The 144,179-nt window shown below is 44.4% G+C and overlaps 4 protein-coding genes, 1 non-coding gene and 1 pseudogene across 20 annotated transcripts in view; 2 read left to right on the plus strand and 4 right to left on the minus strand.

Moving 5' to 3' along the window:
- Positions 1-4,551: 4,551 nt before the first annotated feature.
- On the minus strand, positions 4,552-34,577 carry LOC118358264 (E1A-binding protein p400-like). 10 transcript variants are annotated; one of them, XM_052478733.1, is made up of 52 exons: positions 34,435-34,577; positions 31,992-33,341; positions 31,757-31,864; positions 31,513-31,594; positions 29,011-29,396; positions 28,612-28,911; positions 28,243-28,428; positions 27,998-28,138; positions 27,813-27,891; positions 27,667-27,716; positions 27,519-27,573; positions 26,539-26,628; positions 26,268-26,381; positions 25,918-26,108; positions 25,539-25,716; positions 25,304-25,440; positions 24,881-25,050; positions 24,489-24,663; positions 24,122-24,258; positions 23,725-23,911; positions 23,353-23,522; positions 23,011-23,183; positions 21,547-21,816; positions 18,426-18,599; positions 18,016-18,159; positions 17,841-17,896; positions 17,413-17,702; positions 17,025-17,227; positions 16,703-16,872; positions 15,661-15,857; positions 13,955-14,066; positions 12,610-12,876; positions 11,359-11,433; positions 11,093-11,227; positions 10,928-10,972; positions 10,506-10,659; positions 10,165-10,397; positions 9,785-9,958; positions 9,645-9,692; positions 9,413-9,549; positions 9,149-9,284; positions 8,847-9,026; positions 8,690-8,735; positions 8,482-8,594; positions 8,091-8,292; positions 7,776-7,912; positions 7,300-7,524; positions 6,920-7,094; positions 6,624-6,769; positions 6,273-6,431; positions 6,072-6,149; positions 4,552-5,770 (listed from the first exon to the last, which is right to left on the minus strand). In XM_052478733.1, the coding sequence occupies exons 2-52, from the start codon at positions 33,306-33,308 to the stop codon at positions 5,477-5,479; spliced, it is 9,201 nt and encodes a 3,066-aa protein (XP_052334693.1). In that variant the 5' UTR covers positions 33,309-33,341; positions 34,435-34,577; the 3' UTR covers positions 4,552-5,476. The 10 variants fall into 10 exon arrangements, with proteins under 10 accessions (XP_052334693.1, XP_052334697.1, XP_052334698.1 ...); XM_052478737.1 differs by lacking the exon at positions 34,435-34,577 and adding an exon at positions 34,171-34,340 and having other exon boundaries at positions 27,819-27,891; XM_052478738.1 differs by lacking the exon at positions 34,435-34,577 and adding an exon at positions 34,171-34,340 and having other exon boundaries at positions 18,435-18,599.
- On the minus strand, positions 16,421-16,550 carry LOC118358599 (small nucleolar RNA SNORA49). The gene has a single exon (XR_004820491.1). It is a non-coding gene; the product is annotated as a small nucleolar RNA SNORA49 (small nucleolar RNA).
- A 1,433-nt stretch (positions 34,578-36,010) lies between the features above and the next one.
- ulk1a (unc-51 like autophagy activating kinase 1a) lies at positions 36,011-57,570 on the minus strand. 4 transcript variants are annotated; one of them, XM_035735884.2, is made up of 27 exons: positions 56,988-57,570; positions 56,778-56,870; positions 56,649-56,690; positions 50,615-50,647; positions 50,454-50,490; positions 49,006-49,179; positions 48,614-48,687; positions 48,407-48,508; positions 47,163-47,221; positions 45,423-45,505; positions 43,994-44,044; positions 43,705-43,796; positions 43,412-43,544; positions 43,169-43,229; positions 42,908-42,994; positions 42,425-42,547; positions 42,164-42,318; positions 42,007-42,077; positions 41,768-41,901; positions 41,505-41,620; positions 41,031-41,162; positions 40,692-40,852; positions 40,383-40,567; positions 40,093-40,211; positions 39,172-39,329; positions 38,782-38,917; positions 36,011-38,650 (listed from the first exon to the last, which is right to left on the minus strand). In XM_035735884.2, exons 1-27 carry the CDS (start codon positions 57,075-57,077, stop codon positions 38,592-38,594), a joined length of 2,760 nt encoding a protein of 919 aa, XP_035591777.1. In that variant the 5' UTR covers positions 57,078-57,570; the 3' UTR covers positions 36,011-38,591. The 4 variants fall into 4 exon arrangements, with proteins under 4 accessions (XP_035591777.1, XP_035591776.1, XP_035591774.1 ...); XM_035735883.2 differs by having other exon boundaries at positions 40,692-40,849; positions 42,425-42,550; XM_035735881.2 differs by having other exon boundaries at positions 42,425-42,550; positions 56,988-57,569.
- A 332-nt stretch (positions 57,571-57,902) lies between these two features.
- Positions 57,903-101,254, minus strand: LOC118357848 (adhesion G-protein coupled receptor D1-like). Of its 4 annotated transcripts, XM_052478743.1 has the most exons (26): positions 100,120-100,590; positions 99,986-100,025; positions 99,510-99,626; positions 98,657-98,755; positions 97,827-97,949; positions 97,430-97,606; positions 93,548-93,805; positions 92,413-92,480; positions 91,659-91,814; positions 91,475-91,531; positions 90,753-90,882; positions 90,194-90,301; positions 88,378-88,453; positions 86,808-86,949; positions 71,676-71,749; positions 70,889-71,012; positions 62,468-62,571; positions 62,165-62,276; positions 61,837-61,990; positions 60,935-61,001; positions 60,637-60,703; positions 60,392-60,483; positions 60,127-60,253; positions 59,967-60,008; positions 59,747-59,839; positions 57,903-59,640 (listed from the first exon to the last, which is right to left on the minus strand). In XM_052478743.1, exons 1-26 carry the CDS (start codon positions 100,171-100,173, stop codon positions 59,545-59,547), a joined length of 2,757 nt encoding a protein of 918 aa, XP_052334703.1. In that variant the 5' UTR covers positions 100,174-100,590; the 3' UTR covers positions 57,903-59,544. The 4 variants fall into 4 exon arrangements, with proteins under 4 accessions (XP_052334703.1, XP_052334707.1, XP_052334705.1 ...); XM_052478747.1 differs by lacking the exons at positions 98,657-98,755; positions 100,120-100,590 and adding an exon at positions 101,078-101,254; XM_052478745.1 differs by lacking the exon at positions 98,657-98,755 and having other exon boundaries at positions 99,534-99,626.
- A 786-nt stretch (positions 101,255-102,040) lies between these two features.
- LOC118357919 (syntaxin-2-like) lies at positions 102,041-108,761 on the plus strand (annotated as a pseudogene).
- A 9,447-nt stretch (positions 108,762-118,208) lies between these two features.
- rimbp2b (RIMS binding protein 2b) overlaps positions 118,209-144,179 on the plus strand; it is a 183,526-nt gene continuing 157,555 nt past the window's right edge. The window contains exons 1-2 of the mRNA XM_052478748.1: positions 118,209-118,464; positions 142,656-142,805. Coding sequence (XP_052334708.1) covers positions 118,432-118,464; positions 142,656-142,805 — 183 coding nt within the window. The 5' untranslated portion in view covers positions 118,209-118,431. The remainder of the gene's footprint in view (positions 118,465-142,655; positions 142,806-144,179) is intronic.

Below are 144,179 nucleotides of genomic sequence, written 5' to 3' on the forward strand. Positions count from 1 at the left end.
GAGTGGCAAGTCCTCCCCTTGGCTGTCTCTCTCTAGCTTCATTATGGGAACAAGTGAGACCGCCAATGCAGCACAAACCTTTAAGGCCTACATGGATGGAGAGGAAGTGGAAACCTCCAGTTGTTCTTGTGTAGCTCAGAATATTGTCAGGGAAGATATGTCAACCAGCCCAGACATGGTCAAAGATGTCCCACTTCCATCCTCTGATAACTCACACAGTGATGATGACTTCACCGGCCTCATCAGCATGTTAGTGGTGAGACTTCTAACTAAATCCAAACCCCAACAGAGGAGTACCCAGTTGACATTGCACACGTCACAAGACCTGGTCCCAAAAGTCATGGCTGTCTTATGTGCATGGTCAGGCTGCTCTGAGACCCAAGCACATCCCAATAACCTGAGGATTCATAAACTCTACAGGGCCGTCTACAAAAATCTGTTGGAGGAGTTTGGCTCTGAGAAAATCCCTCAACGGACTGTGTTGACTCAGAACTCTACATTTAATAGGATTCTTGTCTTTGAGTGAAGAGTTTCTCCACAGATGTAATGAGGCATCGATGGCAGCCTCAAGAACATCGTTCAAAGCCACCAGGCCTGAGGGTCTTCCTCTGGCTGAGAATGTGAAGGCTACTGTCTATAGGACAATAAGCTATAGAAGCAGGAAGTGTCCTTTCCTACAAAGGCTGAACAGGGTGACAATTAACTTATTGCAGACTTGTTTAAAGTAACTGTTGTGGAAGAATACAAAATATACAGTGGATTCGGAAAGTTTTCAGATTCCTTGACCAGTTCCACATTTTGTTACGTTACATCCTTATTCTAAAATGGATTAAAAATAGTAATATTCAACAATCTACACACAATACTCCATAATGACAAAAGCAAAAACAGGTTTTTAAAAATGTATGCAAATGTATTAAAAATAAAAAACAGAAATACCTTATTTAGAGAAGAATTGAGAACCGTTGCAATGAGACTCAAAATTGAGCTCAAGTGCATCTTGTTTCCATTGATCATCCTTGAGATGTTTATACAACTTGATTGGAGTTCACCTGTGGTAAATTCAATTGATTGGACATGATTTGGAAAGGCACACACCTGTCGATATAAGGAACTCATTTGACAGTGCACGTCAGAGCAAAAATCAAGCTATGAGGTTGAAGGAAGTGTCCGTAGAGGTCAGGATTGTGTCAAGGCACAGATCTGGAGACTGCTACCAAAACATTTCTGCAGGGCCTTGTTCTGGGAGGTGACTAATAACCCAATGGTCACTCTGACAGAGCTCTAGCGTTCCTCTGTGGAGATGCAAGGACCTTCCAGAAGGACAACCATCTCTGCAGCACTCCACCAATCAGGCTTGTATGGTAGTGGCCAGACGGAAGCCACTCCTCAGTAAAAGGCACAAGACTGCACGCTTGTAGTATCCAAAAAGGCACCTAAAAACTCTCTCAAACATAAACAAGATTCTCTTGTCTGATGAAACCAAGATTGAACTCTTTGCTTTGAATGTCAAGCATCACTTCTGGAGAAAACCTGGCACCATCCCTATGGTGAAGTATGGTGGTGGCAGCATCATGCTGTGGGGGTGTTTTTCAGAGGCAGGGACTGGAAGACTAGTCAGGATCGAGGCAAAGATGAATGGAGCAAAGTATAGAGATCCTTAAAGATTAAAACCTTCTCTGGACCTCAGACTGGGGTGAAGGTTCAACTTCCAACAGGAGAACGACCTTAAGCACACAGCCAAGACAACACAGAAGTGGCTTCGGAACAAGTCTATGAATGTTTTTGAGTGGTCAAGCCAGAGCTCAGACTTGAATCCAATCGAACATCTCTGGAGAGACCTGAAAATAGCTGTGCAGCAACACTCCCCATCCAACCTGACAGAGCTTGAGAGGATCTGCAGAGAATGGGAGTGTCATACCCAAGACTTGAGGCTGTAATCGCTGCCAAAGGTGCTTCAACAAAGTACTGAGTAAAGGGTCTGAGTACTTACGGAAATATTATTTCTATACTTTTGTTATGTAATAAATGAGCAAAAATGTCTAATCCTGTCTTTGCTTTGTCGTTATGTGTAGATGGGGGGGACAATTTAATAAATTTTAGATTAAGGCTGTAACCTACCAAAACATCACAACATATCATTTCTAAATCAAAGTGCATGTCAACTCTCCCTCTTCTGTAGCGCCCAGCATAGTACCATATGCACTGCCAGAGGATCTCCCCTCCATTTTTCAACAGAAGTCTTGCCAACATCCACTCCAAAGGCCTGTGAAAGCCCTTCAAACAGTTCTCAAATACCAAGTAACTCAGACCATTTATTGGCCAACTTATTAAAAATCATTCATTGCATTAAATTGATGTATTTTATGTCTTATGTGCTCCCCCGTTAACAAATCAGATGACAAAATAACTGGGTTTTTAATTTTTGCAGTGATCGCCGCATTAACTATAGTGTTTGTTTGTATAGCTAGCTCTTCTAAACGAGGTCTGATCCAGATGGTCTCCTGACACTGGCGTGCCCTCTGAACTATGATCTGAGTGGCTGTAGGACTGAGCTCTCTGCCCTCCTATCTCAATACATTGTCTCTTCAGCATAGGATAACTGTGTGTTGAGAGCTTTCTTGTCTCCCTCACTGCTAAAACACAATTGTTATCTATTCTATTGCAGCATATTCAACATGAGTAGTCCCCATTAATTTCAAATGGTCATATAAAAAAGTCAACCTATGACACTGACAGACATCAGCTGGTTGCCGCTATAGACAGCTCGGTTATGCCGGTGCACAATGGTAACACTGCCTGCCATCACTTATCCAGGTGCCAAAGACACAATCAAGACAATATGCTTCCTTGAGCTTCATAGCTTTTAAGAGTCTATGACCTACATACAGTGCCTTGCGAAAGTATTCGGCCCCCTTGAACTTTGCGACCTTTTGCCACATTCCAGGCTTCAAACATAAAGATATAAAACTGTATTTTTTGTGAAGAATCAACAACAAGTGGGACACAATCATGAAGTGGAACGACATTTATTGGATATTTTAAACTTTTTAACAAATCAAAACTGAAAAATTGGGCATGCAAAATTATTCAGCCCCCTTAAGTTAATACTTTGTAGCGCCACCTTTTGCTGCGATTACAGCTGTAAGTCGCTTGGGGTATGTCTCTATCAGTTTTGCACATCGAGAGACGGAAATGTTTTCCCATTCCTCCTTGCAAAACAGCTCGAGCTCAGTGAGGTTGGATGGAGAGCATTTGTGAACAGCAGTTCTCAGTTCTTTCCACAGATTCTCGATTGGATTCAGGTCTGACTTTGACTTGGCCATTCTAACACCTGGATATGTTTATTTTTGAACCATTCCATTGTAGATTTTGCTTTATGTTTTGGATCATTGTCTTGTTGGAAGACAAATCTCCATCCCAGTCTCAGGTCTTTTGCAGACTCCATCAGGTTTTCTTCCATAATGGTCCTGTATTTGGCTCCATCCATCTTCCCATCAATTTTAACCATCTTCCCTGTCCCTGCTGAAGAAAAGCAGGCCCAAACCATGATGCTGCCACCACCATGTTTGACAGTGGGGATGTTGTGTTCAGGGTGATGAACTGTGTTGCTTTTACGCCAAACATAACGTTTTGCATTGTTGCCAAAAAGTTCAATTTTGGTTTCATCTGACCAGAGCACCTTCTTCCACATGTTTGGTGTGTCTCCCAGGTGGCTTGTGGCAAACTTTAAACAACAATTTTTATGGATATCTTTAAATGGCTTTCTTCTTGCCACTCTTCCATAAAGGCCAGATTTGTGCAATATACGACTGATTGTTGTCCTATGGACAGAGTCTCCCACCTCAGCTGTATATCTCTGCAGTTCATCCAGTGATCATGGGCCTCTTGGCTGCATCTCTGATCAGTCTTCTCCTTGTATGAGCTGAAAGTTTAGAGGGACGGCCAATAGATTTGCAGTGGTCTGATACTCCTTCCATTTCAATATTATCGCTTGCACAGTGCTCCTTGGGATGTTTAAAGCTTGGGAAATCTTTTGTATCCAAATCCGGCTTTAAACTTCTTCACAACAGTATCTCGGACCTGCCTGGTGTGTTCCTTGTTCTTCATGATGCTCTCTGCGCTTTTAACGGACCTCTGAGACTATCATAGTGCAGGTGCATTTATACGGAGACTTGATTACACACAGGTGGATTGTATTTATCATCATTAGTCATTTAGGTCAACATTGGATCATTCAGAGATCCTCACTGAACTTCTGGAGAGAGTTTGCTGCACTGAAAGTAAAGGGGCTGAATAATTTTGCAAGACCAATTTTTCAGTTTTTGATTTGTTAAAAAAAGTTTGAAATATCCAATAAATGTTGTTCCACTTCATGATTGTGTCCCACTTGTTGTTGATTCTTCACAAAAAAATACAGTTTTATATCTTTATGTTTGAAGCCTGAAATGTGGCAAAAGGTCGCAAAGTTCAAGGGGGCCGAATACTTTCGCAAGGCACTGTATCTCACTCATATACAAATGTTTTATCATTCACTAAGGTCAGCGCAGATAGTGTATAAAAACAAGACAATTTATTACAATTAGGCTGAAAAAAAATCAAATAAACTACTTTACAAGTACAAATGTTTTCCATTGTTATTTACATTTTTTTTTTTTTTTTTACATCAATACAAAATGACACGAGAACAAGATACTTAATGTTTACAGTGTTTGTTACAATGGACTTAAGGAACGTGCATTATTTTCCATAGAATATCTGCAAAAGTCACATCCAGATTGTATTTTATTTGTGTATTGAGTGGTTTGTGTAACTGCGATACAATGACTATTGGGGCAGTTTGACATGGCAAGCTTAAATGAGAACTTTTAAGGACACCTCTTTCAATGTTAAATTGGTACTGTGAATGAGGACTGAAATCCTCACTTATCCTTCTGGTAGGCAATGCAGCTGTAGTACTGATATGTAGCTACATTACTTGATCATGATATGATTGGTATGTTCTATATCTATAAACAACTAGGAAATTACAGACATAAAAGGTAAGCATGAGGACACCAAGGAGGGCAGTGTATGAATATACAAAACATTCAAATGAACATTCCCCCAAATTAGTGATGCACCAGCCCATAGGCTTCAGCCACGTAGTAACATTAATATATTCATCAATATGAAATGCATGAATATGCTTTTCAGATCTTTATTAGATTGGTGCAGGGGGAGGTTGCCTCCAGGGGTGACCTTCTGAAACAGTTACAAAACTGTTGTAGAAGATTAACACTCTTGAAGACATGCCATTCCTTTACATGGAGCCGTTCCTTTAGCCAGGTTAGATTCAATACAGCCACCTCAGTCAGGACTTCACCACTCGGCCAAAGTGAAAGCATCTCTTCATGTCATTGTGAGTGCATTTACACTGATGATATGGGCTCTTTGGCCTAGCTGAAAGGGGAGTGCTAACTATTCCTGTGGGCTCCTAGCTGCTGCCCCCGCTGGGCTTGACCTGGTTCTTGCCCCTCATGGCCCCTCCGCGAGCCTGGCCCTTGGCTGGCTGCTGTAGTACAGGGGACTCGGCTGCAGCAGGCGCTTGGGCCTGCTGGGCCGGGCTGTGAGGAGAGGTGGTCTGGATCTGAGGCGAGGTGACTGCAGTCACCACCTGCTGCTGGAGAAGCTTCTGCTGAACCACCTGGGATGTGCCTGATGGAATCATCTGGACCTGGGGCTGGGCTGAGGACGCAGTCTGGGTCAAGGGCACAGTCTGGGAGTGGATCTGGTACGACACAACAAGAGGGTCACATTAGACAGACGACATCGTTACCAGACTATACTGCCCTCTTGGTAGCTATATTCACTGTCATGACATTTCACAAGAGTTTGAAGGGAATGACCGAAATGACAAAACGCACGAAAGCATTGTGCAATTTAAGCAAGCTGACTGGTATTTGAGTCACATGCATGGAAGACGTGAAAGGTCATGACGCATAGTAAGCAAAACCTGTTACTTCTCATTCCTTACGCCTCAAAAGAATCTTGTATAATTCTGCCCTTCTGTTGGGGCATAGTGCTCTTACCTGCTGTGGAGGTGATACGATCTGCTGGATGTTGGCCACAGTGGATTGCCCCTGCACTATCTGGGGGAGCTTAGCCACCTAATATACAAGGGAAAACAGTTAGCGTTCCTCACACCTCTGGATAATAGCCCTCTATACATGTATGACCCAGAACCTAAAGACCAGTGGGTTGAAGTATCTGAGTAGTAGATGAGTGCATACCTGGATTTGCTGGGCCCCAGTGGGTTTTCCAGCCTGGGCGATGGAGGTAGTGAAGAACTGGGTCTTGATGCCAGTTTGGAGCTGGGTGGTGGCAGCATAGGTGACCTTCTGCTGCTGGGCGGCCTGGGGACCCTGCACTGTCACCTGCTGGGTGCCCAACTGAGGGAGAGGACAGAGCAGAACTAGGTTCACAACATAATTCTTCTGACAAAAATGCATGGCAACTATTGACAGACTGGATTGTAGTTTCATAAGCGCCACTTTCAGTTCAGATTAGAAATGCACCTCTGACCAGCCCATACCCTTATGGTAACAACGAGAACACTTAAATATTTGTCCCTTGAGCCGCACCTTCTGCTGCACAGTGGCCGGTCCTTGCTGTGGTTCCACTGCTTTTTGCTGGGCTGCTGCTGCCTGCACGGCTGCCTGCTGCTTCTTCATCTGGAGCAGCTGCTGCACCTGCATCTGGGGGAACGGGGGCGGCAACACCGGCCCACCTACAGGAGCAGAAGAGAAACATAGTGACTCAGGGACAGGACAACCTCAACCAACAGAGGGAGTGTGGGGGTATGTGTTTTTGTGCTAAGAGGAAAATATTCTGAGTGCTTCAGTCTAATCAGTTGCTGAGAATAGGAGTGCTTCCCCACCTGTTTTCTGGGCCTGGCCAATGGCCACACTGATACCAGCCACAGAGACGGGCAGTGTGGTGACGCCAGCGGAGGAGACCACAGCGGGCACAGAGACTACGGGGGGCTTAGTGAGGGTCACCTGGGCCGTCTGCCCTGGCTGGGCCTGGATCTGACCCTGGGTGGGCACCCGCGTCTGGGGTGGCAAAGACAAACACAGTTCTAAACACTGTTTCAATGGATCATTAATTCATCACGGTTAAATGGACACGTCTCAGCAGTGACATTGTGTGGCATTTACCAGTCTGAAAATAATAAATCACAACAGTGGTACTAATCCCCTAGACCAGGCTACATACTGTAGAAAAAAAACAAGAGCAGGGGATAAAGTTGGTCCTCACCAGTCTGGCCAGCTGCAAGTTGGCTACGGTGGAACCAGACAGCACGGCCCCGGCTCTGGGAGCAGCAGCTACAGCAGCTAGCTGTGGGTTGGCCTGGGCTGCCTGGGGGTTAGCCAGCTGGACCTGGGAGGCCTGTTGGCCTGCCTGCTGCTGGCCCTGGGCTGCTGCCACTGCCACCTGCTGCTGGGACATCTGCATCTTCTGCTTGTGCATCTTCAGCAGCTCCTACAGTCAGAGAACGAGTTAAAGTGAAGTTATATCTCAAGTGCTTTAACATCTTAGAATCTGAAATATAGTGCAGTGTGGTTCGCTGACAGATGAATTTTGCAATCCTACGTGAATCCAATTTAAGTGCATTCACATAGACTTGCAAAGTGTTAAACTTGCACTGCTCTGAGAAGGGGACTGAGCATCAGTAGCAGCTAATGCCAGGAGGCCATGCAGTGAATGAAGTGCTTCTCTGTAGAACACAATACCTGGGGTTTGCCCACAGCCTTAATGCCTTGTGGAGAGGAAACCTGCTGTTGTTGCTGCTGCTGGAGCTGCTGCTGGCGGAGCATGTGGAGGTGTGCCTGGGTTATGGGCTTCCCCTGGGGCAGCTGCATGCCTGTGGCTGGGGACAAAGAGGGAGAGGGGTCAGATCACAAAACCAGGCAACAGGGCACTTTAATTATGTTGTATGATTTCTTTGACGGGTTACTTTAAAGTTGGTGTTAATCAACTTTAAAATCTAAATTAATTTGATAGATGAATTGATTGTATGTGTTCAGTGTGAATAATGTGTCCAGTACCTGGTGTGACCTGAGTGACCAGGGAGCGGGTCTGAGACTGCACTGGGGTCAGAGTGGTGGACACCACCGCAGAGGCGGTCACCGGCGTAACAGCCCTGACACCCTGACCTGTAGCTATGGCGATCACCTCTCCAGGTGTGGCAGCGGCAGGTACGGCTCTCTGCTGGGAGTGGACCACCTGGGCTCCTGCTGCACCGGCAGGCTGGAAGGGGGACACGAACACAGGACATCATGTTAGACCAACAGTCAACACCTACTAGGACCATTCACTTCAGTCAGCAAGACTGAATATTTCTCAAACAATGGTGATTGTATGTTATAACAAAAACTGGGAAAGATTCCCTAGGAGTTGAGGGAAACAATAACAGGGTAAATACATAGAGTGACTTACAGACAGTGTGCCTGGTATGACTTGACCTGGTGATGCCAGCCGTTTGTTGGCCTGGAACGGACTTGGAGGAACTCCAGACACTGTGTTCACAATCACGTTCCCCGCTACGGTGCCTGAAAGGGACAAAAAGGAAAGTATTTAAGAAGTGATTATTTCATTACAGACCAAATGTTTTGTAATGATCAATGACTGTGCCATGAAAACCCACCAGTTTGAATGGTCACCCCCCCAGCAGCATTCTTAATGGCTCCAGCCTGAAATACACAAGCAACGTTCTCGTAAAAACATTTTCTTTCCCCCAAATAAATCTATATAGACAGCTCTTGGTCTGACATTGAAAATGGTCTGGTTTTCCCCATTCTCACCAGGACAGTGGTGTTGGGTACAGCGGTAGCTCCAGTCGCTGCAGGGGACTGGGGGACTCCCGGGGCCTGGGCTTGGCCTAAAGCAGGAGCCCCAGCCTGGGGTTGGGCAGCACCGGCCACGGCCTGGGGGGCTCCAGCCTGCTGAGCTAGCTGCTGAGTCCTCTGCTGCTCTGCTAGGGCCTGGCAGGACACACAGACAGATAAGAATGTTGAAGATCAGAGCGCGAGCACTGTCACACTGCATACTTAGCCATTAAGCCATTAATCCAAAACCAGAGAGAACATACAGTAACAGTACACACCTTCTTCTCCTTGGCAATCCTCTCAGCACGTTGTGATGCCACCTGAATGGGAGGGAGGGGCTTGTCGTAGCCGATCCCACTTTCTGCCAGGACGGAGGCATGTTTGGGGTTCTTCTGGAATGGGTTCATCCCCAGACTTTGAGGACGAATTAAACATTCCATAGAGTTAATTGATAGTTGCACACTAAGCGTGTTTATCAAGAGGCTGATAAAACAACATGCATTACTTCATGCTACAGAGGAATGGTCATGTTGAGTGCTTACAGGGGTTTGATGGGGGGACTCCTCTTGCTGGCGATGATCTTCATGAGCTCAAAGCGGCTGTTGTAGAGCTGGATGTGTGTAGCGTTGTCATCCTGGGTGTAGATCTGACAGGTCCGGAGCGGCCGGCTGTTCTTAGACTGGGGAAGGAGAAAGGAGGGAAACTGGCCAATCAAGAGAGCTCTGTGAATCCAACAATATGACCACTGTAAAGGACAAGAGTAGGGCAATGGACCTTGTATATGCTCTTGGTTTTCTTCTTGGGGTTCGCCTCATACACCAACTAAAACGAGTAACAAAAATGGTATGGGTTAATTATCTGAATACTCAAAACAACAGCTGTCATTCAGGACTTTAGTAGTCATGGCTGCTCACCTTGCCCTCCTCCCGGGGGATGATGACGTTCTCGTAGCGGTTGCGACACTGCTTGGGCGAGCGGTAGATCCGGCTGCAGGAGTTGACCACGTCGCTGACCAGGTCCCAGTTGGGCGTGTGGGCCGGAGACATGATGGTTAGGTTCAGAGGGAGCTCCAGGAGCTGCTTCAAAGCCTGCCGCGGACAGAGAGAGGGGACACTTCACTAACAGAACACATCATACTAACTTAACTACAACACATTTCACCACAATTACAAATAGCTTAGCTTCTAAGTATATTTTAGTTCACCTCATCTGAGAGTACCTAGCAAACGTACATTATGACAGACATTTCCACCGTGGGTAAAACAAGCTATTTCAGTAGCAGCCTTCTCAGTACCTGTAGCAGGGCCCAGTCTTCACTGATGAGCCACTCCGGATTGTCCTGTCCGGCCTCCATGGCAGGTTTGACCAGCGAGGGCAGAGGCTTGGCGAAGGGCGCCTGCTGCTTCAGGGAGAAGTTCTTCTTTTGGTCCTTGCCCTCGCGGCGGACCTTGAGCATGCTGGCCTTCTCAAAGAGGGAACGAGGAGGAATCACTGTCTCCCCATGACCCTTCTTCTTCTTCCTGCCTGCTGCGGAGCACAAGCACATGGGTTAGGACAGAGCTCACAAGTGCATCACACACACACACACACAATGTACCATACTGTAATGCTTGTTACAGAAATACAAAGCCTTACCCGAGGGGTCCATCTTGAGTCTCTTGTGCTCCTTGCGGATGTAGACAGGAGGCAGTTTGGACTCCGGCATGGGAGCAGAGTCGTACATCAGACAGATGACAGAGTCGATATAGATGTCGTTGTCATCCTGCGGTGGGGTAGGTGGAGTCCACAGCTGCAACCAGAACCATAACATACAGCTGACAGGCTCATGGATCATATGAGGCTTCACTATGACATAGCTCAGGTACTGTCATGTCTTGCTCGTTCTGATAAGTCCGTTTTTTGTTGATTATGTGTGTATTGTTATTGTATTGCTAGATATTGCTGCGTTGTTAGAGCTAGAAACATAAGCATTTCAATGCACCTGCGATAACATCTGCAAAACCATGAACGTGACCAATACCCTTTGATTTGATGTAGACATTATGTGACTGACTTACCGGCATGATTTCCGTTTGGCCATCTTCTCCATCAAACACATACTCCTGTTGAAACAGAGAAAAGAGCTCAGCTCCCATTACCACGGAGTTACAATGAAAACTCCCTACAGGCTCTGTTCTCTTATCTCAACACCGTGACCACCAGATGAGAGAGTGAAAGCCTACCATGTTGTAAGCATCCTCTCTGGTGTAGGTGAACAGGTTCTCCTCGTCCTCAATGATCATCCTCTCTGAGTCTTCAGCCTTCAGTTTCTGGAGGTGCTGCATCTCCCAGCCTCTCTTTGCACACAACAGTCGCTCCTGGAATTCACATTAGTCATGAAATCATTTTCAACGTTGTTTTTAATTGTGGTCTGGTGCTACTTGAGAATGCAAGGTCTTACGAGTTAGACATCCAGAGGTACTACTGAGAGGACTGTTTTGAGTCTTACCTTGGCAACATGTTCGTCTTCACTGACATGAAGATACTCCAGGTATTGCAGGGCATATTTTTCAATCGGCGTCAGCTGATGGAGTATAAGTTTAAGACAATTCAGCTCTAGTTAAAACTGATGTGTTAGCTCCCTGGTATGTAGTCTACAAGACCATCCAGCTGTAGTTAAAACTGATGTGTTAGCTCCCTGGTATGTAGTCTACAAGACCATCCAGCTCTAGTTAAAACTGATGTGTTAGCTCCCTGGTATGTAGTCTACAAGACCATCCAGCTCTAGTTAAAACTGATGTGTTAGCTCCCTGGTATGTAGTCTACAAGACCATCCAGCTCTAGTTAAAACTGATGTGTTAGCTCCCTGGTATGTAGTCTACAAGACCATCCAGCTCTAGTTAAAACTGATGTGTTAGCTCCCTGGTATGTAGTCTACAAGACCATCCAGCTGTAGTTAAAACTGATGTGTTAGCTCCCTGGTATGTAGTCTACAAGACCATCCAGCTCTAGTTAAAACTGATGTGTTAGCTCCCTGGTATGTAGTCTACAAGACCATCCAGCTCTAGTTAAAACTGATGTGTTAGCTCCCTGGTATATAGTCTACAAGACCATCCAGCTCTAGTTAAAACTGATGTGTTAGCTCCCTGGTATATAGTCTACAAGACCATCCAGCTCTAGTTAAAACTGATGTGTTAGCTCCCTGGTATGTAGTCTACAAGACCATCCAGCTCTAGTTAAAACTGATGTGTTAGCTCCCTGGTATATAGTCTACAAGACCATCCAGCTCTAGTTAAAACTGATGTGTTAGCTCCCTGGTATGTAGTCTACAAGACCATCCAGCTGTAGTTAAAACTGATGTGTTAGCTCCCTGGTATGTAGTCTACAAGACCATCCAGCTCTAGTTAAAACTGATGTGTTAGCTCCCTGGTATGTAGTCTACAAGACCATCCAGCTGTAGTTAAAACTGATGTGTTAGCTCCCTGGTATATAGTCTACAAGACCATCCAGCTCTAGTTAAAACTGATGTGTTAGCTCCCTGGTATATAGTCTACAAGACCATCCAGCTCTAGTTAAAACTGATGTGTTAGCTCCCTGGTATGTAGTCTACAAGACCATCCAGCTGTAGTTAAAACTGATGTGTTAGCTCCCTGGTATATAGTCTACAAGACCATCCAGCTCTAGTTAAAACTGATGTGTTAGCTCCCTGGTATGTAGTCTACAACATACTGTAAGAAGGCACTTAATGACTGTTTATCACCTGGTCCATGACAGCACTGAGCTCCTCCAGCTGAGAGGGCCTTTCTTTGACTTGTGCCTCTTTCTCCAGGTCCTCCTCCTGACCCTCCTCCCCCTGCCACTCTGGTGGTGGGGCATCCAGGCTGATGCTGTGAAGGGCCTGGATGTAGGGCCTGGCCACGCGGGGAGAGATTGCCTCAGAGGGAGACGGCTCCTGGTGCAGAACAACAAACTCCTCAACCTTCTCCCCAGAGCCGGTCTCCACCTCAAACAGGTCCTGGATGGTCCGCTGGACAGAGACACAGCATATGTAATAATATAGTATGTGGTTTTAGTCAGAGTGGGGCTGGTGTTTGGTTGGTGTGAGGGTAAAAATCCTACCTGTGTGAGTGGGGCTGGTTGGAGTGAGGTTAAAGATCCTACCTGTGTGAGTGGGGCTGGTTGGAGTGAGGGTAAAAGATCCTACCTGTGTGAGTGGGGCTGGGGGCTGGTTGGAGTGAGGGTAAAATATTCTACCTGTGTGAGTGGGGCTGGTTGGAGTGAGGGTAAAAGATCCTACCTGTGTGAGTGGGGCTGGTTGGAGTGAGGGTAAAAGATCCTACCTGTGTGAGTGGGGCTGGGGCTGGTTGGAGTGAGGGTAAAAGCTCCTACCTGTGTGAGTGGGGCTGGTTGGAGTGAGGGTAAAAGATTCTACCTGTGTGAGTGGGGCTGGTTGGAGTGAGGGTAAAATATTCTACCTGTGTGAGTGGGGCTGGTTGGAGTGAGGGTAAAAGATTCTACCTGTGTGAGTGGGGCTGGTTGGAGTGAGGGTAGAAGATTCTACCTGTGTGAGTGGGGCTGGGGGCTGGTTCGAGTGAGGGTAAAAGATCCTACCTGTGTGAGTGGGGCTGGTTGGAGTGAGGGTAAAAGATTCTACCTGTGTGAGTGGGGCTGGTTGGAGTGAGGGTAAAAGATCCTACCTGTGTGAGTGGGGCTGGTTGGAGTGAGGGTAAAATATTCTACCTGTGTGAGTGGGGCTGGTTGGAGTGAGGGTAAAATATTCTACCTGTGTGAGTGGGGCTGGTTGGAGTGAGGGTAAAAGATCCTACCTGTGTGAGTGGGGCTGGTTGGAGTGAGGGTAAAATATTCTACCTGTGTGAGTGGGGCTGGTTGGAGTGAGGGTAGAAGATTCTACCTGTGTGAGTGGGGCTGGGGGCTGGTTCGAGTGAGGGTAAAAGATCCTACCTGTGTGAGTGGGGCTGGTTGGAGTGAGGGTAAAAGATTCTACCTCTGTGAGTGGGGCTGGGGACTGGTTGGAGTGAGGGTCAAATATTCTACCTGTGTGAGTGGGGCTGGGGACTGGTTGGAGTGAGGGTAAAAGATCCTACCTGTGTGAGGAATGCCAGGGTGTAGTCAGTCCCCTGGGCAGCCACCTCTCTGATCAGATCCTTGGTGCCGTTCTTCAGCAGCTTCTCTTCAATGGAGTTCCCACTCTCCAGTCTGGGATACAAAATACCAAGTTACCAACTTCAAACTGACTAACATTCCAGATAGTCATCCTGATATGGTATGTAGAGTTACAGTTGAAGTCAGAAGTTTACATACACTTAGGTTGGAGTCATTAAAACTCGTTTTTCAACCACTCCACAAATGTCTTGTTAACAAACTGTAGTTTTGGCAAGTCAGTTGGGACATCTACTTTGTGCATGACAAGTAATTTTCCCAACAATTGTTTACAGACAAATTGTTTCACTTATAATTCACTGCATCACAATTCCAGTGGGTCAGAAGTTTACATACAACAAGTTGACTGTGCCTTTAAACAGCTTGGAAAAAGCCAGAAAATGATGTCAATGCTTTGGAAGCTTCTGATAGGGTAATTGACATCATTTGAGTCAATTGGAGGTGTACTTGTGGATGTATTTCAAGGCCTACCTTCAAACTCTGCGCCTCCTTGCTTGACATCATGGGAAAATCAAAAGAAATCAGCCAAGATCTGTCAAGTTTGGTTCATCCTTGAGAGTAATTTTCAAACGCCTGAAGGTACCACGTTCATCTGAACAAACAATAGTGCGCAAGTATAAACACCATGTAACCACGCAGCCGTCATACCGCTCAGGAAGGAGTCTCCTAGAGATGAACGTACTTTGGTGCAAATCAATCCCAGAACAACAGCAAATGACCCTGTGAAGATGCTGGAGGAAACAGGTACAAAAGTATCTATATCCACAGTAAAACGAGTCCTATATCGACATAACATGAAAGGCCGCCCAGCAAGGAAGAAGCCACTGCTCCAAAACCGCCATAAAAAAGCCAGACTACGGTTTGCAACTGCACATGGGGACAAAGATCATACTTTTTGGAGAAATGTCCTCCGGACTGATGAAACAAAAATAGAACAGTTTTGCCATAATGACCATCGTAAAGTTTGGAGTAAAAAGAGGGAGGCTTGCAAGCCAAAGAACACCATCCCAACCATGAAGCACGGGGGTGGCAGCATCATGTTGTGGGGGTGCTTTTCTGTAGAAGGAAATGGTGCACTTCACAAAATAGATGGCTTCATGAGGGAGGGAAATGATGTGGATATATTGAAGCAACATCTCAAGACATCAGTCGGGAAGTTAAAGCTTGGTCGCAAATGGGTCTTCCAAATGGACAATGACCCAAAGCATACTTCCAAAGTTGTGGCAAAATGGCTAAAGGACAACAAAGTCAAGGTATTGTAGTGGCCATCACAAAGCCCTGACCTCAATCCTATTGAAAATTTGTGGGCAGAACTAAAAAAGCGTGTCCGTGCAAGGAGGCCTACAAACCTGACTCAGTTACACCAGCTCTGTCAGGAGGAATGGGCCAAAATTCACCCAACTTATTGTGGGAAGCTTGTGAAAGAAAGAAATAATTATCTCTACTATTATTCTGACATTTCACCTTCTTAAAATAAAGTGTTGATACTAACTGACCTAAGACAGTGAATTTTTAATAGGATTATATGTCAGGAATTGTGAAAAACTGAGTTTCAATGTATTTGGCTAAGGTGTATGTAAACTTCCGACTTCAACTGTATGGCAGAACATGTCTTTAGCCTGTGTGTTACCTATAGATGTGAATGTCCTTGAAGCGTCCGATCTTGTCGCACCACTCCTGGGTGCGGGCGTCCATGCTGGGGTTGAGGTCTGTGTCGTAGAATATAATGGTGTCTGCATCGAACACGGTCCCCACGGCCGAGCAGCAGCGGTTAGTCAGAATGCTACAGAATACCTGTCTGTTCCTGTTAAAGGTCTTCATATGCTCCTGATGGGAGGGAGGGAGATATCGAGAGAGAGACAGATTAGTCCTACGGAGAGGGCTTCAGAGTTGTATCCTATCCCAATACTCCAATTAAGATAATTGTATAGGTAGCATTACGTCTTGTGACCCTGACCAATACTTGTCTAGCATCTACAAAACACATGGTATAGATGGTTGGAGAGGTCTAAATCCTACAAATTATTGTATGGTTTATGATAAGAGTATATGCTGCATCAGTGACTGGTGTGCTGAAACTGAGCAGTTCATCACAACTATACTTTGTCTTTTAGACAAATGAAGACACGCTTCCTCTGCTTCAAATGTTACAAACCAAACACCTCCGGTATAGTTCCCTCAACTAACCGACAGAGAGACGGAAGGAGAATTAAACAGGAGGTCGGTTAAACAAGAGGCAGACACATCTGATTGGACAGCCAGAAAATAAAAATAGCAAGTGTAGCAGAAACAGGTTTTTCAGACAGAAAATGAAACGGCAAGTATAGCAGAAAAGTAAAAAGTACAGCACTAAAAAAGCCCAATAGCCCCATAGGTTCTCTAGAGTTGTCACTGTGTGCTTCTCTTAAGGCCCTAGGAGGAACAGAATCCAGTAGGGAGGGAAGAGAGCGTAGTACTCTGTCCCCTTATAGTGCCAGAACACTGCACTGAATCAAGAGGTCCCAGTGTTAGACAGGGAGAAACAGAAAGAGAGGCAGGGCTGTCACTGAGTGAGTGAACTACAATTAACCCTAGTCATGCAACACAATAGAAGTCTCTGTGTGTGAACTCACTATAACACAGGCACCATAACTGGTACAGCGGATTACTTCCTTGGTACAAAGGTGTTTTACCTGGCGTTCCTCTGTGGTCAGGCTCTCGTCCACACGGATGTATGTGAGCTGCCGGTGGTCCAGGAAGGCCTCCAGGATGTCCAGCATCTTCACCATCTGTGTGAAGATGAGGACTCGATGATTCTCCGACCTCAGCTTCTGGAGCAGAATGGCCAGGGCCTCAAGTTTACCTTCGGCGGGGAAAAAAATAAGCTTGTTTTTGCGTAATTCGAACAATGTGTGCAGCCCACGCACCAAATGGACTACCTATGTTGAGCCAGGCTTATAGGAGAGCCTAGAGCCCTGGCACACAAAGCTAAATATAGTCTTCTGCTGAGCTCACCTGAGTCCATCTGCATGAGCTGCAGGTCAGGGAACTGGAGCTGGCGTCCAGAGGCCAGGCGGTGTATCTCTGTGCTGTAGGGGGCTGCAGCCTCCCGAAGCCTGCGACTGATCGACTTCTGCTCCAGGCTGTAGGGAGCTGGGGGATTGGCTGCATACAGGTGAGGGGGAGGAGCTACTGCGACAGGGACAACACATGATAACCTAAAGAGAGGAGAGAGTTTTTAATGACTGTAAGAAATACAAAAGGCTATATGAACTCAAGTAGGCTTTAACTCAATTCACTATACGCAAACATAACTATATTTTGAACCAGGGTGATCACGTCCATCCTGAAATAAAAGTTTAATCTGACAGTGATGTGAGGTGATTGACCATCGTAGGAATACCTGCTGACTAGGTGGCTGCCGGCATCCTGGCGGTGTGTGGAGGAGAGCAGGGCAGACTGGAGGTGTGTGGTGGTGGACACAGGGGTCCTCTGGGCCCTGAGGCAGCTGTCCCTGCCCACCCACCTCCAGCCCCTGGGGCTCAGGGCAGAGTGAGGAGCCCCTGGGGTCACAGAACAGACTTGGAGCAGGTCAGCCCCGTACAGGACACTGCGGCCACAGCGCCGCTCGTTGGAACTGAACAGGCGGCTCAGACGTTCCTTAAGCAGACGACTCCTCTCCTCTGACGACTCCTTGTACATGACACACAAGAACGGAATCAGTGACATTTCATCGTGTTGGTGAGAATATGGATCATGGGACTACAGAAATATAGGTATGTAGTTTCGTTTCATTTTCTACTGTGTTCTACCGGTGCCAGTTCTACCTACCTGAGGGGCAATAGGAGCAGCAGGAGCTGGCTTGACGCTCACCCCGGAGGCTGAAACTTTACAAGTAAAGGGAGAAAGACCAAGGCCATTACAACTATAGAGTTGTAAGCCATGACAGTGATGTAATTCTTCAGGCACTATCTGCATTATTCACAGTTGAAGGTGGATGGCTTACCTTGGTGGGTTGGGGGGGATGGGGTGCCAGGTGTGGAGGAGGAGTTGGAGACGGGTACAGCCTGAGGTACCGTCTGCATGAGCATGGAGCCCTGAGGCCGGAGGATCTGCTGACCGGGGGCCGACACTATCTGCAGGATGTTACCTGTACCACCACACAACCAGGCACACAGACAACACGGAAACCTTCAAACAGCTATTTAGGGTAATAACCATTTAATTTCATCACTCTCTAAGTAAAAATGTCTATACATGTAACATCGGTTATCCAACTCTAAATATTTATATGATGGGGATTTGGAATAAATTACATGGCAGAGAGAAAAGTAACACATTTGTTGCAAGTGATTGCAATATATTGAAGGGAAAGAGAGGTAATAAGGAGAGTATGAAATGTTGGGTGTACATTACCGAGTGTACCTTGGAGCTGCAAGGGCTGCCCTGTGGTGAGCTGTCGGAGCTGGCTGGGGGACAGGGTGAACTTGTTGCCCTGGAACTGCAGCGTGACGGGGGTCTCAGGCTGGGAGATCCGGTTCTGACTGCCTGCTATGGACGCCAGCTGGGCTATTTTCACCACATCTCCACCTTCAGGAGGGAAGACACACACACCTCTAGTCAAATAACACCACAGACCAAAAGAGGACTGCTGTCAGAAACAGTCTAGCAGTGCATCACCAAAAATACAATATAAAGACATGTTTGATATTTCAGTTAGTTGAAGGGTGAGGGGGACTAGACATGCAGAACCAGGGTGGGTTAATGAGTGGGACGAGCGTAGGTAGCTGCACTCCACAACACCAGAACCATTGTGGTTGCTAATCTCTACCAGAACCTGAGGGGGATTCTTTTTTTAAAGAACAAGTCATCTTCAGGTACCACTGCTTTTTTCAGTTAAAGTGGCTTGCAACAACAACACCTATTGCAGGCATGCAATTACACAATGCACCTTTATCCAAATGATTGCCCAAAAAGACCTGTATGCTCTTTTAAAGATACATTTTTTGGCAATAATAGTTTTAAATGCTATAATTTCTTGTGTGTTGAGTTACTATTGAAAAGGTAACTGTGTGTGTTCTGTGTGTGTTCACACTGGGGGTAGGTACTGGCCTGAGGTCAGCAGTATGTGCGACCATTTACACATGCTTAGCAGTGCACACCTTCAGAGTAGAGGTCGACCAATTAATTAGGGTTGATTTCAAGTATTTATAACAATCGGAAATCTGAATTTTTGGACACCAATTTGGATGTTTTTTTTAACACATTTATTTAATCTGTATTTAACTAGGCAAGTCAGTTAATTAAGAACACATTCTTATTTTCAATGACGGCCTAGGAACGGTGGGTTAACTGCCTGTTCAGGGGCAGAACGACAGATTTGTACCTTGTCAGCTCGGGGATTGAATCTTGCAACCTTACAGTTAACTAGTCAGTTAACTAGCTCTAACCACCTGATTACAATGCACTCCACGAGGAGCCTGCCTGTTACACGGATGCAGTAAGCCAAGGTAAGTTGCTAGCTAGCATTAAACTTATCATATAAAAAACTATCAATCAATCAATCATGATCACTAGTTAACTACACATGGTTGATGATATTACTAGTTTATCTAGAGCGGGTCCAAATAGATGTGGTGCGTATTCGTGAAAAAGGACTGTCATTGCTCCAATATGTACCTAACCATAAACATCAATGCCTTTCTTAAAATCAATACACAGAAGTATATATTTTTAAACATGCACATTTAGCTAAAATAAATCCAGGTTAGCAGGCAATATTAACCAGGTGAAATTGTGTCACTTCTCTTGCGTGCATTGCACGCAGAGTCAATGTATATGCAACAGTTTGGGCCGCCTAATTTGCCAGAATTTTACGTAATTATGACATAACATTGAAGGTTGTGCAATCTAACAGGAATATTTAGACTTATGGATGCCACCCGTTAGATAAAATACGGAACGGTTCCGTATTTCACTGAAAGAATAAACGTCTTGTTTTCGAGATGATACTTTCCGGATTCAACCATATTAATGAGACCAAAGGCTCCTATTTCTGTGTGTTATGTTATAATTAAGTCTATGATTTGATAGAGCAGTCTGACTGAGCGATGGTAGGCACCAGCAGGCTCGTAAGCATTCATTCAAACAGCACATTCGTGCCAGCAGCTCTTTGTTGTGCTTGAAGTATTGCGCTGTTTATGACTTCAAGCCTATCAACTCCCAAGATTAGGCTGGTGTAACGGATGTGAAATGGCTAGCTAGTTAGCGGGGTGCGCGCTAATAGCATTTCAAACATCACTCGCTCTGAGACTTGGAGTCGTTGTTCCCCTTTCTCTGCATGGGTAAATGCTGCTTCGAAGGTGGCTGTTGTCAATGTGTTCCTGGATCGAGCCCAGGTATGGGGCGAGGAGAGGGACGGAGCTATACTGTTACACTGGCAATACTAAAGTGCCTATAAGAACATCTAATAGTCAAAGGTTAATGAAATACAAATGGTATAGAGAGAAATAGTCCTATAATTCCTATAATAACTACAACCTAAAACTTCTTACCTGGAAATATTGAAGACTCATGTTAAAAGGAACCACCAGCTTTCATATGTTCTCATGTTCTGAGCAAGGAACTTAAACGTTAGCTTTCTTACATGGCACATATTACACTTCTACTTTCTTCTCCAACACTTTGTTTTCGCATTATTTAAAACAAATTGAACATGTTTCATTATTTATTTGAGTCTAAATAGATTTTATTGATGTATTATATTAAGTGAAAATAAGTGTTCATTCAGTACTGTTGTAATTGTCATTATAACAAATAAAATAAAAACATATTTTTCTAAATCGGCCGATTAATCAGTATCGGCTTTTTTTGCGGGGGGGGGGGGTCCTCCAATAATCGGTATCGGCGTTGAAAAATCAGTATCGGTCAACCTCTACTTCAGAGTCAAAATAAACCAGAAGAAACGACATCAACAACAGAGGAACCAAAGATTTAGGATCCCTTCCTGCAGCTGAGCTGATAAGAGGCAAAATATTAGTAAAATGGGAGAACCAATATTTAGGGGTGGGGGAATATAATTTTTGGTTAAAACAGTCTTGTGTGGTCTATCATGGCAGCAGACGTTGGGTTGTGGACATGCAGGTTTCAGAAGAGATACTGAGGGGGCTGTTTGGGGATGCTGCTGACGTGGCTGTAGTTCTCATTTTTAAAGTGCTTTTTATCTTCACTCAGTGATACGCTGCAGTAAAATAGGACAATGGAAATGCCATAGCTGTAAACCTGAATATGTTTTCTACCTTTAAAACCATATCAAACAATACTTTTAACATGATAATAATATTCTAATACTATAATTCCACAATGACATAGATTTTTGTATTTACACAGAAAGAAGTGCTGTTTCTTTAAAAGCCAAGACCCAAACACACATCAGCAGTGTCCCAGAGAGAGAGAGAGAGGCCTGTTGTCAGAGCAGCCCTATCTGTTGAGCCGAAAGTGGAGGGAAACGTTGGAGGGAGGGAAGGGGGCCACTTACTAGGCAACCTTGCCTGGGCCTGGGACGTTAGAACCAGCCTCTGTGGAACCAGGCTGGGCTGGATGGCATGGGTGGGACCTAGGGATGGCCTGTGGACCTGGACAATGCCAGGCAGAGTGGGCTGGGCTGCGCCACACAGAGCCTGTCCCAGGGCCACAGTCCCCACCACATGCTGGCCAGTGGCAGCGCTCCCAGAGGAGCCTACAGCAGACCCAGTGGTGCCGGTGGCTGCAGAGGTAGTCTGGGCTTTCTGAATAGCCGTCCCAGCCACTGTGAAGTACAAGGGGGTTTGGAATGGGCTAACTGTTAGGAAGGGACTGAAACAACGTGTCAGTTAATTCAACAGCACAACCCGAGGGTGGTGGGTCCATCACATAGGTTTGGTTTATACCGGTCTGGGATAGATAGGTCCAGAACAGGGATGGGTAACTGGCAGACCCCCCTTTGTAGGCCCGCAGATCAATTTCCAATTATTATAATTTTTTGATTATGGAACTCAGTCGGGTGTCTCAACGTACTGTGGAGAGTTAGAGTAGTATAATACACAAAGTGCAAGTTTAAAATGTGGTTGTGAATCAGAAGTTTTTCTCTTGTTATGTCAGTCACTGACAGTCAAATAAGTAGCCCATGTCAGTAAAATGTGTTGACTTGGAGGAAATTAGCTATAAAACTACACATTTTTCTCTCCACCATCATGGCAAAATGAATAGAATTGCATGAAATGAGTTCTAAAATTGCTAAATCTTCTCTCCGCTCCATAGCAAAATTGCAGCAAACTTTAAAAAAAATGCGTAGATTTGCAGGAAATTTACTATCTCACCTTACCTTTTTTCCCTCTTCACTGTCAAGGAGCCACCTAAAATATGTTGCTTGCAAAATTTCACTTAGTGTCCCCAAACAGTTAGGGCCGGCTCTGACATCACGTATGCACACCTGCGAGCCACGGCATCCCCTCATGGAGAGTTCCCATTTTTGATGGCCCCCACCCCCATCAAAGTTGCCCATCCCTGGTTTAGAGTCAAAAGAGGATGTCAATATAATAACATATTCACCTTCGACTTCCCTGTTTCAGAATACATTTGGAGCAGTAAAATGTTTTGTAGATTTTTTCCAAAATTACGTTGATGACCCCATCTTTTAAAGTTACACGTGCATAAACCAGACAATTTCAAAATGTAAACGGTGGTAATGACACAATATGCAGTTAGTTTAATTAACTTCACTAAAATGCAGTTTTTAGTGTCATGACAGACTAAAATCACACATGCCATTACATGGTAGTATCATGCGATTATCTGTGTGATACATACTGCAAAAATACTGTAAATAATCAACTGCAATTATCAAAATACATTAAGATAAATGTTTGATTTAGGTCATCAAGTTATTCAACTTGAAAACAGTGTGAACCCCTGCGCATACCAAGGTGCACCCTTGTTATAGGGATCTATAGTGAGGTCTTACCCTGTGTGGCGGTAGTGGTGGTGACTGGGGACTTGCCCCTGGTCTGGGCTGACTGAGGGGCGGTGGAGGTGTCGGGGGTAGTGGTGGCTGGAGGACGCTGCTGACCCACAGTACTACTCATGGGCACTAGACGACCCTCTGGCTTGGTACCATACTGCACTGGCTGGAACAACCTGTCAATCAAATCATAGATTCAATGAAAAGGTCAAGCAAGTCAGCCTAGCGCTGTGAGAATTCCAAAATATACTTGATTCGGCATTTTCGTCAGAAACAGAATGTAATCATCCATGTCATGTGGTGTGTATTATGGTTTCCATGTGATTTGAAAGGCAGCGCACAGACCTCATGGGTTTGATCTTGCAGGGCTTGGGCCTGGCCGGTGGGTCCGGGGTTCTGTGGAGCTCCTCGATCAGCTGACGGGTGACTTTGAGTTTGGGTAGAACCTCCTCCGTCTCGTAGCGCGTCAGTCTGTTCTCATTACTGATCAGGTCAAACAGGGACAGGTCCAAGCTCTAGAAAAGGACAAAAGGAAAGCGTGTTCTGAATGTAGGTGGAGACTAATTTGTCAGATAAAGACCTAAAGATAAATCAAAATCAATCTAATCAATTTCATTGTACGTCATTCAGAGGGGCAGTACTAATGAAATAAAATAATCGGAATAAAAACCCTCGGGAGTTTTTAGCTGTGTGGTACTGGCACCCTCCTAGTCCTACCGTGCGTTGGTCCTCCTGCAGGGCTCCCAGCACCAGGGAAGGTGTGTTGTACTGCAGAGACGAACATACGTAGGAGCTGCTGATCTCCCTGATGTTTACCAGGTCTGGGTGGTTACAGATCCTCTGCAGCTGCAGCAGCACCTGCAGCACACTCACAAAATGACCCGGCTTCAACGCCTCCTGAGCTCTAGGGGCAGACAGAGGACAAGACATTCAGAAACAGGGCAAGTGAATTTAACATCTGTGCAACCGTGCTCTGTTAATAACCAAAGAATCATCATGCATTTCTACCGTTGAACCTGTGCTCAAATATTCAGTCTACAAGAATAGGACAAAATGCAATCAGGTTGTCCATACATTAGGCTGAGGAACTGTGGTGTCTGGAGGCCCGACTCACCCTGGCTGAGTGAGGATATCTTCATACATGCTCCTCTGTCTGCTGGACAGGCGACACTTGAGGATGTGTTCATACTTCTTAGGGAGCTGCTTCTCCACGTCCCTCTTACAGCGCCTCAGAATGAAGGGTTGGATCATCTGGAGAGGAGAGGAGAAAGGATGCCAGATCAATTGGTAACTAGGTATGAACAGCTATGCCCTGGTAAATGGGAATCATACTGACCATGATGAAACACACAGATTAGGAATGATAAACAACTTCACACCACAACTAAACTGCCATCGAGATCCATGATATCAGTGACTACTGACAACCTCTAAACACACAAGGATTAGAAAGATGAGCGTTTGGTTGTACCCCTACTGACCCTGTGTAGGCGAATGACCAGTTTGTGGCAGTAGTCCTGGTTCTGGTCTGTGCCTGGCTTGACAGGGAAGTCTGTGTAGGGTCTGGTGATGCCTGGCAGGAGGAAGTGGATCATGGTCCACAGCTCCTTCAGTGTGTTGTGTAGTGGAGTGTTGATCAGGAGGATCCTCTGCTGACTGGAAACACAAACCACAACAACACATCATTAGTTTTAGTTGTTTCTCTTAGTCGCAAACGATTTAAAATGCATGGAAAACCACAAGGTAAAAAAATAACACATTTCAGAGTTTAGCCTTCATTTCATGCTAACTAAGCGGTCACCGAAAAGCCCTTGGCAGACCAGTCTGTGATTGGGTGTAACCACAGAGCTAATCTAAAATAAGAGTTGTTCACCTCTTGAGAGCAAAGATGGTTTCCCAGTGTTTCTCAGACATGTTCTTAATGAGCTGCACCTCATCCAGGACCAGGTGTTTCCACCTCCTTCTCAGGAAGTGGCTCTGGTCCTTCAGCAGCAGCTTGTAGGACGTCACACACACATGGAAGCTATTGGCCTCCGCCCACCACTGGAGACACATCAACAATACGACAAGTTACGGACAGACAAATACAAAACGGGTATACAAGGGCATTTGAAATAAGACAAAAAGAGAAGAAAATGTACATCTTTATGGCACTGTATTCATGAGAAGTGTCCATGGTTTACTGTGTCACATTTGGTGCTGCTGTCCTGCCCAAAGTCTCTCTGCTGGAATGGACTCAATCTCATGGGTCTCTCTAATGAAAAAGGTCCTATTGAAACAGATAATTCGTAGTTACCCTTCTCTTTGCTCTGCATTCATGTCTGTTGCCAAGGTAGAGGAGGATCTTGAGGCCAGGACACCAGCGTTTAAACTCCATCTCCCAGCTCAGCATCTTACACGTCCTCACCACAACTAGGTGGGGGCCCCAGATACCTACATTTAACAACATTAAAATAAGTCTACATACATGGTTACATACAGAAACATAAAAGAAGCATTGAATAACCTATTTCAGCATTAGGTTAGATTACCCTCTTGACAGGCCAGATGGGCCAGGTAGGCCACAATCTGCACGGTCTTGCCCAGTGCAGTCTCGTCTGCTAGGATGCCGTTGAGGTGTTTCTTGTGGAGGCTGGCTAGCCAGTCCACTCCGATCTGCTGGTACTCACGCAGTGATCCGTGCAGCAGGAAAGGAGCCTGACTGCGGACCTGAGATACATAGCAAAGGGTCATAATGATTCCCTGTTTGTACATAGTAACCCACTAACTGTCCTCTTAACTGTTGATTAAGTTTATAAGCAATTTTGTTATTTAATTAATCTTGCCAAATTCCTCTCATTCTCAAACTGGTTATATGACACCCAACAGTGAACCACTGGGTCAGTGTGAGGCTGAGATGTGAGGACTCACAGAAGAGGTGGTCCTGGCACTGCCCTTGGGTAGGATGAGTTCTGTGGCGGCTGCCACCTCTGCTATGTCCTTCTTAGGCTTCCCGTCAGCACCAGGGGGGCAGGCCTTGTCAGAACCTCGATACTGGTCCACACTGAGCAGAGAGTCTATCACTACAGCCTCGTGGGGGCTGTCCAGAGAGGACTCCATCTCTGAGATGGAACAATAACCACATCAGCACGACAGAGAGAACACCACCCGTCCACAAATCCTTTTGCTTTGAAAATAATCATCTTGGCATATCAACAATCACACGGCACAGAGTAAGACGGATACACAGAGATGGAGTTACATGTAGCGTTTAAGTGTACCTTCAGTCTCCTCCCGGTCCTCCTCATCACTCGGTGAGGCAGGCAGGGGCCAGTCAAAGTTGTCAGTGTAGGCACCAGCATACTGTTTCACCAACGCATCCAGAGGCATCTCAGCTGAGAACGGTACAAGACAGAGAGGAAAGGCTCAGCATAGACAAAACCCAAGGGGCACTTATAAACATGACATGTTTTAAAGAAAACACCATTAAATAAAGGTCATCGGGCTAAATCCATCACTGGTTCTGGTGAGAAAAAGGTGTGTCATGCTGACCATCTTTAGTCAGATCGGCCAACTCTGCCCTCTGATCAGCTGTCACCTCCATCGCTTCCTGCTCCTCTATGGTGCTCTCCTCATCCTGAGCTATAAGAGAGAACACAGCCACATGCTCAAACAACTGTTCAATGCAAGAGGGCACCTGTTGGCACCCACCTGCTCAAAGCCTAAACAAAATTACACCTATACTGAACACAAATATAAATGAAACAATTTCAACGATCTTTCTGAGTTACAGTTCATATAAGGAAATCAGTCGATTGAAATAAATTCATTAGGCCCTAATCTATGAATTTTATGACTGGACAGGCGCACCCACTTGGGAGCCAGGCTCACTCACTGGGAGCCAGACCCAGCCAATCAGAATTAGTTTTTCCCCACAAAAGGGCTTTATTACAGACATAAATACTCCTCAGTTTCATAAACTGTCTGGGTGGCTGGTCTCAGACGATCCCGCAGGTGAAGAAGCCGGATGTGGACACCCTGGGCTGGCGTGGTTACACGTGGTCTGCGGTTGTGAAGCCAGTTGGACATACTGCCAAATTCTCTAAAACAACGTTGGAGGCGGCTTATGGTAGAGAAATTAACATTCTATTCTCTGGTAACAGCTATGTTGGACATTCCTGTAGTCAGCATGCCAATTGCACACTCACTCAAAACTTGACACATCTGTGGCATTGTGTTGTGTGACAAAACTGCACATTTTAGAGTGGCCTTTTATTGTCCCCAGCACAAGGTGCACCTATGTAATGACCATGCTGTTTAATCAGCTCCTTGATATGCCACACCTGTCAGGTGGAAGGATTATTTTGGCAATGGAGAATTGCTCACAAACAGGGATGTAAACACATTTGAGAGAATAAACTTTTTGTACATATGGACAATTTCTGGGATCTTTTATTTCAGCTCATGAAACATGTGACTAACACTTTACATGTTGGGTTTATATTTTTGTTCAGTATATTTTTGACACATACCTTCTTCAGCCAATGAAGTGCTGGACTTTCGCTTCCTTGATGACATAGTGGGTTCCTGTGAATAAGATACATTTTAAATAAGTGTCATACCACCCCCAAAAAATATTAATAATTTGGACAAGAGCCAGGAAGTCAATGCAGCACCTACGTATTTTTCAGCTTTATCTGCTGTCGACTGAGTAGGTTTAACATCTGGTCCTGTGACACAAGGAACAACCAATATATTCAATAGATATTATATGAAAGTTAGCTTGTAGTAAAACCATTTCAAAAGGCTCTTAAATAAACTCTCACCCTTACTCGGTGCTCTCTGCAGGCTGAGCATTTTCAGTCTCTTCTCATAAATCTCAAACTGTAGTTTTATTTCCACAACCTGAGAGAAACCAAATGGAACAAATTAATTAGGATGGACAGAGTGGGTCACACTCTTGAAATGAATAACGACAACAATGGAACAGTTCACATCAAGAGAAACTCACCTGCTCAATGTTGGACCAGAAGAACTCCACCTCTCTAGCGATGGTGCTAGCAATGTGACGAAGCCTCAGTTCTTCATCTTTCTTGAACTTCGCTTCCATTTTCTTCTGCTCGTCATGGTAACGGGAACAGGTGCGAACCAGCTGGGGAATGGGGAATATGTCATATGCAGTTATGATCGTGTACTGAAATCTTAACAACGACAGTACTGCAGTAACAGTACACCAAGAGGACTATGGCATCATACCTTCTTGGCAGCAGCCATCTTCCACCTCCTCTCCTGGGCAAAGTCAGCTGCCATCCACTGCATCTCCTCCAGTAGGTAGTCCCAGTGGGACTTGGGCCGAGAGGACTCCATGAGCTTGGGCAGCCTGCTGGCTGACCACTGGCCCTCTTTCCTCAGCTCAGAGATACGCTGGTGCACCTGGCTCTCCTGGGGGTCAGAGGTCACATCATGAGCAGTCTGAACACTGAAGCACCTGATCAGTCTGAACATAAAAGCACCTGACCAGTATGAAATGCAGTCTGAACACAAAAGCACCTGAAAGAGTATGAAACACAGTCTGAACACAAAAGCTCTTGCAGAGTCATAGGTTTTTCTGAACCAACTCCTCACCAGTTTGGTCTGCTCAGCTTGTTTGTCCTGTGAGCTCCCTTCTGATGACTGCATACATGAGCCCTGAACAAAGCCACCCATTTTGATAGTGGAAGTGCTGTTGGGCCCGGCCAGTTTGGACTGTGTGGCAGGGGTGATGTTGGACCCGGGATGGCGGAGGGGGCTAATGGTGTGGGGGGAGGGGTGTGAGTTGGGAACATTGAGGGGGGCAGGAGACATGGAGGGGTTAGACAGGGAGTTGATCATCATTCTTTGGCCAGGTTGGTTGGACTCTGCTCCAGGACGAGCAAGAGCCACAGTCTGATCAAGGGAGGAGAGAGAGAAGGCAAACTGTTGATCTACAAACCGATGAACAAAACCAAAAACATGCAATATTTGGAAGTTATCCTTTGTACTCACCACCTGTCCTGGCTGCAGCATGGGCTGAGGCTGCTGTAGCTGCTGAGCCTGCATCTGGAGGTGAAGGCCAGACTGCATCTGCTGCTGGAGCTGTGTGTGGTGGTTTACTGGAGCCATGATGGGGCCGGCCCCCTGCACTTTCACCTGGGCCTGAAGCAGGTTGGTGGCCTGGGCTGAGCTCTCCAATAGCTGTGACTGCTGAGAGAGAGCCATGGGCAGGCCTGCCATGGGGAGGGCGCCCTGTGGGAGGCGACCTGGCAGCTGGGGGGGAGGCGTGTGCAGGCTGGCAGCGTTCTGCACCGGAGGCCCTTTAGACGGGTCATAGAGCGGCTGGTTCTGCTTCTGCCCGGGGATCTGAACTGACTGTGGGTTGGGGGGCATCCCGCCTGGTGCACAGTAACCAAGTCATAGGGAAAACAAGGAAAGGAGCAGAGAGAGGGAAAGAATAACAAGGTGTGGCTGTGAGTTACTGTTTCTCTGTCCATACCAATCCTGCTCTCTCTAAAATAATGGCCTGTTAAAAACACTACACTCTGCACTGGACTGAGATTCAGGTGAGCACTAAAGGGGGACTGAGCAGTACTCAGGCCAAAGGGCATTTTGTGCCTCATTCTTAAGCCAATACATTTCAGTACTGACTGAACGTGATCATCTGATTCTAAAACGATAGTGTTTACTGCTCCATCTATGGTACCAGCGACCCAGAACGTCTCAATTGGATGTACTATGAGTCAACAGCAGTGTATTTCTTACTGTTGACGAAGAGAGAACATTCATGAAAATTATAAAGAACAATGGTTACAGAAGAAACAAATCAATATGATCATCTACATGTCCTTCAAATAAAATACTACTTTTGTTAATGCAAAAATAAAAACATTATCTTTAAAATGTTAAGAGAAGAGAATGTGATTAAAACAGCAGCACTAATCATGCATAAACAGTTTCAGCAGAGGGACTGAGAAGAAAGGGTTCAAAATCAAATGAAACAGAAAATATTGAAAATATAAAACAGAGGGGAAGAAAAAATAAAATAAATTGAGCAATCACCATCACAAAAACACCATATGTTCAGCATGCATGAAGCAATGTCATGCCTAGCTGGAATGCTGGCAAATACTTGCCTCTAGTTTTGTGGTCACAGACCATAGCAAAGCAAAGCAAATGAGTGAGCAGGAGGACACACATGTGATCTTGCAGACAGCAGGGCTGAGCGGAGCTGTGCACACAGACTGAGCAGCACCTGTCTTACCTCCCTGACCATCACTCACATCATCCCCTAGACCACATCAACACCTGGCCCTGACATACACCACGCCAACCTGTGACATGTCATGACTGCATCATGACTGCATCAAGCTTCCTCCACACGGCTCCCCTCCTTCCTACTACAACTGGGGGAAAGAGGCCAAGTCAAAACGGTATGCCATGGAAACAGATGGAGGAAACAAACAAAGGATGAGCATGATGGAACAAGAAAAGGAAACAACGGATGCTCTTGATGACTGATAACTGAATTTACTTTTGAAATGCATTGTGAATCCATGTTGACAATGCAATGACGGACAACGAAGAGGGAGGGGGGTGCAGGAGACAGAGGGATGAGAATGATGAGTATAAAAAAGCAATCACCGAATGAGCAAACATGCCCCACTGGAAAGATACATTTTGTTTTTTCCCAGGGTTCCTCCTTTCTTACTTTCCGTGATCCGCTTGCGAATTAGCCAAAGCTCCAACGGCACAGGAAAGTCCGTCCAAACAGACGCTCGAGAAGAACACATTTGACAATAGAATCGGATGGAGACGGATGATCAATAAAACATAAAAGTCAAATCATAAGACATGGCATCTTCCCAGTGAGGCTATTCCTTTCTTCAGACTTGTTTTTTTCTTCTTCCCCATTTTATCCCTTGTTCTAGAGAGAGAGGGAGAGTGCTGGGAGAGCTATGCCTGAACTTCCTGGGGTGTCTGTCCAGCGGATAGATGAAGATCGCTTTGTTGATGCTGGTTTGAGGTTTCGTTGGAGACAATGGGACGCTGTTGGAATTCAGTTTGTCTCATAGGATTGATGACACGTCCAGCAGCATTGAACAGAATACATAACGGCCTGGTAGTAGCACTCCTACCTTGCGCTGTCGGCATAAGCTGCTGGAGTGGAACGCCAGGTGATCCTAAAACACCAGGATGCTGGAAAATCATTCTATGGCGACCAACTTCAATCCGGGACCTCTTAGCCTGATCTGGGATTTAAAACACACAATACCCTCATAACGAGAAAAAGACACTCGGCAAACAGCAATTACTTTCTGTACACCATACAGACCACCTCTCCTTCCTCGGGTTAAGACTTCTACACACAGCGCTAGTAGAAGATGCCAAATATCTAAAAGCAGAAGCAATTTGAGGTAAGAAAACAAAACAAAAAACAACAACAAAAAGAACGAAAAGGGGGAGGAAACAAACCAACAAAAAGGCCACGGGAGTGTGCTGTCCTTGCCCTACCTGCGTGTGCCATTGCCTGTTGCCTCTTAAAGGCATCCATGTCCCCTGGGTTTGTCATGCTGCCTGATGCTCCCAGGTGGACCTGAGGAGACATATCCAAGGGTTAACAAGAGCTTGGATACAAGAGATCAAAAATGGTCTTCCAAGATATAAAAAAGGAAACATTTAAAACAACGATAAATCCGTTCCATCCGCTCTGGTTATAGAGGTTGCAGTCACTTGGTGCCCCATCACCGTTCTTCACCTGGAACTGCTGCTGGGAAGAGAATGCTGCTGAAACATTGGGTGGAAGCTGTGTAGCTATGGCAACTGGTGTCCCCGCCTGTCCATCCTTTCCAGTGACAACCTTGACCTGGGAGTGGCACAGAGATTTGAACTAGACTCATGTAGCCTAAAGACAGGATAACAAGTCGAGGGGTTCTGAATATAGGACTTTAAGACACAATACAACAAGATATCAATCAATTCTGTAACGGTACCTCGTCATTGATGACCTCTGACTGCTCCTCCTCTTCCGATTCCTCCTCAAGGTCCAGGTCGTTCTGCCTCAGGTAAGTGAAAAGCGGGACGCAGGGCTTCTTCTTGAAAGCCAAATAGTCCATCATGTTCCCCTGGAGGTGCTGGAGGAAGAACAGCTCAATCAGGTAGTCTTTGAAGACCTCCTTCAGACCCTCCATCTTCTTAGTGTGGTGCTCCAGACACTGCTTCCTCAGCTGGGCCACTTCTGGGTTGGAAGGTGCAATCTCCTCCAGCTTTTTGGGTATCTGTTTCTTGATGGAGCCCATGCTCATGCCGGTAGGCGTGAGGGGGGGATTGGGGATGCCTTGGGGAGGGTTAGTGAGGGAAGGGCTGGAAGGAGGAATGGTGGAAGGCATATTGAAAGATGCTGTGGCAGCTGTCCCCACTCCAGCTACCACACCAAGAGTCTTCTCAAATATCATGGGACGCGCCAGCTGCCCCTGGATGATACTACTGATTTGAGGTGGCAAGTTGGAGGTGGTGATGTGGCCTGGGCTCCCCAGTGTGGGCAGAGCAGTGCCACTGACCACAGGACTCTGAGGTCCAAGGTGGTGGATGGTGCCTCCAGTCTGTAAATGGGGCTGTGACAACCTGCGTTCCCGCACAGAGCCTGGTGCCCCTGGGGAGGACAGTTGCAGCTGCACCTGCCCAGCTGTGGTTGGAGCCAGCTGTGTCAACCCTGTCCCCTCTTGGTAAACAAAGTGGCCACTTCCAGATGGGCTGCCAAGACTGATTTGTCGCACAAGCATGCCAGTATCAACAAAACGTGTTGGGCTCTGTCCACACACACTCAGTCCTGCTCCGGGTGCCCCAGGTCGATGGAGGGGTACTGGGTTGTGCTGGGTGGGACTTTGGGGCTGCATGGATTGGGGCAGGGGTGAGGTGACTTGGATATAGGAGGACGGGGCATGCTCAAACCTCCATTGCGGAGCTGTGTGCTGGAAGCCGGGAGAGCCTGGGTTCTGGAGGGGGAGCGGGGTGAGGGTGATCTGTTGGTTGCCCGTCACTATTTGACTGACATTTTGTAAGGTGATGTTCATGTTCTGGCCTGTGACAGGGCTGCGGCTCATGATTATCTGGTAGTTGGGTGACTTGGGGGCTGAAGGGCTGGCTGCAGATGCAAACGTGGTCACAGGTGATTGTGGGTGGTTGGCTGTTGCCTGCTGTTGAGTAACTGCCATGGTCTGCTGCTGCTGGTCTTCTGCTTCAGATCCAGTGGTGGACTTGGATCTCTGAAGTTGTCGTTGCATATGCTGTTGTCCACTCCCATGGTGCATTGCGTAACACTGTTACTTTATGGGAAACAATACCTGCAGCGGGTAGACATTATCATCAAATCATTTAGCCAATATTGGTTTCATATTTTAATGGTCAAAACTATCCAAATATGTATCATTCAATCAAACATTGACATATTCTTGTATCAATGTCAACTATGAATAATTCTGTACATAATAACTGTAGCTATTTGACGCTGTAACATTACTTTTCATTTTGACAGCTATGGCAAAGATCAGTGAATGGCTTGGCAAAGGTAGCCTTTCATGAATGAGTTCCATCATGCAAGCTAGCTAGTTATATTTGACGTGTTTTATTTGGTAAAGAAATAAAGACATCCACTGACAGACGCAGTTGAGCATCTAGCTAGCTTACTAACAATGTTGTTTGCAGAATTTAAGACAATGTAACAATGCTATTTGAGCTCGCGGACGTTAGCTAGCTTGGTAATAATAGCTGCCGAGCCATTTCATATTATGCAGCTAACTAGTTAACACCACCTTCATAACCAGCAGCATAATAAACAATTAGGCTGCCTATATTTTCAAATGAGCTGTAGCTACAGTAGCTAGCTAAACTATGCTTATGTTTTTGCACGGCCATGTCCTAACTTAGATGTGATACAGCTAACTATAATGCTACGGTCGAGCATTATATTAGCCAACTATGCAGCGTTGACCATGCATTAATGAAATGTGTATTTACGTTGCTTACAAAAAGCTTTTGAGTCAACTAGCTAAATGTCCAAATACTTGGCACGCGTAAGTCCGATATTCCGCTCCTTCCCTCGGATAGCGTGCTACAAGCTCGCGCTAGCTAATATGTTGGTCTATGGGTAAATAGACGGAACTAGCTACTTACAGCAAATACAACTCACGCTGTAGTGTCATCAACCAAAAAGTATTATTTCAAAATAAAGAAAAATGTATGAAATGTAAATACTGCTATACGGAAATATTACATGTAATGTTTTGGACATATTTCATTCTGAAACATGGCGGTGGCCACCTTAATTTTTTCAAGGATCGTGCTATCTGGTATCCTTGGGACGTCGCGACCTTAAACCTTAACCCCTAACCTTAAACTAACATTTACCATAACCCTTACTTAACAACTAACTCTTACCTCAACGCAGGGATCATCAACTAGATTCAAGCGAGGGACGATTTTTTTCCTTGAGCGGCTGGTCGGTACGGAACACAATTACAATTTTGTAGATTGACCGCAAGGAGCACAAACATACATCATATTTAAAGCTGCGCTTACATTTGTGTATCATCATCTGTCTCTCTATTATGTGTGGAAATACTTAATAATTGTGGAACAGATTTCCACAATTAAAATCACTAGGAGCTTAGGGGCAAATAAAACCGCATTTGGCCTGCGGGCCGCTTGTTGGGGTACCCTAACTTCGTTTTTTAAAAATATATTTATTTTTTAAATTATTATTCATAATACAAAAATCAACTTACTACTACTTACTTACTACTAACCTACTTCAAACATGTCTAACAAAACAAAGCACAGGTATTAACAAGAAAATACTCAAACATACAAAAAGTATCAATGAAATCATTTTTAAAAAGAAACAATTTTAGTGCAAAAAATCGAATTATAATGATTCAGGAAGATGTTATTCTAGTTGTTATTTACTAGGGATAATGTCATAACAAGACAATTAAATTAAATCAAAGAAATGTGTAATTTTGGTATAGAATTTTTGTTTGTGTATAGAGTATTTGGCAACAATAATTTTAAAAATCACAATCATTTCAATGGTCTTGTTATCATTGTAATAGTAACATATTATATCTATCATGTCAAAAACATGAGAAGTGTTCATAATGTTAAATAAGTATTTTGCAAGATTTTCCAAAAAATTCTGACACAAATCTACATTCAAAGAACAAGTGAGACAGATTCTCACCTTATTTTTCACAGAAAATGCAGATATCATCAATATCCACAAATGTGAACATCATAGAATGACATTCATAGAATGAAATACTTATGTCAAATTTTAAAGTGCCTTAACTTTGTTTGGTATACAGTATTTGTAAGGTCTTAACCATGCATTTTTCCAGACAATGTCAGGAATAAGCATGTTCCAGAAAAATGTTCCTCTCGGTGTAAGTTGGTTTTGTGAATGAAGAATTTGTCTTATATATTTATTACAATAAGATTTCTCAAGTAAGCCCACTTTGTAATCATTACCAAAGCTAAGATGAGTTTTCATTAGTGGAGTTAGACCACTGGGAACGGCTTTGATCACAGAAATAAACTCTCTGAAAGGTATTGGAAACTCTTTCAATGTTATAAATTGTTCATATGTGAGAACATTACCTTTGTTGTTGAAAACATCAAGAACAAAGTCAATATTGCTCTCATGCCAGCTGGGGTAGAACAATGACTTATTCCTTACAGTTATGTCTGAATTATTCCACAAAAGAGCTTTATATGGGGAAGAATTGTGTATGGAACATATTTTCCAGGGCATTAAAGCTTGTTGGTGAAACCTAGCCAATTTAGCAGGAAATCTTTCAGGAATATAATTACATTTCAGTAAAAATTGAAGACCTCCCAACTTATTAAATACATTATTTGGAATGAAATACCATATTGAATCAGTATTGATCAAACATCTTTTCAACCAGTCGATCTTGAAAGTATTATTTATGTCAACAAAATCCAACACTTCCAGACCGCCTTCAGCTCTTTTATTAGAAAGGACAGATTTTTTTATTTTGTGAGACTTATTTTTCCAGATGAAGTCAAGAAAGGTCTTATTGATCTCTTTACAAGTAGCAGGATTTACACATAAAGATAATGAGGGGTACACAAAACGAGACAGTCCCTCTGCCTTGGACAGAAGTACTCTCCCAAGTATAGGAAGATCTCTTTGTAGCCAATTATTAACTATATTTGAGGTTTTCTTAATTTTAGGAGAGAAATTCAAATGTTGTCTGACTGAGTGTTTTTTGACAGATGTATTCCTAAATATTTAACACAGTCCTTTACAGGAATATTTTCTATTTCTTTATCATCAGAGTCAAATAAACATAAGATTTCACATTTGGGTACCCTGCCTTGGTGTGCCCTGCCACTTCAATGGAGTGACGTCAGGGTTGGCCGCCCCGAGGATCCCTTATAGACATTTCAATCTATTCTTTGAAGAACCGGAAGCAGTTCCGTTTCAAAGGACCTGAACGACCCTGGACCGAGGTTGATTGACAATAATTTAAACCAATCAACAGTTTTAAATAAAATACGATCCTCTTTGTACATCAACAAGAGAATAGAGGGAGAGTTTCTTAGTAAAGGCGCTTTCTAGTACCTCTATGGGTGATTATTCTAAAGTTCTTTAAAAAAACTAGCTATAGCCAATTGAGTATCTCTCATGCTTCTTTAAAATATTGAGTGTTTATATTCTTTATTCCCTAAAACCAAGTGTGAAACCCTTCTGAGTCACACAATAATACTTAGTCATGAGCTATGACTATTCAAAATATCATAGTATATTTTACCTCTATCTCCACCAACTAATGCCTCACATCAAAACATGCCTCCTCTATACTGTAGATCTGCATTTGTTCAAATGTTCTGTGGAGCAGCTGGCGTGTGTAGGCTAGAGGACAACAGAAACATCCCACATAATGTAACATATATTTTAATAATTCTTACACAATATTCTCATATGAAACTGATTTTGGCAGCTCGGTTTTGGTGAACAAAAATAACATACAGTCAAAATAATTACAATATTTTGCAATATAATTGCAATATAATTATAATTTAATATTCAAAAGGTGCCTAATCAAAAAGTAATTCGGAAAACTGATACCATTTTCATTGAATGTAAAAACAGAAATAGGTTAATTCAAATGTATAGCCACAAGGCAGTCATAAAAAAACGAAATATTAAAACCAACCACTCCACACAAAACAAACCCCCCAGATTTATACAAAATCTTACTAAAAATATAAAATACAGTACATGTTTTCTGTACTGAAGTTTAACCTATTTCAGCCATTTATTTGCCTCATCCACAAGCCTATACATTACTGATCATTCACTAATATTTGTGCAAAAACAGACAAAAAGCATGCAGCTCGATGTGGTGCTCGCTGAGTAAAATGACCATCTTGCTGGGAACACTGGGAAAGAGTGGCTTGAAATTTGACACTCTTTACAGAAGATTAAGATCTCGACAATACAGTAATGTATTGTATGTAAGTTCCTAACAGTTTATGAATAAGTCTATCATAAATGTATTTGTGCTACAGTGGCTTGTCAAAAACATACACATTGCTAAAAGCAGTTAAAAAAAAAGACAGTAATCCTTTACAAAAATAATCTGCTACAAATTGGCAATACTTGGTCTTCACTTTCTCTTACACAACTTTCCAACTCCCGAAAATGATGCATATTTTTGCCTCCAGTTTAAAGCTGCAATTTGTAACATTTTGGGCGAAGACCAAATTCACATAGAAATGTGTGTTATAAATCTGTCTGACATTGTCATTGAAAGCAAGTCTAATATGCAGTAGATCTGTTCTATGTGCGCTATTCAGCCCGTTCTTAAGTTTAGTTTTTGTGTCTTTTATTTTTGGTTTTGTACACCAGCCTCAAACAGCTGAAAGTACAATATTTTGGGTTATGGAAAATATATTTCACAGCAGTTTAAATGGTACAATGATTCTCTGATGCTTCTTTTATTCCATAAACTGAAATGGTGGAGCGATTTCTGCATAGTGCATCTTTAAATATAACACCAGCTGGTACCAAAGATATTTACCGAATTCCCTTCTATTATTGAGTGCCACCTTCTGTACATTAAATTACACTCTCAGACATCTATTTACTCTCAAACAACTATTTCAAGTAAAATGAGCTAATTTGAGATGAAAATAATAATTTTGTCCAGTGACACCTGATAAATCCAGTAGATTAACAGTAACATACTATTGGCCTGGCATAACATACTGTAGCATGAAACACAACACACACTGCTCTCAGAGTAGAGTCCGACAGAACCAAACCCACTCTTCTTCTCCTCTCTTCTGGTACTAAAAATGTTTAGTGCTAGGCTGTGGGCTGAGAGCAGCCATATCAGTGGTCTTGTTACTGTTCAGTTCAAAGTGTTTATGTGTGTCAACAGTCCAAGGAGCTCCATCTTCACATAGGACAGAGGGACATCAGAGGGGCATCAGAGGTCTGGAGGTGCTCTAACCAAGCTTAGAGGTTCAGCTAATATTGTAGCTATAGTCCAAAAGCCTTAAGCTCAATCACACTGTGCAGTCTGCAGAGCAGAGAGGAGGTGTCTCTCAATACACTGTTTACCTGAGACCAAAACAAAGGGAGAAACACAGTGAGAGACATTCCTAATTCATATCTTCAAATAGATGTGTGTGTGTGTGTGCACATGTTGGCACGTGTGTGTGTGTGCGCGTGTGTATCTATAAGCTACTTACATTTACTTATGTTGTCGATGTCTGCCTGCTCTGTGATGGTAAGGGACAAGCCCTCCATGAGCAGAAGGGCTTTATGGTATCTCTGGATGGGCGCCTGGCCACGGTGGAACATCTCATCTAGGGCTGCTGACTGCACCTGGAAAATAGCAACACACACACTCAGCTATTAACATTGCTCTTACAATATTATAACCACATCATAAATACTGCAGTAAAAGTAATGTCATAAAATGATATTTACTCTATCTAATATTCATCGTATATCATACAATATGCATGTCCAATGAGTATGTTACACAATACTGAAGACCACTAGACAGAGAAAGAATGGGAGCACATAGAGAGCACCGAAATGTACAGTACTGTGCAGTGAGAGAGAGGAGGCCTTACCATGGTCACAGTGTGACTGTAGATGAGTTTCTCTGCAGTGATGTTGCTCATGTGGTCCATCAGTCTCTGCTTGTTGAGGAGGAAGCTCTGCAGGCGGGCGTTGAGGGACCGACAGGACGTCACACTGCTCTTATACAGCTCATTCATCTTCTTCATCACTACATACAGGAGAAATGACTTTCATTTAATACACTTTATAAAGCATGATCATTAGCCTCCTACAGTCTAAACCCTGTCAAAGCTGGGGAATCAAAAGGAAGATTGTTCTGAGGTGTCTGTCCTATATCTGAGAATTCTAGGACACGATACATTTCTTGGGGGGCATGTATTTATTAACCCTTTATTTTTGGCACTAAACTATCTCCATAAAAACTGGTACCAGGGGACCTTCAGACGAGTCTTGTGAGGCTTGTGGGCGTCCTAGAGCAAAACAACTGACATGGACGTGTTCGGGAGAGACTCACCTTTCCACAGAAGGTGTGTAGCCCAAATTGTTCGGACACTACAGACAGAAGTTGGAAGATCGGCTGTACCGATTTCAAAAGAATCTCAAGACGCTTGTGGGGGTCGTAGAACAAAACGGAGAAACACCATCGTGATCGTGAGAGTCTCATCTTTCCAATAGTCTGTAGGCCAAACCGTTCGAATGCTACAGACGTTTTCGTGAGAAGACCGATCATCTAGCTCTGCAGATGTGGAAGTGCAACATCTGCAGATGCGTTGGATTGAGACGCATCCAATGTAAAAAAAACAGATATCTCTTGCTTAAACTGACCAATTTTGATGGGGATTTTTAAAATTATGCTGATTAAATTTCCACGGGGCCGCGGGGAAATCGAAACTCTCGGGATTAACAGGATTTAATGGCCATTTCTTTTGCACACATCAATGAGAAGAGGAACATATGGTCTCATGTCTCACCTTGCTTGACTGTAGAGGAGGGGAACAGTCTGCCTTCTCCAATGTCCTCCATAGCAGTGTGTAATGCAGACGAAAGATATTCTGCAGCCTTCATGTACAGCACCAACTGCTCTGCATAGCTGCGATAAACACATTGTGAGTACCAATGTTAACTTACACAAAACGATTACTCCTCAAAATAAAATAAATATATCTTGAAGTACTAAGAATACATCATTACGCTGTGATTTAAAAAATAATTGGTCCAATTTAAAGCTCAGGGAATCAATAACAGAAATGCATCCCCTCACCCCCACTCTCGACTTAGAAGACTGATCTGATCAGCCACCAGGCTTTGCTGCAGGAAAGACACATCAGGAGCGTCCTCACTGGTCTCACTCTCAAGCCCAGTGTCTTTAGAACTGGCTATCTCCATGACACAGTGGACAAAGGCAAGAGTGAAGCGCAGGTTTCTCAGGCCATCCGTATGCCACTGCTGTGAAGGAGAGCCAGAAATGATTGCATTTTGTCAACAGTCTAGTTTCTGGCAATGTGAAAACTGATGAATCCATTCATGTACAGAGATCTAATATATTATAAAGGAGTGTTTATGTGTTTACCCCCATCAGTGTCTCCTCTGGGAGCTCTGGAGGGTCAAAATCTATGGCCCTGTCTGGGCTGGCTGTCATGGGGTGGGTAATATGCTGGTAGTTAGGTACATCTCTATGGGTTCCTCTGCTGATTGACCAGGATGGGCTGACATAGCTGGGGGAACCCACTGCTAAGAGGAAATATCCAATTTTATATTTAATAGGATTCAAAACATTTCTCCCTCTGCACATCCCATTACATAGACCCTGATACCATGCTGGAATTCTGAATGTCTAATCAGACTATACTGATCTACTATGAGAACCAAATAAGAAACCCTTCTAAGGTAGTTGAAGATCCCTATGTACCTGAGAACGTCCTGGTGGGATTTGGTGGGGTCCCGGCATTTCCTCTGGATGGAGATCCCCCAGTGAACACGACTGAGGTGGGACTGCCTGAGGCTGAGGTTCCTGCAACCCTCAGAGCACCACTAGTTGGAGCTGTAGAGACACATCAGGGGGGGAAATGGTGTCTACTGGCTGAAATGTCATGGACATTGATCATAGACCTCCAATGCAAATGTATGGTCATATACCCACTGACTTGCAGTCAGGAACATTATCAAACATTTACTTTTCTTGTCAAGCTTCACATGGGTTATAGATAAGGCTTGTCCAGGATAGATTAAGACCCTACCTAATATATGAAAAGAGTGGGCAGTGGCACAATTACATAATGTCTAACCCAAGGGCAATAACAGGCTTACACAATTAGAAACAAACAATATATTTTTCCACAGCTCAAAATCCAAACCCCTTGGTTTGCCCATGGTGCCCTGGTACCTGTGGTGTCCATGGACCTCTCAGTGGGAAGGCTCTCGTTACTTCCTCCATCCAGCAGCTGAGCTCCAAAAGCAGCCTTTAGCATCATGTCAGACAGACGGTCTGCACTCAGAGACCTAGAGATAGGACACACACACACACACAGATACCTTCAGAGGGCATCAGCAGACACGTTTAATCATTAATCAATCATACCTTAAGATAGAGCCCACTACCACACTTATGGATATCAGATACCCAGTATCTGTAGAGCTGGTTTTAACCTTTTGAAGGGGCCCTTCCTCTTCCCTGTGGCCCTGCTGATGTGGCTCAAGTCTGATACTGTCCGTGTTCGGGTGGGAATGATGGGCAAATCCTCAAAGCTGGTGGGCCGGGGGAATTCATGTGGAGGCGTGGCCTAAGCAGGAATCAGGAAAATAACAACATGAGTATTACAGAGTAACTACTTTACTCTTGAGCTTGCAGAAGAGACCACTAAATGTGACATTGTTTAGTGGATGACCTGAGGGCTCTGTTGTCCTGTCCAGGTGCTGAAGAGGCCAGTCTGCTCTGGGGTCTCTGGGATAGTGCCCACTGTGGGAAGAGAAGTGAAGAAGCACATGTTACAGTGATTATTGTAGTAATGCAGTAATGGAGGTCTGAGGGGATTCCTACTGTACCTCGTGGAGAGGGCTGGTAGGGTTTGGCCCCTCCAGCTGACAGCCTGCGGTGGCTCAGCACTGCCCCCCCGGGGCCTGATGGGAGAAGGGAGGCTCCAGTCTTCCTACTCCCTGGGGAACTGCCACTACTACTATCAACACAACAAAGGGTGGCCCTGAAACAGATGTGTAACGTGTCATCAACAATTTCCAGAATACACCCCCACGGTAAAAATGCCCCACAGAGAGAGAAGATAGAGTGAGAGAGATAGAGATATGTACCTGGTTGAGCCATGCAGGCCAGCGTGGTGTAGGTTTTGTTCTATGCGCTGGTAGTTGTGGATCTGTGTTGGGACAGGAATGGGTACAGACTGGCTGTAGTTACTCCCATTGAACTCTGCAGGCCTGCTGCACAGACAAAAAGGGAGGGGTGAGAGGAAAAGGATGAGTACACCTCAGTGATTTGGTAGGATTGAACACAGCGGGGGGTTGAAGGGAAACAAACACAGTAAATGCCTGTAAAAACACTACTTGTTCCCTCATAGATTTGTATCTATAAGTTAGGACAGGTCCATTCTCCCACAATGTTTGTAGTATGACAAACACTAAAGGATGTTATGATTTGATACCTATCAGTTAAACAGGAGTGTGCTTTATACTAAAGTCTGGTCAGATTAAATGAGGGTGAGATGGACAAATGCTGTGAAACTTCTAATAGCCCAGGTTTACTCCCCATCTGTCCCCCTCAGTCAGCCCTGCTCTTACCTAACAGGATTAGGGGGGCAAAGGGGTGAAGAGTGGGGTGGTGTCCTGCCTAGACTCCCAAGTACCCCAGCAGCCAGCAGAGAGCTCCTTTATCATCAAGACAAAGGTACAGGACAGAGTCAGTCAGTGTTACCCACTATCTACTTGCTGCTATAAGGACCTCTCATAACCATCTCCATTGTACAGATTTCTACAGTAGGACTATACATTTCCTGATATTAAATACAACAGAGTTATATCATTCTCCTGTGCCCAACTTACCCACTGTACAACATGCTGCCCTGGACAGGTGACCCATCTCCCATGTCACATGTGATCTCACCTGGTGGTAACAAAACAGGATCCAGGGACATATCAGTCACATGCGTTTACAGCATTAATCAAACCCATATCAAGAACACAATGCTGGTAAAGTCAGAGCTAGAGAGACAAAGAGAGAGAGAGACAGAGACAGACAGAGACAGACAGACAGACAGACAGAGAGCGATAGATAGGGTGTCTTACTGGGGAACTGGGCAGGCACCATGACAAAGTCATCCATCTCAGAGGAGGTGTTCCTGCTGTAGTGGAGGGCTGTGTACCGGGAAGGGGTGGGCTCGGCCTTGGGCTGGAGTCTCTGCAGCACCGCATCGGAATGCTGAAGGGGAAAATATCTAATATTAGACCCTAGGTGACTGGTATTGGTAGCAGATCATTTCCCCTTCACATTATAAAGCATTGGGCTGAGCACTTGGAAAAGTGCTATATAAATCCTATTCATCATCATTATCACTCCCCAGAGAGGAGGGGGGACTCACTTGAGGGGAGGAGGCCAGGTGAAAGGTGGAAGAGCTGCTAGAGGAGCTGGCAGACCCAGAGCTGGGGAAGGAGGGCATGGGCACCGGAGAGGCTGGAATGATGAAGGACACGGTCACTGTGGTACTAATCCCAACCTCATACTGGGGGCATGCCATTGCTTTGGTACTCTTTATTTCGTTACTAAATAACGTTAGTTGTACATTAGAACTCATTAATAATTCACACCTGTCTAAAATGCAGTTCCAATCCACAGAGCAATTTGCCTGTATGGCCTATAGGGATACTCACATTTCTTTGTGGATGAACTTGACTCCAGGAAAGAGTGATGGAAAAACTCATCTGTGTGGGTAAACAATGTCAAATAAATTTAAATCAGACTGACATTGCGAGGACTGATTGCAGTTCCATTCCAGTGAAAAAGGCATCATATCAGACAGGGCAACAGTGTCTCCCAACCCCTCCTCTCTCAGCCTCCAGTATTTATGCTGCAATAGTTTACAGTGAGGGGGGAAATTATTTGATCCCCTGCTGATTTTGTACATTTGCCCACTGACAAAGAAATGATCAGTCTATCATTTGAATGGTGGGTTTATTTGAACTGTGAGAGACAGAATAACAACAACAAAAATACAGAAAAACGCATGTCAACAATGTTATAAATTGATTTGCATTTTAATGAGGGAAATAAGTATTTGACCCCCTCAATCAGAAAGATTTCTGGCTCCCAGGAGTCTTTTATACAGGTAACGAGCTGAGATTAGGAGCACACTCTTAAAGGGAGTGCTCCTAATCTCAGTTTGTTACCTGTATAAAAGACACCTGTCCACAGAAGAAATCAATCAATCAGATTCCAAACTCTCCACCATGGCCAAGACCAAATAGCTCTCCAAGGATGTCAGGGACAAGATTGTAGACCTACACAAGGCTCGAATGGACTACAAGAACATCACCAATCAGCTTGGTGAGTAGGTGACAACAGTTGGTGCGATTATTCGCAAATGGAAGAAACACAAAAGAACTGGAGTATTTCTCCTGTCTTAGCCGGTGTCCTGTGTGAATTTAAGTATGCTCCCTCTAATTCGCTCTCGTTTCTCTCTTTCTCCTCTGTCTTTCTTTCTCTCTTCTCTCGGAGGACCTGAGCCCTAGGACCATGCCTCAGGACTACCTGGCCTGATGACTCCTTGTTGTCCCCAGTCCACCTGGTCATGCTGCTGCTCTAGTTTCAACTGTTCTGCCTGCGGCTATGTAACCCTGACCTGTTCACCGGACGTGCTACCTTGTCCCGGACCTGCTGTATTCGGCTCTCTCTCTCTCTCTACCGCACCTGCTGTCTCTAACTCTGAATGATCGGCTATGAAAAGCCAACTGACATTTACTCCTGAGGTGCTGACCTGTTGCACCCTCGACAACCACTGTGATTATTATGACATCTTGGCCATGTTCTGTTATAATCTCCACCAGGTACAGCCAGAAGAGAACTGGCCACCCCTCAGAGCCTGGTTCCTCTCTAGGTTCTTCCTAGGTTCTGGCCTTTCTATGGAGTTTTTCCTAGCCACCGTGCTTCTACATCTGCATTGCTTGCCGTTTGGGGTTTCAGGCTGGGTTTCTGTACAGCACTTTGTGACATCGGCTGACATAAAAAGGGCTTTATAAATACATTTGATTGATTGAGACAGCAGTGCAAATGTTAGTGAGTGAGAGAGTGAGTGAGGCTAACCAAAGTCCATGCGCTCCTTATGGTTCCTTTGCAGCAGGCCCAGGAGCAGGTGTCTCAGGTGGACTGACGTCTCCCGTGGAATGCTGGGAGAAACACAGGTTTACAGGTTTCACTTTGAAAACATATATCTTTAATGACCTTAAGACAAAACAAGCTGTGTGTTCAACAAGGACACAGAGTAATATCACACATTGGACTGTTTTGTGTTTGTGTGTATTGACTGTTTTGAGATAGTTTATAATAGCAATAAGGCTCGGGGGTTGTGGTATATGGCCAATATACCACGGCTAAGGGCTGTTCTTAAGCACGACGCAATGCGGAGTGCCTGGATACAGCCCTTAGCCGTGCTATGCTGGCCATATACCACAAACCCCTGAAATGCCTTATTTCTGTAATAAACTGGTTACCAATGTAATCAAAGCAGTAAAAATAAATGGTTTGTCGTACCCGTAGTATACGGTTTGATATACTAACTCTGTCAGCCAATCAGCATTCAGGGCTCGAACCACCCAGTTTCTAACGTGTCGTGGAACACACCTTCCACGTCATGCATTATTTTCCACAGAACGCATAGCCCTCATTGATTATCCCTTACTAAGCAATGTATCAGGTTGTTATGACACCCTGAGCTGTAATGTGGTGTGTGGTTGTGTTTTCCTTGCACTAAGAGCAAGACTGTGGGGTATGATACTGACTGAGTGTGGCCGTGTGCCTGTGTTTATGTTTGAGTGACTCTGGGAATTTTGACACCCTGACCCTTACAATAAAAGGTTGCCGTTTTGAAACTGCAGTGAAAGTGCAGTAACTGCAGTCGACTGTGGTATTTTGGACGCAGTATTTGCAGCATACTGCAGTTAGACTGCACTCTGAACGCAATCTTTTTTGTAAGGGGAGCCGTGGTGTGTGTGTGTGTGTGTGTGTGTGTGTGTGTGTGTGTGTGTGTGTGTGTGTGTGTGTGTGTGTGTGTGTGTGTGTGTGTGTGTGTGTGTGTGTGTGTGTGTGTGTGTGTGTGTGTGTGTGTGTGTGTGTGTGTCTGTGTGATATATCTGGGTCATGTGGAAAGTGATAGCGGTGCAGTAGCAGGCAGCTAACAGCTGTTATAAATAGTGAAAAGCAAATACTAACCCACACAAACATCCACATCCTTATCATAGGCTTTATCAGGGACTAAACTGGTATTCATTCCCCTGAGTTACACAAATACACAAGCTCACAAAGTAAAAGATTAAAATATAACAAATGCATATGGCTGTTTTGCACTTCAAAGGGGATGGATAGGGGGATAATATTTGTGACCCTGAATAAGAGATACACAATTCTACAGCTGCACCATCAAGAGCATCTTGACCGGTTGCATCACTGCTTAGTATGGCAACTACACCGACGTCAATCGCATGGCACTACAGAGGATGGAGCGGACAGCCCAGTTGGTTGGGAATGTTGGCGAGGTGTACGTTTGGACTGTGCATCCCCCACAGATGGTGGTCTGAGAGCCGAGCTTACAATATAGCTCGGTGTTTGAATTATTTATTTTATACAGTCTTTTTTGCTCATCTTTATCAAGGGGGACAATCATTTTGGAGGTGACTGGACATTATAGGGTTACCTAAAGTAATCTGCCAGTAAGCTGATTAGACACATAAGACAGATCTGCCTGTTTATGCTATCCTCACACCTAATCCTGTGTGTGTGTGTGTGTTTCAACTCTCATAGCAGAGGCCTGCAGGTCTCACTACTAACCTGGGCTGGAGCTCCCTGTTTCTCTCATAGAAGAGACGCAGCTCCTGGGGGCTACTGGCCTGCATGACGAACACACAACACAGGACACACACACACATCCTGTCTGTAACTGTCTGTTACAGCTGGAATACACACCTACCTGTTCACTTACAATCACATGCAATCACTTTATTTATGAAACGTTTAACGCTTTGCCGCAAAATGAAATGATGAATGAAAAACAATTTGCAATAAAGAAAATCAACTGTGATTTTACACTTTGGGTCAGAGGACATACAAGTTGGCATTTTATTAGTTCTCTTTTGTGGTTGATTGTACACTGGATGTTTAGGACTTGTAAACTAAAACCAGGTGACATGGACAGTCTAAGTGAACACTACACCATCACATGATCACCCTGCCACTGACCCTGTCTGCTCTGAACTCACTGGCCTGTGCTGGCATGCTTCTCTCTGGGTAATTGCTATTCAAATAATTTAATGTAGGAATAGCCCTATACCAAGTACAAAGGTTCAAATCTTCGAATTTCAGACAGCTTCAACCTAAAGCTAAATCATTGCTGACTTCCTAATAAACAGGCAGATCACTTAGCCTTTCAAGGAAACATGAACATAAGTCAAACTATTCTTGCTTGGCAAACTTGCTGACAGCTCTCTAGAACTCTCTCAAAACATGATTCAGCACAGCATCAATCAACCCTAACCACATATGCCACAGTCCACCGCATAGAGTGGCCTCCTAGATGGTAGGGTGATAAACCCCCTGCCTGCCCTGGCTGTTGTGAAACAATGTTTACCCTGGTCTCAGCCATTTCCTCATCCACCTGGCAGCTTGGCTGTTTGTAAACAGGGATGTTTCGGAACAAGTGGACACACTGTTCAGACCCCCAGGGGTAACATAACAGCAGGGGAACACACAGAGAGGCACACAGTGTGCTGTGTGTGTGTGAACATGCTGTTTATCACAGGCTCGTGATGTGTTCTCGTACTTTATGCAAACAGCTGTCTTTCATATGATCTATGGTCAGTTCTTTCATAATATAACATGAACCACGGTAGTCAGCCTGTTCCGAAAGGCATTAGAAATCATAAAATACCTATTAGAAGTTTCTTATGCAAGAGCATTCAGAGATTTTAGAAAACATTTTAGATTAGCATGAGTAAGTCATGTAACTATAAAGAAAACCATACGTTTCCTAACATTCTTGTTTCCTAAAATTGTGAGAGTGTGTGTTTATCACTCACCTGAAAGGGAGCTTTCCCAGTTAAACACTGGTACACTATGGTTCCTATGCTCCACAGGTCGGCCTTGGCATCATAGTTCTGGGACATGATCACCTCCGGGGCCTGAGCACAGACAGACACAGCACAGTGGGTTAGGGTCACATGTACAGTATTTGACCATAAGGTGGGTTAGGATGTGTATGTGTATGGGCAATAGGAGTTTCTCACCATATACATTGGGGAGCCACACAGAGTGGCTGCCATAGTGTTACACTGGAGATGACGTGCAAAGCCAAAATCAGCTGGAGAGAGGGCAAAATCATCAGCCAAAAACACATCTCAAAGCACATGTTTTCACTTATTTTCATTCTCTAAACCCATGATGAGAAATGTTTATTTCTTTCAGAAGGGAAAACTGGAGGCTAAATGATGGACTCTTTCCAAGTGAATGATTTAAGAGACTAGGGTAGCTGTATCCTTTAAGTGGCAATATGACAACTAACAGTCATTGATCAACAAACAAATCAGTTCCCGACCACACCCTGCAGCAAAAACTGTCCAGCTTCTCTTTTGTGTACTTAATGTACAGTATATTACCCAAAACATCCCAAAACACAAACCTATCTTGATGCAGGTGTTGTTAGGGCTGGACTTGCGTCCCTCGGGGTGACAGAGGAGGATGTTCTGAGGTTTGAGGTCTCTGTGGAGGATGCCCTTTTCTTTCAGCGCCTTCATGGCCCCAGCTATCTGCTGGAGGAAGATCCGGATGGTGTCCTCACTCAGAGTAGCCTTAGCTGCAGTCACGTCAGAGGCCAAACAGGAGAACATACATGGGAAATAAAGTTATTAGGACAAGGGTCATGAGATCTGACAGTAGTACGGTTACGAATATATAGCTAGCTGTAGGAACTTCTTCCAAAATGTGTAAAGGACAGGAATAACTAACTGACACCATAATCCCTCAAGCACCTCTGCTGTATTTTTAGCCTCTGTGTTTTTCCACCCTAGGAGAGGAGATAAGTCAGCGACAGATGGATGAGGTCATGTTGGTACTACAGGAGCCTTGCAAGGCGTGTCTGGGTGTTGGATGTGCCAACCTAATGGCAAGGGCGAGCAGGCACAGGAGATGCAGGCAAATGTCTTGTCTACAAAACAAGACAGCTTGCACGAAAGCAAAATCAGGCCACAACAGGCCTTCGATCTTTAAATAGACTCATCGACCTACGCACACATGGTAAATTTAGTCAATGAGACATCTGTATGCCCTCGGTCTAGTCACTGTTTCTGAAGGGGAGAGAGTGCAATAGAAGGAGGAGATTGTCCGTTGATATTCTGCTAAGAGTATGAGAGGAGAGAATGTTTTATTCTGTTCATTTATGATGGTGTCAGTGGGACGATTATTATCCATTTTGGCTATGAGAGAGCAGGCAAAATAGGGAGGTATATTCATTGCTCAATATTGTTATGTTACTCTAGGTCTGTGTGTGAGGGAGAGATATTTTCAGTGGCCTTGTGTTTCTTCAGTGAGTGTAGGGAAACATTCATTTATGTGTTAATCACAAAGAAATCCTGTTCTCTATGTTGGGCTTAATTTGGGCCAAGTATTTGTTGTACAGGCCTAGGCATTGTGTCAGCATGTAACCCACATCTAAATGATATGTCACATTGTTTTTCCCAAAGATGATTATGGGTCTACTTTTCATGATCTTTCAAAATAAAATGATTACAAGTACTCAACAAAGGCCGCAACGAAGTCCTCAACAAAGTCTCTGGCAGATTGTATTACTATAACAACAATAGCTTATCACAATAACCTGCAACCAAATCTTTGTTAGGTTGGTCTTCGTTTGACCCTGTTTCACGCTAGCCAATGGTGTTTGGTTCTTCACTCGAAGCAATACAAATTGGTATTAATACAGGCATCTGAAACCCCTACAGTACAATCACAACGAAGGTGCTAGAATGCTTAAGATGTTAAGATGTTTCAATTCCTTTTGAAGTTCAAACATGAGTTAAGAGGAGAGACACATTTGTCAAAGCTCTGATTGTGAGGTGACAGTATACTCACAGTGGAGGTATTCTGCCAAATCTCCTCCATTGCAGTACTGGGAGCAGAAAATAATGGAACATTTCATTAGATATAATTGAATTGTTTCTTTCTACAACCACTATTAATCCACATACTGTATACAGTAGCCTATACATAAAGCAAACCAGACTTCATCTTACCTCCATGACCAGATACACACACCCAGCCATTTCCTGTTGGAGAAAACATAAAAATCATTGATTGTGGTGACATAATATATCCATATAGATTTTTGACTAAAACTGTGTATGTTCAAAATACATTTACCCGGCAACAAGGGGAAAAAAACCTACAGCCTTTGCAATATATAATTATTACTTTTGTTCTGTTCATTTTCCCCCCAAGGCAAATGAATTCCATCCACGGTTGTTTTAAATTAGATATGCACTACAGTCCCAAGTGGGATGGGCACATGTAGTAGGTTTGAATAATGCATAAATGTAGAGACTATCCCATAAGAAACAAACGACACCACTTCATAATTTAGAGTGGGCTGGCTCCCATTTGGCCGATCATGCAGGGTTGAGCTGGCAGCAAGGAAGGTGAGAGGGTTAGGCTGTCAGTCCAAGCTGACTGCTATTGAATGGATTATAAGGGTGTGACTGGGAGGGGAGTGAAGAAGTGGATTCAGGTTCCACTTGAATTTAAAAGGTTTTAGTAGAAACCAGTATCCTTTATCCCCACTGGGTACAGACATCAATTCAACATCTAATCCATTATGTTTCAACGTAATTTCATTGAAATGACATGGAAACAACGTTGATTCAACCAGTGTGTGCCCAGTGGGTCTTTTAATAATTAAACAAATATTGCTCAGTTACTCAGCAATTGGTCCCATTTAGAGATACAATACATTGTATCAATCAAATGTCACCCAAACAAAATGGAACTGAGATAAAAATGGGCTGAGTAAATGTTAGATACATTACATGACAGCTAGCGACATTACAGTAGGACAAAAGCCCTTCCTTTCATGTCTCCATATCACCTAGCAGGTGTCAGGTCATTAATGATCATTACTCATTAAGTTGCTGAAGACTGTTCCTGGGGAGATTTCTGCTGACTGAGCTCCTTGTCTGTTGTCTTAAGCCATTATTTAGCTTGCAGGCCGGCTGCACCCTGCCATCTGTTTAAGACCAGTGAACCCAAACAGATCAGCAAACCATCTAATGTCTGTCTGGTGACGGGATCATTTTACAACCACATAGGGCCTTTAAGGGAGGACAGACAAATACAGCTGCAGCTGAAGCCCCATACAATACCTGAGATGGGAACATTGAGATACTCACCTACACGCAAATTTGATACGTTTATTCATTAACCAGATGCCAACTGACAGTAACGGATATGTTATAACAATGTATCAGATTAGATGTCTCCCATTTACTGGGATTGGATTGGCTAGTAAAGAAATCTATACATTGATTGTTCTGATCCAACAGCTGGCTTCAGCAACAGCTCTTCTTCTAAGGCCAGCTGCAACTTGGGACAAGAAAGTCTTACCTAGTGTACGGTACTGTAGCACTCAGCCATAAACTGGTCTACACGTGAAAGTTGTTCTTCTGCTTCACATGGGAATATTTTTTACAGAAACCTCTAGGCCCCTCAAACTCAACTCTGGACCTCAAAGCCAGTCCCACTGTGTTTTTTCAATGTTCCCCTCTAATCAGGGACTGATTTAGACCTGGGAAACAAGGTGTGTGCAATTAATTATCAGATAGAACAGAAAACCATCAGGCTCTGGACCTCGTAGGGCAGGGATCATCAACTAGATTCAGCCTTGGGAAGATTTTTTCTTCAGTGGATGGTGGAACATAATTACAAATAATTGTAGATTGCAAATTGACTGCAAGAAGCCCAAACAGATACAATATTTCAAACCTTGCTTACATTTATATATCCCTTCTCTCGATAATGCGTGGGAATACTTGGGAACAGATTTCCAAAAGGAAAATCACTTGGAGATGATTTCCTGGTGTTTTTACAATATTTTATGTCCAAGAATAAATATACACTGCTCCAAAAAATAAAGGGAACACTTAAACAACACAATGTAACTCCAAGTCAATCACACTTCTGTGAAATAAAACTGTCCACTTAGGAAGCAACACTGATTGACAATAAATTTCACATGCAGTTGTGCAAATGGAATAGACAACAGGTGGAAATTATAGGCAATTAGCAAGACACCCCCAAATAAAGGAGTGGTTCTGCAGGTGGTGACCACAGACCACTTCTCAGTTCCTATGCTTCTTGGCTGATGTTTTGGTCACTTTTGAATGCTGGCGGTGCTTTCACTCTAGTGGTAGCATGAGATGGAGTCTACAACCCACACAAGTGGCTCAGGTAGTGCAGCTCATCCAGGATGGCACATCAATGCGAGCTGTGGCAAGAAGGTTTGCTGTGTCTGTCAGCGTAGTGTCCAGAGTATGGAGGCGCTACCAGGAGACAGGCCAGTACATCAGGAGACGTGGAGGAGGCCATAGGAGGGCAACAACCCAGCAGCAGGACCGCTACCTCCGCCTTTGTGCAAGAAGGAGCAGGAGGAGCACTGCCAGAGCCCTGCAAAATAACCTCCAGCAGGCCATAAATGTGCATGCATCTGTTCAAACGGTCAGAAACAGACTCCATGAGGGTGGTATGAGGGCCTGACGTCCACAAGTGGGGGTTGTGCTTACAGCCCAACACCGTGCAGGACGTTTGGCATTTGCCAGAGAACACCAAGATTGGCAAATTCGCCACTGGCGCCCTGTGCTCTTCACAGGTGAAAGCAGGTTCACACTGAGTACATGTGACAGACGTGACAGAGTCTGGAGACGCCGTGGAGAACGTTCTGCTGCCTGCAACATCCTCCAGCATGAACGGTTTGGCAGTGGGTCAGTCATGGTGTGGGGTGGCATTTCTTTGGGGGGCCGCACAGCCCTCCATGTGCTCGCCAGAGGTAGCTTGACTGCCATTAGGTACCGAGATGAGATCCTCAGACCCCCTGTGAGACCATATGCTTTTGCAGTTGGCCCTGGGTTCCTCCTAATGCAAGACAATGCTCGACCTCATGTGGCTGGAGTGTGTCAGCAGTTCCTGCAAGAGGAAGGCATTGATGCTATGGACTGGCCCGCCCGTTCCCCAGACCTGAATCCAATTGAGCACATCTGGGACATCATGTCTCGCTCCATCCACCAACGCTACGTTGCACCACAGACTGTCCAGGAGTTGGCGGATGCTTTAGTCCAGGTCTGGGAGGAGATCCCTCAGGAGACTATCCACCACCTCATCAGGAGCATGCCCAGGCATTGTAGGGAGGTCATACAGGCACGTGGAGGCCACACACACTACTGAGCCTCCTTTTGACTTTTTTTAAGGACATTACATCAAAGTTGGATCAGCCTGTAGTGTTGTTTTCCACTTTAATTTTGAGTGTGACTCCAAATCCAGACCTCCATGGGTTGATAAATTTGATTTCCATTGATAACTTTTGTGTGATTTTGTTGTCAGCACATTCAACTATGTAAAGAAAAAAGTATTTAATAAGAATATTTCATTCATTCAGATCTAGGATGTGTTATTTTAGTGTTCCCTTTATTTTTTTGAGCAGTGTATTATATATAATAATACTCATTTGTAGACTGCAAATTGACTGCAAAAAGCCTAAACATATATAATATTTGACTAAAACAATCATTTCAAACCTTGTTTACATTTGTATATGATCACATGTATCTCTCTATTATGCATGAGAGTACTTGAGAACAGATTTCCAAAATTAAAATCACTTGGAGCTGATTTACTGGTGTTTTTAATTCCAACAATGAATTATTATTATTATTAGAATTATTTTTGCCCAGGAAACATGGGAGGACAAATTGGCCCACTGGCCTCCAGTTGGGGAACCACTGTCACGCCCTGACCGTAGATTGCTTTGTTTGTTTCTATTTTTAGTTTGGTCAGGGTGTGATGCGGGTGGGTATTCTATGTTGTAGGTCTAGGTTTTATTTTTCTATGTGTTTGGCCTGGAATGGTTCTCAATCAGAGGCAGCTGTCTATCGTTGTCTCTGAGAGCCATACTTAGGTAGCCTGTTTTCCCATTTTGAGTTGTGGGTGATTATTTTCCATTTCAGTGTTTTCACCATACGGGACCATTCGGTTTTCCTTTATTCTTTTGTTTGTTTGTATTTAGTGTTAAGTTTATTGGTCTACTCCTTCTTCCACCAACGCAAAACCACGTTGTCACGTTCTGACCATAGTTCTGTTATTTTATTCTTTGTTTTAGTATGGTCAGGGTGTGAGTTCGGGTGGGCAGTCTGTTTGTTTTTCTATGTTGGGGTTTTGAGTTCGGCCTAGTATGGTTCTCAATCAGAAGCAGCTGTCAATCGTTGTCCCTGATTGAGAATCATACTTATGTAGCCTGGGCACTTTTGGTTTGTTCACATCGTTTATTGTTTTGTATTTCAGTGTTCAGTCCGTTTTGAATAAATCATGAACACTTACCACACTGCGCTTTGGTCCGATCCTTCTTCCACCTCTGAATGCCGTTACACACGTTGCAGGGTAAGAGTTGAACAGCCCTGCTCTAAGCCAAAAGTACTCTCTGGATCGTGTAGTTTGTGGACGTAGGGTACGAGGGGGTAACGAACCCCCCCCTAAGAACAATTTCTAATTGCTGACACAAAAAGCAATGTTTTGAAAGAAATGGTATGTGGATCAAGGTCATGCTAAGGCGACTAAACTATAAAGGGAAATATATGCGACATTAGACTTTTTTTTTTGTTATTTCATGAAATGTTGTTTTTAGAAAAGGGGCTTTTTTAAAGTCCCGGGGTAATTGGGGGTGCCAGTTACCCGAGGAGAAGATTATGGCATAGGGTTTCACACAAGTGTGTTAAAATCCATTTAATCCGTTTTATTTAGAAATAATAATAATAATATATGCCATTTAGCAGACGCTTTTATCCAAAGCGACTTACAGTCATGTGTGCATACATTCTACGTATGGGTGGTCCTGGGAATCGAACCCACTACCCTGGCGTTACAAGCGCCATGCTCTACCAACTGAGCTACAGAAGGACCGTCTTTAGTTGTCTAATTGTAATTATTAAAATATGGTGGGGGGGAGGGGGTGTTGCACATATGACCATTAATATCTGCACTATGAGGAGATTTGATGTAGTCCCTCTTAACTCACCTGCACATTCATTTCCTTTGTTATTTGTTGTTCATTTTCCATACAATCCATTATGTACAATTGCACTAAATATTACTTGAACAATGCAGGATTTTTAATCCCAGCAGTCTTTAAAATTACATTCAGGAGCAAAAAGTTTTCAATAGCTGTTTTTAATATAATATTGGAATAGAATATAACATTAAATAACATTGGAGTGTAACATTGATGTGGCAACTCTCTTATGCTCTGCTATTGCATGATTCTAATCTGTACGTAGGCCACAAAAAAAAGCTATCCCCAGTAAAATTGGAGCACAACTCACTAGCCCACCGACTGCACTGCTCACACCTACAGTAATTCCACCTGTGACTGAAAATGGGGAGAGATGCTAATTTAAAAGCTCCCTCTTAAAAACGTAGCTAGCGATCCAGCAGTATGACATAAAATGCTATGTAAAATAGCTAAAAGGCTATAAAGTAACATTAACTGTAAAGCTATCAGCCACTAGTGGAAACATTTACAACTGCAATTAAGTTACGTTATCTTTTATAATGTATTTTACCTCAGACGATCTGGTAGTAAGGTTGCCCCAACACACTCATCCGACATATTAATACTTAAAAAGTAAATACATTTTTCTCTCTGAACAGGTGGATTATTTATCTTAAGGCTTCCCTAATTGTATATATTTTTTAAACTTGGTGACATCTTGTGGTCTTTATGTGAATTACAGGGGGGGGCAGCTACTCCAGGGGGCTAGTTACCCCCTAGTACCCTACGTGTTATCTATATCAGTTCTTAATAACATACACGCCTATCAACAGAGTATGAGCGAATGAGATGCAATGTTCTGCACATCGAATGTCAACAATTGCGCACGTGACAGCAGGTTTAGTAAAAGCTGTTAGTCAGCTTATTGTGTAGAACTAGAACAGTGTGTGATGATACCGACATGTACAGGTAGGCTCCATGTGTGTCAATAATACATAACGATGTTGAAAATCGACGCATACCTGGAAGTCAAGTAGTCCAACGATATTCTCATGTTTCAGTTCCTGTGTAGGGGAACAACAATTGAATGGTTCATTTGTCTAGGTCTGGATTTACAATAATTGCATAAAGTTTCGTCGTGAAATTATTACCTTTAATATTTTAATCTCTTTTCCTAACAGGGAATGGGATTTTGCCAAGTTCTTCTTGTTAATACATTTCACAGCTACTACCATGTCATGCCTCTGAAAAGGGCAAAGGGAAAGACAGAAGATGAACGGTTATACAATCTCTCAATACAAAATGAATATAGGACTTATCTCACCCTGGTTATAACATATGTATAATAGCATACAAATTACCTCCTTATGTCTCCCTTTGAACACCACGGCAAAGGCACCATGTCCAATCAGGTCTTTCCTGTTGAACTCGAATTTCCCAATAGTCTCCATACTGTTCAATAATAATAACAACAGGTGCTGTGTATATCCAGGTGGAATCAGGATGTTGTCGTTACCACCGGAACAATTTGGAAGTCGCCACCGTTCAACTCCAGACAGCAAGAAAGGTGTCTAGATCCTTCAAGTCTCTCCCCGATTAAAAACCCGAACACTTCTTGAATCATGACGGTTTCATTTAAAATATCAATATCCTATATTAGAAGTTGTTGTCACCATTATGCCTTTATATAAAAAGCAAAATGACAGATCTCATATAGAACAGACTGAAAACTGTTTACAAAAGAGAAGAGTCAATTTCCCGTCGTTAGTTGGATATAAGCTCTAAAGTAGTCTATATGAATTCTCAAAACGTACGTTTTCTTTACACATACAGATAAGTCACCTTTATACAGACACTGTAGGCTATACTGGTTACATTTGTTGCGAGTCTTCACCTATCACGAACAAACGATCCCACTGTAGTTATTCATATCCCTGGGTGTGAGCATGCGCAACAGGAGTTGTAGCAGTGTTCACCTAGTCAGAAACATGAGTGCCACTGACGCGCAATAATAACTTGTCTAATCATCATGGCCACAGGTTGCTTAACCTAACGCAACGCAATATCAGTGTATGTGTATATGTCATTTTCACACATTAAATAATGCCTTGTCTACCACATCCTTTTCTTTATTTTAGCATTGCCACTTCTTAGGCCTACTGCAGTTTCAATACTTCCAATAGATAGCGCAGGTGAGACGGTATTCTTTTTATTCATTTTAACATACAGTAGGAAGGATACTGGGGTCTGTTGAGAGAGGAATTACATACAATACGTTTTCATGTTTGTCTTTTTATTCAACAAACTTGAACACAGAAACAGAAAGTACCTTAGAAAACAAGCAAAAGACAGGCCATAAGATGATGGTCTGTTCTGAAATACTGAAAAAAGACAAGTAATGGGAAGTGTTTTTAAATGATTTCATACAGCAAATCCTATTGTAGGAGACTAAGTGTTGGTACAGTGTCAGAACCATCAACATCTCATCAGACATTTCTCTCCAATCTCACAGTGAAACTCAACAAAATACAATTTGCTGTGCTCAATTCAAAGTCCCACTCTTGTGTTTGTGAAAGACATGAATATGCTAGCCTATAACTATGTATCCTCTACTCAAAGATAAAGCATAAAACATCTAACGATCTACGTAATTTGAAAAGTTAAATGGAACACTGATAAAAAAATTCACAGAATTGTGTCTAACACAATTAATAATTCTCTCTTTTTTTTTTAAAGCATGAAATACTGCAGCTTTACAGAGACATGATGTACATGATGAAATACCATTGTCAACTCATCTTCATCGTAAGAAACAACACGCAAAGAAAACATCAAAAGAGAGACAGGTATCAAACATTGTGAGTATTTTGAGTGACTTTGCAAAAAAAATTAAGAATCACAAAATCCATAAATAAATACATTAAACTGTGTTTTTTTCTTCTTCATTTGATTACACTTTTTACATTAGTGAAAGTATTATTTATTGTATCAACTATCCCTACACTAAGGCACATGTTTATTTGGGGCTAGATTTAATGTTCTGCACTTTCTGGAAATTAAATATTTCAAACAGAAAATAATTGTAATTTATTATTTTCATTGGTTCAACACATAATGCTTAGTATGCCATGCAGCCAGGAGCCTGTGATAATCGTGTATTAGAATAACTATTCTGAACCAGAAGTAACCGATTACCAGGCAGCTATTAGCCTCTGTCATAACCATAATACATACCGAAAGTAACTATAACACTCAAAAAAGTAAAAGCTACACTATGTTTACATATCACAAAATATACCAACGCAAAACATTGGATAGCCTCTGGTCAAATGGATCATTATTCATCAAAAATACTTGGGTAGAAACATTTCAAGACATTATACACAATATGGTGGACAAAAAAAAACAGTTAATGGCATGCTTTAAATCCTCAAGGTTAACAGCCAATATAATCTCACTCTGCTCCCTAACCATGGGTCCCCTCAGAATTCCCTTCTCTAAATGGGTCTGGCCAGCTGTCTTTTATAAGAGAAAGGCACAGTCTGAGTCTGTTTGTCAACAGGGGGAGATTACATTATGTTCCATTTGGGGTTACAGCATTACATCAAATCATTGTATAGTGGAGGAGTAAGGGAGCGGGAGGCTGTGGGCTATGGAAGCTAAGCTCAGAGATGCCTGTAAGAATGGATACTCACTGTCATTGTGTATAGAGGTCTGAATGAAGACACATGACATCCTGACTATGCAGCTGAACCACAGCATACCCCCTTATCTTTTCCTTCTGAGTCATATATCACATATAACAGTGCACAACAGCACAATGCTTTAGCCAGTGTCTGTCAATGAATCTACACTAGTCAACCCCTGGTTGGCATGGCATCCTATTTCCGCCCTTACTCGAAGTGATGCCCTCCAGTTTTAGACAGCAGAGAGGTCGATCCGATTGGCTGAGTTGGTGCTTTTGTCCCATGTGTTCATCTTTGTGGGGCTCGCCCCTCCCCTGTTTCCATTCATCTAAAAGAGAAAAAGGAGAGCACACACTTGATCTCACGATCAAAGTTATAAGTTTAATTCACTTCTTTCTTCTTAGCCAATTAGACACCTCTATATTGGTACTCACAACGTCAGAATTGAAGGGTTTCACATTGATGTTGCGAATGGAGCTGCTGGTTAGAGACCACACCTTGGTTTTGTGCTTAAAGGCAGCTCTGACCTACCGCAAAACAGCACAACCATGAGTAGGACCAATAACAGATGCAATGTTTCATAAACCTCCCCGGACATATTAGAAACAAAACAAACTATATCAACACTATAACAACATGAGGGGTGTGCCTTACCTCAGAGTTGAGAAGGCAATGGAACAGGAAGATAAAGAATCCCTTTAGAGAGAAAAATCCACATGATTGTATTCAATTACTGTAAATAAAGGCTATTGTTAAAGATATTTTATGAAATGTATTAGATTGCATAATGGCACATTTACAGTACGCTACTTACCTGTAATGAGTTAAAAACAGCAAACATGTACTGGAACATCAGTGCGTGATTGTTGATGGCCAGTACTCCAAAGATCCAGGAGATGCCCAGAATAGGAAGGAGCACAGCCACTGCCTTTGCAGTCAGCCTATACACACAGAGAGAGACACAGAAACACTAAATGTCAGCATTCTATAGTGTATTAATGTCAGTCTGACTGAGTCAGAGTTTGGATAGCATCATCACCATGATGGTTTCAGCCCTAAGAACAGAGATGATGACTCACTTGACTGCGTTGGCATCGCCATGAACCTTGTAATTCTCTGAACTAATACGAGAGATGATCCTCGTTACAGATATAAGAATCACAATATTCACCTAAGGAAGAGAGAAGACAACACATATCAGTTAATGTCTTTATCACTTTCATGAACAAACAAGCTTGAGCTCCAGTGATTAATTAGCTGTAAATTGTAAAGTAAATAACGTAAATAAACAAACAGTTAGTGGTGATTTCTTCAGTTCTCTTACCACAATGACAAACAGTGCTGGTGCCACAAACGCCCAAATAGCCCCATTCTTCAAGGACAGCCAACAGCTGAGGGAGGGAGGAGAGAGATAACAAGCTTGGTCGACATCTCTCACATTATACTTCCCATCTCCGTTTACTCTGTAAACTACTTATACATAAATATGCCTAGATACATATTTCTTAACTCATGGCAGTTTCATGGCACCAGTATTGATATTTTAACTATATCCAGTGGCACAAAGTGCTGCCAAGTGGTTTTGAATGTCCAGGTTGGAGTGTGTTGACTCAGTGACTTACTTCCCAACCTCTCCATAGCTGTCCAAGGCTGATGTCATAGATACCACACATATCACCAATGGAGACCCTGGGAGAAGAGAGGACATGTTAGTTACAAGATAAAAATATATCACACACATCATGACATCTCTAACATTACATTGTTTAGTATATGCTTCCTTATACAGTATTGACTTCAGTCTAATGTTTTCGAAATCAGGTTTGGCAAGGAGTATGAGATGAAAGTTAGCAAGACCGACAGTAGAGGACGCCGGATGTATTTTAATTCCCACCAACATCGTTCTAGTCTTGCTCATGCTTTCATCTGTTTTGATGAGTTGCTAAGTCCACAGCGATTTACAGACTTCCCCAGTAAAGAACAATTCAACTGTTACGCTAAAGGAGGAAATGAAGAATAAAGGGTCAGGAGCCTGATTTCACTGCTAACAACAGGAGCTGTAAATTACCAAATGGCAGTGTTAAAAAAAAAACTTAAGCTGGACACATCTACACTCCTTAATTTGCTGTTGGCCACAAATCGCAGCATTACTTTGGCCAACAAACATAGGAAATGATAAAAATGGTAACTTATTTCTATGAATCACTCCAGCATGTGGAGGAGACGCAGTGTTCCCAGAAAGCCAAAAGAAACACACACACACATTCTCCTGTCTGTCTGTCCACTCTGGCTAACAGAGACCTGTGAAGTCTGAAGGCCAATCTAGAGGACTGCTAAAACCAGACCTTAAAGGTCAACATTTTAATTGTGGGAAACATTGTTCATGATTAGTCTTTTGAAGCACAGCATGTAGTTGCAGGTGTACGTGGAAAACCGATTGATCCAGTTTGAGATTAATAAAAACATGTGGATCATTAAGACATTTGTGCCTAAAAAGGACCATTGATACAGTTACAAGATGTACCCCAGCCAATCCCGTAGTAGTAGAAATGCTTGCTGCCCTCTGAGCCGAAAACCTTGATGACCATGCTGTAGAGGTGCAGGCCCTCCACCAGCATCCAGGCAAACGCACTCAGGAAGAAGAAGTGGAGCAACACAGCCATCACCTTACAGGGCAGCTGGGAGAGGAGAGGGGTTAAAGGTTAAAACTAGGGCACAGGGTGCATCATTATCTCTGTTGGCACGCTCTGCCTCCTCTTCTTTATCATCACCATCATCATCATACAGTAAGTGCAAATCACTTCCTGGTTCTAGCCAATGAGATCCTCTGACTCTGGTTATGAGGTGCTTACCGTGCCTGGGTCAAAGCAGAAGCTGATGAGCAGCAGGATCTGGGCCACCAGGATGGCAAAGGACAGGTTGGCATGGATGTGGTAGCGTTGGTTACGGATAGTGCTCACTGACCTGCAAGGCCAAACACAAATAGAAACATTGAATATTACAAGAAATGTATAACATAAGTTTGATATAACATTTCATCATAATGGGGCGAATACCACTCACAAAGAGCATGTGTGACACACAGCACGTCTGAGGTGCTTTGATACGTTTATTTTGATTGAGTCAGTGAACAATAAAGATGGAGGGATACTCACGACAAGATTGCAAATGTCACCAGTGTGATGGTCAGACAGAAGATAGATATAGAGCAGCCAATGTAACTGATGGTTGATAACGCCACCTGGTGGGCCTTGGTTAGCTGTGCAAACGTGAGAATCATCACAATTCAGTAAAACATTCCAGACACAAGTTTGATGTTTAGATTCATGTTCGGGCTGATTCATTTCAAAAGGATACAGACCAGAATACATTGCATTGAACACATTACTAGAGAAATAATGTAAAGCTGAACTGAGAAGAGCATTAAAACAAAGTAGTGATTCTCTAGAAGGGACACAGTGTTTAAACTGAGCTGAGTTTCACTATGAACCAACACTGCCCTCTGTGGGATATTTATGGTAAGTAGCCAAGTTTGTGGTCATACACACATCCTTTAAAAACGTAGGTGCTGGGCTAATAAAGAATACTTGTGAAGAACAGGAAAACCCGCACACTGTTTATGCTCCCAATTCACCGCTTTATTGACGACGTTTCGATCCAAAACGGATCTTTTTCAGGTCTAAAAGACGGAGCTCTGTTATACACATTTCACCTCAAATAACCATTATGCACATGATGGACGTGTGGAAACAATTCAATTAACTTTTGTGCACAGTCAATCATATGGTACATATGGTCATAAGGGATTATATACATACAAATTGGTCCGTGTTAAAAGCTAGGCAAAGGTTAAAAAAATATTACATTGCAAACTTTTGGAATACCATTACGCGCAGGACACGCGGTAGCCGGAGATATAAATACAGTGACCTATTTCAAAACAACTTGTGTACCTCTAATAATTTCATATCAATGAGATGGGCACATGTAGTAGTTCCAGAAAATCTAATACATGCATATGTACAAAATTAACAAGTGGCGAACTGCATGTCAAGACTATTCAACGTAACATATCCATGTAATAAATGGTCTGATATCAAATTCTTGGTTCAGACCTTCAGGAGACATGATGGACAAACGGTGAATCCAATACAATTATATTTTCAGTGGAAGATTATCAGTATCTCCCTTTCCTAAGAGCCTTGACGTCTTCGATAACAGCGTATCCCAGAGAGATGATGTTGTGACTAGCCTCCATGAAATGCGCAGCCCTGAAATTACTCCTGTGTTCTGCTATCCTTGTTTTCAGAGCATAGCATAGCATAGACCACAAATACACTTGATCAGGTATACCATTTATTCTGTAGAACACGTAATGATGCCTTTGCCCGTGATGGGGTGATTGGACGTTGTGCATGTGTTCGTAAAGTTACAATGGGTACATCTGCCACATATGTATTTACCTTCCGGCACATTGTCGGAAGGTAACATTGTTACCGGCACATTGTGCGCGTCTGAAGACTACCTGCGGGTCAGTGATCATGATGTGAGAGTGTTTTTGAATGATATGGAGTTACACCAAGGTCTTCTGGAGGAATTCCAGACATTGGCAGAACGCCATGACTCTGCCTTGAATACATTGCTGGAGCAATTCCAGAGGATTATCTGTGAGGCCGCCGGCCATGACAGGAACCTCCCAGCCCCCCAGTAACACCGCTGTCAGCAGTGCGTCTCTCCAGGGCACCCAGGCTTCCCAAGAACCCCGCTTACCTCCTCCGGAACGCTTCGCTGGAGGGTCAGGAACGTGTCAGGCATTTCTCTCTCAGTGTTCCTTTATCTTCGAGCTGCAGCCCTCGTCCTTCCCCTCGGACTATTCGAAGATAGTGTATCTCATAACGCTAATGTCCGGGAGGGCTCTCGCCTGGGCTACAGCAGTGTGGGAACCACAATCTGCCATGTGTTTCAGTTTGGAGGAGTTCGTGGCTGAGGTGAAAAAGGTTTTGGATTCTTCGTTGTCCGCGAGAGAGGCTGCCCGGAAGTTACTCAAGCTTCGCCAAGACTCCCTACAGTGTGGCGGCCTATACAGTTGATATCTGCACATTGGCTGCCAAGAATGCCTGGAACCCGGAATCCCTGTTTGACACATTCCTTCATGGATTATCGGAGGAGGTTAAGGATGAGCTCGCAGCCCGGGAGCTGCCTATGGCTCTTGATTTGCTCATGGCCTTGACCATCTGGATCGATGGGCGGCTACAGGAACGTAGGAGGGAGAGGTCTGATTCTGGTTCCAATCGCTCGCCAAAGGATCCCACCTTGCCTCCGAGGAACTCCGGAAGTCCCCAGCGTCTATGTCCCCGAGAGGATTCAAGTTCCCCCGAGAGTCTCAGAGGTCTGCCGACTCTCCTTTTTTGGAGCCAATGCAACTCGGCAGCACTAGGCTGTCACCCGCCGATCTCTTACGCAGACATACCACCCAGAGTTGTCTGTATTGCGGAACTGCCGGTCATTGTGTCTACCTGTCCTTTAAAGAGGCCAGGCTCATCAGTAGGTATGAGTACTCTGGTGGGCCTCCCCTTACTTGCACCCCTCTTCATGTCATCCTGCTGTGGGGCGACCAGTCTAAATCTCTCCGGGTTCTCGTTGACTCTGGGGCTGACAAGAGTTTCATGGATGCCACCCTGGTGTCTGAGCTGGGCATCCCCACTCAGCCACTCTCCAGTTTCCTGGACGTTAGAGCCCTGGATGGACGCTCTATAGGCAGGGTTACCGACAATACTACTCTTATCTACTGGCGTGTGTCTGGGAACCACAGTGAGTCTATGCAGTTTATGCTCATCAAGTCTCCTCAGGTCCCCGTGGTATTGGGGTTGTCTTGGCTCCAGTTCCACAATCCCCTTATCAACTGGGCTGCTGGTACTATCGTGGACTGGAGCCCGTTCTGCCACGCCCATTGCCTGAAGTTCTCCCGGGCACTACACCACCCCGGGGACGGTTGTATTCACTGTCGGGTCTGGAGGCCAAGGCTATGGAGCCGTACATCGAGGACTCCCTGGCTGCAGGGGGTATTCGTCCATCTGCCTCCCCCACCGGTGCAGCGTTCTTCTATGTGGAGAAGAAGGACAAAACTCTACGCCTGTGCATCGACTACTTGGGGCCTCAATGACGTCACGGTTAAGAACCGCTATCCGCTACCACTCATCTCCTCGGCTTTCGAGCCTCTCCAGGGGGACACTATCTTCTAAGTTAGACCTGTGGAACGCCTACAACCTGGTACGGATCCGGGAAGGTGACACCTACTCATCTTTCCCTGCTCAGCCACTGGGCTCTCGTCCTTCGAGTGCTCCATGGGTTACAGTCCCCCGCTCTTCCCAGAGGAGGTCAACATACCCTCTGCCCAGATGTTCGTCCGCCACTGTTGGCATACCTGGAAGAGAGCTCGGTCCGCTCTTCTCAAGACCACCTCCAGATATCGTTGACAGGTGGATCACCACCGGATGCCGGCTCCCCGCTTTTGTCTTGGGCAGAGGGCATGGCTGTCTACTCGGGATCTGCCCGTTTGGGTAGAGTCCCGCAAGCTTTATCGACCCTTTCCCTATGCTGTTGCCGGCACGCTCCGTATACATACCACATTTCATGTATCAAAGATTAAACCTCTGACTCACTGCACAATGTTTCCTCTTTCCAGGCCCACCCCTCCCCCGTCTCATCTCCTGAGTGTTCGACCTCGGAGTTGGGCATTCTAGCAACTGGTTGACTGATAGGGTTATGGTTCAGAGGAGAGGTGCAGGGTCTGGACCCAGCCCTCATCGCTGAGTTCCACAGCTAGCATCCCGATCAACCAGGTATGTGCCCGGGTAGGATGCCACACCCTGATCTGTTTCACCTGTCTTGTGCTTGTTTCCACCCTCTCCAGGTGTTTCTCATTTTCCCCATTATCCCATGTGCATTTATACATGTGTTTTCTGTTTGTCTGTTGCCAGTTCGCCTTGTCCCGTCAAGCCCACCAGCGTTTTTTCCCGTACTCCCGTTTTTCTCTCTAGTTCCTGTTTGAACCATTCTGCATGCCCTGACCCTGCCGTTCTATACCTTGTGACACTACCCTGGATTACTGACCTCTGGCTGCCCTTGACCTGTCGTTTACCTGCCCCGTTTTTGTAATGCACTTTTACTTCGAACGGTCTGCATCTGGGTTTTATCCTGAGGTCTGATAGATGTTGAATCCCTTCATACAAACATCACCCAACTCATTTATATCAAATAATTATTAGAGGTACACAAGTTGTCTTCAAAATAGGTCAATGTAATTATACTGATGAGAAAAATAACATTCAACGATTTCACAGTTCATATAAGGAAATCAGTAAATTTAAATAAATTCAGTAATCTATGGATTTCACATGACTGGGCACCCCCACGGGTGATGAAGCCAGATGTGGAGGTCCTGGGCTGGCGTGGTTACAAGTGTTGAGGCCAGCTGGATGTACTGCCAAATTCTCTAAAATTACATTGGAGGCGGCTTATGGTAGAGAAATTAACATAAAATGATCTGGCAACAGCTCTGATGGACATTCCTGCAGTCAGCATGCCAATTGCACACTCCCTCAACTTGAGACATCTGTGGCATTGTGTTGCGACAACTTTTTAGTGGCCTTTTATTGTCCCCAGCACTTGGTGCACCTCTGTAATGATCATGCTGTTTATAATCAGCTACTTGATATGCCACACCTGCATGCATTCTTAGCACAGGATAAATGCTCACTAATAGCGATATAAACATGTGTGGACAAAATCTGAGAAATACGTTTTTTGTGTGCGTATATAACATTTCTGGGATCTTTCGATTCCGCTCAGGAAACATGGGACCAACACTTTACATATTACGGTTCCATTTTTGTTCAGTATAGATCTACAGCCAACGCGCGTCCTGGATGTAATGGTCTTATGGGAGTGTATTCCAAAATTTTTTTATTTTTTTTTTTTTTTACTGTTGCCTAGGTTTTAACCGATTTTGTATGTACAGTATACAATCCTTTATGTCCATATGTACCTCTGTGATTAATTATGATTGACTTTGCGCAAAAGTATCTCTACTTGCACATCATCTTCTGCTCATTTATCACTCCAGTGTTAATCTGCTAAATTGTAATTATTCGCTCCTATGGCCTATTTATTGCCTACCTCGTCATGCCTTCTGCACACACTGTATATAGACTTTATTTTTTTCTACTGTGCCACTGACTTGTTTATTGTGTTATTGGCTTGTTTATTGTTTATTCCATGTTATTCCATGTGTAACTCTGTTGGTGTCTGTGTTGCACTGCTTTGCTTGATCTTGGCCAGGTCGCAGTTGTAAATGAGAACTTGTTCTCAACTAGCCCACCTGGTTAAATAAAGGTGAAATAAATAAAACATTTGTTTCCACACCCACCATGCGTTGTGTGTGTGTGTGTGTATATGGTCATGTGAGGTGAAATGTGTATATTTTGGGATGTGAGAACTCGAAAATCCGTTTCGGATCGAAACGTTGTAATAAAAAAAACAATGTGTAGGCCTTCTTGTTCTTTACATGTTCATGGTAAGTGACATAGTTACATTTAAAAATAAACGTCAGACACTCAGAAGATCCTGAGCGGCGCAGTGGTCTAAGGCACTGCATCTCAGTGCAAGAGGTGTCACTTACAGTCCCTGGTTTGAATCCAGGCTGAATCACATCTGGCTGTGATTGGGAGTCCCATAGTTGGTGCACAGTTGGCCGGGGTAGGCCGTCATTGTAAATTAGAATTTGTTCTTAACTGACTAGTTAAATAATAAAAAAATATCTTGCCCATACTTCTGATCATGCCACACTTTTGGATGTCATTTTATGGCTTTTATTGCATGGCTCTACGGCAGGAAGTTACTTCAATATGTCTGACCTCCTTAGTGCTTAGTGTCCTGTCCAACCTCCCTGGCCAGTGCCAGTCCCAGTGCCAGCCAGTAGAGTGGTGTGATGTCGAGTGCTGGGCTTTAACAGGGATCAGTGACCCTCATTACTAGTGTTCTCACTGGAGGACCTCGGTGCTGGACTGGACTGGGTAACACTGTCACCATTTTAAAGCTGCTGTGGCATGGTAAAGAGAATACCCCTGACCTGAATCTCAATGAGGTCCACTCTCAAACTATGGTGCTGCACATATGTCTTGTCCTTGACAATTGTATATCAAGGATGATTCCCCTTTTCTCTTCCTCTGTGTGTGTGTGTCTAGTTACAGGTACAGTAACTGCCAATATAATGGAAACGCTTGAGCAAATGAGGGATACAATGTACTGTATATTGAAAGTAGGAGCTTCCACAATGGTGTGGTTCCTGAGTTAATTAAGGAATCAACTAATAGGATGACAATGCCCCTATCCACAGGGCACAAGTGGTCACGGAATGGATTGATGAGCATGAAAGTGATGTAAACTAAATGCCATGGCTGTCTCAGTCACCAGATCTCAACCCATCTGAACACTTATGGGAGATTCTTGAGCAGCACCTGAGCCAGCATTTACCATCACCATCAACAAAACACATAATTATGGAATTTCTCAAGGAGGAATGGCGTCGCATCCCTCCAATATAGTTCCACAAACTTGTAGAATCTATGCCAAGATGCATTGATGCTGTTCTGGCTCATGGTGGCCCAACGCCCTATCAAGACACTTTATGTTGGTGTTTCCCTTATTTTGTCAGTTACATGTATATGACTGTGTGTGTGTTGTACGGCATGTTTCTGTTTTTTTATAGCTGAGGTTATTTCTAGACATTGAGGTTTGATTCTCCATTAACTGCAGCGTGTGCCTTGTCATTTGGCCAGTGGAGCAGTCACAGCCTTCCAGAATAGGGATGCGTGGGATGTTCCCATCCAGCTGAGGGATAAGGCTGCTGCCCACTAATTAGAGAGGGACTTGAGGAAAGTATAGCATCAAGGAGACGACTGCCTCAATACATTACTGAGTAACGCAACAAAAAGGATGGTTATCCTTTTCTATTTTGGGAATCTATTCAGGATGAATGGTCAGTCACCACACTCACAGGGTGAATATTGCTGGCCTTTTGATAACAGAGGAGGGTTATTGTCTCTGGCCTCTATTGCCTTGGTTACCATTTAGGAGAATACAATGCACTAATGGTGATGAACTGTGATGTGATCTGGACTGTGTTCCAATAAAAGTTTGGGGTACAGGTTTATGAAGAAAGGGAGATTGTGGCCTTCATGGTATGATATTGACATGTGGTTGGTTAAGTAGTGTGCATACATCTATTACAAAGAGGGAGGTATACACTCACTGGACAGTTTATTAGGTACCTAAAAGGTGTCGGAAACATTTGTAGCGCTTTGGCATCAAGGGACCTAACGTGTGGCAGGAAAACATTCCCCACACCAGTACACCAACACCACCAGCCTGTACCAGACCGGATAGGTCCATGGACACGTGCTTACGCCAAATCCTGACTCTGTCATCATCATCATGATGCAACAGAAACCGGGATTCGTCGGACCAGGCAATGTTTTCCCACTCCTCAATTGTCCAGTGTTGGGGATCGTGTAAACACTGGAGCCGCTTCTTTTGTGTTTTTAGCTGATAGGAATGGAACCTGGTGTTATCGTCTGCTGCAATAGCCCATCCGTGACAAGGATCGACAAGTTGTGCGCTCCGAGATGCCGTTCTGCATACCAACGTTGTACTGGAGCTGTTATTTGTCTGCCTGTTAGCTTGCACGATTCTTGCCATTCTTCTTCGACCTCTCTCATGAACGAGATGTTTTCGCCCACCTGGTCTGCCACTGGCTGGATATTTTTTGTTTGTAGCACCATTCTCGGAAAAACTCTATCGACACTGTCATGCGTGAAAATCCCAGGAGGGCAGCCATTTCTGAGATACTGGATCCGGAGCGCCTGGCACCGACGATCATACCAAGTCCCTTAGGTCACTAGTTTTGCCCATTCTAACGTTCAATAGAATAGTAACTGAATGCCTCAATGCCTGTCTGCCTGCTTTATATAGCAAGCCATGGACACGTGACTCACTGTCTGTAGGAGCGACCCATTTTCGTGAACGGGGTGGTGTACCTAATAAATTGGCCAGTGAGTGTAGCTTGAGAATCCCTGAGCCAAACAGACTGTGGGAATAGATGGTCTTTGAGGCATGGACCATTGCCTCATGTCGAGACCCAAAGAAACCACACCTAATCATGGTAGTCTGCAGCAATGCCCTATTAAATCACTACAGAAAACAACGTTGTTACTTAGGTATGCTGAAAATTCTAGCAGAACCAGGACCTCTGGATGGGGAAAAGTTACTGTGTGGTGAACCACAGACCCCTGTGCAAATATACTCACATAAATCACTGGTGAACTGATGGATAAACACACACACACACACACACACACACACACACACACACACACACACACACACACACACACACACACACACACACACACACACACACACACACACACACACACACACACACACACACACACACACACACACAGCAAGGTTCTGCATGGGACTGCGTGTTGTGGAGGAGAGGAAAGGGATCTTACCTCCATGGGAACCACCTGCATGAGAATGGCGAAGTTGGTGAGATGGTTACACAGACACACTGAGTAGGACATGTTCCCTCCGGACCGCACACAGCCCTCATTGGACCAAACACCCACCTTTGAACTGATGGAGGACAGACAGACAGACAGACAGACAGACAGACAGACAGACAGACAGACAGACAGACAGACAGACAGAGACAGACACACAGACACACAGACACACACACACACACACACAGACAGACAGACAGACAGACAGACAGCCAGAGGAAGGAGACACACACAGAGACACAGGAGTTGAGACAGAGAGATTGTCAGACACATATGCAAGCACACACATAAACATGCCTGTCAAAATAGCAGGGATGAATCTACAATGGCACATACTCCCTAAACCAGATTATATTCTAGGTAAAACGATTATGTGGGAGGCCCTTTAACACATATGTTTTGTAGAATTAGATTTTTAATAGGGCTGTCAAATATTTCATTTTTTTTCATGAACCACAGAAGGAAGGGGACAGGAAGCATAATGAGTCCAAGTAAAACAGTCACAATTCACAATGATTTATAGCATTTAAACAGCCAAAACATTGGCTTATCAGATGGCAGTGTTTTTACTGAAGGTTGTACACTCCCTCCCTCAATATATATACTGTACCAAATTTATTGATGCTATGTATCAAGGATGTACTGTATATGATGATGATGTTTTGGGCCAAATGAGTTATTTCAGTGATAGACATGAAATAGACATATTTCAGTGTGCATATGTAAACCCAACCTGTAGTCGAGGAAGGCACAGTAGAGGAACACTTTGTTGCTTTGGTTTAAGGCTTGACCCTGCTGATCCCTGTTCTGAAAAAAGAAAACAATGTCCTAATTTCACAGTTACAGCTCTACTTCACAAACCTCTATTGTGAGATGGGCATGTGTGACATTTTGATATTCTTTGGCATTTGTATCTTGTCAAAATCAAATCCCAAAGAAGACCTCATTTTATATTTCTGAACAGAATTCAGTTGATGAACCAGAAGTCCAGGTCTCCCTTGAAAAATGGGTTGTTTTACCTCAAGGAGACAACCTGGTAAAATAAATAATTAAATAGAAAACAATTGACTTGATTGTATTACTGAGTTGGAGTGATGGCCAACCCTGGCTTTTGTTTACTCCCATAAACCAGAGCAACCTGTTAGGAAAGTTACTGTAATCACCATGAGAGGGGCATGGGATCATTTGGAAGCTTTGGAAATGAGCAGCTCTCTCGAAGATGGCTTTCCATGACTCCAGTTGGCTCTCTCTTCATAAAATAAGCTTAACAACACCATTAGAGCTGGCTCGATGCGCTCCAAAAGTAGCAATCTCTTTTGAATTTGGAAGAATGAACCACCTTTTTTCTTTTTGTTTTGTGAAATCAAATAACAATGTCCCCTTCACTGGTGTTGAGAGACCAATAAACATCTGAAGAAGACATCAGCTTAACAAGCTAGAGCAGAGGTGTCAAACAAATTTAGCCCCGGGGGCCGCATTTGGTCTTCAATGAGGTCCGGAGGGCTGCAGTGAAAATTGGTAACATTTCGTTGTGCTAAAAATAGTCCTCTATCCATCGTTTTAGGAACTGTCGATGCTCCCTGACTGTCTAGCCGGACACAGTCAAGAAACTGTATGAATGCATGTGCATTCTCATATCTACACAGTTTAGATTTGGTTTTAACCATTTTAAAGTACAGTTGAACTCAGAAGTTTACATACTGTACACCGTAGCCAAATATATTTAAACTCAGTTTTTCCCAATTCCTGACATTTAATCCTAATAAAAAGTCCCTTTCTTGGTCAGTTAGGATCACCAATTTATTTTAAGAATGTGAAATGTAAGAATAATAGTAGAGAGAATGATTCATTTCAGCTTTATTTCTTTCATCACATTCCCAGTGGGTCAGAAGTTTACATACATTCAATTAGTATTTGGTAGCATTGCCTTTAAATTGTTTAACTTGGGTCAAACATTTCAGGTAGCCTTCCACAAGCTTCCCACAATAAGTTGGGTGAATTTTGGCCCATTTCTCCTGACAGAGCTGGTGTAACTGAGTCAGGTTTGTATGCTCACACACGCCTTTTCAGTTCTGCCCACACATTTTCTATGGGATTGAGGTCAGGGCTTTGTGATGGAGATGGTTGAAAGTCCGTGTTGCCCAGCAACAGCCCCAAAACATCACTGCTCTAGAGGAGATCTGCATGGAGGAATGGGCCAAAATACCAGCAACAGTGTATGAAAACCTTGTGAAGACTTACAGAAAACGTTTGACCTCTGTCATTGCCAACAAAGGGTATATAACAAAGTATTCAGATAAACGTTTGTTATTGACCAAATACTTATTTTCCACCATAATTTGCAAATAAATTCATAAAAAATCCTACAATGTGATTTTCTGGATTTATTTTCTCATTTTGTCTGTCATAGTTGAAGTGTACCTATGATGAAAATTACAGGCCTCTCTCATCTTTTTACGTGGGAGAACTTGCACAATTGGTGGCTGACTAAATACTTTTTTGTCCCACTGTATATTATTTTACATTATGATGAAGTGAAAACATGTTTTTAGACATTTTTGCAAATATTCACACACCTGAGTCAATACTTTGTAGAAGCACCGTTGGCAGCGATTACAGCTGTGAGTCTTTCTGGGTAAGTCTCTGAGATTTCCACATCTGGATTGTGCAACATTTGCCCATTATTATTTTCTAAATTCTTCAAGCTCTGTCACATTGAATGTTGATCATTGCTAGACAACCATTTTAAGTTCTTGCCATAGATTTTCAAGTAGATTCAAGTCAAAACTGTCACTGGCCACTCAGGAACATTCACTGTCTTCTTGGTAAGCAACTCCAGTGTAGATTTGGCCTTGTGTTTTAGGTTATTGTTATTGTTACTGAAAGGTAACTTAATCTCCCAGTGTCTGGTGGAAAGCAGACTGAACCATGTTTTCCTCTAGGATTTTGCCTGTGCTTGGCTCCATTCCATGTATTTTTTTATCCAGAAAACTCCCCAGTCCTTAATGATTACAAGCATACCTATAACTTGATCCAGTCACTACTATGCTTGAAAATATCAAGAGTGGTACTCATTAATGTGTTGTATTGGATTTGCCCCAAACATTACACTTTGTATTCAGGACAAAAAGTGACTTGCTTTGCCACATTTATTGCAGTATTACTTTAGTGCCGTGTTGCAAACAGGATGCATGTTTTTGATTATTTTTTATTCTGTACAGACTTTTTTCACTCTGTCAATTAGGTTAGTATCGTGGAGTAACTACAATGTTATTGATCCATCCTCAGGTTTCTCCTGTCACAGTCTTCAAACTGTAACTGATTTAAAGTCACCATTGGTCTCATGGTGAAATCCCTGAGCGGCTTTCTTCCTCTCCGGAAACTGAGTTAGTCAGGACGCGTTTATCTTTGTAGTGACTGGGTGTATTCATACACCATCCAAAGTGTAATTAATAACTTCACCATGCTCAAAGGGATATTCAATGTCTGCTTTATTATATTTACCCATCAACCAATAGGTGCCCTTTTTGTGAGTCATTGGATAACCTCCCTGGTCTTTGTGGTTGAATCTGTGTTTGAAATTCACTGCTTTACTGAGGGACCTTACAGATAATTGTATGTGTGGGGTACAGAGATGAGGTAGTCATTCAAAAATCATGTTAAACACTTTAATTGCACACAGAGCAACTTATTATGTGACTTGTTAAGCACATTTTTACTCCTGAACTTATTCAGGCTTGCCATAACAAATGGGTTGAGTACTTATTGATTCACGAAATTTCAGATTTTAATTTTTAAAACATAAAAAAAAAAATATATTCCACTTTGACATTATGGGGTATAATTCTTACCCAAACCACCCAGGCCGTATTGGACCCCCTGACTGACGGGTTTGACACCCCCGCGCTAGATCATAACAAAGGCTCAACCCCGCAGCAAAGGTGATTATTACATTGTGTGAGACTCCTTACTGTCATTTTATTTGATTATAACTCACTTTTTACATATAATTCCTTTAATCAGATTTAAATGGAGTCCCCAGAGACAGTGACCTAATGGTTGAAGGAATGTGGTAATTAGGGCCTGGCTATGGTTTCAGGTTCACCCTAACTCTCCATCCAATCTTTCCACAACACAAAACAACGTATTCATAGGCTGGCATGGTGTAACATCTACAGCAGACCCACCTCTCCTTATGCCCTGGGCCTTAATGGAGAAATTAGATCAGAGTGTTGAGATGAACTGTCTCTATTCCCTTCTGGAAAAAGTGAGTGAGCGGGAGAGTGAATCTGACAGTGAGGCACGATGCCTTGTGCATGTGTCTGTTTCCTGACCCTACCATACACTCTCTCTCATATTACCTTATAATGTTAGCTATGGGCAAAACTCTTGCCTTCATAGTATATATATTTTGTGTGTGATTTTAGCCTTACTCACACAATAGCTAAGTCTGTACTTTGATCAACCTGTGTAGAGCAGTGTGCTGCTCACCTGAACATTGTGCTTTATGTACAGAAAGGACTCATGTGTAGGACTGTGTGCTCCATAGACAGGCCTTGAGAGCAGCACACATGCAGCCCATCAGCATGGGAAACGTCTGTCTTTGACGAGGTGCGAGAGACCCTCTGGGAGAGTTTACAGGGCCCTGTGGGGTTTAATAACTCACTGGTTCTTGGTGGGTGTAAATAGAAGCAGATGGGAGGGTGAGGTACAACTAGGATCCATTCACAGTCCAGGAAGAGAAAGAACAATTATACACTGCCATCAGGCATTCCTTTACTCTGGAACATTTGTTCTCTTCTATCGCTGAAACTTTGATGCTATTATGTTAGTGAGAAAACTAGGGGACTAATTTTCCACATTGAGTGATTACGGAGAGGGAAAATGTTACAAGCTCTGACATGGACCAGACCCACGATGAAAATCACACTGACGAAACGGACAGTCACAGATGGGAGATGTGGTATTATTCAGTCACAATGTCTCTGTGGTGACACAGTGGTTGTTTTTCTGACATGTCCGTTGGGTGTTTCTGAGCCCATATCTGGGGAGAGCGAGAGTAGGGAGAGTGATGTGGAGTTGAGTCTCTCCTCAGTGTTAGAATGCAGAAAGAGAGCGAGAGAGAGAGAAAGAGAGAGATGTCATCTGGTCTGTGTGTGTGTGTGTGTGTGTGTGTGTGTGTGTGTGTGTGTGTGTGTGTGTGTGTGTGTGTGTGTGTGTGTGTGTGTGTGTGTGTGTGTGTGTGTGTCTATGCGTGTGTCTGTGTGTGCGTGTGTGTCTATGCGTGTGTGTCTGTGTGTGTGTGTGTCTGTGTGTGTCTGTGTGTGCGCGTGTGTCTATGCGCGTGTGTGTGTGTGTGTGTGTGTGTGTGTGTGTGTGTGTGTGTGTGTGTGTGTGTGTGTGTGTGTGTGTGTGTGTGTGTGTCTGTCTGTGTGTGTCTGTGTGTGCGAGTGTGTCTATGCGTGTGTGTGTCTGTGTGTGTGTCTGTCTGTGTGTGTCTGTGTGTGTGTGTGTGTCTGTCTGTGTGTGTCTGTCTGTGTGTGCACTTGTGTCTATGCGCGTGTGTGTGTGTCTGTCTGTGTGTGTCTGTGTGTGCACGTGTGTCTATGCGTGTGTGTGTGTGTGTCAGTCTGTGTGTGTCTGTGTGTGTGCGCCTGCCACTGCTCCCTCGTCTCCCTGGTGCCCTGCAGCCTCACCGTCTGCCAGGAAAGAGAGCTCCGCTCCATCAATTTATTAACAACAGAGGGCTAGCAAAATTAGCCTTGGAAATCACTTCAAACCTCATCTGAGGGAGAGAAAGAGAGCGGAGAGAGAAAGAGAGCGGAGAGAGAAAGACAGCGACAGAGAAACAGTCAGAGAGAAAGAGACAGAACGGAGGAGAGAGAGAAAGACAGAGACAGAGACTGGAAGGCAGATTGAGGGAAAAAAGAAGAGAATGAGACTGCCAGAGGAAGGCAGAGAATAAGTGACAGAGTGAGAGTGAGAGAAAGGGAGTAAGAGACACAGATAGTAGTAAACTACTGTAGTTCCCCTCTCTCTTTCCTCAGAGATCATTAAATGAGTAGCGAAGAAAGCAGTTTGTCTCAACTGTTCTGTCAACTAGGCCTACATCACAAACAATGAGAGACCAGCGACATCCATCTAATCATTGAATCAGGGCATACAATAGAGTATGGATCGAGAATCCTGCAGCTCAGTAAGGAGTATAGTTAATGATTATGCAACTCTTTAAGGGTGAACGGGGTATTTTTCAGCTGCCATGACATCATGACAACACGCCTATCATGTGGCAGCGTGTTGCATAACAACATTTGGGGGAGATTCGTAGGGAGTATTATGCTTCAGGGATGAGTGGCATATGCTGGTGATTAACGAATAGCCCCCCATCTGTCGTCATGGTGAAAGAATGGCCGTCCACGTCTGCCCTGCCAACAGGATAAATACCGGCTACATTCTGATATGTCTATTCTGGTCATATGAACAAATGTTGTGCTTTAGCTAGTTAATGTCAATGCAAAGCTTGACGTCTTTGAAGACAATCTCACAATGTCCATGGACAGAATGACAAGGTAAAAATACAAACTCTCACATATAACATCTGCAAATAAGCCCCCCACCTACACAACATACCCGCCAAACTCTTCGAGCTCCTCTCTGCACTGCGGCATCTTTCAGACCTCCCATGATTGCCAGAGATGGATGTCAAGCCCTCTCTGTGGTTGAACTCACCTCCCCAACCACTGACAGGACACGCCTTCTCAAATCCAAAGACATCAGACTATTCCAGGCCAAATTGAATACTAGCTTTTGACAGCTGGTTCTAAGACAGAAAGAATAAAGTGCAAAAGAAGAGGGAAGGGGCGTATGGATGGTGACTCACTCTCATGTGCACCTCTTGTAGGCTTCAATGCAGTGATTGTGACACATTGATACAGGAATAGTGTATATACTGTACAGCAACCATGACACTACCTATCCATCAAAACTAAGCCCAACACCACCATATGTTCTTTAACGTACAGCCAAATAGCAGACTAACACACAAACTCCCTCTGCACACTGTCCAGCTCTACCACACTAACCCACATTCTCTGGGCTGGCATTGCTAGTCTGCAGTAAAGACTTATTTCAAATGCAATGCAGTCTATATAAATATTATGGACAATACATTTACAGCCATTTTTTAAAATCTCAATATCAAATAATTTCTGGGTAACAATTAAGTACCTTACTGTGATTGTTTTAAATGAAAATGGTCACAAGCAAAGAACAATTTCTCAATAAATAATTTTGCTAGGACTGTCTGAGAGTGGTCTGAGTGGGGCGGGGAAATCTAAAACTAGCTGTTGTTAGCAGAGAGGTTTGAAACTCTCTTTCTTATTGGTCTATTAACTAATTTACCACCTGGTGATGTCACCAGGCAGGCCAAAACTCCATCCCACAAAAACAGGCTGAAATTTCAGGCGGTCTTATCAAACAGTTCTTACACTATAAGGACAACATCATTTTCAAAATGTTCACAGAATTATTCCAAAATCATAGTGGGGAAATATGTATAAAACACAGAAAAATCACATTTTTGACAGCACTGAGCCTTGAAATGTGTGTCTTATGTAAACCACAATTAATAAAAATAAAGTCACCAATATCTTTTCAATTTCCCCACGTTTCGACATAGCAATCTAATTGAGGGCATGGAGAGAAACAGGGTGTAATTTAGAATTACTCTGAGGTGTGTGGTGTGGGACAGATACAATCGTCAGCCACTGAAAACTAGTCTAACAGCACAACCGTCTGCAGAGACAAGGAGAGCATTGAAACTCAAACTACATCAGCTACACCATTATACCAAAAACACATTGAATGAACTTCCTTTGTTGCCTTAGTATTTTAATAAACAGGAGAGTTCAGGTAGAGCTAAACCCGGTGTCTGGTTCCACTATATAACACATAGAAAGTGCAAACATATGCATCTCCCCATGGCAACACTTACTGTAGTTAAAATTAGCCACAAAAGGAAGCACTTTATTGCTCTAAGTCTGGGACAGGCACACAGAGGTGCAGTGAAACACTATCCAGTCCAGCAGGCACAATGGACCAAAGCACTCAGCACAGCAGGTTAGGATCACAGCAGAGCTTTAGTCACACATCACTGACTTGGGATCTGTTATGATATTATTTCAGACTGGGATCCACTTTTAATTGGTGGGTCTGAGCTAACCCCAGGGCAGTTTGGGCTTAATAAACCGGTAATATTGCTATGATATAAAGCTCCATGGTGTCAGACACACCAACACATTTAGAGGATGTGGAGGAACGGTTAGAGCCATCCGGGATCCTTGGGATGTCCCTATCCTAAACCCTAACCCCTACCATTACCCTAACCCCTACCCTAAACCCTAACCTTAACCCCTACCATTACCCTAACCCATACCCTAAACCCTAACCCCTACCATTACCCTAACCCCTACCCTAAACCCTAACCCCTACCCTTACTCTAACCATAACCTTAACCATTTTAAATGTCAACTTCAATGTGGTAGGGATGTCCCAAGGAGCCCGGATAGCAAGGACAGTGGAGGAAACATCTGAGCATAGCTTCACAACACAACTGGCCCAGAGCAGAGTGAGGTCATGATATCAGGGGAAATGTAAGGCTTGCAGCTGTGGTCTGAGTTGAGCCTCCAAGGTATACACACAAAACAACTATGTAAGTGTTGATAAGTGTGAAGAAAAGTGAAGCCAATTAAATGCTGGAAGTTGCCATTTTGTTTTGATAAGGCAGGAGGCCAAGATCTGGAAGTCTCACTCGCGTTATATTGCAATATCCTTGATTGCAAAATAATATGGCATTTTGTTGAAATTATATGCTGGCCTTGCTGGGATAACACAATCACACTACACCAAGCTTAATCTGAGATATGGGTATTTTCATTGAGTTGTGTTAATATGGGAGAATGTTTCTTAAAGGAAAGATTCAGACATTTTCAATGTTATATAGTTTTGTGCATTTCTGAGCGATGTTCTATCGATTCCCTGGGCCATTTTATGTGTTGCATCATGCAAAACTAATCATACTGGTTGTATTTCTGCCTGCTTGAACAGCAATAGCTTAGATACACATGGAAACATGAAATTACCCCGGTAATCGATAGAACATCGCACAGAGATGCACAAAAACGATATAACATTGAAAATGGGTGAATCTTTCCTTGAAATATGCGCCACACTGTCACTTTCTCTTTTGCCCCAGGAAATGAAAAGGAAGTTCCATTTGAGTAACTTTGGGAAAGGGGAACAGCGCAAGGGGGAGAGAGAGAGAGACCATAGGGCGGGGAAAAGAGAGACCCTCAATGCAAAGCTCCTGGCAAGAGGAGGATAGCAATCGCCAGACCTCCATCTGCGATTGATCAGCGAGCTGGCCCAAATATGTAAGCAAGTCTGTGTGCGAGGGAGAAAGAGAGAGAGAGTGAGAGAAAGGGAAAAGAGAGAGAAAGAAAGAAAGAAAGAAGAAAAGGAGAGAGAGAGAGAAAGAAAGAGAGAGACTCACCCACAGGGTTTGGGTTGGATGTGTACTGGGAGCTATAAAAACTGGCAATAAAGACTGCTTGTGGCAGAGACGACTGATACCATCTTTGGCTTACTTGTTTAAAAAATATTGGGTATCAGGGTTCTTAAAAAAGGTTTCGGTGGGTTTATTTTCTCCGTTTTTGATTAATAATTAATTCCACCCTTATTTGGAAGCTCCTGGAAGTCTACTAGACTTGCAATCCCTAGCCTGATCTCCCCTTCAAACACTCTCTCATCCTCACACCCCTTTTTTGTTTTTATTAAGCAGACATACAGCAGATGGATAAAAATCGGATCAATTACAGGGCAAAAGCAAGCTCTATAAAATGAAGTCAATATGACACCGAGCATTCATACTCGCTCTTTCATTCCAGCACCTGATAAAAGTGGCTGCTGCAGTACAGTATGAATGTGAGGGTCAGTTCTGGGAGAGATGGACAGAGGCCACCAGCGCTCCTACACTACTTCCTGTCCATTCCTCCACTCCCCACAGTCTCTCTCATGGAGCTGCCGCCGCCACTCCAAAACACAGTTTTATTGGCCTGTAAACTCAAGTCCTGCTTGTCAAAACCTTTTTTTAATCCTTTCAATTTTGACACTGAGCAACACCGGCATTCGGTGAAATCACACTTTCCATTTCTTCACCTCATACCATCAGTGTGATGCTTTGAGCGAAGAGGAGGAGTGGGGTTTTTATGTATGTATTAATGTTTAACTACAGACCCCAGTGCCCCTCTCTCCTCTCCGCTGACCCTCCCACGCCAGACCCACATCGGACAGAGCTAATAAATCACGGTTGGAGCCAAGGCCCAATCAGCAACGGCGCAGAATAGCGTGAGAAAGCTCATGGGTTTCTGGCAGACCTGATAACACCTTCGCTCCATATCGGAGCTGCTCCCCAAAACCCTGTTGGCTGGCGTGGCGTCACCTTGGACCAGACAGATACGACACAGCCAGTTAGCTCTGGAATGACATGACCTCGCTAGATGTTTGATGAGGCTCTGAGCTCACAGGTTATCAATCATGGATGCAAGGTCAAATTCACTGGCCATCCGCTCAGACCTGTTTGGACTCCCTTGTGAACAATGCTAACAGCCATAACACAAGGTCATTATAGATCATTACGACTGGTCAGTGACACTGTCAATTAATTGCATATAGTTTTAGTCATTCACAGCAATAGGTTTCATGAAGTCACTTTTTCAGCCCATAAGACAGTTGTCCTCCATATGAAATAAAAGATGTGGACACACACAGAGATGCATACAAAGCTCTCCCCCACCCTCCATTTGGCAAATCTGACCATAATTCTATCCTCCTGATTCATGCTTCCAAGCCAAGGAAGTATCAGTGACTCACTCAATACGGAAGTGGTCAGATGCGGATGCTAAGCTCCAGGACTGTTTTGCTAGCACAGACTGGAATATGTTCCAGGATTCATCCAATGGCATTGAGGAGTACACCACCTCAGTCATCGGCTTCATCAATAAGTGCATCGACGATGTCATCCCCACAGTGACCGTACGTACATATCCAAACCAGAAGCCATGGATTATAGGCAACATCCGCATTGAGCTAAAGGCTAAATCTGCCGCTTTCAAGGAGCGGGACACTAGTCCGTACGCTTGTAAGAAATCCTGCTATGCCCTCAGACGAACCATCAAACAAGCAAAGTGTCAATACAGGATTAAGATTGAATACTACTACATTTACATTTACATTTAAGTCATTTAGCAGACGCTCTTATCCAGAGCGACTTACAAATTGGTGCATTCACCTTATGACATCCAGTGGAACAGTCACTTTACAATAGTGCATCTAAATCTTACTACACTGACTCTGATGCTCGTCAGATGTGGCAGGGATGGAAAACTATTACGGACTACAAAGGGAAACCCAGACGGGAGCGGCCCATTGACGCGAGCCTACCAGACGAGCTAAATGCCTTTTGTGTTCACTTCGAAGCAAGCAACACTGAAACATGCACAAGAAAACCCGCTGTTCTGGATGACTGTGTGATAACGCTCTTGGTAGCAGATGTGAGCAAGATCTTTAAACAGGTCAACATTCACAAAGCCACGGGGCCAGACGGATTACCAGAACGTGTACTCAAAGCATGCGCGGACCAACTGGCAAGTGTCTTCACTGGCATTTTCAACCTCTCCCTGACCAAGTCTGTAAAACCTACATGTTTCAAGCAGACCACAATAGTCCCTGTGCCCAAGGTAGCGAAGGTAACCTGCCTAAATGTTTTACCACCCGTAGCACCCATGTCGATAGCCATGAAGCGCTTTGAAAGGCTGGTCATGGCACATCAACAGCATCCTCCCGGACACCCTAGACCCACTACAATTCGCATATCAACCCAACAGATCCACAGATGACGCAATCTCAATTGCACTCCACACTGCCCTTTCTCACCTGGACAAAAGGAACATGTGAGAATGCTGTTCATTGACTACAGCTCAGCGTTCAACACCATAGTGCCCTCAAAGCTCATCACTAAGCTAAGGAACCTGGGACTAAACACCACCCTCTGCAACTGGATCCTGGATTTCCTGACGGGCCACCCCCAGGTGGTAAGTGTAGGCAACAACAAGTCTGTCACGCTGATACTCAACACTGGGGACCCTTAGGGGTGTGTACTTAGACCCCTCCTGTACTCCCTTTTCATCCATGACTGAGTGGTCAAACACGACTCGAAGACCATCATTGAGTTTGCTGACAACACAAAAGTGGTAGGCCTGATCACCGACAACGATGAGAAAGCCTATAGGGAGGAAGTCAGAGAACTGGCAGTGTGGTGCCAGGGCAACAACCACAACGTCAACGTGAGAAAGACAAAGGAGCTGATCGTGGAACTCAAGATAAGGCGGGCCGAACAGGCCCCCATTAGTATCGATGGGGCTGTAGTGGAGCGGGTCGAGAGTTTCAAGTTCCTTGGTGTCCACATCACCAATGAACTATCATGGTCCAAACACACCAAGACAGTCGTGAAAAGGGCACAACAAAACATTTACATTTACATTTAAGTCATTTAGCAGAAACCTGTTCCCCCTCAGGAGACTGAAAAGATTTGGCATGGGTCCCCAGATCCTCAAAGACTTTTACAGCTGCACCCTCGAGAGCATCCTGACCGGTTGCATCACCGACTGGTATGGCAACTGCTCGGCATCTGACCGTAAGGCGCTACAGAGGGTAGTGCGTATGGCCCATGGCCCAGTACATTACTTCCTGCCATCCAGGACCTATATAATAGGCGGTGTCAGAGGAAAGCCCATAAAATTGTCAGAGACTCCAGTCACCCAGTCATAGACTGTTCTCTCTGCTACCACACGACAAGCTGTATAGGACCAAAAGGCTCCTTAACAGCTTCTATCCCCAAGCCATAAGCCATCAAATGACAATCAGACTATTTACATTGACACTCCTCCTTCCCCTCCATTTGTTTTGCACACTGCTGCTACTCGCTGTTTATTATCTATGCATAGTCACTTCACCCCTACCTACATGTACAAATTACCTCGACTAAGCTGTACCCCCGCACATTGACTCGGTACCGGTACCCCCTGTATATAGCCCTGTTATTGTTGTTTTATTGTGCTACTTTTGATTCTTTTTTGGTTTATTTGGTAAATATTTTCTTAACTCTTCTTGAACTGCACTGTTGGTTAAGGGCTTGTAAGTAAGCGTTTCACGGTAAGGTCTACACTTGTTGTATTTGGCGCATGTTACAAATAACGTTTGTTTTGATTTGAAACATGAGGTGATGGTGGAGGATGAATGGCACGACGATGGGCCTCAGGATCTCAGGATCTCGTCACGGTATCTCTGTGCATTCATATTTACATTGATAAAATTCTGTTTGTCGCCTGTAGCTTATGCCTTCCCTTCCCATACCATAACCCTACTGCCACCATGAGGCACTCTGTTCACAACACTGACATCAGCAAACCACTTGCCCACACAAAGCACTACAAAGAGACGTAATCGTATACAAATGTAAGCAAGGTTTGAAATGATTATGATTTAGTCAAATATTATACCTGTTTGGACTTCTTGCAGTAAATTTTCAGTTTACAAATGATTTGTAATTATGTTCCAGCCCCTACCAAAAATCGGCCCGCGGCTGAATCTAGTTGATGATCCCTGTACTACAGTGTTACTAATACACAGAACCTGTTGTTACCATGGCACCATGACCAGGATGGGGAAATATGGTGGAGCTGACAGGACTATGCTGCTGCTGACACAATTACCCTGCTCAGACTTTAATAAGTGACTAGATGTCTCTCTCTCTCCTCTTGCTGGCTAAAAGCGTTGGGAAAACAGAAGGGTCCATCACAAATCATTAAGCGACCCCTGAGCAATGGAGGCACGCCACGGGAAGTCATTAGGGAGTGGACTTGGGACAGGCAGTAAAAAGCGGAGTGAACAATGACGGGAAAGGTCTTCCACATAGTGGGTGAGCAGTTCTCCCTCTTTCCTAGTTCAGAGGGTGATAAGTATCCACCAGCTCGCAGAGACATAAAAATTCCCAAAATAGTCAGTCACTTTTGGCCTGAATCTATCCTCCGGCTCACAACAGACCAGTAATAGCATATGTACGTTTTTTTTCTGGTTAAGGTTACAGCCAAAAAGTGATGTGTGAGGTATGCAACTTCCAAACATAAGTCTCAGCTATTGTCTTACGTTAGGTGTTGGCACTTGGGAGTTCCCAAGTCAAAAACCAAAATCACATACTGTACGGTAATTTGTCATAAAATATTTGGTGTCACTGGAGTTGAGGTCCAAACTACTCCCGTCACATGACCAATGTTCATTTCTGTGAAAACCATTGCTTTATCACTACTTCATCTTGTCACCATAACAACAAGCGGTAAGGCAGTGTAAGTGAGTGTAAATAGAAACACCTTGAATCAAGATGAAAGAGCACTAAAATGCATCTCCAGCACTTCATAATACAGGAGACTCTCCCCTCTCTCGTGGTGTCTGCTAAAATCATGTCACAGGAACCCGGTCAGATCCTTGCAGCATAAACATTTATTTCCATGGGAAAATGGAGGCAAACAAAGCCCATTGCCATGGTTTCACAAAGCCGCATGGTTTTAATTTGTGCTCTTAAGAGAGACGGAAGGAAAAAAATACCTTTGATGGTGATTCACTTTAATAGCAAGTGAATATTTTCAACTGAGCAGCTCACATGGCAGGGGAAGCACATTCTCTACAAGTACAATGGACTGGGGCTACTTATGTTAGCTGATGGAAAAATATCCCATCTTATTTTTGGTAAAAAATGATTGGATAAAATTACTATTGGAAGATATCTTGTGGAGTTCATTTTGCCCTCCTCCAACTATTGAGTGTTTATGGAAAAGTGTTTGACTTGAAGTGGGTGATTGAAGATCACTCTATGGATGGACTTTCGAGCTCTCCATTGCATTTCTGCATTTACAGTAGGACTAACAATTGCCATACACGTTTTCTAAGTTAACTTTCATTATGGGTTTCAAATGCCATGGGAGAGGTCTAAAGAAGCTGGCAACACTTTCTCCACTAAATCCCTGCCACAAAGCAGAAAGGCAAAAAATATGTTGTTCATAAACTCAAATGGTTGTTCCTTTCAAAGTGCACAAAGCTTACAGTTCAAATGTTGATAATCACTTTTCTTTTGGGAAGAATCATGCTTTGTTAAGGAAAATGAAGAGGTTGGGACTAATGGAAACAAAAATAAATATCCTTTGTCTTTGTGAGTACTGAGCATTTACAATCCACTGTTCACAAGAAACAGTTCTTTTCACATACTGTGAGGGAAAACAGGGGGGGTATTTTTGAGTGCCTTTGGAATGATATAGATCAGGGATGGGAACTTTGATGGGGGTGGGGGCCACAAAAAGAGTGACTAACAAAATCAATGGGGGACCCCAGTTGGTAATTCGACCATGATTACGAGGTTAGATAGCAGGCTAGACTAACTTACCAATCAAAAAAGAAATAGCTGACATGGACTAATTGAGTGACTGCCCCCTACTGAGCCCCCAAAAGAAACAATATACAAAAGGGGATACTCCTTAGCCAAAATCACACCCTTCTTCCGATAAGGTAACAGTCCCGCAACCAGCAACTGTGATGCCCATTTCTGAAGAACCATTGCTAAACAGTCTTCCAGCACAATTTTTCAAGTCCCTCACTCATAACAGAGATGGTTTCTTATGGCCAGTAAAATGGTAATCCATCGTTATAGCTTGGTAATTCAATACACTCCTGGGCGGTGTGTGTTGGTATGTACTCTTACCAGGATGTGTGTGAGGACGATCTTGATAAGCGGAGCCCCAGACAGGTTGACGGACAGGGCAGGCGATGGCTCCACCTTCAGTGAGATGAGGAAACTAGCCACCTGGATCTTATGGTCTTTGAAATCAGCTGCCTCATTGATCCTGAGAGAGATGGTTTGTCACTAACACCAATGAGAGGTGTTTTATGTACACAGTAGTGTCACAGAGGGCTCAGAACAGTAGCAGGAGAGTGGGACTCTGAAACAACTGTCATGTCATCAATCACAGTGAAAACACAGCATTACGTCAGGAGCTTTTGGAGGTCAACAGGTAAGTGACGGTAGGTTGTAGAGGCAACACCCCCGTATCATTATACAGACGGACATTCTCACCCACTGGGGAGTGAAACACAACCATTGGGAACTAACCTAATCATCAAATGTGGAGTAAATAAGTTATGCCTTCTAAAATGGTGGCTTACTTACACCAATTGGAATTTCCTGAATAAACTGCTTTTCTACTTTGTAAACATGGGTGTTTATTATTGTCATCCAGTTTTACTGAGAAACTCGTTTAGAAGAAAGTATATTGTAACAGAAGCTGATTGATCCTAAGTGCCGTATCACTTACACATGGTACTTTTAGGCTGCGTTTACACAGTTTGCATAATTGTAATCTTTTGCCATTCATTGGTCTTTCAACCAATTACAACAGATCTTTTGCCAATAATTGGGCAAAATATCAGAATTGAGCTGCCTGTGTAAATGGTGCAAACGCTGCTTTAGATTCTGGATTTCTGCAGAGGCAGTCAAAACTATTTGCTGTACTGAGGGCCACAACAGTCAGTCCAACTCCTTGAGCATAATAAGCTGTATTTCTAGACGCAATTATGCTATTGATGATGTCTGCCAGTAACTACATGTTAATCAAACAAGATTGTTTACGCTTAGACCACCAAATTACTTTAATCAAACTCATGTAAAATATTTATTTCACAGGATTATCGTAATATGCTTCCCCTATTACTGGGAAAAGAAGTGTGTGGCCAAGTTCTTGTATGAAGTTAACGGCAGGATGTATCAGCCAGTGGTGGTTAAGTGGTCAGATGAGAGATCGCCTGGTGGGAGGCTGATAAGGAATGGCCCCAGGCATGATCTGTTACGGACAACAGGAAACAGGGGCGCCACTCCGCCAAGGGACCACAGAGGACACACAGGAAGTGATCCTGGCTGATGCTCAGAGCACTTATCGCCATAACATCCCTTAGATCCTCTGAGATCACTTCTTCTCAATGACTGTAATTCTTAATTGCAATGCGTGCAAAGTAAACTATTTATTTATTGCGTACTTTTCTGATTGGTCCCCAAAGAGATGCTTTGACAACCTCAAGCGTCTTCTGAATGCTTGTAAATGAGAATATTATATTACTTTCTGCAGGCTCTACACTTACTTTAAACAGTGCTGTCTACTGTACTGTGTTTGGTCAGGATAACTTTATATCACACATTTAAGTGAATCATAATTCCTACATAGAGAGCATTTCTATTTGGTATGATCGGGGCTTTTTATGTGTCCTCCCATCCCCCTTACCTGGTCCTGAGTGGGCTGATCTCTCTGTAGTAGTTGTGCATGTTGTGGTAGAAAAGACCCACGATTGTGGTTTGGGCTGAGTTGGAAAGAGGGAGGGAGGGAGGGAGGGAGGAGAGAGAGGGGAGAGAGAGGGAGAGAGAGGAGAGAGAGAGAGAGAGAGAGAGAGAGAGAGAGAGAGAGAAAGAGAGAAAGAGAGAGAGAGAGAGAGAGAGAGAGAGAGAGAGAGAGAGAGAGAGAGAGAGAGAGAGAGAGAGGGAGGGAGAGAGAGGAGAAAGAGAGAGAGAGAGAGAGAGAGAGAGAGAGAGAGAGAGAGAGAGAGAAAGAGAGAGAGAGAGAGAGAGAGAGAGAGAGAGAGAGAGAGAGAGTGGTCAAAGGTGAAACAGACTCATATCAGGGTTGAGAATGTGATGAGGAGTTGCTAAAATGCTCACAGTGAGGGGAACTTAATTAAGCAGCCTCGCTGCCTCAAGTTGGCACTCCCTGACTAATTGGAGAGCTGTATGCTCACACACGGGTGAGATGGAGGGGGACCACGGACCACGTGTGTGTTGGGAAATTATGCAAGTCACAGTGCCATGACTGAAACAGTACAGCAGGAGGCCTGTGCCCAACTCTTATACACTCTCACCACCACATAGGCAATCTACAACATGGTAACTACTAGAGAGGGATCTGAAACGCGTGACGGTGAAAGTACCGCTTTCATGAAATCAAATCTACCTCAATGAGTAAGAAAACAAACACTGGTGTTGAAAATGCATTGTGTATGAAATAATCTGAGTTCATATCACAAGTCAAGGTTTTGAATCTAATGAACTTTGAATGTAATGACTGTAATGCCCCCTACCAGACCTTTGTAGGGATCAGTTGGTGGCCAGTTTGCCTATAAAGCTTTTCTAAGGAAGAAAGAAAATAATAGAAAAAGGCATAATCTGCATCTTTTTATGAATACTTGGAAGTATCTCAGTCCAAGAGAATTTAAAAAAATCTGTAACACTTTCTCTGCGCTTAATTGGCTTATAAAAGCGCCACTTGGTGCCTTTAATACAGTATGCCATGTGTCAGGACACACAACGCTACATTAACTAAATCTAGGAGCTAAGTTGCCAGCAGTAACATTTATATTCCATTTCTGATAATGAGGTTTTAACAGATTATTAAAATTGTTTATTTAAAAGTTAGTGTAGCAACGCAGTGTGTTTGGGGGCCAGGTGGAGCCAAATGGATCTGACCCTAACACAAGTCTAACAAACACAGTTTTAATACTGCCGTAATTTCTGCCAAACCAGCATTCACAGCGCCACTAAGAATGGGCTAAGTAAATCAATTAGTTCACCGTGAGTGGAGGGGCTTCTTTTGAATGGAGAGTAAAGTGGATGAAACATATCCCTCTCTCTGTCTGTGGTACATTGCCTCTCTGCATAGAAGTCATACAGTACTGGAGCTGTAATCCTGCACTTTAAAGTCTCACAAGCAGTTTACTGGTGGCTCTCTCACACACTACCATTGCTATGTTAAAGGTCTTTAAACATATCATCATAATAAACTTCTGCCCAATAGGAAGACCTTACTGGTTAGGCAAATGTATCTTAGCAGAAACAGAGTGCAGAAACAATGGCCAGTATTTATTCACATTCAAGCCAATGAAGCTATGTGCTGAGGAGGAGTAAGAGCCAGACACAAAAGAAAGATGAGCATATGCTACATTCGAGCAGTGTAATACACACACAAAATATGAATTGCTGTGAGAGAGTGAGTATTTCAATGTATTGTATGTTTTTAGAACATAGAGTGAAATGGGATGTAGGACACTCACACTGCATGGTGAACGCCTCGCCGGGTACTGAGATGTAGTTCTTTCCTTGCATGGGGAAGCGGTAATGGGGAAGATTGTAGTTCTGTGGAATCTTCATCAGAGAGTAATCTATTGGGGTTGGGGGTTGGAAACAGAGAGAGAGGGAGCACTGTGAGTGGTTAACTAACTCCAACACCAGGCCTGGAGGGGTTCTGACAGGGAGCCAAAAGCACAGTGTTATCTGCTGGTGGTGATGATTCATGGGCGGATCAAAGATTTGACTGAGCCCCTGGGAGAGAGACAACGCAGGCTTGTCCACAGGAAAACAAAATATTGTGCCAAACTAACCCCTACCAGAGGGAAATTAGTTGCATGGAAAGGGCCATGGTTATCTAAGCTTGGTCAGATCTCTATCTTCTGAGGGAAACATACTGTATGTAGCCAGTTAGTTCAAAACTCTCCTTGAACTTCCTTCTTAGAACTTCCTTCTTAGTACAGTAACTCTCAACCCTAACTTAACCCCACAGTCTGTGAGTCATACAGTACAGTCAGGAGAGAGTTGCGTCGTCACGGTACTGACCTGCTACAAAGGACTTTCCTCCCAGTGAGATGAGAGATCGGGGGCTGGGGCTGGACTCCAGGCTGGACACCATCTGGACCATCACGTTGTCCACTGTCTCAATCAGCCCACTGACCACTGGGGTGGACTCCTGCTCCAAACAGTCCAATAACAACATTCACACTCATAGAGACACACTGACAACTTACTGTATCTACTGTATTTTGAGAGTTGGTAAAACTGTCCCTGATAGACCATAAAACCAAGTAGTAGCATGCGCTAAGAGTCTTATCAGCCGATATTCACTGTATTACTGTAAATGCCATCTGACTTCCTTTTGATGGTGCTCTCCATGTCCAAGTCCAAAGTTTTCATGCACTTAGAACGTCTGGTTCAGCTTGCTCACATGAAAACAAGCACGCCTGTTCAGTGTGTATAGAAATTGTAACGACAAACTCGCTCGAAATGTCTCTCTGCTCAGGAATTCCTGTGATCTCACGTGTGAGGGCGCTGAACTTGAGCCTGAACGAATGTGATCATATTCACAGTTCACTATCATATAGCTAGTTTGCTGTAAACCCACACAGTGACTTCACAGAGATATCATGAACTCGATATATTTCATATTTTTTTATTTCTAATGTGTTCTTGTTCTACCGTGTGTTATTTTTAGTACTACATTGATATTGATTAGTGGGTTTAGAGCTGGCAAGAAAGGCATTTCACTGTACTTAAAAACTTACCTCATCTTCCCTGGCCACTTCAGAAGACAACACCTCCTCCACACTCTTCAGAAAAGCCTGGGCGGGACACAACAACACATCATGTCTGTGATCTGAAACAAACTATTACATCCTACTGTGGTGTGTGTGTTCGTGTGTGTGCCTTCGTGCGCACTCGCATGTATATATCCTTGTGTTCCTGCACCTGTGTGAAGTTGTTGGCAGTGTCGTGGGGGATGGTCTTGTTGGGCAGGCTGAATGGCAGAGACTCCAGGAAGCCAAACATGGGCACGTGGTCCTGAGAGCTGTGGATCTCCTCACTCAGCTTGTTGATGATAGAATAGGACACATATGCGACTCCCTGAGGGAACAAAACACCAGGCATTACTCTCCACAGAAACTCTCCAAAGACCAGAATGGGACCAATATACACAGGAACACATTATGGTGACCATTACCTTTAGTAAGAACTCTTTCTGCATAGAAGTCTGCTGTAAAAGACTGCTGGTCTTTTTCCAGCGTCATGCCCTACAGGGACCCATTTTGTGCTGTGTTGCACAGCTGTCTCTACTTTCTTCACTCTACGCCCACAACTGCCATTTAATAGACAGGAGAGGTCTATTCACTTGTGTTCTCAATATCCCCCTTTCCAATTCCTCAGTCTTAAAGGGAAGAAAATGGTTCCATAAGAAATGACTTGTTTGTGTTTATTGCGGTTCAACCACCAGCCTTCTACCTAATTTCCTGCGAGGCTGCTGTGTGTCTGTTCTAGTAGTAAAACCCTGAAAACGGTTTAAAATATCCACTTTCCCATGGTAAGAGGTCAATCTGTATAAATCACCAAATTTCAAATCAAGTCAAATCGTACTGGTCACATACACATGTTTAGCAGATGTTATTGCGGATGTAGCAAAATGCTAATGACTAGACCCCATTGTGTTGTGAAGTTGAGAACTCACCCGTGTTTGCATCGTAGAGGAGACTTCTTTAGGAACGCTTGTTGTGGAAGGGTAAGTCAAAGTATCACCTAGTTGGAGAAATACAAGAGTCCCATTAGCAGTGCTCTTCCACCGGTCATCAATAGCAACACTAGCTAGATGCCAAATAGAACGCTTAGAGAAGTGCTGGAATTGTTCAGGCCACAAAGATTCCTGATTCCTTGGTACATGTCTGATGATGGTGGACCTTCCCCTAGCCAGGGATAGATGAAAAGAAGTGCTGTGCTATTGTACCTGCTCTTTAGATAATCAACCACCAGATACATCACTGAGGTACTGTACAAGCCAAAGAGATGTTAGAAGGAAGTCATGACATCATGCTGTCTGTAAATAACACACCAATTAGTGCACTTAGCAACAATAAATTGTCCCCCAATAAAACGTCCCTTCCAACAGTCTGCTCTTCTTTAGTCCCATTCATTATCTACAGGTATAACATATTAAAACACTTTCCATAACCATAACAACCTTCTTGTTCATGTCTGTTATGTCTGAGAAAATTAAGGCTACGCCTTCATGCAACATGACCACCTGAGTCCTTCACAATGGGGTCTAGTCATTAGACAAAAAGTCAGGGAATGGGTGTCCAGACCCAAATTATTCCTGTTTTCCATAAGCATGACAAGTGATTCATCCCTTTTTACTATCTTATACACATTTCACCATGCTCTGAATAACATTTCTTGGACCATACAGAGGACATTGTCCATTTCTTTTGAGTTTCAGAACAATTCTAGACCACACAAGATAAATCAAAGCAGCAATGAAAAAGGTCATTATGGTTTAAAATAACTTCAGTCTCTCGGTTTAACGTCAGTTGAGTCCTCGAATGTGAAACCAAACTTTTATGGTGTGTGTGATGTGAGTATGTGAGATGACGTTAAGATGAGGAGGTTTTGCACGGCTTAATATCTTGTTGTGTATTCCATGCGGCAGTACTGTGCACGGAATGTCAATGGCAATGACCAAGATGGAAATAGCTTTTTAACCCCAATCTCCTCACATAAATCAAGGGGAAAGAGTGAACATAGTGAACATTTCACATCACGGAAAGAAGAGTGGTCCATTCCAGACTGACGGTGACATCTGACATTACCTGTGGCAGCTTTGTAGTACATGAGGATCTCCTCTGGTGACAGGGCCCTCTCCCAGATGACAAACTCATCAAAGGCTCCTGTCACATAGTGTCCATAGGACTGCTCATTTCCTGTCCCAATGACCAGGTCAGGGTAAGGGTCCCCATAGTTCATGGACACGTTGCCAGTGGGGTCGCTGGTGTTGAACGTCCCGTTGATGTAGATGTTGAGACCGTCCGTCAGGGTCCAAGTGAACAGAATGTGGGTCCAGAAGGGCCCTGAAAGGGAAGAGAGAGGAGAAATCATAATCAGGACTTCACCTTCCCTTCACCTAAAGTATTTATCTACTCACAAAAATTTCAATTGTGCTTTTCCACTATATCCACCCAATATGTCCCCGTGTTCCACTCCAACCATTCAGTCAGCATCTCCATTCTATTCCTTCAAACGTTTCCGATAGACTTCTCCAAAGACGAAATAACATCTTCAGTTCTCCAAAAGACAATATATTCCGTGTGAACACTTCCACCAGAAGAGGCAGGTTCAGAGTGTTAAAACACAGCTATCCTATTGGGATTGGCTTAAACACAAACCAACAACTTCCCCATTCACACTTTCAATCTCTCTTTCCTTTTAATCTCTCCCGCTATTTTAGCTAGAAATGTTTCTGTTGCAGGTTAGGCTGGGACACATTGTGACAAGGTCTACTGAACAAGTCATGTCTCCTGGTACTGGTACAGGTCTCATAAGAGCAGGTTCAGTCATAGATCTGTTATGAGCCTAAGGATAAACAACTGCATGGTGAAATGGTGACATGTCAAATTATAAGAACCAGATGTTTGATATCCTGTAAGTAATAATCAAATAAATCAAAAGTACACATGAAGTCCTAACGCCTCATGTTCATAACCTTAATTAATTGTAACAAAAACAAGACAACGGAGGACATTTGAGAATGTAAACATCGTTTTCCTCTAAAAAACAATGATAAATGGTAAATGTTTCGTTCTTATTCAAAGAACCTGCAGTGCACAGAGCGACATGATATGTTTTCCTCCATAAATAGCAGATCAGAGATTGTAAGGGATGGAGAAATAGTTTTGCCCATGTAGAATGTTTATGTTATTTCAATTACTTAATTTAGAGTCTATTTGGACCTGTGAGTTTGAAAAACAGTGCATTTGGAAAGTATTACCTTACAACCTTATTCTAAAATGGATTAAATAACACATTTTCCTCATCAATCTACACACAATACCCCATAATGACAAAGCAAAAGCATAATTTTTTAAAATGTTTGCAAATGTATTAAAAATGAAAAGCAGAAATACTTTGCTATGAGATTTGAAATTGAGCTCAGGTGCATCCTGTTTCCATTGATCATCCTTGAGATGTTTCTGCAGCTTGATTGTAGTCCACCTGTGGTAAATTCAATCGATTGGACATTATTTGGAAAGGCACACACCTGTCTATATAAGGTCCCACAGTGCATGTCAGAGCAAAGACAATAACAGCCATGAGGTCAAAATAATTGTCTGTAGAGCTCCGAGACAGGATTATGTCGAGGCACAGATCTGGGGAAGTGTACCAAAAAATGTCTGCAGCATTGAAGGTCCCAAAGAACACAATGGCCTCCATCATTCTTAAATGTCAGAAGTTTGGAACCACCTAGACTCTTCCTTGAAACTACCAGAAGGACAACCACCTCTGCAGCACTCCACTAATCAGGCCTTTATGGTAGAGTGGCCAGACGGAAGCCACTGCTCCGTAAAAGTCACATGACAGCCCGCTTGGAGTTTGCCAAAAGGCACCTAAAGGACTCTCAGAACATGAGAAATAAGATTCTCTGGTCTGATGAAACCAAGATTGAACTATTTGGCATGAATGCTAAGCGTCACGTCTGGAAGAAACCTGGAACCATCCCTACGGTGAAGCATGGTGGTGGCAGCATCATGCTGTGGGGATGTTTTTCAGCGGCAGGGACTGGGAGACAAGGGAAATATGAACGGAGAAAAGTACAGAGAGATCCTTGAAAACCTGCTCCAGAACGCTCAGGACCTCAGACTGGGGTGAAGGTTTATCTTCCAACAGGACAACGACCCTAAGCACACAGCCAAGACAAAGCAGAAGTGGCTTCGGGACAAGTCTCTGAATGTGCTTGAGTGGCCCAGCCAGAGCCCGGGCTTGAACCCAATTTAACATCTCTGGAGAGACCTGAAAATAGCTGTGCTGCAACGCTCCCCGTCCAACCTGACAGAGCTTGAGAAGATCTGCAGAGAAGACTGTTAGAAACTTGCCAAATACAGGTGTGCCAAGCTTGTAGCGTCATACCCAAGAAGACTTGAGTTGGTAATTGCTGCCAAAGTGCTTCAATAAATTACTGAGTAAAGGGTCTGAATACATATGTAAATGTAATATTTACAAACATTTCTGAAACCCTGTTTTTGCTTTGGCATTATGGGGTATTGTGTGTAAATTGATGAGGGGGAAAAATGAATGAATCTATTATAGAACAAGGCTGTAACGTAACAAATGGTGAAGTGTGGTGAAGTGTGATTCATCCCTCCTGAGAACGCATTTCCACTGCTTCAGAGTCCAATGGCGGCGAGTTTACACCACTCCAGCCGACGCTTGGCATTGCGCATAGTGATCTAAGGCTTGTGTGCGGCTGCTCGGCCATGGAACCCCATTTCATGAAGCTCCCAAAGAACAGTTATTGTGCTGACGTTGCATCCAGAGGCAGTTTTGAACTCAGTGGTGAGTGCAACCGAGGACAGAGGACTTTACGCACTACACGCTTCAGCACTCGATCGTCCCCTTCTGTGAGCTTGTGTGGCCTACCTCTTGGTGGCTGAGCCGTTGTTGTTCCTAGACGTTTCTACTTCACAATAACAGCATTTACACTTGACCGGGGCAGCTCTAGCATGGCAGAAATTTGACGATCTGACTTGTTGGAAAGGCGGCATCCTATGACGGTGCCACATTTAACGTCACTCAGTAAGGCCATTCTACTGCCAATGTTTGTCTATAAAGATTGCATGGCTGTGTGCTCGATTTTATACACCTGCCAGCAACGGATGTGGCTGAAACAGCCGAATCCACTCATTTGAAGAGGTGTCGACATACTTTTGTTTATATAGTGTACATATGCAGTATTTAGAATGCTGTTCAGTATTTACTGTAGTTACACAACAATATGGAAACAGGCTTGCCAGTAAAAAGTAACACATTTATAGTTTTAGATAAATAATTAATTGAGTCCATTATTGAATCCATTATTGAATCCATAAAATCTCTCTGGGACCAACAGTATCTGCTGATGATTGTAGCTCCATCTACATACAATCAACCAAAACATTTACACTTATGGTTAAAAATGAAAACATTATTGAAAATCACAATACCTTCCTCATGCATTCATATAAGAATATGTATAAAAATCCCCCAAAATATATATATTTTTTCATTTTTCTTCCCACCACCCACATCGGAGGCCAGGAAGTCTATATAAAAAAGGTTTTAATTATTGTTTAGTATCATAATGAATTTGATCAACTTTTTCACCTTAATGGTTTTCCTTTTTTTAAAGGGATACTTTGGGATTTTGGCAGTGAAGCCGTTTATCTCCTTACCCAGAGTCAGATGAATTTGTTTATACCATTTGTATGTTTCTGTGTCCAGTATGAAGGTAGTTAGAGGTAGTTTCAAGAGCCAATGCTAACAAGCGTTAGCGCAATGGCTGGAAGTCTATGGGTATCTGCTAGCATTAGCGCAATGACTGGAGGTGCTAAAGCAAGCCAACAACTGAAAGCAGACATAAAAATGGAATCCATGAGTTCATCTGACTGTGGAAGTAGATAAAGGGCCTCTTTGCCAAAATCCCAAAGTATCCCTTTAAATACCTGGTATATTGATGTTAGCCCTCCACCTCTTCGAGTTGCCTCGTGTGTAGAACTCTACGTATCCAGCGTAGGCATTGGCATAGACAGAGAAGCCATTGGAGATTACTTTCCCTCCAGAGGCTATTGCAAAACGTGACTCTGCCTCTTGGTTCTTCCAAAAGAAGGAAAATGTAATCCCTGAAAAACACGAACATAGATGTATTAAAGATTTAAAAATAGGGGAAATTGTTTCAGACCACAAATCATGCTAATTATAATACATTTAGATCTACATTAAATGCCATAAATTAGATTTATGTGAGTTACCCCATTAGATAGTCACTTATGATTTGTGAAAATATTACACATCTACTGTGTAGAATGTTGTGGAGATGAGATCGAGGGAGGCAGAACTCACCCTCAGGACCACACAGAGTGGGGTCACTAATGCAGGAGTTCTGGTAGTTCCCAAAGTGGAGAAAGGTGCCGCCATTATCTCCATTCAGATAGATGCCCTTGTTGACCATCCCTTCAACTATGTCTACAGGAGGATGAAATAACAACATTATTTTGCCTGATGAGAAAAAGAGGTAGATTTGTCTCTGAAGTAGGCTTTTTATAGGCAAACAATTAGGTAAACCAGTATCATCGATTTATGAATAGATTCTCTGAATTGCACCAAATGTTGGGTGTTTCCACTGCATAATGATCTACCATGTATGAATGGTAGCCAGATACGACCCAAGGATTTATCTTTGATGTTCTCCTGCCTTAAATTGTGTTATCAGACAAAATGAAATTGTCCTGATGTATTGAGGTTCAAAAGTCAAGCTCAACTTTACAGCACTCTAGAAACAGATCTGATAACCTCCATACTCAAAGCTTGTCTCATCACGATTTACACACTGCAGTCTGCTCTTTTTTCAGTGAAGAAAACAACTGTCTCTCCCTGACTACACACACCATCTCACACACACACACACACACACACACACACACACACACACACACACACACACACACACACACACACACACACACACACACACACACACACACACACACACACACACACACACACACACACACACACACACACACATGGCAACTATTGGGCTGGTACACAATGTACAGAACAATGGCCACTGAATAACCTTAACATGATAGATAGCACTACAGTAACACCAACAGAACAGGGTGACTGACTATACACACACATTAATTTCAGTGAGCAGTGATTTTCCTCACCTACTGTTGCAGAAATGTTAGTGTAGGCAGAGTCATTGGTATACACAGAGGAAGAGTTATGGGAGGAAGGGAGCACAGTGTGCTTGTGGATTTGGAGAGCTGGATGAAACATAGAAAACAAACAGACAAGGGAGAAAAAGGTGATTCACATACATACACATGAATAACACAAAACAACCAGAGGACACACCAGACCAGTGAGAGTCAAACGCAGACACTAGGCATTGTGAGGGATGTGGTGCGTGAGCAGGGATGAGATTAAGTGTGATGTTGGGCTCAGTAAACAGTGCTCAAGGAGGAACAGATCAATCACCCCCCTTTTTTAGGATCAAAGCACACTTTGTGTGGAAATATTCCAAAACCGTTCTAGACCTGATGCTTCACAATTATTGTCCCATTTAGGAATGTTATTGGTGCTTTCATAGTTCAAATAATACAGTAAGGTTTTTGGAAATCAGTTTAGCAAACAAGACAGTTAATTTAATAGTCTTAGCATTAATCTGGAAAGTCTGCATCAAATATACCTGGGCGTGAAGTATAAGCTTTTTATCCCATTTGGTTTATTATAACACCAGAGTGCTTTGATGTACATTAGCAAGGGTTAACAGGGGTGTAAGGTAGCCTTTAGACTTCTTGTCTTGACTCTCTACTTTGTTCATTTGTTTTTGCAAATGTGACTGTAATCAAATTTGAGCACTGCACACAGCTGCACCTTTTAAAGCAAGGATTTGGTGGCTGCAAGACAGACAAAAAGGTGAATTGAAAGTAGGAGTGAATAACAGCTGTAGACCATGCAGACAAAGAACATAAAAGACTGGGTATTCTACTCCTAAGTATAGGACTATGCACATACTTATATCACTTCCATTAACATGACCTGGTCTGTTTCCAATCTGGTCCCACAGTCCATGGATCCCGTCCACCGAATCCAGCGGCCAATAGTGTGAGGCCGTGGCCAAGACCTGCAGGCCTGGATGGAGAGTTCATGGGTGAACAAAGCTCCAGATGGGACTTCTCCCTAATCATGCTATTTCAATTAGTTATGTTCCTGGCGTTGCTCAGTGTGTCTTTTAGGATTAAAAAGATAAACGATACAGCTCAATTGTTGATGTTTGGGTATCTCATTCAAGAAACCCATTTTGTATGGCTTAATAAACCACCAATACCATAAGTTACACTTATGGTAAACCATAACCAATAATTCATCATCCCAACATTATATATATTTAGCTAATAATACTCATCATATGCTGTAGGTTAATTTCAGACACAATATAGAACATCAAGCTAAGGGAATCCACATTTAACATGAAGTATAATTCGATTTACCTGGATGCTTGGATGGATTTGGCTTTACTTCACCATTAACCTGTAAATAAATCAAATGAACTCAACATTGCAACATTGCAGTAGTCTTCCTACACATAATGGTGAAGGACATAAAAAAAAACTGTTTAAATTACCCGAATCAACGTGACAAAAGTAGTTACAAACAGAATTTCGAATAATAGTTCCATGGCTTGATTACAACTACAACAAGATTTTATATATATACATATATATATATATATATATATAATGATTATTGTTGCTTAAATCCCCAATGAACGATCGATCCAGAAAGCATAAATCATTATTCCAAGATGCCGAAAAAAAAAGCAATCTTCTTCTCTGGGTATTTATAAGTCCACGTCTCCAATAAAGAAAACTTTCTCCCAAAACTTAACATTTTGTAAAACTGCAATAAAACTAAGCGGTGGACATCATAATTATAAAGTGCGTGTCCATTCACAATTTCCCCAAAAGTTGGTATTCCATGTCTCTCAATACAGAATAAGAAATATTGCACTATTTCAGCGACGGATTAGGGTACTTGTTGCTTGATGCGCTCTGCTGTCTGTGTATACTAGGTTTGCACTGAGTGGAGGAATTCTCCGGGCTGTTCGATTGGATGTGGGAATACAAAACGTGATGTCATTTTTTAGAGCATTGGAACCCAAGGTGGGGCCTAGTGTGCGTAAATAGCAAATATCAAGTGCGTAGCCTAATTAGAGATAATGGAGTGCGCATAGGCCTACTGTCCAAAATCTATTTAAAAAACATATAAAAACCAATACAGATTTAATCTACAAAATTACAGAGCTGTGTCCTTTTGACTTGTCAGAACATAACGGACAGTGATGCCGATGGACATGGATGGATGCTGACTGTATTTTAGGCTATTTATTTGGACTGTCATCTTTATGAAGGGAATAGAACAGGCACATATTCAGGTGCACTGATATAAGCAGGTATGAAGCCCAATCGAATTCCTTAGATATACCTAAATTGGATTGAGTGAATTGAAAGTAGACATTCTCAGGAAAATCGACATGAATTAGTCTAGTAACTTACTGGCAGGCCTATCTACTGTACTCATACCTGAATTCAAATCCATCGCTGTAGGATGCAGGATGCCTTCATCTAATTGTGACTCCTGTTTCATGTTCTTTATCCTCTGGGCCTATTGTAGACTAATGGCCTGAACATAGAAATGTAATTACTACAACTACAACCTAGTCTAAAATAAACTATTCTTACATGTTGGAAATTGGCCGGTAGATTTGGAATCATCTGCGTCCAGATGAATCATGGCGGGAAAAGGAAAGGAGATAACCGTACACTATACATACAGTATGTTATTAAACATCGCCACTGTGTGGCCAATAACTTGAACAACAACTGCAGTCACAGGAGTAGTGCTGGGTGCGAGCCTCCTCTGGGAGAGGAGAGGCGTTTCCCATTCCGACAAAGCTTGTAGGAGCATCATGCGAATTATGTTGTCTGCCACAACCAGATCGTTAGCTAGCAAACTTGGACTACGTTTCCTTAGCTAATGATTGAAAGAGAATAAACCTTCCCCATGTCATGTCAAATCGAAATGGATGTTTGTTGAACTCAGACCTAGCAAGCAAAGTTAGCTAGCCACTTGTACCAGAGCTCGATACCATGGAGTTGATAAGTGCTTGCATTACTTAACTAACGTTAGCCAGTCAAAAACGCATCGAACATAGCGATGAAGGGCCTGTTGGGTGAATTAACCGCAATAAGTACATGTAGCCTACTAATATGATATCACTGATCTAATCAGGCATTAATGTAGCCTTCTATTGTATTATTTTATATTCTCTAGGTCTAGGGAATGCAACCCTGGTTGACATCACGTGAGTCGCGTCAGCCAGGCTAATAATATGCCATGTCATTATAATATCATTGTCTTCAATATCTTGTCAACTTATTTGCCTCACATTTATGGGCAGTTTGTAAGAGGCTTTACTCCCTAACAATGGACTGTGTCTTCACACTTTTGTCTTGACAGAGCAGAACACAAGCAGAGGAGGATGTCATTCAGAAGGGCAAGTCAGTGCTGTTTGTTTTCAGATGAGCTAGATGATTACTGTAAAATATTGCAAGTGTCTGTGTCTGTGCATTGAAATAAGAATGAAAATACTGTATGTGCATGACTCAGGTGGAAGAGGTTAGGAGGCAGATTGATAAGATATATTCTGAAGTGGAAGAGGCACAGCATGATCCTGTCTGCACCCAATCCAGATCAGAGTAAGATGATCATCAATTAAAACCCTCTGTCAGACAGGCCTGCTGAGTGGCGCAGTGGTGTGCCACTAGAGATTCTGGGTTCGAGTCCAGGCTCTGTCGCAGCCAGGCCGTGACCGGGAGACCCATGGGGGGCGCGCAATTGGCCCAGCGTCGTATGGGTTAGTGGAGAGTTTGGCGGCAGGGATGTCCTTGTCCCATCGCGCACTAATAACTCCTGTGGCAGACTGGGCGGAATGCATGCTGACACGGTCGCCAGGTGTATGGTGTTTCCTCCGACACATTGGTGCAGCTGGCTTCTGGGTTAAGTGGGCATTGTGTCAAGAAGCACTGCGGCTTGGTTGGGTTGTGTTTCGGAGGAGGCACGGCTCTCGACCTTCACCTCTCCTGAGTCCGTACGTGAGTAGCAGTGATGAGGTCAATTGGATACCACGAATTTTGGGGAGAAAAAGGGGTAAATAAATAAAGTGTATTAGGCTATTCCGCCACGTTCCCAAAGTGAAGAGGGTTTGAGATCTAACTATGTTGTTGCTCCTCCCCTATTTGTTTTCAACATTTATTTTCTCTGTACTACTAAAGTATGCAATTTAAAGTGTTGAATTCAAAACTTTTGCATGACAAAATATAGGCCTTGGTATTTGCATGGTGACTTCTAAAGTCATAATAACAAAAATAAACAAACGTTCTTACTTCCTCTAACATCATTGCCCTCCTTCAGGAAGAAACACATGACTCAATACAAATAGATGGCTCGGTGTCTGGAAGCCTGTATAGAAATCAATGCCATGGCCCAGCCTTCGTAGACCAGTCTGTGGGTGGGCTTTGGCTGACCTCTCTAGCAGCAGCAGGGCCATTTTACTGAGGGCTTGGACAAGTTACGCTGTGCTTGTTCAGAGTTGATCCACTGTGGAGACTGAATAGGCATGAGGAGCTAATCAAGGCCTGCATGGACAAAGGCCCTCAGTTGACTCTATAATGCAACACAGCAGCATCAGTATTACCAGCAGAGTAACACAGTATCAACCATCTGCTACACAATAATACTAACTGGGAATGTTAGTCATTTCAATGTAATTATGTTGAACCAACATGGAACAGTCATTGGAATTGACTTCTGCCCAGTGGGTGGTAGGTGTAGTGTTTCTTATCCATATAAATATGAAGAATAGGTTACTATTGTTATAGAAGCGTTGCCAGGTGATATGATTAATGCTAATATTTTTCCAGGACAATTTTGGAAATGTGCAATAATGCATTTATTTTCTGTCGCTGATATTTCCTGAAGAGATGAAAGATGAACTTGACCGGTTGACCAATGAGATCACGAGCAATGCCAACTCTGTGAGAGTTAATCTAAAATAAAACCACCACCAAGTACAGCACATTTAAACAAATATTTTTTGTTGTCATTTTGTCATTATTATGACAGGATCAAATGCCTATCCCTAATGCTGCTCGCTAGATTTAGAAAGGTAGATGTGGGAGATTTGTCTGAGGTGTTATTATAGCTACTGTAATCACTGTTCTTTCTGTTCTCTGCTGCTATGGAGCAGAGCCTGCCCAAGGATGATGTTTCTAACAGGGCCTCAGTTGATTTCCGCATTCAAAAAACCCAGGTCAGGAGACTCATTCTTCACATTTTTGCAAATTCTAAAAGGTTGTGATTAAGGGCAGAGAGATTATTGGAGGCTAACGTACCTGTATACCTGTATAAGTTTGCCATGTCTGCCACTAGGGCTGGGCAATATGTCGATATATATCGTGTAAATATATTGTTTGATATTATGCTTTATTCTTTATTTCGTTGTGTCGCAAATCACACTCTTTACGGCAATATTTTTTTGTCAATTGGATGTCGCTTTGCGTTCACACGTGCCGTGTGGAAGGACATTTGCAACACAAACAAACATGGAGGAGAGTGAACGTGACACAGAGCATAGAGACCGTACCTAAAATAGGGGCTACTTCGGTCGCATGGACGTGGTTTGGGTATGAAAAGTCTGACACAGACCTCTGCAAAAAATGCCGCAGGCCAGTCCTGACAACAGGCTCAAACGCCACTAACCTCTTTTACCACCTACTCAAGAATCATGTAAAACATTACAGAGAGAGTCTACGGATGAGACCCAAAACAGTACAGTCGAGAGCTCAAAACAAACCCACGACACAGATGTTGCAAGAGGCTTTTGCCCGCGACACAGCATATGGCAAAGAATCAGGAAGATGGAAGGAGATAACAACTGCAGTTACAACTTACATCTGCAAAGACATGGCCCCAATTTACACGGTTGAGAAACAGGGGTTTTGTGAGTTGGTGCTAACACTCTACCCAAGGTACCAAATGCAAATACCTTTTATTTGATGAGTATAATTCAAAATGTAATAAGAAATAGGCCTTTACATGTGGTCATTTTATGTAAACTATTTATTCATTGAATTTACAGAAAATGTGTATATCGTGATACGTTCACGTTATCGTGAAGTGAAATGACCTACAGTTGAAGTTTACATACACCTTAGCCAAATACATTTAACTCGGTTTTTCACAATTCCTGACATTTAATCCTAGTAAAGTTCCCTGTCTTAGGTCAGTTAGGATCACCACTTTATTTTAAGAATGTGAAATGTCAGAATAATAGTAGAGAGAATGATTTATTTCAGCTTTTATTTCTTTCATCACATTCCCAGTGGGTTTACATACACTCAATTAGTATTTGGTAGCATTTCCTTTTAAATAATTTAACATGGGTCAAACGTTTCGGGGAGCCTTCCACAAGCATACCACAATAAGTTGTGTGAATTTTGGCCCATTCCCCCTGACAGAGTTGGTGTAACTGAGTCAGGTTTGTAGGCCTCCTTGCTTGCACAAGCTTTTTCAGTTCTGCCCACAAATGTTCTATGGGATTGAGGTCAGGGCTTTGTGATGGCCACTCCAATACCTTGACTTTGATGTCCTTAAGCCATATTGCCACATCTTTGCAAGTATGCGTGGAGTCAATGTCCATTTGGAAGACCCATTTGCGACCAAGCTTTAACTTCCTGCCTGATGTCTTCAATATATCCACATAATTTTCCTTCCTTATGAAGCCATCTATTTTGTGAAGTGCACCAGTCCCTGCTGCAGAAAAGCACCCCCACAACATGATGCTGCCACCCCCGTGCTCCACGGTTGGGATGGTGTTCTTCGGCTTGCCAGCCTCCCCCTTTTTCCTCCAAACATAACGATGGTCATTATGGCCAAACAGTTCTATTTTATTTCATCAGACCAGAGGACATTTCTCCAAAAAGTACGATCTTTGTCCCCATGTGCAGTTGCAAACCGTAGTCTGGCTTTTTTATGGCGGTTTTTGCAGTGGCTTCTTCCTTTCAGGTTATGTCGACATAGGACTCGTAGATAGATACTTTTGTACCTGTTTCCTCCAGCATCTTCACAAGGTCCTTTGCTGTTGTTCTGGGATTGATTTGCACTTTTTTCACCAAAGTATGTTCATCTCTAGGAGACAGAACGCGTCTCCTTCCTGAGCGGTATGACGGCTGCGTGGTACCATGGTGTTTATACTTGCGTACTATTGTTTGTACAGATGAATGTGGTACCTTCGGGCATTTGGAAATTGCTCCCAAGGAAGAACCAGACTTGTGGAGGTATACAATTTTTCTTTTGAGGTCTTGGCTGATTTCTTTTAATTTTCCCATGATGTAAAGCAAAGAGGCACTGAGTTTGAAGGTAGGCCTTGAAATACATCCACAGGTACACCTCCAATTGACTCAAATGACGTCAATTAGCCTATCAGAAGCTTCTAAAGCCATGACATCATTTTCTGGAATTTTCCAAGCTGTTTAGAACAGTCAACTTAGTGTATGTAAACTTCTGACCCACTGGAATTGTGAATTATAAGTGAACTTAACAATTGTTGGAAAAATTACTTGTGTCAAGCACAAAGTAGATGTCCTAACCGACTTGCCAAAACTACAGTTTGTTAACAAGGAATTTGTGGAGTGTTTGAAAAATGAGTTTTAATGAATCCAACCTAAGTGAATGTAAACTTCCGACTTCAACTGTATATGTATATGAGATTTTGACCATATCACCCAGCCCTATCTGCCACCATATTTTGACATGGCTGTTTGACATCTCACCCTTTCAAAATGTTGAGCCTTTATCCGCTTTACTGTTGCTAGTGGTTGAAGCTCGCTTTCCTCTATCCTCTCCTTACCTTACCTTCTCTAACCCCACAGCACACAGTGCTCTCCAGGAAGTTTGTGGATGTCATGACTCAGTACAACGAGACTCAAGTGCTGTTTAGGGAGAGAAGCAATTGAAGGATCCAGAGACAGCTGGAGATAAGTGAGTCACAAACTGGGCCAGCAGCAGGGCAGACAGGAACACAGAAAGGAAACGGACCACACCAAGCAGATTTCTTTCCCACAAATAATAACACATCGGCTACAGTGTTCACAATTCCAATCAAACTATCATATGATTGCCTATTGCCTATCGTCAGATAGCACAACGATTCCGGTTCCACTCTATGTTATTGTTTATTGTCATGGTATGGATAATGAGGCCATTAGACCAATCAGACTACGGCCACATAAAATATAGGATGATAGTCAAGGATTTGGCTTGAGATGCTAAAGAGACGAGCTGTAAAGAAACCATGGCAGAAACACGTGTATTGTTCATATGGAGTATTTGTCTTGAATGAGAATAATTGATGATGACAAAAATAGATGTAACCTCTCCAGTCCCTTAGGATACTCCTAATGAAAATCTCTACTACTGCAGACTCCAGATGGAAGAGAAGTGTGTTAGTGTTGTTTCTACACCTGTCTATAGAGAAGCTGCTCACATGGCCAGTGGCAGGCTCATGGCTGTGCTGTATAGTAATCGTTGATCATAGGTTATATATACTGTATTCACTGGGGTGGAAGGGCTTACATGATCCCGGGTTGTTTGTAAGCCACTGTGGGGTTGACCATGTTAGGCAGTGAGGGTTGATTCCCTCTGAGGAATAGCCGCCCTAGATCATAACACTGTGGTTATGACTACAGAGACTATTCTCCCCATAGAAAAGAGAGAATATGTTTTTTTGTTTTCTGCTGATGCTTTAGCACCTGTCTGGTGAAAGTATTTTCTTTCCTGGTTCTAGCTGGGAGAGTGACTAGCAATGAGGAACTGGACGACATGCTGGAGAGTGGAAACTCATCCATTTTTACATCTGATCCAAGTTCCTCCTCAATCTCCAGCTTTTGTTGGGTGCTACTTCCTCATATCCATTATTTTCTTAGGACAAATCAGACAACTACCAACACTATCTAGTATACCAAGTGTTACGGATACAGTTATCCTGTGTGTGTGTTTCTTTTCTCTCCTCCCCTCACAGGTGAAAATCATCACTCCCCAATCAATCATCAATCAGAAGACACACCTCCTCCTATTTCCTGACCTATCACAGTTCCTTCCCCATGGTTTAAAAACCCCATCATTTGTTTGTTCTAGAGCAATCTCTAGCTCAATCTCTCTGTAAATGCCATGTCTGTAGGTCTCTGTGTTTCACTCTCGCTTTGTGTCTTAACCTCTCTTTTGTTTAAAGCACTTCATAGCACTTTGTCATCACCTGTGAGTATTATTTTTGGTTATGTTATTTGTTTGTTGCTGGTGGGAAAAGGGGGAAACCAAGACAAGTCGCCCATGGGCATACACTACCCGTAGGTGAACTTTGTTAAATACACTAGTTAGAACTGGGCGGACCACCCACTGTATTTTTGGTTAGTTAGTTAGCTGTTAAAGTAGGCTAGTCTAGCTTAGGGGTGTGTTTTTGTATACTTATTGTTTCTTTCCTTGGGTCCAGCTCAGCCCCTTTTCCTGCTCCCCCCATTACCGTGTGTTTATAAATAAACCTAGAGTTTGACGGTAGATTTCTGTTGTCGTGGTTATTTCGTTCACACTTTTACTTTGTCACAATAATAATTTGCATGAGTTATGTTATGGGTCTCATTACCATCCCCCCCCTAGACCGTCGGGCCAAAAGGGATTCGTAACACCAAGATAACTCAGGTGGTGGTTTGAACGTATTCCAAAACAAATAATATTCTGTGTTAATGCAACACCAATCATCCCATATGTATGTATTTGAATGAATTATACTGTCTCATTGGCTGTCGTCCTGTCTCCCAACCCCTCCCTCAGATTATTTTGTACTCTCAGATCACGCGACAGGCCGAGAATGAGATTGAGTCACGGCACCAGGGTACCATCAACCTGGAGTCCAGCATCAGGGAGCTCCATGCCATGTTCATGGACATGGCCATGCTGGTGGAGAATCAGGTATTGTAGCATAGTACTGTAAGAAATTATTAGTTCTGTTTTTTGTCAAAACTATATGGAACTCATGTGGTGTCTAAAAGGGGGATATGGTCAACAACAGAGAAGAATGTCTCCAACGCAGCCGAGGACATATGCCGTGCCAAAGAGGAGACCAAAAAAGCTGTGAGATACTAGAAAAAATCCCAGAGGGTAAGTCTCCATTTCCCCAAACGGAAGGTCACATGGTGTATCTACTAATAATACTGCTCAAGTTAAGACTCTTTTAACCAATGCAATAGCTCTGAATGGTTTGGTCAGAAGAATAATATTATTTCAGTATTATATACTGATAAGATTTAATGCATTGGTTATACATGCCATATTTACTAGGGCTGGGAATTGCCAAGGACCTCACGATATGACGATATTATCGCTATACTTAGGTGCCGATATGATATTTGTGTCAGGCTTGGAAGAGTGATGGGTGTGGAGTCAGGCGCAGAGAGCAGAGGATTCGGAAAAAACACTTTATTCCGTACAATCACAGTGCACAAAGAGGGTGACGCCGAACACAGGCGTAAAACACTCCAAAATGCGGTACATATGCTGTACAGCGGAAAATCCAAAAGACAGGAACACTCCTGGACCAAAGACAGCAAACAAGCCCGAACACAGGCGGGCTAACTGAACTTAAATAACCCCAACCCAAAACCCCAAACAAGCCCGAACACAGGCGGGCTAACTGAACTTAAATAACCCCAACCCAAAACCCCAAACAAGCCCGAACACAGGCGGGCTAACTGAACTTAAATAACCCCAAACAAGCCCGAACACAGGCGGGGTAACTGAACTTAAATAACCTCAACCCAAAAGCCCAAACAGGCACGAACACAGGCGGGCTAACTGAACTTAAATAACCCCGACCCAAAACCGCAAACAAGGAACGGGTGAAACCAATTAGACCAAGGGATCGGTAGCAGCTAGTAGACCGGCAACGACGACTGCCGAGCGCCACCCGAACGGGACGGGGAGCCACCTTCGGTAATATTCGTGACAATTTGTGATTCAATACTATGATTTTATTGCTCACTATATACACGTAATAATACCCTGATATGGAACTATCAAATTTTTTTCCCCCATCACTAATATCTAATGTCTAAATTGAATGTCAAAATGTCTCCATGTCCCAAATCCACAGGCATTGACAGAATATTGTTTTCACTAAAATCAGTGTAGTGTTTTGGGTCATGCACTATCAACCTAATCTAACCACTTTGTTTCTGTCCTTGGCAGAAACTCTTTGTCACGAGTCCGACCGAGGGTGTTTCCCCTTCCCGGGCGGGTGGAGCTCGGCGGTCGTCGTCACCGGCCTATTAGCTGCCACTGATTGTTTTTCCTCCCCCTCCTTGTATGTTTAGTGGTAGCACCTGTTCATGTTAATTAGTTTGTCTTTATTAGACAGCCGGCCCGCCTGTTGTAGAGGTACGTGTTAGTGCCTGGTCGTGATTTTTTCCATTGTATTTTTTGATTCCCTGTGTTTGGGAACGTAACTTTTGTGAGCACCCTGTGGTGCGTTGGTGCTATTAAAAGACGCACAGCATTGAACTCTGTCTCCTGCATTTGACTCCACACCCACGACACCCGGAGCATTACAGAATCCCGCACCACCAAATTGAATGGAGTCAGCAGGAGCAGCAGCCAACCCTCTCCCATCGATGGAGGAACGGGTTCTCCACCACACCACCGTCCTCCATCGGATCGGATCCGCGATGGTTCAAGTGATGGAGAGAATGGACAGATGGGAGAGGAGTGGTCTCCACTTTCGTCACACCCACGGTTCCGGACTCCCCGACTCCAGCACCCTCCGTCTGACGCTACTGAGGGCTTATGATGGAGCGGCGGCGGGTTGCCAGGGGTTTCTGCTTCAGCTGGCGCTATACCTGGCCACCATCAGACCCACTCCCTCAGGAGCAGAGAGGGCGAGTGTCCTCATCTCCTGCCTCACGGGTCGTGCTCTGGAGTGGGCGAATGCAGTCTGGAATGGCCCAGACTCAGCGCGGGAGCACTACACAGAGTTTTCCTGCCGCTTCCGTGCCGTGTTTGATCACCCTCTAGACGGCCGAGCGGTGGGAGAACGACTATTTCATCTCAGGCAGGAGAGGAGGAGCGCCCAGGATTACGCGCTGGAGTTCCGGACCTTGGCAGCCGGATCTGGGTGGAACGACAGGGCCCTTATGGACCACTACAGGTGTAGTCTCCGAGAGGACGTCCGCCGGGAGTTAGCGTGTCGGGACACCACTCTGTCACTGGATCAGCTGATTGACATGTCCATTCGACTGGATAATCTGCTGGCTGCCCGCGGGCGTTCAGAGAGGGTTCTGTGCGTTCCACCACCCAGCCCCTCCGCTCCCATTCCAATGGAGTTGGGAGGGGCTGCGCCGAGGGGTACCGGAGGAGGAGGCCTTCCCTGCACCAACTGTGGTCGGAGAGGACACGTCTGATCGGTGCTGGGGGGGGGGCCCGTCTGGGAGTAGAGATGGCAGGCGGAACGCTTCTCGGCCACCCCAGGTGAGTCAGCATCAAACTCACCCAGAACCCCTTGTTGGCCACATGTTTGTCTTAACCTTTTTCCTTCACTTTTTCCCCTCTTCCCAGCATAGGATGCTAGTCGATTCAGGCGCAGCTGGGAACTTTATGGATCGCGGACTCACCCTTAAGTTAGGGGTATCCGCTGGTGCCGATAGATTCTCCTTTCCCCGTGCACTCCCTAGATAGCCGGCCATTAGGGTCAGGGATGGTCAGGGAGACCACGGTGACGCAGGGGAATCATAGGGAGCGTATCAGGGCTCCGGGCAGCCGAGCGGAAATGGAGGAAAACTCGCCTCCCTGCGGACCTGGCATCCTTTCACTCCCTCCTCTCTACATTTTCCTCCTCTGTCTCTGCTGCTAAAGCCACTTTCTACCACTCTAAATTCCAAGCATCTGCCTCTAACCCTAGGAAGCTCTTTGCCACCTTCTCCTCCCTCCTGAATCCTCCTCCCCCCCCCCCTCCTCCCTCTCTGCAGATGACTTCGTCAACCATTTTGAAAAGAAGGTCGACGACATCCGATCCTCGTTTGCTAAGTCAAACGACACCGCTGGTTCTGCTCACACTGCCCTACCCTGTGCTCTGACCTCTTTCTCCCCTCTCTCTCCAGATGAAATCTCGCGTCTTGTGACGGCCGGCCGCCCAACAACCTGCCCGCTTGACCCTATCCCCTCCTCTCTTCTCCAGACCATTTCCGGAGACCTTCTCCCTTACCTCACCTCGCTCATCAACTCATCCCTGACCGCTGGCTACGTCCCTTCCGTCTTCAAGAGAGCGAGAGTTGCACCCCTTCTGAAAAAACCTACACTCGATCCCTCCGATGTCATCAACTACAGACCAGTATCCCTTCTTTCTTTTCTCTCAAACTCTTGAACGTGCCGTCCTTGGCCAGCTCTCCCGCTATCTCTCTCAGAATTACCTTCTTGATCCAAATCAGTCAGGTTTCAAGACTAGTCATTCAACTGAGACTGCTCTTCTCTGTATCACGGAGGCGCTCCGCACTGCTAAAGCTAACTCTCTCTCCTCTGCTCTCATCCTTCTAGACCTATCGGCTGCCTTCGATACTGTGAACCATCAGATCCTCCTCTCCACCCTCTCCGAGTTGGGCATCTCCGGCGCGGCCCACGCTTGGATTGCGTCCTACCTGACAGGTCGCTCCTACCAGGTGGCGTGGCGAGAATCTGTCTCCTCACCACGCGCTCTCACCACTGGTGTCCCCAGGGCTCTGTTCTAGGCCCTCTCCTATTCTCGCTATACACCAAGTCACTTGGCTCTGTCATAACCTCACATGGTCTCTCCTATCATTGCTATGCAGACGACACACAATTAATCTTCTCCTTTCCCCCTTCTGATGACCAGGTGGCGAATCGCATCTCTGCATGTCTGGCAGACATATCAGTGTGGATGACGGATCACCACCTCAAGCTGAACCTCGGCAAGACGGAGCTGCTCTTCCTCCCGGGGAAGGACTGCCCGTTCCATGATCTCGCCATCACGGTTGACAACTCCATTGTGTCCTCCTCCCAGAGCGCTAAGAACCTTGGCGTGATCCTGGACAACACCCTGTCGTTCTCAACTAACATCAAGGTGGTGGCCCGTTCCTGTAGGTTCATGCTCTACAACATCCGCAGAGTACGACCCTGCCTCACACAGGAAGCGGCGCAGGTCCTAATCCAGGCACTTGTCATCTCCCGTCTGGATTACTGCAACTCGCTGTTGGCTGGGCTCCTGCCTGTGCCATTAAACCCCTACAACTCATCCAGAATGCCGCAGCCCGTCTGGTGTTCAACCTTCCCAAGTTCTCTCACGTCACCCCGCTCCTCCGCTCTCTCCACTGGCTTCCAGTTGAAGCTCGCATCAACTACAAGACCATGGTGCTTGCCTACGGAGCTGTGAGGGGAACGGCACCTCAGTACCTCCAGGCTCTGATCAGGCCCTACACCCAAACAAGGGCACTGCGTTCATCCACCTCTGGCCTGCTCGCCTCCCTACCACTGAGGAAGTACAGTTCCCGCTCAGCCCAGTCAAAACTGTTCGCTGCTCTGGCCCCCAATGGTGGAACAAACTCCCCACGACGCCAGGACAGCGGAGTCAATCACCACCTTCCGGAGACACCTGAAACCCCACCTCTTTAAGGAATACCTAGGATAGGATAAAGTAATCCTTCTCACCCCCCTTAAAAGATTTAGATGCACTATTGTAAAGTGGCTGTTCCACTGGATGTCATAAGGTGAATGCACCAATTTGTAAGTCGCTCTGGATACGAGCGTCTGCTAAATGACTTAAATGTAAATGTATCAGTTTCTTTATTATTGATTCGCCTGCATTTCCAGTGGTGCTGGGGACTCCCTGGCTGGCCCGGCACAATCCTAAAATTTCGTGGAGACAGGGGGTTCTCCAGGGGTGGTCAGAGGAGTGTTCTGGAAGGTGTTTGGGAGTTTCCATCGGTGCCACGTCGGTGGAGAGTCCAGACCAGGGTTCCACGGTGTGCATTCCCCCCGAGTATGCCGATTTGGCAATCGCTTTCAGTAAAGTGAAAGCGACTAAATTACCACCTTATCGACCGGGAAGGGATTGTAAAGATAGATCTCCAGGTAAGACGCTGCGCTTCCCAAGAGTCACGTGTACCCGCTGTCCCAGGAGGAGACGTTGGCAATGGAGACATATGTCACGGGAGTCGCTGGGACAGGGGAACATTCGGCCCTCCAATTCACCCGTCTCCTCGAGTTTCTTTTTTGTGAGGAAAAAAGGGAGGTTTGCGTCCGTGTATCAATTATAGAGGTCTAAACGCCATCACAGTGGGGTATAGTTACCCTCTACCTCTCATCGCTACGGCGGTGGAATCGTTCCACGGAGCGCAGTTCTTCACAACTGGATCTCAGGAGCGCGTATAGTCTGGTGCGTATTCGGAAGGGAGACGAGTGGAAAACCGCATTTAGTACTACATCCGGCCACTATGAGTACCTCGTCATGCCGTATGGGTTAAAAAATGCTCCAGCCGTTTTTCAATCTTTTGTAGATGAGATTCTCAGGGACCTGTGCGGGCAGGGAGTGGTTGTTTATATCGATGACATTCTGATCTACTCGGCCACTCACACCGCGCATGTGTCTCTGGTGCGCAAGGTGCTTGGTAGACTGCTGGAGCATGACCTATACGTCAAGGCTGACAAATGCGTGTTCTCTAAACGAGCCGTCTCTTTTCTGGGATATCGCATTTCCACCTCGGGGGTAGTGATGGAGGGTGACCACATTAGGGCCGTGCGTAATTGGCCGACTCCGACCACGGTAAAGGAGGTGCAGCGGTTTTTGGGTTTTGCCAACTACTACCGGAGGTTTATCCGGGGTTTTGGCCAGATAGCGGCTCCCATTACCTCACTGCTGAAGGGGGGCCGGTGCGGTTGCAGTGGTCAGCAGAGGCGGACGGAGCATTCAAGTTGAAGGCGCTGTTCCCTGATGCGCCCGTGTTGGCGCATCCGGACCCCTCTCTAGCATTCATAGTGGAGGTGGACGCGTCCGAGGCTGGGGTGGGTGCTATCACAGCGCTCGGGTACGCCACCAAAACTCCGCCCCTGCGCTTTCTTCTCTAGGAAGCTCAGCCCAGCAGAGCGTAACTATGATGTGGGGGACCGGGAGTTGCTAGCGGTGGTTAGAGCTCTGAAGGTCTGGAGACACTGGCTTGAGGGGGCTAAGCACCCTTTTCTCATCTGGACTGACCACCAGAATCTGGAGTATATTCGGGCAGCTAGGAGACTTAATCCACGTCAGGCAAGGTGGGCCATGTTCTTCACCCGTTTCCGGTTTACTTTGTCTTATAGGGGCGGCAGCGTAGCCTAGTGGTTAGAGCGTTGGACTAGTAACCGGAAGGTTGCGAGTTCAAACCCCCGAGCTGACAAGGTACAAATCTGTCGTTCTGCCCCTGAACAGGCAGTTAACCCACTGTTCCCAGGGCGTCATTGAAAATAAGAATATGTTCTTAACTGACTTGCCTGGTTAAATAAAGGTAACATTTTTTTACAAATTATAGACCGGGCTCCCAGAACGTGAAGGCTGACGCACTGTCCCGCCTTTACGACACGGAGGATGGGCCAACTGAACCTACTCCCATCCTTCCCGCCTCAAAGCCGGTAGCCCCAGTGGTATGAGAGGTGGACTCGGACATCGAGCGGGCTGAACCCCGCGCCTCCTCAGTGTCCAGCGGGGCGAAGGTACGTGGTGTTTGGGACAAACTGATTCGGTGGGCTCACGTCTTACCCTCCTCGGGTCACCCTGGGGTGACGAGGACAGTGGGGAGCCTTCAGGGGAGGTATTAGTGGCCTACGTTGGCTAAGGACGTTAAGGGTAATGTCTTCTCCTGTTCAGTGTGCGCTCAGAGTAAGGCTCCTAGGCACCTTCCTAGAGGTTAGCTACAACCCCTCCCCGTTCCACAGCGACCATGGTCACATCTGTCCATAGATTTCCTGACCGATCTTCCGCCGTCTCAGGGGAACACCACGGTTCTAGTGATTGTGGATCGGTTCTCTAAGTCCTGCCGTCTCCTCCCGTTGCCCGGTATCCCTACAGCCCTACAGACTGCGGAGGCATTATTCACCCATGTCTTTCGGCACTACGGGGTGCCGGAGGACATCGTTTCTGATCGGGGCCCCCAATTCACGTCTCTGGTATGGATAGCGTTCATGGAACGCTTGGGGGTCTCTGTCAGCCTGACCTCCGGTTATCACCAAGAGAGTAATGGGCAGGTGGAGAGAATGAACCAGGAGGTGGGTAGGTTTCTACGGTCGTATTGCCAGGATCGGCCAGGGGAGTGGGCACGATACATTCCCTGGGCTGAAATGGCTCAGAACTCACTACGCCACTCCTCTACTAACGTGTCCCCTTTTCAGTGTGTGTTGGGGTACCAGCCGGTCCTGGCACCATGGCATCTGAGCCAGACCGAGGCTCCTGCGGTGGAGGAATGGGTACAGCGCTCCAAGGAGACCTGGAGGGCCGTCCAGGAATCTCTACGACAAGCGAGTGGACGGCAGAAGAGGAGTGCTGACCGCCACCGCAGTGAGGCCCCCGTGTTTGTACCGGGGGACAGGGTCTGGCTCTCGACCCGAAACCTACCTCTCCGCTTGCCCTGCCGGAAGCTGGGTCCGCAGTGTGTAGGGCCCTTTAAAGTCCCGAGGAGAATAAACGAGGTGTGTTATCGATTACAACTCCCTTCCTATTATCGTATTAACCCCTCGTTTCATGTGTCTCTCCTCAGGCCGGTGGTACGTGGTCCCCTGCAGGACAGTGAGGTGCCGGAGGCCCCCCTCTGGACATCGAGGGGTCCCCGGCGTACACGATCCGGGCCATTTTGGACTCAAGACGCCGGGTGAGGGGCCTGCAGTACCTCGTGGACTGGGAGGGGTACAGTCCGGGGGAGAGGTGCTGGGTACCGGTGGGGGACATCTTGGATCCATCCATGTTGAGGGATTTCCATCGCCTCCATCCGGATCGCCCTGCACCTCGTCCTCCGGGGCGACCTCGAGGCCGGTGTCGGCACGCTGCGGGAGCCGCGCGTCAGGGGGGGGGGTACTGTCACGAGTCCGACCGAGGGTGTTTCCCCTTCCCGGGCGGGTGGAGCTCGGCGGTCGTCGTCACCGGCCTATTAACTGCCACTGATTGTTTTTCCTCCCCCTCCTTGTATGTTTAGTGGTAGCACCTGTTCATGTTAATTAGTTTGTCTTTATTAGACAGCCGGCCCGCCTGGTTGTTGTGCGGGATTATTTCAATGTAACCTTCGGCTCTGTTGTAGAGGTACGTGTTAGTGCCTGGTCGTGATTTTTTCCATTGTATTTGTTGATTCCCTGTGTTTGGGAACGTAACTTTTGTGAGCACCCTGTTGGTGCTATTAAAAGACGCACAGCATTGAACTCTGTCTCCTGCATTTGACTCCACACCCACGACACCCGGAGCATTACACTCTTCATCTTTGGCTTTGTTCTATTGATACTGCACGCTGTCATTGCACTAATCGTTGGGCTGTCCAATCCCCTGTATGAGTCCTGTCCTGCTATCTGTCTGAGGTAACTGCTTCTGTAAATTTCATCAACATCACATTTAACACCTTTCATTTACTTTTTTTAACACAATGAGGTACTGTACTTGATAGAAGTTGATGTTAGGCTTGGGCAGTATCCAGATTTTAATATTATCATATCGTCCTGCTCTTATCCTGGCATTTACGGTATTACAGGCATAGCACACAAGGATTTGCTGAAAATGCAAGAAAAGCCTATTGGACCTGTATTACCAGAATGCTAACACAATTAGCACAAACTAATAGCAACATCACAATGACACTGTGCTAACATTCTAATTGCAAAGACAGGCAAATCTGGCTCATAAAGTTATAAATTGTGCAAATAAACAAAGTTGTGATGAATGCTTTTCTGAAGGAAGAGCAGCATGTGTAGCAGAATAATGAGAACAAAAACTAGTAGGAAGCACAGGGATAAAATGAGCTCTTCCAGAGGTCTTTGACTTCTGGCAGAAAGTAATTATAAGATATCTGATGGCAAACATTTAGTAGTGAATTGCATACAAGTTTAACTTCATCACCTCATGTGCTCTGCACAACAGAGACTCGCCAATTGATATAGAATGCTATGGACTCACCAGCTCCCGCTTTCTCCCGTTGTGCTATTTATAAACAAACACATGGCTGGCTCAACTATACTGGGGAACTACGGAAACTTCATAATGTAAAATAATGTGACAGGTGATATGAAGAACGCAATCTTCTTTATAGCCTAACGTATTGCACAAGTTGACTGCAGGTGTTAGCTTAAGTAGCAACAAATATTCAAATGTATTGAAAAACTTTTAATAAATAGTTTTGACGGTATTAAAAAACCATCCCGTGGCTTTTTTCAAATACCCCGTCACCGGCTTTCTATGCTTCACTGAACAGGATTCATTATCATCAGCCCCGGTCTTGTCTGATTACACACACCTGGTTCCCATTTCCCCTGATTAGTATGTTAATATATGTGCCCTCTGTTCCCTCTGTCGGTTATTGTTCCCATGTCCGTTGGTGGTGTGAGTACCTATGCGTTGGTGCAGCTGTTATGCGACGTGCTTTATATATTGTGTATTACGGGTATCGTCCCGTGTCGTTCAACAAGGTTTACCCTCGCTCTTTTGTTTGTGTACAAACCAGTGTTTTTGTATATGTGTTTGTTTTGGGTTTATTCAAAATCCCTGCGCCTGTCTCCAAATCCTTTATACCAGCGCGACAATACTGCCCAAGCCTAGTTGATGTTGAATCACAGTAATGGGTCAGTTTCCCAAGTAAGCACTAATTGCCTACTACTAATTGGTTGATGATGACATTGGAAACACTTATCTTCCACTATTTGTTTTTACTACAAAACATAGAAACGTGCCGTTTTCACATACTGTATGTTGATGTTGGGGTAGTGCTGGAGAGGATGAATAAGTAGGAAGTAGGAAATTGCATGGATTTCGACCATTACAGAGTAGATGGCCATTTCTCAAAAAAGGCTTTTCAAATGTCATGGCTTTTAGAAAGGGCTCACAGAGCCTGTTTTTCCACTCACTGCCGTCTCTCAGTATTAGTTATGAAGATGAGAATGTTATTGAAGAATTACAGACCAAATTGAAGTGTCTTGAGTTTTGTTTGCATGTTCTACAGTCTTGTAAAGATAGGGGGTGACTGGGACAGGCAATGTAACGTCCATAAGGTTTTACACTTTTGGGGGGTAAAAATTGCACCTTTACATCAGATCATCTTGAAACGTTCTCTGTAAAGTAACATTTCATCAAGGTTTTATATTGTCTATAATTGGTTTCTCTCTTTTTGTCAGTGTCCTTTTTCAGCGTTATATCTCTAATATCCATAACGGTTGTGGATGTGATGGATAGTGATGTATCATAACTTAGCTATCTTGTTTTCTGATGTATTCTTTGGACTTTTATTGAAGCAATTGTTGATATCTTGAGAAATTATGTGTTCTAGCTAAGATTCTCTTGGAAAATATATGCTGAAAGGCATTTCTCCTATATGGCAGCACTGTTTCTTTTAGAACTGTGAATAGTCCTGGAGTGTTTTTTTTTTTCAAATGAAGGCCAGCATCCCGGAGTTGCCTCTTCACTGTTGACGTTGAGACTGGTGATTTGCGGGTACTATTTAATGAAGCTGCCAGTTGAGGACTTGTGAGGTGTCTGTTTCTCAAACTAGACACTCTAATGTACTTATCCTTTTGCTCAGTTGTACACCGGGTCCTCACACTCTTTCTATTCTGGTTAGAGCCAGTTTGCTCTGTTTTGTGAAGGGAGTAATACACAGGGGTGTACGAGATCTTCAGTTTCTTGTCAGGTTTTCACATAGAATAGCCTTCATTTCTCAGAACTAGAATAGATTGACGAGTTTCAGAAGAAAGTCTTTGTTTCTGGCCATTTTGAGCCTGTAATCGAACCCACAAAAAACTAGACTGTCCCTGACTATCTAAAATTCTAAAAGTGTCATGGCATGGGGCCCCCATGTTTGAGTCACTCAGATACAATAAGAACACGGCAAAAGCCATGGAAAAAAGTGTGGAATTAGCTTTAATACTGTAGAATTATATCTCTGCCCATGGCAAATTGTGTAGAATCCAAGGGATTTTATGCTATGATATTTAAACCAAATACCATTACCCTATTGGATTTATAACCTGCCCTCGATTATGAAAAACTGTGTTTCTATTATGGAACTAGTTTATTTTCCATTTACGGAGGAAACAAAAACTGTTGAAAATGCAAATTGCTGAAGAGAAAATGGAGAGAAAAGGATGTGATGTTTACTTCTGGCCTAATGAGCAGTCTGCACAAAGTGCTTGACTTTTGTGTCATCAGGCAAACAGGATTAGTGAAGGAAGTGGAGGCAGGTCCCCAGAGGGTTTATACTTCTGCCTTTAAATGGGTAAAGGGATACTTCAGAGGTGGAACCAAAGCCAAATGTCAGTGAACTTATACACAAGCTAAAGTATACAAATGCCATACACCAGATGAGGTTGCCAGTTTATTGAAATGAGAAGTGATCTTATGAACTCTAAAGATGGTCTGTTTGACCATCTATGTTTTTACATTCACAGTATGTCAATCAGATTCGTTAGACTGCACTTTGTAGATGTCCTTTGGTACAGGAACAATCTGAATCATATTTTTCTTGTGTTCAGAAAACTAAACACTTCGTTGCCACATCTCACTTACTCAATGATGCTTATTGGGTAGAATATTGTATTTTGCCATCCCCTCATACCTGCTCTCTGTTCATGTGGAATTGCGATGAAATAATGAAACAAATATTGAACTCACCAAGAGCAATTCAACTAGCTGTGACAAAGTTGGGGACGGTGCAGAGACTTGCACAGGGGTCTTCGTCTGCTAGACAAGGAGAATGTGAATGTGTCTGTCACGTTTGCTGGAATAATGATCGGACCAATGTGCAGTGTGATCTGGGTTCCACATCTTTATTCAGTGAAACGCACAAAACAATAAAGCAAGAACGAAACGTGACGACAATGAAGTGCTGACATATAACTACCCATAAACAATATCCCCAAAGGTGCGGACCCCGGCCGCAAAACCTGAAACCAAAAGGGAGTGTTAGGGGTGGTGTCTAGTGTCGGTGGCGGCTCTTTTGCAGGACGAAGAACCCTCTCATCCTGCGGATCCGCCAGCATCGGGGGCGGCTCTGGTGCAGGCCGAAGAACCCGCTCACCCTGCGGATCCAGCCATGGACCCAGGCTGAACACTGTGCCTGGACTGGACCGAGGAAGGTTCCTGCCATGGAGCGGGACTGGACACCGGCTCTGGCCTGGACATCGATGCAGAGGAAGACTCCTGCCATGGAGCGGGACTGGATGCCGTGCTTGGACTGGGCATCGGCGCAGAGGAAGTCTCCTGCCCTAGAGCTGGAGGTTCTGGACCGTGGACCGTCGCAAGAGGTTACAGACAGTGGACCGTCGCAGGAGATTCCGGACCGTGGACTGTCTCAGGAAGCTCTGGACTGGGGACCGTCGCCGGAAGCTCTGGACTGGGGACCGTCGCCGGAAGCTCTGGACTGGGGACCGTCGCCTGAAGCTCTGGACTGCGGACCGTCGCCTGAAGCTCTGGACTGGGGAAGCGCACTGGAGGCCTAATGCGTGGGGCCGGCACAGGTGGCACCGGACTGGTGACACGCACCTCAGAGCGAGTGCGAGGAGCAGGCACAGGACGTACCGGACTGGGAAGGCACACTTGAGGGAGAGTGCGAGGAGCAGGCACAGGACGTACCGGACTGGGGACACGCACTTCAGGGAGAGTGCGAGGAGCAGGCACATAACGTACGGATGATGAGCAGAACACACTTGCACAACATCTCTCTAATCTCACTCTCTCCCAACTTTCCCATTGCCTCCCTGACAGTCTCTGGCTCTTCCCTCTGCTCATCCGCCAGCTCCATGTGCCTCCCCCAAAAGAACTTGGGGTTGTCCTTGGGCTTTCTGTAGCCGCGAACCCTGTTATCGTCGCTCTCCTCCATTATCTCCTTCCGTCTGTTGCCAAGGAAGGGTTTCACATCTCCCCATCACTTCTTCCCATGTCCAGCAATCCTTCCCTCTTTAGGCACGCTGCTTGGTCCTGGTTTGATGGGATATTCTGTTACGTTCGCTGGAATAATGATCTGGGTTCCACATCTTTATTTAGTGAAACGCACAAAACAATAAAGCAAGAACGAAACATGACGACAATGGAGTGCTGACATATAACTACCCATAAACAATATCCCACAAAACACAGGTGGAAAAATGCTACTTAAATATGATCCCCAATTAGAGACAACGATAGCCAGTTGACTCTAATTGGGAATCATACCTAATACCAACATAGAAAACAAAACTAGAACCCCACATAGAAAATATAAACTAGACTAACCCCCCAGTCATGATCTGACATAGAAAATAAGGACTCTCTGGTCAGGACGTGACAGTGTCCGGGCTGTTGAGAAACTTAATAGTTTCTTTATCGTGCCTTTTTCTGATGTTTTTCTTGCCAAGGATTGAAGAGGGTGAACATGAAAAACACAACATTCAGAATTTAATGGCAATAGCCAAAGGGGAAAGTTACATAATGCAGAAGGCCATTGTGCCAGGAGGAGCAGAACAGCAACTGGAAGAAACCAAATGCACCTGACCTATGACTATATGCAACTGAAGATGAGACCAGAAAGCACTGGGCATTTCAATATGACAAGTCATAAAGTACGTTTCAGATAACAATCTGGATTGTAATGAGGGAAAATACTTAAAAGTCAGATTGGAGGTGGCCTGTAATGTGCATTGTAATGACCAGGTGTGAGTCTGCCTACAGCTCAATCAATTCTTCTCCGTCATCGCCACGGCCGTTTACATCCAACCTCAACCCGAAACCTCGACGGCCCTCAAAGAACTTCACTGGACTTTATGCAAACTGGAAACCACACATCCTGACGATGCATTTATTGTAGCTGGGGATTTTAACAAAGCAAATCTGAGGACTAGGCTGCCGAAATTCTATCAACATAATTGACTGTCCCACTCGCGCTACTATGACTCTCGACCATTGCTATTCAAACTTCCGGGATGCTTACAAGGCCCTCCCCCGCCCTCCTTTCGGAAAATCTGACCACAATTTCATCTTGCTCCTCCGGTCCTATAGGCAGAAACTCAAACAGGAAGTGCCCGTGCTTCGTACTATTCAACGCTGGTCTGGCCAATCGGAATCCACGCTTCAGGATTGTTTTGATCACATGGACTGGGATATGTTCTGGGTAGCGTGCGAAAATAATCTAGACGCATACATGGATACTGTGACTGAGTTTATAAGGAAGTGTATAGGAGATGTAGTACCCACTGTAACTATTAAAACCTACCCTAACCAGAAACTGTGGATAGATGGTAGCATTCGTGCCTTCAAAGCAGCATCAATTCTGCGAGGTTCACTTGCACACAGTTTTTGAAGGAACTCGGCAAGTATGTTGGCCCAAACATCTTGGAGAACTAATCACCGTTCTTCTGTGGATTTAGGCAGCCTCAGAAGCTTCTCTCTCTTCATGTAATCCTAAACAGACTCGATGATGTTGCGATCAGGGCTCTGTGGGGGCCGTACCATCACTCCCAGGACTCCTTGTTCTTTTTTACGCTGAATTTAGTTCCTTTAAATAAAAAAATCACCTTTATTTAACCAGGTAGGCAAGTTGAGAACAAGTTCTAATTTACAATTGCGACCTGGCCAAGATAAAGCAAAGCAGTTTGACACATACAACAACACAGAGTTACACATGGAGTAAAACAAACATACAGTCAATAATACAGTAGAAACAAGTCTATATACAATGTGAGCAAATGAGGTGAGAAGGGAGGTAAAGGCAAAAAAAAGGCCATGGTGGCAAAGTAAATACAATACAGCAAGTAAAACACTGGAATGGTAGATTTTCAGTGGAAGAATGTGCAAAGTAGAAATAAAAATAATGGGGTGCAAAGGAGCAAAATAAATAAATAAATAAATAAAATAAAATAAATACAGTAGGGAAAGAGGTAGTTGTTTGGGCTAAATTATAGGTGGGCTTATGTACAGGTGCAGTAATCTGTGAGCTGCTCTGACAGCTGGTGCTTAAAGCTAGTGAGGGAGATAAGTGTTTCCAGTTTCAGAAATTTTTCCTAATGACTTTCATTGTATGTTTGGGGTCATTGTCATGCTGCATAATACATTTGGGGCCAATCAGATGCCTCCCTGATGGTATTGCACAATGGATTACTTCTTACTTCTGCTACAGGCAAATATTTCAAATTTTGACTCATCAGCCAGAGCACTTGCTGCCATTTTTCTGAACCCCAATTCCTGTGTTTTCGTGCATAGTTGAGTCCAGGGTCCCACTATTTTCTGCCAATTATTTTTGGCTTTCCTGTGACATTGGGTGCTGTAGGTGTCATGGAGGGCAGGTAGTTTGCCCCCGGTGATGCTTTGTGCAGACCGCACCACCCTCTGTAGAGCCTTGCGGTTGAGTGCGGTGCACTTGTCGTACCAGGCGGTGATACAGCCCAACAGGATGCTCTCGATTGTGCATCTGTAAAATTTGTCAGGGTTTTGGGTGACAAGACACATTTCTTCAGCCTCCTGAGGTTGAAGAGGTGCTGTTGCAGCTTCTTCACTACACTGTCTGTGTGGGTGGACCATTTCAGTTTGTCTGTGATGTGTACGCCTTCTCCACTGCTGTCCCTTCGGTGCATCAAAGCAGGGACCGAGAGACTGAAAAACAGCTTCTATGTCAAGGACATCAGACTGTTAAACAGCCATCACTAACACGTTAGAGGCTACTGCCAATAGGCATAGACTAGGAATCACTCGACACTAAGGAATGGGACACTAGTCACTTTAATAATGTTTCCATATCTGGCATTACTCATCTCATATGTATATACTGTATACTATTCTACGGTATCTTAGTCACTTAATGTTTACATCTGGCATTACTCATCTCATGTGTACTATAAACAAATGTGAACCTTTATTTTACTAGGCAAGTCAGTTAAGAACAAATTCTTATTTTCAATGACGGCCTAGGAACAGTGGGTTAACTGCCTGTTCAGGGGCAGAACGTCAGCTCGGAGATTCGATCTTGCAACCTTTTCGTTACTAGTCCAACACTCTAACAGCTAGGCTATCTGCTGCCCCATATATATACTGTTATATATATACTTATATTATAGTATATTATATATACTGTTTTCTATACTATTCTATGGTATCTCATTCACTTAATAATGCTTACATATCTTGCATTACTCATCTCAAATTATATATACTGTTTTTTTATACTATTCTACTGTATCTTAGTCTGTTCCGCTCTGACATCGCTCGTCCATATGTACAGTATATAGTCTTAATTCATTCCTACTTTGTTGTGTCATTTGTTAGATATTACTTGTTAGATATTACTGCACTGTCGGAGCTAGAAGCATTTTGCTACAACCGAAATAACATCTGCTAATCACGTGTATGTGACCAATGAAATTTGATTCGATCATGTGTGAGGTCATAGTGCCAGAGCGTTAAGCAGCAGTTGTGCAATGGAGACTGTCAATTGGGATTGCAGAGAGGGTCCTGCTAGAGGAAGGGTGGGAGGGCACTAAACAGAGAAAAAGAGCTGCTGTGGTTGCTAGGCAGCCGAGCAGAGGAGAGAGAGCATATCTATCTGTTTTGGGCTCTTCATTCCCTCCCTTCCTCTCTAGTGCGCAGTACCATAGTCAGCCAGAGGTGGCAGCTTCAGCATGTGTTTTCTCCTCCTCTTCCCTCTTTCTCCCAATAGGGGAAGAACCCAGGACGGCACAAATAATCTCCTTTAATACCCTTCTGCGCTTGATTTCCCCATCTGGGATTGGATGGTAATGTTCTTGCTGTTGTTTGGGGTAGCCGATTGGTCGTGTCCACTGTGCAGTGAGAGAGGGTTTGCCTGGTTGGGCCTTGGGGTATCCTCTTTAGAATAATGACCCATGAGGTGCCTGGGCAGAGTCCCAGAGTCAGTTTACAAAAGAAATTATGGAGAAAGAAGGCAACAGAGCAGGGAGGAATGAGCAGGGGGAGGCCACAGCCAAACAGAACCTCATTTGACCTTGTCACCTTCAATCATGGCTTCTCATCAGCTGTGGGGAGATTGGCTGGCTGGGGGGCTAAAAGGACATATGGACATATCCACTCTCTGTAATTGGACAGAGTAAAGAGGAAGAGAGAGAAATGACAGTGATTTAAGGCAGCGACTGAGAGCCATCCTAGAGAGAGTCCTGCTGTGTACTGCACTGCCTCTGCACCCCTGCGTGCCTGTGTCTGTGTGAGTAAGCGTGTGTGTGTGAGAGAGCAAGAGGAGAGAGGGAGCGAGGGGGGGGCGTGTAGATGTGTGTGCTCTGCTGCACAGCCACGGTAGTGTGAGCCGAATGATGCTCTCTGGCTGTCTCTCTCCATGCTGCCTGGCTGTGCCGCTCTCTGCTGCCGCGCAGCGCTGATGAAACATTTTAAGCTGCAGCGGACACACACAACCTGACCAACCACCCGCTTCCCTGCCACGGCCATCGTCTTGGTTCTACCACCTGCTGATGGTCTGACACAGTAGGACACTGCTGCCTCTGCTCCTACAACAGGCCAATAAAGCGACAGGACTGCAGCTCGTGAGGTACTGTCAAGCCCCCTCTGTTTTTCTTTACAGGCTGCACTGTACTGGCGTTTTTTCTACTGCTGCTGATGTTGCTGCAGAAGCACTGTGCTGCTGGGGGAATGATTATCATAACATGCCTCTGTGTCACGGCTCAGCTGCTCTGCAGTGCTCTACATGGATCTCTGCTATATCTAGACCCAAGAAGAAGAAGGATGCAGAGTATTCCAGCAGGACCAAATAGAATGCAAGCAGTCAGAGGATGTACTGTAGACTAGCTTTAGCATGTTCAGAGAGGATCTGGAGGGATGTTCTATAAGATTCCTGTGCTCTGGAGTTGAAATGATTAGAGGACACTAGTGTTTGTGTAGTGTGGTAGTGAAGACTTTAGGGACTGTAGTGTTCGTGCTAGTAGTGTTTGGTGCTAATATGCAAGGGAAGACACATTGTGTTCGTGTGCTGGGGAAGTTGATTAGGAGACTGTGTGTATTAGTTGTGTTTATTTGTAGGGGATTATATGAATGGGAAACAGTCTAAGTGTGTAGGTGGAATCAACATGGGATATGACAATTAGAGGAAAGCCTATTGGTCAGTTTTAGTGGATTTAGAAATGCTTGTTTTATTAGTGGTCAATGTGTTAGTGTTCATCACTTGTGAGAAATCAGAGGATTCCTGGTATTACAGTTTGTGGTAAAGGGGTTGAATAATTAGCGGTTTGACGTTTGTCATGAATCTTTCCCTGGAGGCTGCAGAAGTGGGCGATTCCCGCTACATGTTCCGGGTGCAAATATGAATGAAAACGAAAAGGTATATTTTGGTCTTAATTTAAGGTTAGCAGTGTGGTTAAGGTTAGGATAAGGTTTAAAATTGTGGCTGTGCCAGCTAGTGAACACTCTGCAGAGATACCTCCAGAACAATATTCATGACAATAAATACCACCCTGCGAATAATTAAGGGTATGATGTCAGTGTTTCATTTGTACTTACTGAATTAGGGTACAACCTCGTTTGTTTGCTAAGTTGATTTTTAGGGGACATAGCTTTAATGGGGTGGCACTGTGGCTGGCATTGGTCCCACTGGGAACACATTGGTCCCACTGGGAACACACGTAATTTCAATGAATTTATGTTGAGCCAACGTGGAATAGATGTGGGGTGTGTCTTCTCAGGGATTCATTCAGCGTCGAGCGGCACTTTTGTTTTGAGCGATAGCAGAGATGAGAGAAAAAGAAAAGAACAACTGTATTTTAGTGTGTGTGCGATCGAGAGAATGTGCGTGTGTGTGTGTGAATGAGTTCTGTCTGCCTCCCAAGGTCGCTTCTCTGAAGAGGTCCCATAATTAGGGATGTCACTCTCCACCAATCACCTGGGGCGTGAGAGAGTAGCCCTCCACCCCTCAGCCTCATTCACAGCTCCACCTGCCCACTTTGACAAGGAAACATGATCATTTATCATCTCAGTTACTGTCCCTAAAATGCTATCAAGCTGGTTTTCATTACAGTGCATTCAGAAAGTATTCAGACCCCTTGACTTTTCTACATTTTGTTACATTACAGCCTTATTCTGAAATTGATTAAATAATATTTATTTCTCATCAATTTACACACAATACCCCATAAGGACAAAGTGAAATATTAAATATTTAAACAGAAATACCTTATTTACATAAGTATTCAGACCCTTTGGTATGAGACTCAAAATTGAGCTCTGGTGCATCCTGTTTCCATAAATCATCCTTGAGATGTTTCTACAACTTAATTGGAGTCCACCTGTGGTGCATTCAATTGATTGGACATGATTTGGAAAGGTAAGTACAGAGAGCTCCTTGATGAAAACCTGCTCCAGAGCGCTCAGGACCTCAGACTGGGGCAAAGGTTCACCTTCCAACAGGCCAACAACCCTAAGCACACAAACAAGAGTGGCTTCGGGACAAGTCTCTGAATGTCTTTGTGTGGCACAACCAGAGCCCGGACTTGAACCCGATCGAACATCTCTGAAGAGACCTGAAAATAGCTGCACAACGACGCTCCTCATCCAACCTGACTGACCTTGAGAGGATCGGCAGAGAAGAATGGGAGAAACTCCCCAAATACAGGTGTGCCAAGAAGACACGAGGCTGTAATTGCTGCCAAATGTGCTTCAACAAAGTACTGAGTAAAGGGTCTAAATAATTATGGAAATGTGATATTTCATTTTTATATTATTCATAATTTGGCAAAAAAAAAAAAAAAAATCTAAAGTTTTTGCTTTGTCATTATGGGATTTTGTGTCTAGATTGATGAGGGGAAAAAACAATTGAATCAATTTCAGAATAAGGCTGTAACATAACAGTGTGGAAAACGTCAAGGGGTCTAACTACTTTCCGAAGGCACTGTATGTACTGTAGTACACACTGGTAGCCGTTTGATGACAGAAAGGACTTGTGATTTCCAAATAGACTCAAATAGAATTTTCCAGTTCCGTTCAAAACAAATGAGAATTTATGCCAACAACATGACATTGATTCAATGATCATTTTGTGGGAAGGGTTTTTCTAGCTTCAATCCTATTCAAATGTTTAATATGCCCCTCTTTCAGTGATGAAACGACTGCATCGCTAGAGGCACGGTGGTGCTTCCAAGCTGACTGAAATAAAATGATTGACCGTGCCAGACCTATATCATGCAGCCGGTGAAGCCAGCAGTGGTACAGCAGTACGTGTAGAGGTTTTGTCCTGCTTCCTTCTTAGCGGTAGATGCATTATGTAAGCGGGTCAGTGCTCCTCCTGCACTGACGAGGATGCGGTGGTGGTGTGGTGTGCGGTAGTAACAGCTGGAGCAGTGCTGAGTGAGGCTGAGACTGATGCGGAGGCATGGGTCAGGACTGGCCCCTCAGTAGAGGAGAAAGGATGGGTTATGCAAGAGGAGCGAAGCGTGGCCCTGTGCACTAAATGCTCACTCTCGTGACGGAGCTGAGGCTGTAGTAACAGCTGGATCCTTCTATTACTGCTGTGAGGGGCTGGCCTGTACTGACTGCAGCACGTGACCAGCGCTAGCTACCACGGTGGGAGGTATCAGTGATATGAACAGCAGGGTCTGTGTCCAGGATTATGCAACAGCATCTTCTCTGCCTGGGAAGGCAGGTCTGTAAAGATGCCAGTAGTAGACGGCCCAGTGACAGTGCGTCATCATCACCCCCGTCATTGTTGCCGTGAGCCTGTCCGGTGCATAAGACAAGCATGTGATTTTTCTCTTCCCTTCCGCCTGCTGCTGAAAAGCGATGTGTTTCAGGGCTTTTCCAAAGTATGCGAGCAGATTTAGTTGTACCATATATTTGCAAACCCAGTTCATCCATAATTTGTAATTCCTCTCTACACACTCGATCCTAAGCTTCCAGATACACAAGTGTGTCTGTTTGTACATTTACATATCACAGTGCACACACACACACACATTTGCTCTGTATTTTTCATTTTTATCGTCAGTTAAGAACAAACTCTTATTTACAATGACGGCCTACCCCGGCCAAACCCTCCCCTAACCCGGACAATACTGGGCCAATTGCGCACCGCCCTATGGGACTCCCGATCACGGCCGGTTGTGATACAGACCAGGATCGAACCCGAGTCTGTAGTGACGCCACTCAGGATCCATCATGTAAATGGAATGTAAGTGGAAATGTTGTGCCAGCTGTAGGTCGTTGTAGCCACAGGGCTGCTGGGTTAGGTAGCCTAGTGGTGAGAGCGTTGGGCCAGTAACCGAAAGGTTGCTGGATCGAGTCCCCGAGCTGGTAAAAAAAAGTAAAAATCTGTTGTTCTGCCCCTGAACAAGGCAGTTAACCCACCGTTCCTAGGCTGTCATTGTAAATAAGACTTTGTTCTTAACTGACTTGCCTAGTTAAATAAAAATAAAACATTTGAAATGAATGAGGAGATGGGTGGAGAAGAGACTTCCTGGGAAGGAGAGGGCTCCTGAGGCAAGGCTGTGTAATGGCTGCAAGGGACCACTGTGGTGAACAAGGGTTCAGTCAGAGGGAAAGCACAGGCAGCATTAGTAAGATATACAGTATATGAAAATCACATTTAAATTGAAGATAGGGTGACTACAAACCAACATTTTGGTAATAGCACCAGCTTCTTCTTTGGTGCTTGTCAAAGTGCAGGTGATCTTTTTTGTTTAAAGGTTGGGGTTCAGTTCCAAAGAGCTTCTCTCAGTCAGCAGTGTCGGCTTTTCCCTTAACTTTCAACAGATTAGTGAAGATTGTCACTGGTTGGAGAAGTCGGGTCTATCTGCTGGTCCGGTATGTCTGTCCAGGTCTCCAGTCACAACATACAGGATGAATGGGACAGCCTTAGTTTGGGCAGCCTGTCAGTGTTCACTAGAGATAGCACATCACTCCAGTCCAGATAAGGGGAGGTGCATGATTACGTTGGTCTCTAGGGTCTGGCCAAAATCCAGCGGAGGCATCGGCGATTAGAGCCAGGATTTGCATTGTAATGAAAAAGCTTATCTCTGCAGGTTCAATCTCTATCTCTGTCCCCGGCCAGCTCGGTTTGGTGTATATTCTCCCTGATCTGATCACCCTCTGCTATGGTGTACTGTGTTAGAGTAACTATGAATGAAGTGGAACTGCATTTCTAACAGCGTCAAGTTAGCTTGGCATGTTTTCCTAGGCCTTTCTGATATGCATCCTGTATAACAATGTCTTGTTGGATCTTGCTTCCTTCCATATGGTTAGTTTCATATGCGTACAGTTATCTACACATCAACCAGACAGGTGCTTCCAATTTTTTTTGCAGGGGTCTGAATTCAGAAAGAATCTCTCAGATCCTTCTTCTAATACCTGATGTACGAGACTGTAAGATTGGCCAGTGGAATCGATTGATATAACACTGTCTGCTTCCAATGGAAACCCACAAGAACATGATACACTAGACTAGAGCAAGTAAGGACATGTGTGACGTGAGAGACATAGGATCCAGTGTGTGCTATAGTTATTCTGTCCATAGTGACATGCTGCAGCTCCTCTCAGTGTACGCTGTCCACCCTCCCCTGTCTGTCTGAGGTTAATGGGAGTAACTGGCCGCTGATTACAGCATGGTATTGGCGGGAAGCAGAGCAGACACACACTGCCAGTCTGCTGCTCATGGCACGCTGGCTGTCTGGCTGGTTCCACAGCATTTAAAAATTCTGACTAGAATTAATGGATTGCTAATGTGCAGTGGTGTTAAATGCTTTGTGTTTGTGTGGGGGAATTAATTCGTAGGCCCTGATCAAGTGGAGTTTCACACATTACGAGGAATAGCTTTTTTTCCCTCACTGGGCTACTATATGATCTTAAAGTAACTGTCCAGTCAAAATCTCCCTTTTAAAAGTACATATTATATTAACTCACCCAAATAATGTTGTTCACTCTTGCTATACTTGTGGATAAAAGCATAACTTGTAAAACACACAAAAAGACACCTCAAAGAGACCATTGCAAAAATGCTTGCTATTTCCTCATAGAGGATGATGTCATTAGGATGAGCTGGCCAATTAGAAGTCTACTCGTATGAATATTTTTAATGAGCGGTATACGACCACACCATTGTAAGGGGTGCGTAACTGGTGGCAGGGAAGTCAAACGCAGGAGAGCAGGACTTGGTGAATAGCCGGACAGTTTAATATACACTGCTCAAAAAAATAAAGGGAACACTAAAATAACACATCCTAGATCTGAATGAATGAAATATTCTTATTAAATACTTTTTTCTTTACATAGTTGAATATGCTGACAACAAAATCACACAAAAATGATCAATGGAAATCAAATTTATCAACCCATGGAGGTCTGGATTTGGAGTCACTCAAAATTAAAGTGGAAAACCACACTACAAGCTGATCCAACTTTGATGTAATGTCCTTAAAACAAGTCAAAATGAGGCTCAGACTAAAGCATCCAACTAAAGCATCCTGGACTAAAGCATCCGCCAACTCCTGGACAGTCTGTGGTGCAACGTGGCGTTGGTGGATGGAGCGAGACATGATGTCCCAGATGTGCTCAATTGGATTCAGGTCTGGGGAACGGGCGGGCCAGTCCATAGCATCAATGCCTTCCTCTTGCAGGAACTGCTGACATACTCCAGCCACATGAGGTCTAGCATTGTTTTGCATTAGGAGGAACCCAGGGCCAACCGCACCAGCATATGGTCTCACAAGGGGTCTGAGGATCTCATCTCGGTACCTAATGGCAGTCAGGCTACCTCTGGCGAGCACATGGAGGGCTGTGCGGCCCCCCAAAGAAATGCCACCCCACACCATGACACCCACCTGGAGGATGTTGCAGGCAGCAGAACGTTCTCCACGGCGTCTCCAGACTGTCACGTCTGTCACATGTGCTCAGTGTGAACATGCTTTCACCTGTGAAGAGCACAGGGCGCCAGTGGTGAATTTGCCAATCTTGGTGTTCTCTGGCAAATGCCAAACATCCTGCACGGTGTTGGGCTGTAAGCACAACCCCCACCTGTGGACGTCGGGCCCTCATACCACCCTCATGGAGTCTGTTTCTGACCGTTTGAGCAGACACATGCACATTTGTGGCCTGCTGGAGGTCAGTTTGCAGGGCTCTGGCAGTGCTCCTCCTGCTCCTCCTTGCACAAAGGCGGAGGTAGCGGTCCTGCTGCTGGGTTGTTGCCCTCCTATGGCCTCCTCCACGTCTCCTGATGTACTGGCCTGTCTCCTGGTAGCACCTCCATGCTCTGGACACTACGCTGACAGACACAGCAAACCTTGCCACAGCTCGCATTGATGTGCCATCCTGGATGAGCTGCACTACCTAAGCCACTTGTGTGGGTTGTAGACTCCGTCTCATGCTACCACTAGAGTGAAAGCACCTCCAGCATTCAAAAGTGACCAAAACATCAGCCAGGAAGCATAGGAACTGAGAAGTGGTCTGTGGTGACCACCTGCAGAACCACTCCTTGGGGGTGTCTTGCTAATTGCCTATAATTTCCACCTGTTGTCTATTCCATTTGCACAACAGCATGTGAAATTTATTGTCAATCAGTGTTGCTTCCTAAGTGGACAGTTTGATTTCACAGAAGTGTGATTGACTTGGAGTAACATTGTGTTGTTTAAGTGTTCCCTTTATTTTTTTGAGCAGTGTATAAAACTAACGGCATACAAAACAACAAACACATGGGTACAAAACCCGTAGCGCACCAGTAACACATAGCACGAGTACATACAAAATAAACAATTCCCGACAAGGACATGGGGGGCAACAGAGGGAAAATATACAATATGTAATTAGGGAATTGAAACCAGGTGTGTGTGAAAACATGACAAAACAAATGGAACATGAAAAATGGATTGGCGATGGCTAGAAGACCGGTGACATCGACTGCCCGAACAAGGAGAGGAACCGACTTCGGGAGAAATCGTGACAGTACCCACCCCTTGATGCAAGGCTCCAGCAGCGCGCCGACACCGGCCTCGGGGGCGGCCCGGAGGGCGAGGTGCAGGGCGATCCAGATGGAGACGGTGGAAATCCCACAGCATAGAAGGGTCCAACACGTCCTCCTCTAGAACCCAGCATCTCCCCTCCGGACCGTACCCCTCCCAGTCCACTAGGTACTGAAGGCCCCTCGCCCGACGTCTCGAATCCAGGATGGATCGAACGGAATATGCCGGGGCCCCCTCGATGTCCAGAGGGCGTGGAGGAACATCCCGCACCTCAGATTCCTGGAGTGGGCCAGCCACCACCGGCCTGAGGAGAGACACATGGAACGAGGGGTTAATGCGGTAATCGGGGGGAAGCTGTAACCTACAACATACCTCGTTCACTCTCCTCAGGACTTTAAATGGCCCCACAAACCGCAGACCCAGCTTCCGACAGGGCAGGCGGAGGGGCAGCTTTCGGGTCGAGAGCCATACCCGGTCCCCCGGTGCGAACACCGGGACCTTGCTGCGGTGACGTTCTACGCCAACTTTCTGATGGACATGGGCGGCGTCCATGGACATGGGCGGCTTCCCATGTTTCCTCTGCGCGCCGGAACCAGTCATCCACTGCAGGAGCCTCGGTCTGACTCTGATGCCAATGAGCCAGAACCAGCTGATACCCCAATACACACTGGAAAGTAGAGAGGTTAGTGGAGGAGTGGAGGAGTGGCGGAGTGGCGGAGCGAGTTCTGGGCCATCACTGATCAGGGCACAAACGCTGCCCACTCCCCCAGCCGGTCCTGGCAATAAGACCTCAGAAACCTACCCACATCCTGGTTAACTCTCTCCACCTGCCCATTTCTCTCGGGGTGAAAACCTGAGGTAAGGCTGACCGAGACCCACAGATGTTCCATGAACGCCCTCCAGACCCTCGACGTGAACTTGGGAACCCGATCAGACACTATATCCTCAGGCACCCCATAGTGCCGGAAGACGTGAGTAAACAGGGCCTCCGCAGTCTGTAGTGCCGTAGGGAGACCCGGCAAAGGGAGGAGACGACAGGACTTAGAAAAACGATCCACAACAACCAGGATCATGGTGTTACCCTGTGAAGGTGGAAGATTGGTTATGAAATCCACCGACAGGTGCGACCACGGCCGTTGTGGAACGGGTAAGGGTTGTATGTAACTTACCTCTGAGCAGGTGCCTAGGAGCCTTACACTGGACGCACACAGAGCAGGAGGAAACATAAACCCTCACATCCTTAGCCAAAGTGGGCCACCAGTACTTCCCACTAAGACAGCGCACAGTCCGACCGATCCCAGGATGACCAGAGGAGGGTGACATGTGGGCCCAATAGATCAGCCAGTCGCGGACAGCAGACGGAACGTACGCCCAGCTGGACACTGAGGGGGAGCGGGTTCTGCACGTGACGCCCGCTCAATGTCCGCGTCCAGCTTCCACACTACCGGCGCCACCAAGCAAGAGGCGGGAGTATGGGAGTGGGATCCATGGGCCGCTCCTCTGTGTCATACTGCCGGGACAGTGCATCTGCCTTAACATTCTGGGAACCTGGTCTGTACGAAAGGGTGAAAACAAAAATGGTGAAAAACATGGCCCACCTTGCCTGGCGAGGGTTCAGTCTCCTCGCTGCCTGGATGTACTCAAGATTGCGGTGGTCAGTCCAGATGAGAAAAGGGTGTTTCACCCCCTCAAGCCAATGTCTCCACGCCTTCAAGGCCTTGACTACTGCCAACAGCTCCCGGTCCCCCACGTCATAGTTTCGCTGCTTCGGTGGCGTACCCGAGTGCTGAGAGAGCACTGCTTCTATCCCAGCCTCGGACGCGTCCAGCTCCACTATCAACGCCAAAGAGGGATCCGGATGGGCGCCGAGATAAACAGAGCCCTTAGTTGCCCAAAAGCCCTGTCCGCCTCAACTGACCACTGCAGACATACAGGACCCCCCTTCAGCAGTGAGGTAATGGGAGCAGCCACCTGACCAAAACCCAGGATAAATCCCAGGTAGTAATTGGCAAACCCTAAAAATCGCTTCACCTCCTTTACCGTGGTGGGATTCGGCCAATTACGTACGGCTGAAATGCGGTCACTCTCCATCTCCACCCCTGATGTGGAAATACGATACCCTAGGAAGGAGACGCCCTGCTGAAAGAACAGGCATTTCTCAGCCTTGACGTACAGGTCATGCTCCAACAGTTATCCAAGAACCCTGCACACCAAAGACACATGCTCGGCGCATGTAGCGGAGTATATCAGAATGTCATCGATATACACCACGACACCCTGCCCATGCAGGTCCCTGAAAATCTCATCTACAAAGGATTGGAAGACTGATGGAGCATTCATCAACTCATACGGCATGACGAGGTACTCATAATGCCCTGACGTGGTACTAAACGCCATCTTCCACTCGTCTCCCTCCCGGATACGCACCAGGTGGTATGCGCTCATGAGACCCAGTTTTGTGAAGAAGCGCGCCCAGTGCATTGACTCAATCGCCGTGGCGATAAGAGGTAGCGGGTAACTGTACCTCACTGTGATTTGATTGAGACCTCGACAATTAATGCACGGGCGCAGACCTCCATCCTTCTTCACAAAAAAGAAACTCTAAGAGACGGGTGAAGTGGAGGACTGAATGTACCCCTGACGCAGGGTTTCTGAGACATATGTCTCCATAGCCACCGTCTCCGCTTGCGACGGGATACACGTGACTCCTGGGAAGCGCAGCGTCTTCCAGGAGATTTATCGACAGTGGTAATTGAGTCGCCTTCTTTTTACAGAAGACAAGAGCAAAATCTGCATATTCAGGGGGATGCGCACAGTGGAGACCTGGTCTGGACTTTCCACCGTAGTAGCACAAACGAAAACCCCCTCCACACCTCCACGAGCACTCTCGCGACCACCCCGTGAGAACCCTCTGTTGCCATGAAACGGTGGGGTCATGACGAGCCAACCAGGGAAGGCCCAGTACCATGGGAAACGCAGGAGAGTCAATGAGAAAGAAACGGATTCTCTCCTCGTGACTCCCCTGCATCACCATGGCCAGGGAGTTAGTGAGTTCCCTGATTAGCCCGGACCCCAATGGTCGACTATCCAGAGCGTGTACGGGGAAAGGTCTAACCACGGGAATAATGGGGATCGCTAAACTAAGAGCGAGCACTCTGTCAATAAAATTCCCATCATACTCCCCGGGAAGGGCGAGACGCATCCCACTGGGACCGGTTGCAGGAGGAGTGAGTAGTGGAGGTTCGGGTTGCGTTGTTGAAGGCGCTGGAGGACCTCCCCGTCTCTCCCAACGGTCCAGGGTCTGGATAACTTGATCCATGATGGCGCCGAGATGGTGGATTACTTTCGCTTGCTGCTGGATGCGGGTTCTCAACCCCTATACCAGGGGCACCTGTTCCTGCTGACTCCATAAGTGGTCGGGAATTCTGTAAGGGGTGCGTAACTGGTGGCAGGGAAGTCAAATGCAGGAGAGCAGGACTTGGTGAATAGCCGGAGCAGTTTAATATACTGTATAAAACTAACTGCATACAAAACAACAAACACATGGGTACAAACCACACCCTTCCAACCCTTCACTCATATTGTCATTAATTACAAGTCATAGAAATCTGTAAACACTGGACAGTTACTTTAACCATTTGTTTGGTAGGCTCTCTTCAGGGATGCAGTGTCTGTAATGTGGAGTCTATGGGTTGGGTATAAGCCTCCTCTCCTGTCTCCAGTCTCCATGCACAAGTCACAATGAGCAGGGGCACAGGGTAATTTCATAAAGAATCTCTAATAAGATGGATTGAATCAGCCTTGTTCTGGCTAAAATTAATTAAAAAGATAGACATGACATACAGACTCCTAAATTGAGTCATTATACCTGCTGAACTCGAGCTAAATATGACGTGTTCCTATTTCAACAAGTAAATATTTACTAACCCTGGGCCACAGTCCAGGTTGAGCTCTGTACAAATGGTCCTCCACTGGAAATCAAATGGAGAATTTGATTGAGCCTGCCTGAGCCAGAAATGCATATACAGTGCTGCGTTAAAGTAGAATTTTTTAACGTTTTTACCACGAAATCTTCATCTAATCAGAACCAGATCTTTTTGATCTGACATAACAGGTTTATATTTACCAATACCATGTTGGTATAGAGGAAATCATGTTTGTAGTATAATTAAGTATAATCATGTTTGTAGTAAAAAAATAAAGGAGTTAGAGCAGGTGCAAAAATAAGTGAACCCCAAGTTGCGTTGGTTAAATCAAGTAGGTAGGTAGAATCAGGTGGGTAAATAATTGGGTGCCAAATGAACCAATCAAAGGAGAGATCGTTCGGAAAGTGTTTGGGCGGGACTCTGATAAATAGAGATAAGAAACATGGTTAGTTTGGTGTGACCCATCCATGTGAATGCAAAGCACACCATGCCGAGAGGAAAGGAGATCTCAGGGGACATCAGGACAGCACATCAGTAGTGAGAGGACACCAGTAGTGAGAGCACACCAGTAGTGAGAGCACACCAGTAGTGAGAGCACACCAGTAGTGAGAGCACACCAGTAGTGAGAGCACATCAGTCTGGGGAAGGCTATACAATCATCTCAAAAGGATTTAATCTCCATCAGTCCACTGTGAGGCAAATAATTTACATTTAACATGACAGCAATTTGGCCTGGAAGTGGACGCCCTTCCAAAATATCCCCAAGAACCACAAGAGCAATAATAATTCAGGTAAAAGCCAACCCAAACATAACATCTAGAGATTTGCAGTCCTCCCTTGCTGCACCTCAGATAAGTGTGCCTGCTTCAACAACAATAACAACACTGAATCGAAATGCCATTCATGTGAGGGTTGCTAGGAAGAAGCCTCTGCTGTCAAAGAAGAACCAAACTGCCCATCTTAACTTTGCGAGAGACCACCTGGACAAACCTCTATTCTCTGTACCGATGAGTCCAATATTGACCTTTTTGATCACAATCAACACCGCTATTTTTGGCGAAAAACCAACACTGCCTACCACCATAATAACCTTTTCCCAACAGTCAAGCATGGTGATGGGAATGACAAAATCTGGGGCTGCTTTTCCTCCTCTGGACCTGGACGACTCCACATCATTAAGGGAACCATACATTCTGAGGTACACCAGGTGATTCTTGAACAGAACGTCAGGCCGTCAGTCATGGAGCTAAAGCTGGGGATGAAAACGGGTCTTCCAACAAGACAACGACCCAAAAGATTCAAGAAAATCTACCAAACAATGGCCCAGGAAAAATAAGATTGTGTTTTGATTTGGCCAAGTCAAAGTCCTGACCTAAATCCAAGCGAGATGCTGCGGCAGGACCTGAAGCAGCCAGTTCATACCAGACATTCCTCCTATGAGGAGTGGGCAAAAATCCCTCAAAACAGATGTCAGAGACTGATTAGTGGCTATAGGAGACGTTTAATCCAAGTTATCACTGCTAATGGAGGTGCCACAAGCTATTGACTGAAGGGGTTCACACATTTTTGCAGATATCAAATCTGAGTTTTTGTTAAACCACTTTCGTTAAATAAACAATGAAAATATATATTTTTTTTGTTTCTGTCATTTACTTGGAATGTCTTTATTACAAATTGGGGTTTAGATAAGGATTTAATGTTTATTTTAATATTTTTAGGCAAAATAATGACCAGGCCTGTAGGGATCACATAGTTTCAAGCAGCACTGTACATATTGATCTTGATATAGCGTGTCTTTGACTTAATGCATTCTGATTAAGGTATATAGGGAGACCTACCCTTCAGTCCTGGCAGAATCATTTTTCCTTATGGCCCAGAAATACATCCCTTGCCTATTGCCTACACTTACAGTGAGTGAGTGCTACACTTACAGTGAGTGAGTGCTTCAACAAAAATGCACTTATGAATCATTCCTGAACATGTAAATGTTCTCAACCACATCTCAGGTTTTCCATGAATGTGGCTACTGACAAGTGTAAGTATCTGATGAAAAAACACAAGTCTGTGTTGCTCAAATGTATGGAGCATTTATAGAGCAGAAATATTTCATCTCAAGGCTATTGGACAGGGGCATACGGCGGGGTAAGAACAACCTGGGTCCAGATGTCCGTTTGTGTTACGGAGGTAGGCGAGCTGCCTCCTGCCAAAAGAAACAAACACTAATTGCCCGTTGGCCTCTGATTGGAGATGTGCAGCTGGGGACGAGTGGTACAAATATCCCTGCCTGTTCCATACCCATGAGCGGCAGGCAGGCATACAGCACCATTGCATTTGTTTGCAGTGCCAGAGGATGGCACCAGCACAGACATCTTCCGGCCATTTCCACAAATGTCAGGGCAGAGGAGGGAGCGACACCAACACTGGGGCCGGTAAAATTGCCAGCAACCCCTTAGGGTGAGCTGCTCCATATGGACTGGCCTACTGAACCATCGTCCTCTAAACACTGGGAGGGAATGTCACATATAAACAGCAAAGCTGCTGGTGTCATGACACGGTAGTGTTGTGTTTCTGTCCCCAGCTAGCTAAAGCCAGGCTGTGTTCCCATGATGCAGGCATTTCCCCCTCTCCCATGCAGAGATGGCCTTCCCCGGCTGGCCTGCCCTGGCTGAGTCGAGTTACAGCTCTTTCTCTAGTCTATGACACAGAAGCGTCATCTGGTTCCACCTGACTGAAATCATGAATAATTCAAGAGGGCATTATTATTTTGAGCTAGCTTCACTGGCTTGGCAATAATAAGTAGTTTAGCTACTGCTATCATCACCGCCTGCTAAGTGGTCCAACATGGAGAGAGGATGTTATTTTACCACGTCGTTGGCAACTTATACTTGTGTGGGTTTGTAAGAATTAGGTTGAGTGAGTGTTGCGGTGCTTTGTTACCTAGATATATAGATGTTTCCTTTGCCTGGTGTTGGAATGGAAGGAATTGTATGTCAACAGTCTTGGGCCATCTGTGTGTTTGCTTTCCTACCTTCATATCTCTGTCCCTGAGCTCAGTATTGTACAGTATGTTTCAGTTTATGTTTTATGGACAATATCTGCATGATGTTCCAAGCATGTTACAGACATGACCTAGTATTATCCACGATCAACAAATATGATTTTTTTCTTAGCCTGCAGTAGACCTACATCTATGTAGATTATGCCTTCATGGAAAATTGCTTACTATTTCTCCTTAAGTGAGCTTTTGCTTGTCTCTGTGTGTGTCTGTGTGTCTGTGTGTCTGTCTGTCTGTCTGTCTGTGTGTCTGTCTGTCTGTCTGTCTGTCTGTCTGTCTGTCTGTCTGTCTAGTCCGATCTCTTTAGAGCTGTATGTTTACTCAAGGCAACAAATGTGCAGCTGGTCTAGAATACACTCAACCCTTTGTATCCTGTAACTGGAGCCTTACTGGAGCATCAGGGGGAAAAGTGCTCATAATTAACCCAGCATCAGCAGCAGGACAGGTTGTTTTTCCACTCAGACCACCTGCTAGTCCTGTTCTGAGTTACTCTATAACCCACTGGGCGGACACAGGGAAACTAACATGGTGAATAGTGTAGCTATATGTCAGCAACACTCGACTGTAACATCTTAGAAAAAGAACAGGAACTTCGCATGAATATGAACAGCGTAGGTGTAACGGATGTGAAACGGCTAGCATAGTTAGCGGTGCGCGCAAAATAGCATTTCAATCGGTGACGTCACTTGCTCTGAGACCTTGAAGTAGTAGTTCCCCTTGCTCTGCAAGAGCCGCGGCTTTTGTGGAGCGATGGGTAACCATGCTTCGAGGGTGACTGTTGTTGATGTGTGCAGAGGGTCCCTGGTTCACGCCCGGGTATGGGCGAGGGGACGGTCTAACGTTATACTGTTACATAGGCTATACTAAAATAGGGTAAAAACGACAATACATTTTGAACAGATTATGATAAAGACATTAGGTTTGGACCATTGGTTTTCTTAGGGTGTTATCTATCTACCCTATTGGTCAATAGATGTGTTTTTGGCTGGACACCTCAAACATTAGCAACGTTTTGTGTAAGTTGAATAGATGCTTATAGGCAGGTCATAACCTAGCTGAGGAACGCTCAACTCCGTTATCTTTTATTAATTAAGGTGGGGGTGAGTATTGATAACTGGCCGCACAATTTGCTACCAACAACATTGAATCACCATCAGTCGATAAAAATGTCAATTCTGAAAACTTTTACCAGTACATATGTTTATCCTGTACATCTCTGGGCCTTCCACAGGGTTCTGAAATTCATACTTTTAATAAAATGTATAGAATACAACCACAAACTTTTTCCTAATTTTGTTGCTCAACTGGAGACGTTCTACAGCAGGGGGGAAACTCCTTCCATGGAGGGCCTAGTGTCTGCAAGTTTTTGTTTTGAACTTTTAATTAAGCCCTAGACAACCAGGTGTGTGGAGTTACTTACTAATTAGTGACCTTAATTCATCAATAAAGTACAAGGGGAGGAGCGAAAACCTGCAGACACTCCGTGGAATGAGTTTGACAGCTGTGTTCTACAATATGTAAACTGAGATTCAATTGGTACAAGCGCATTTGCGCTGAGTTGAGCAACACAAATGAGGAAAAAGTCAGTAGTATTTGAAAAAGGTTTATATTAAAATAATTAATTTGAACACCCTGTGGAAGGACCGCAGTTACAAAGGGACAGGTTAGCGGTTTCAGATTATTATTATTTTTATAAGTATCAACTGATGGTGACTAAATGTTGTTGCTAGTAAATTGCGCGACCAGTTAATATAAAATATTGTTAATATTAAAACTTTGTCTCAAAATAAGAGAATGGAGTTGAGCGTTCCTCAGCTAGTCATAACCATTTCAGGTCATTGATAATGACTCGCTGAAATAATTCAGATGACCATGAAAGCATTTTAAACTTATCTCGTGTTTACTCCACAGTTGAGAAAGGAAGTTGTGCCCCTCCACTTCCCAGACGTAGCGCCCCAGTGTCAGCGGGGGGAGAGACTACGTCTTCTAGAGGACAACAATAGAGCCCTGAAACTGAAGCCTGGGGCTTTCAACCAACACAAGCTACAACATATACTGCTGGTGAGTCATTGACTCTCTATCTCTATCTATCTGAGGCTGTAGTGGTGGATATTATTTTCAGTGGCAAGAGGCTGGAGTCTTCTTGGAAAGGTAAGGCCGTCAGAAGCTGTATTTTCCCCCTTTTGTTTCCCTGCTCTGGACTGTGAACCATAAATAATTGTTCCTACAGCTAGACTGCTAAAGATTGAAATAAGTTGGCTGTCTGTTCAGTTGTCTGTTTGGAGTAGTAGGCTGACGGATGAATTGGGGACTGTTTGAATAGTTATTGGTGATGTCACTGCTGCTGATGGACACAGCTTTAAGATGTTGTGGCTCCAGACCCAACCTCTGAAGCCGAATAAAAATCCTCTATGCAAAAACTAGTCTCAAGAAAGTGAAGGCTAAAGATCTGTTTGGAAGCCACAGTCTACTACTCTCCTTATTTAGCCAACAGTTTACAGCCCTGACTAGTGGAAGCTGCAGTAGCTGACTACGCTAGCCATGCTACTGGCCTGGTATGCAGCAGGACAATGGCATTGGGACTAAACAGGTTGTTGGAGGGGGGCAGGCATGTTATGTGTCCTCAGGCTGATCCCAAGCTGTGTCTTCACAGCGGAGACTGCTTGTAATTCCCCAGGCTTCCCCTGATGTCTTCATTTTGTTTAATATGAATGAGCTACATCGATTAGCTCTCAGGGCACTGCTTGTGTTGAGGGGATGGGAATTAGCTGTGTGTGTGTGCACATGTGTGTGATTTTATAATTGGCTGTACTGTTACTTTGAAATCTTGAATGATAGCTAGATTGGTGTATAACCGTTTCTTGTCAATGGATGTTTGTACAATCAGTTTGATTTCTCTGTTTGTAAGATTCCACCAATTGCGTGTACTGAATGGAAATAGAGAAAAGGTCTAAACAGATTTCAAGGTTATTCACAAACTTGAATAGTGTTGAGATATAATGAGATATTGTTGTGGCAGCTACAGTCTAAGGGTGTGAGGTCGGTGGTTCTGTGTGTTGTTTGCAAAGACAGGAAGGTGTTAAATTGTATTTTTCAATTCTCAGCTATGTGATACTTAGCCTTCAAAGAAATAGTCTGCCTTTTCACCATTCTTCTTTCAGCTATTTAATCCCACTGCCGAATCAAACTCAATTATTTTGAACACATTCTTGGCCCAAGACTCATGTAATATTCAGTTGAAACCTCATTCTCCTGGAGCTTCTAACGAGCAATGTAAATTTGGCCAATGTTATAAAACATGACTTTTACCCACAATATATAGCGCTAGAGAAAGCTGTCCAGCAGGCTATTATCCGCCAGCCAGGTGTTGTCTTAATTTGTTCTGTGATTGTCCTGTTTCGGTGACATGGTTAGACGAGCTCTGGTCACACAAAC

Source organism: Oncorhynchus keta, chromosome 25, assembly GCF_023373465.1.
Source record: "Oncorhynchus keta strain PuntledgeMale-10-30-2019 chromosome 25, Oket_V2, whole genome shotgun sequence".
NCBI classification, from domain to species: Eukaryota; Metazoa; Chordata; class Actinopteri; order Salmoniformes; family Salmonidae; genus Oncorhynchus; species Oncorhynchus keta.

Bases quoted from the DNA above. Each gene is read 5' to 3' on its own strand.
- LOC118358264 (XM_052478733.1), bottom strand. From the start codon at position 33,308: ATGCACCATGGGAGTGGACAACAGCATATGCAACGACAACTTCAGAGA. The intron at 11,228-11,358 runs GTAAGACTCAAA...TGTGAATTCCAG, and splicing joins AAGACGAACATGTTGCCAAG to GAGCGACTGTTGTGTGCAAA. The intron at 6,770-6,919 runs GTGGGGAAGCAC...CTGCTCCTGTAG, and splicing joins TGGCCAGGCCCAGAAAACAG to GTGGGCCGGTGTTGCCGCCC.
- ulk1a (XM_035735881.2), bottom strand. From the start codon at position 57,077: ATGGAGACTATTGGGAAATTCGAGTTCAACAGGAAAGACCTGATTGGA. The intron at 50,648-56,648 runs GTATGCGTCGAT...TTTCTCCAACAG, and splicing joins TTGGACTACTTGACTTCCAG to GAAATGGCTGGGTGTGTGTA. The intron at 42,078-42,163 runs GTACAGTAGGAA...CTCTTCCCACAG, and splicing joins CTACCAGCCCTCTCCACGAG to TGGGCACTATCCCAGAGACC.
- LOC118357848 (XM_052478743.1), bottom strand. From the start codon at position 100,173: ATGGAACTATTATTCGAAATTCTGTTTGTAACTACTTTTGTCACGTTG. The intron at 91,532-91,658 runs GTGCAGGAACAC...TGTCCCGCCCAG, and splicing joins CTGCCAACAACTTCACACAG to GCTTTTCTGAAGAGTGTGGA. The intron at 90,883-91,474 runs GTAAGTTTTTAA...TGTTTGGAGCAG, and splicing joins AAGTGGCCAGGGAAGATGAG to GAGTCCACCCCAGTGGTCAG.